Here is a 144,179-nt window from a genome sequence, read left to right as displayed (position 1 = left end):
TTAGCCATTGTTCTGTCTGACCACCTCAGGCTTCAAGGCTCGGATGGGTCATCATTTTCTCTGTAGGGACTGTCTTGATCCACAACAGTTAACCATGTCTGTGTCTAAAGTGGGGACATTGGATGGGTGGATACATGGGGTTAATATAGCCAATACAACTTACTGAATATGCTTTGTGCACATCTTCTCTAAAGGCCACGAGCTTCGACAAGGCAGAAACTATGATGTATTTCTCTCTGTGTTCTCAACACAGATCACAATGCCTGGCACAAAATAGACATTTAAAATTAGTTTACTGAATAATGTAGAGAAATAGAAAACATTCTATATATGAGAATCAGACCATAGACCTATTGCCTCAGATTGTTTTTGCCTCTAACTGTGTTCTATTTGATCACATCGATCAGTGGGTTGATTTCCCACTTCAAATCACGCTCTTTAACTGTTGTCTTTGGGCCTTGCTCTCACCTTCTATAAAAAGGGGACAGTGATACATCTTTGGTCTTTATATTGGGTTGGCCAAAAAATTTGTTTAGATTTTTCCATCCAATGGCTCTAGTAGTGCTTAGTTGTCATTACTTCATTTGAAACAGTTTAGTTAGATTGTATTGTGACGGCCGTCATATCAGTGTGCATTTAAAAAATGATCAAAACTGGTGAATTTCTGTGTAGCCATTTTAATATTGAAGGTGAAAGAAAATATACAACATTTTCTGTGTCTTATGCTTTATTATTTCAAGGAAGGTAAAAACAAAAAAATTTGTGCAGTGTTTGGAGAAGGTGCTGTGACTGATCGAATGTTTCAAAAGTGGTTCGCAAAGTTTCTTGGTACTTTTGACATTTGGGGCAAATAATTCTCTGCTGTGGGGCTGTCTTATACATTGGAAGATGTTTAGCAGCACCTCTGGCCTCTACCCAGTAGAAGCCAATAGCAGGAGATAGCTGACATAGTCAAAATATCCAATCAATAAAGTTACTGGTGAAAATGAAAAATGTGTCTTTTATTTTATGGAAAAAAACTGAATAGACTTTTTGGCCAACCCAATATATGCATTAGTTTTCTAGAGCTGCCATAACAAAGTACCACAGCCTGGGGGCTTAAAAAATAGAAATTTATTTCCTTATAGCTCTAAAGGATGGACTTTTAAGATCAAGGTGTCAGCAGAGTTGGTTTCTTCTATGACCCCTCTTCTTGGCTTTTAGATAACCACTACCTGCCCTATTTTCTCATGGTCTTTTTTCTTTTCTGTGCATGTTTGTGTCCTAATCTCTTCTGTCTATAAGAACATGAGTCATACTGGTGTAGGGCCTACCCTTAGGACCTCATTTTATCTTAATTACCTCTTGAAAGGCCTTATCTCACAATAGAGTCACATTATGAAGTGCTAGAAGTTAAAACTTTAGAATGAACTTTTTGGGGATATGATTCAGCCCATAACAGTACATAAAATGGCTCAATGTGATACCTGGCATGTAGCTGCCATTTTACTCATGGAAGCATTATTACTGTTACCTTTAGTCAAATACTTTCAATAGATCAAAAATGGCCTGCCTTCTTGTTAAATTGCTCCTTTGGTTTCGTGCTCAGCTGGCTTGAAAAGAAAAATGACACGTAGTCAGGGCACACGCAACCTCAGCACGAAGCGTAGGGCAGAGGGAAAAAGATGAAGCCTCTTCCTACAGTAAGGATAGTCTGACCTCATTTATAGATTTAGCAAGAGCTTGTCACAAATGGAAAAACAGATGACCCAGATGAAAAAGGTGATGCTATAAATGGCGGCACATCTTTTAAGAAGAAAAATGAAAAGCATGTGGAGGGTTTTTTCGCATTCAGGAGAAATGACAGTGAGTCGGGATGCCAAGCCTGAAAGGCACTGAAAAGGCACATTTCCATGAAAACCTAGTGGTGAAATTTTGATGGGAAAAGAGTCGTTAACCATAGCCACCTGTCAGCCTTGTGATGAGCTTTGAAGCCATCTTTCATGCAGTCTCTTTCTTTGTCTCTCCTCTCCATTCTTCTATTCCTCCTTTGCTATCTCCCACAAAAATGAATTGAGTCCTTGTTATACAATAGAGATCATCAGACTACAGTGGTGTTCATACGGAAATAAATAACACCCTCAAGGAGATTAATGTACGAATATATGCAGTAAATTCTCATTTAATTCTCATCATGTGTGGCAGTTCTGTAAAGCAATCACAAACAGTGGATTAGCAAATACTAAATTACGGTCCCTAGGGATCGATCTCTCTCTCTCTCTCTCTCTCTCTCTCTCTTTCTCTTTCACTCTCACACACACACACATACACATACACAAACAGACACCCCCCCCACAGATTGCAATCTTAAATCCTAGAAACTACTCATTCTGGTAGGTTCCAAAAGAGAAAACAAGGTTCAGAAATCTTAAGTAACTTGCCTGAGACTATCCCACTAACAGATGTCACAGATAATTGGAATTCAAGCCCCACCCAGAGTTGGAGCTTCCTGCCTTCCAAGGCCCTTCTCCCTGCCATCTCCATCTTCTGGTTATAGAAATATAGATAAGTAATTTATCTTCTGATTCAATGGCAAAGTTGTTTCAACAATACTTGAGACACTCGTATTTGTGTACTAGAGAAGACATTCCTAGTCCTTAAATAGCACATATACAAAAGTCAACACAGATGCAGCTCGGCGACAGGTGGGCTGCAATACACATGTATTTCAGTGAATAAAGAAACATTCAATATGCCAAAAAAAGTCAATGTTAGAAGAAAGAACATCCTATACACTCTGTAGAACTCGGTTGCCACCTCACCTGGATGATCCGTCCGTGTGTAACCACCCCATAGCACTGCAGAGCTCTGTGCTGAGCTGAGGGTGATCAGCTGGCTGACTCTTCCTAGGAGCACAGCTGCTTGTTTGGAAAGGGAAGTCTTTCTGGTACAAATATTAGTAAGGAATCCCTGGGAGTAAATCAAGGGGTATTAACAAAGAGTATTTCATCCCGAAATGTCTCTGCTGCTTTATTGCTGTCATCATTTAAATGGCAACCTTTGAACAGAGTATCGTTTAATAGACAAACCAGAGGTGTGAGGACATAGATGGTTCACTGGTACGTAGTGGATGCGAGCCATGCTCTCTATCACATAGCTGAAGGCTCAGGTTCACATGTCCTTATAAAATATATGTTTATATTTACATGTCAAAAGTAGCATGGATGTTAGGGAAAATGACTGGCTTTGAATCTTGACTCGCTGCTTTCTGGTTGTGTGATTAGCCTCAGATCTGAGCCTGTCTCCTCCACTGCGGAAGGGGGGCTGCAGTGACCATGAGAGGTAAAGAGTATGTGGGAATATATATTACTTTAACCTGGTTGCTAGTTTTACTGGTTTGTTAACCACACTAGTAACAATGAAAATGTGTCATTGTCACAAAGTGCAACATCTTATATGGTTAAATTTGATATTTATTCCTGGATTTAGATACAGACAGTTGAAGTCACCACTTACAAAATTCAGCATGCTGAAGTTTCAGATCAGAAATAAGTGTATGTGCAATAGATTTTCCTTTTTTTTAATTAATAAACTTTATTTTTAGAACAATTCTAGGTTTACCGAAAATTAAAGAGAAAGCACAGCACCCTGTACAGTGTTCTCTATTATTAAACTGTCACAAAGTGTAGTGCATTTGTTACAATTAATAAACCAATATTGATACATTATTATTACCTAAAGTCAGCAGTTTGTGCTAGAGTTCTGTTCCCATGTTGTAGAAAGATGCTCTCTGTCTGTCTGTTGCGGGTCACTAGAAGTCAAGGGGAACCTCTGTTTCCATGGAGCTGTCTCTCTCACCTGTGGCCACGTCAAACTCTGCCAAAGGGTGTGACGCAAGCTCGGAGGGTATCTGCTGTAACCTAATGATGTAATTTTGTCTTTACAGCAAAACCTGCATCTTACAAAACTGTAAGGTATGTGATCGTCTATTAAGTTAATTACCTCCCTTTTTCTCCTATGGAAACAGAGCTTTAGAAAGGTTACGCCACTCTCCTAGAAGCCCAAGGGTAACAAGTGGCAGCAGTGGAATTTGTCCTTAAGTGAGCTGACTACATGTCCAGTGTATTTCCCACACCTCCTGGCTGCTTATTAGACAGCTAATGAGGATTTGAATGCCTATAGGTATTATATTCCTAGAAATAAAAATAATGAGAAATGGCCCCCAGAAATGTTTTCACACCTTAATACTTCATTTAATTAACATTGACCCAGTACTTATAATATGCTTGGTACTCTGCTTGGTCAGGAAAAGACAAGAATTGAGGGGCATTAGTTAATTAGCTAGAGGAGATCAAAACATTTTTTGTTACACCCATAGGGAAACAGAGCGTTACAAAGCACTGAAACATGGCAAAGATAGCAGTGTGCCCATGTTATTACGAATTCACAAAGGAAGGGCAGCTGAGTACAGCTGGCAGAGAGAAAGTCTCATTTTCTTCATTTCACTTTATTTTATTTTTATTTTCTTTCTATTACTGTTGTTGTTATTATTATTATTTAATTTTTTTTGGTAAGCCAAGCATATTATGTGCTTCTTCTTGAGGCCCAATGATGTAATGCTGAGGCCGGGACAGCCTTTGGTGCTTCCCAAGTCTGTAGTAAGTGGAGCTCTTATTATGATTTGCTCTCTGCTTAAACCCCATTTCTTTTCCGAGGCCCTAGTTGCCGTGCGGGTTGAGTTGCCAGTTTCTGAATCGTTTTTTGTCTCTCTCCCCAAAGCAAAATCCCTTTGAAGACAATGACCATGTAACCCCCGCATTGTTTCTTCAGTGCCCAGCGCAGGACTCTGCCCTAAACACGTGCTCAGTAAATACGTAAGGGATAAACACAACACACTACGCTACACTGTGTTACTGAATTTTCAACTGTGCTCACATATGTTAACTGAATTGAAGAGATGAGGTAATTGGCTAATTGATTCCAAACAGAAAAAGTATTTGAAATAAAGTGGAACTCTGTTATCATCATGAAGCGATTTGCAAAACTCATCCATTTGAGCTCCTTGAAAGAGGGGAAGGTAGGGTATGGTAGTTTTATTTTACAGAAGGGGAGACAGTCTACGCAGGGGTGTCCAACCTGTGGCCCGCGAGCCACACGAGGCTCAGGGTGGCTGTGAATGCGGCCCAACACAAAATCGTGACTTCACTTAAAACTTTGAGACTTTTTGGTGATTATGTGTTGCAAAGTATTTAACGTGTGGCTCAAGACAACTTTTCTTCTTCCAGTGTGGCCCAGAGATGCCAAAAGGCTGGACACCCCTGGCACAGTCCATACGTGCACAAACACTGCATGCTGATACTGTCCTTTGGGACTTAGTACCATCAGGTGAAAGTTTACTGCCCGATGGCTCCATGAATAACGGAAACACTGTAACTCTGGGTAATAGCAGGATCGGGCTGCATCCCCAAGATCACCATCACATAGGTGCGTGATGTAGACAGGTTGACTAAGCACTCTCCTCAGTATTACTAAGGATTTATTTATTCAGTGTTCTCAACAATATTTTCCACTTTAAAAAATCACTATTAGAGTATTATCTTCCTAAAGGTTTTTCAATGTCTCTAAATAATTAAGACGATGTTAAATTAGTTTCTTTAGATTCATGGAAACTGAATCGATTATTTAAATAATAAGTTGTATTGCTGAACAATTATACACAGTTGAAGAGAAAAGATTCTGAGAAATCTCAAGCATTTACTATCTTCACCTAATGCTAAGGACTATTTGGTCCCCTCCTGCACCTGGAGCTGAGCTTGCAGCTTGAGTGCAGCATAAGCACAGGATGCACGAAGAGTATCCTCCTACCACCCGTGGCCACTCTGGTGTCAGAGTGATGTGGGATCATCGGATCGGGCTGTTCCCTCGTTCAGAGTTATTTGACGGCTCCATGCCTGATCACACTGTCTTACAAACTATTCTGCACCCCAGCCTAGTGAGGTCTTTGCCCGTGTGAATATAAACTTAACTGTGCTTATTCAAATAAGTGGAGAAATGTTATGCGTCCCTCTTAGAGTCACAATGTACACTAACTTATTAGAGGTTTTGAGAAGCTTGCAATTCAGAAACCTGTATTATCTTCCTCATGTCCCTTTTCTGTTTCTTTCTTATTATCAGAACTCTGACAATGTGTTCACATAAAATACTAATCTTCTGCGACTTCCTTTTCCCTGGGAGTTGGCTAAAAAAGCCAGTTCTGGCCAATGAAATTTAAGCAAAGTTCATGGCCAGAACTTCTGGAAGGAATATTTTTGAAAGGAACCCCTCCTGTGCTCCCTGTATTTTCATCCTCTTGCTTCTTCCTGTGTTGGACACAGACATGACACCTGAGAGCCATGGACGTGCAAACTGAATTGCTGAGGTGACTGAGCAGAAGGATACGCAGGATCCAGGGTCCTTGCACAGCTTCTCTAGCCCAGAGTTCCCACCTCTGGACTTCTTGTTAGATCAAAAACATGTGTCCCATATGAACTACTAGTTGCCAGGTTGTCTTGTTATTTGTGACAAATCATTTCTAAAGGTTACAACATGAATATATTACTTTTTATCTCTTAATGGTTCCCTGGAAATATTTTCAGCCATGCTGCCTGTATTTTCTATTGTTACTGTAACAAATTAACAACAATTTAGGGGCTTAAAGTAACACACACTTATTTTCTGGAGGTAAAAAAGCCTGATGTGGGTCTCACAGGCAAAGTGAAGGGATCAGCAGGGCTGCTTCACCTTCTCGAGGTTTCAGGGGACAATTTGGTTTTTTGCTCTTTCTGCATCCTCAAGGCCGCTTGCCTTCCTTGGCTCATGGAACCTCCAACCCAGCAATGTTGAGTCTCTCTCGCTCTTCTTCTAACCTCATATCAATATCTCTCTGAACAAAGCCGGGAAAGGTTTTCAGCTTTTAAGGACTCATGTGTTTATATTAGAAACACTTGGATAATCATGAATATCTTTATCTCGAAATCTATCAATGTCATTACATCTTTAAAATCCCTTTTGCCATATAAGGTCACATGTCACAGGCCCTAGAGACGGACCTGGACATTCTTGGGAACCATTATTCTGCTCAGGATCAAGGTTTGGACAAAGGTTATACTCCTTGGCACCAGTCTTTTGTGATGTGATTTCTTTTCTATTCCTACCCACTATGTATTTCTCTTTAGAATTTTTCTGTCACATACATCAGTATACCGTGACCTGGCCCACTATACTTTTTGAATAGGACACAAGCTCTTCCTTACATTTTCAAGGCCTAGGGCAAGCATTGAAATGGAGGACCACTGGCCATATATCTAAATAGCTAAAAACTGAAAATCAGCTATCAAACTGTTAAGTAGGTCCTACCTTCCTGCTTTGAAAAAATCCATCTTCATAATGGTCTTGAAGACTCATTGAAAATTTAGAATTTTCTTTTTCCATCAGCATTCTGTCCTAGAATGTGGCAGCACAGGAAAAAATGACTCTAAGCCCAGGCCCACATGCTGAAGCCCACACATCTGAACAGCTGAGCCCATCAGCATAAGTTTTAGCCACACCTCTCACGACCACCCGTGGACACCATCCAGTAACATACTTATGACCGTGGTGGTATAGCCTGCACTTGAATGCAGGTGGAAATGCCAGTGGCCTGCGTATTCAGAGCATGGTCTACGAGAATGTGTAGTGTGGACTCTGGTTGACGAGTAGCAGAACCTGAGGGAGGGTGGGGATTGGCCTCTAAAGGTCAGGACTTAGAAACACAAGCTTCATTTCCCCAGGTGTAAGTGAACTACTACTTATATGTCAAGGGCAAAATTCGACTCCTCATTGTCACATTAATCATAACTGACTTCTTTCTTATGATCCACCTTATTTCTTTACCATTTTGTGAGAGCTTTGGTGACTCCCCTTCTTCATCCTAACTGTAACACATTATTTTTTTCAGAACGTAACAAAAACTCTGCTTTTAATAATAATAGTGTAAATATAGTATATACAACCTATAATATTTATATACTATATGAATATATAACTAGAACACCCAGAATTTGTTTATTAAAAATGTGTATTTATTCTTCCATGTTGAAACTTCAGTTACCTTCAAAGTACTCTCCATTTGATGCAATACATCTATTGAGACTTTTTTCCAGCACTCAAAACAGTTGTTGGACTCGTCGATTTTGATGCCTTTTAGTGCTTCTGCTGTTTTTTGTTTCACCTCTTCTGCATCAGCAAATCATTTCCCTTTGTGACTTCTTTCACCTGAGGAAACAAATAAACAAGCAAAAAAGTCACTCAGGGCCAGATCCAGTGAATAGGGAGGGTGGGGCACAGGAGTCATGTTGCTTTTGGTCAAAAACTGCTGAACACTCAGCTCTGTGTGGGCAGGTGTGCTGCTAAATCACCCATCATGAAATGGGCAAACACGCTGAAAGAGTCTCCCAAGATGATTCACTGAAGCTGGATGCAGCCTCTCACAGCATCACTAGCTGGTACATTGATACAGATGGGTTCCTAGAACACTTCCCTAGTGGGGGAAACCCATACTACAAGCAGCCTGCCCTCCAGAATATAATTTCAGGTTTTTTGGCCTCCCTTATAAATATACTATCACACAGATGTTTATTAAGGGCATTACATGTACCATGCACTGTCCTATCCAATCCACAGATGCTATCCAAGCACGTCTAGGATCACATTATTGCACTTTGTAGTTCTTCATGTTAATGTCTTTTTGAGCCCAGGGACGCATCCCCCACCTTGCTGTATTTACAGTAACTATGAAGTGCTTAGCACACAGTAAGTTTTAGATAAATGTTTGCAAAGCAAATGCATGGTTGACCAGACCTTTGTATTTGTCTGATGTTATCAGTCTCCATCTGCTTTATTCGTTTTCATTTCCCGGGATATGATCACTTTAATCTTCCAAATTGGCCTCAAGAGATCTGTTAGTGAAACAGTGAACAGCATTCGGAAAGACTGCAGATACTTTTCTCACTGTGTTCCCCATTGGTGACCATTTCAAAGATAATATGGAAGGCCCTGAAAGGCTTTGACCACCCGGATGTCACTGAAAATGTTAGGAACTTCGTTTCTTTTTCAGCCATCATGTCAGCATATTTATTTTGCAAAATAAATGAAAGGTTCTCATGCTTGAGGGGCTAGTTTGTAGAGAGTTAAAATGCAGTTGAACAACTGCCTATAAGAAATTTCAAGAGTTATTGTTTTAAAATGTTAAGTGCCTAATAATTTGTCATATTTCTGATGTGTCTGTGGTATATTTGTCTTTCACATTACCTGTGAGAAAAAGTTACGCCATTTCTCCCTTGAGATGAACGAAGGTTCTTATAAATTTCATGTTCTAATGAGTTGATAATCATTGGTGATGAGTTATAGCCTACTTCATAGTAAACTTGAAAATGACTTTGGTGATAAAAACCAACACTATCTATCTGCTTCCATTAATATGAATAATGTATTAGTTTAGCTTAAGCTAATAAATCAATTTAAACATTAGTAAGTGAAAAAAATTACAAAATATTCAGAAATGATTATATTTCCTCAGTTATTTATCAAGTGTGTTTATCTCAGATTCCTTACATATACATGTATCTATACATATATAAGTGAAAATAGAATAGTGAATACTCCTCATTGATATAAACTGTTATTTCCTTTTATTTAGAAAAGAATGTTTCTGTTCTAAACAGTTAATTGTATCTAAAAGATTTTGGGGTAGGTAGAATCTGAGAAACTGAAACATATTGTATGGATTAATCAGATGTTTGTGAACAAGGAGACTATAAGTAGAATGAGCTTACCTAGAGCATTTCTTTAAGAAATTTGATTGTGACAACAAAAGTAAAATAGTGAAATAATTACCTTAAAAATCAGAGGGTTTTTTTTTTTTTTACTGTGCATCTAAGGGAAAATAGCTCCTTATTTTTAGATAAATATTACTTACATTTATGAGGTGAGGTCTTCATGTCATAGTAACCCTAATGTTCCAGTGGAGTATGAATACACAGACGGGCTCAACCTGCAGTCTCACCACATATTACCTGTGTGACAGCCGACAAGTCACTTACCCTCTCCTAGCTTCCATTGACCTGTCTAGCAAGTACAGAAATATAACACTTAACTTTTGGGGCTGTTGTAGGGTTATGTGAGATAATCCATAAATAAATGGGCTAAAAATTTCCCAGGCATGGAGTAAATTATTTTTGTCATATCTACCCTACTTTGAACGAGCATCCTGTAATTACCTAAGGACAAATTTTAGCTAAATTATACCAAAGATTATGTTTGTGGAACAAATTGTATGCTGGGTTCTACATTAGACATGAACGGAAGAAGCGGCCCCTGTGTCTGTGGTGTGTCCAGAGTGGTTGAGTAGAAAAAGAAAAATCACATTTAAAGAAAGTCATTCAAATACCAACTTTTTGATGACTTACCCACATACACAATCTCATTGGACAAAAGCCTTTCTCTCTCCCTTTGGTTTCATTCAGTCGACATATTGGACAATTCCTATGAGCAAGCTACAGTGGTAGGTGTTAGAGGCTTAACAGCGACCAAGAGAGTAATGACTCTTAATTACCCTGGGAATGCAGTCAGAAGGGACATAGATATTTTCAGGTTACAGGAAATTTCAAGCAGATATGATCATTGTGATGATACGGCACTAGGATCATCAGAGAAGAGTTCCTTGAAGAAATGGTGGCTGGAATGAGAGATAACAACTGGATAGGCAGGTGAAGAGATGGAAGGAGCCTGGAAGTCAAAACGGAGCAGCCTGACTCTGGGTTAGAGTTCAGGAAAGACAGAAAATTCTAAAACAAAGGTTTTGATCTATTTAAAGAATTAAATGAAAAGTAATCTCTAAATCTAGACAGAATGTGGACTAAAGAAAGTTGATGCTTCATCAAAATAAAAAGTGTCTGCACGGCTAAAGAAAACATCATCAAAATGAAAAAGGAACCAACCATATGGGAAAACATATTTGCCAATGATACCTTGGACAAGGGCCTGATCTCCAAAATATATAAAGAACTCACATGACTCTACTTCAGCAAGACAAAAAACCCAATTAAAAAATAGGCAAAGGACCTGAACAGACACTTCTCCAAGGAAGACATACAGAGGGCCCAGAGACAATGAAAGGATGCTCAACATCACTAGCCATCAGAGAGATGCAAATTAAAACCACAGTGAGATATCACTTCACACCAGTCAGAATGGCCATCATAACCAAATCAACAAACAACAAGTTCTGGTGACGATGTGGAGAAAAGGGAACCCTAGTGCACTGTTGGTGGGAATGCAGACTGGTGCGGCCACTGTGGAAAACAGTATGGAATTTCCTCAAACTAAAAATGAAACTGCCTTTTGACCCAGCAATTCCACTGCTGGGATTATACCCTAAGAATCCTGAAACACCAATCCAAAAGAACCTGTGCACCCCAATGTTCACAGCAGCGCAATTTACAATAGCCAAGTACTGGAAGTAACCTAAGTGCCCATCAGTAAATGAGTGGATCAAAAAACTGGTACATTTACACAGTGGAATTCTACACAGCAGAGAGAAAGAAGGAGCTCCTACCCTTTGCAGTAGAATGGATGGGTCTGGAGAGCATTATGCTAAGTGAAATAAGCCAGGCGGTAAAAGACAAATACCACATGATCTCACCTATAGCAGAACCTAATCAACAAAACAAACAAGCAAGCAAAATATAACCAGAGACATTGAAATAAAGAACAAACTGACAGTAACCAGAGAGGAGGGGAAAGAGGGATTATGGGGGAAATAGAGGAAGGGTCATCAAGGAACATGTACAAAGGACACATGGACAGAGCCAAAGCGGGTAGGATCAATGGTGGGAGGTGGGGATGGGTGGGGCAGGGGAGAGGGTGGGGGGAAATGGAGACAACTATACTTGTACAACAATTAAAAAATAAGGCAACAAGAAAAAAAAGAAATTTGATGCCTAGCGAGAAATGAAAAGAATAAACAAATAAATAAATGACCAAGGCACCGGAAGACCGGAAGATGGTACCATGAAAAACTTGTTAAGAATTTGGACTCAGGCAATGGGGAAAATCTCTCATCATCGCTGCAGTCCCCTATTAATCATGTATTTTTCAAATTCTTTTTTGTATGGTAGTTATTTCTTGTAAGTCTGTATTCCCTGTGTAATATGCTGTCCTTCAAGGAAGAATCCATATCACTGCATTCATTCAGCATGGCGCTACTTTTATTATATATGCCACATTCTTCAATTTACAATTGACCTTCACTGGTAGTACCTCATTAAATCCTCAAAATAACCTTTTGAGAAATGGCATACTCATTCCTCCCTATGTGCAAATAAAGTAATTGTGTTACATAAATGGAGTGACTGGTAAATGGAAAACACAGGACATAAACACAAAACCTTTCTCTAATAGAACTGATGGTGATAACAGAAATGTTCTATACTTGGGTGGGGTGGACAAAAGTAGGTTTACATTTGTGAGTAGGTGAAACACAGAGTTTTTTCTTTTATTAGTATTTATTAATTGTATTATTTTCCATATGAACAACTGTAAACCTACTTTTGCCTAACCCTGTATGTATACTTACCCAATAATGTAGCCATCGGACATAGGTGGCTATTCAGCCCTTGAAATGTGGCTAGTGCAACTGAGAAATGGAATATTAGATTTATTTATTTTGAATCATTTTAAATGTAAATAGCCATGTGTAGTTAAGGGCTACCATACTGACAATACAGCTCTCCATTATGATATCTCATCATAACTGCTCAGTAAAAGTGTACCAAGTAAGCACATGAGTATTTGAGAGGATCAGTCTTTAATGATGCCATTCATATATGATTTGGGATTATATATTATTTATATCCTTGAAATATTCTGTTCATAGACCTGAATAAATCCAATATATATTTTCTTCTATATTTTGACAAAAATATCTTATATAATTGACTTTCCTTAAGAAGGCATCAATTCTTGAAGCTTTTATTTTTAAAAAATATTTTATTGTTTATGCTATTAGAGTTGTCCCAATTTTTCCCCTTTGCCCTCCTCCACCCAGCCCGCCCCACACTTCCATAGTCAGTATGCACCCCATTGTCCATGTCCATGGGCCCTTCATATATGTTCTTTGACTAATCCCTTCACATTTCAATCAGTTCCTGCCTCCCTCCTCCCCTCTTATAGCTATCAATCTCTTCCATGATTCTATGCCTCTGGTTCTATTTTGTTCATTAGTTTATTTTGTTCATTACATTCCTCTTTTAAGTAAGATCATATGGTATTTGTCTGTCACTGACTGGCTTATTTCATTTAGCATAATAGTCTCCAATACCATCCATGATGGTGCAAAAGGTAGAAATTCCTTCTTTTGCTGTGCTGTGTAGTATTCCACTGTGTAGATGTACCAAGGTTTTTTATCTACTCATCTACTGATGTATAATTAGGCTATTTCCAGCACTTGGCTACTGTAAATAATACTGCTCTGAACATAGGGGTTCATAAGTTCTTTTGAATTGGTGTTTTCAGATTCTTAGGGTATGTTCCCCTCAGTGGATTCTCTGGTTCAAAAGGTAGTTCCATTTTTAGGTGTTTTTTTAGGAAATTCCATACTGTTTTCTACAGTGGCTGCACCATTCTTCGTTCCCACCAACAGTACACTAGGGTTCCCTTTTCTCCACATCTTCACCAGCACTTGTTTGTTGACTTAATAATCCTAGCCATTTTGGCAGGTGTGAGGTGATACCTCATTGTTGTTTTAATTTGCATCTCTCATGACTGGTGACGTTGAGCATTTTTTTACATGTCTATGGGTCCTCTGTATGTCCTCCTTGGAGAAGTGTCTATTCAGATCATTTGCCCACTTTTTAATTAGATTTTTTTGTCTCCTGGTGTTGAGTCGTATAAGCTCTTTATAGATTTTGAGGATTAAACCCTTATCCTGGTGGCAAATATGTTCTCCCATACAGTTGTTTCCCTTTTCATTTTGATGATGGTTTCTTTAGCTGTGCAGAAACTTTTTAATTTAATATAGTTCTATTTGTTTATTTGTTTCCTTTATTTCCCTTGCTGTAGGGTATATATTGGCAAAAATGTTGCTACGAGATATATCTGAAATTTCTACTGCCTATGTTTTCTGCTAGTATTTTTATGATATATGACATATTTAAGTCTTTTATCCATTTTGAGTTTATTCTGGTGTATGGTATAAGATGATAGTCGAGTTTCACTTTTTTGCATGTACCTGTCCAGTTTATTGAAGATACAGCCTTTATTCCATTTTATGCTCTTGCCTCCTTTGTTGAATATTAATTGACCATAGAGATGTGGGTTTATTTCTGGGATCTCTATTCTGTTCCATTGATCTCTGTGTCTGTTCTTATGCCAGGACCAGACTGTTTTTATTACAGTGGCCTTTTAGTATAGTTTGATATCAGGTATTGTGATCCCTCCAACTTTGTTCTTGTTTCTAAGATTGCTGAGGCTATCTGGGGTAGTTTTTGGTTCCATATAAATTTTTGAAATATTTTTTCTAGTTCTGTGTTGTTTGCTTTGGGTAGTATGAACATTTTAATTATGTTAATTCTTCCAATCATGAACGTGGTATATATTTCCACTTATTTTTATCTTTCTCAATTTCTTTCTGCAGTTTCCTTAAGTTTTCTGAAATTATTGAAGCTTTCAAAGCATTGTTGTAACAGCAATTTGTTTGAAATTGTTTTTATTATATTACATATAAATAGTTAAAATTAATAATTTTATGAATTTTTTTTAAAATTAGGCAGAATATCACATTCTCCATGCATTCTATGAAGAGTAATTAACTGCATACAGAGTATATTAGTTTGCTAGGGCTGCCATGCCAACTTATAACATACCAGATGGCTAAAACAACAGAAATGTATTTTCTCACAGTTTTGGAGGCTGAGGGTCCGAGATCAAGGTGTCTGCAGGGTTGGTTTCCCCTGAGGCCTCTCTCCTTGGCTTGCAGATGGAAATCTGAGTGTGGACACCTCTGGTGTCTCTCTCCACGTCTTAATCTCCTCTTCTTAGGCAGGTGCCAGTCAGATTGGATTAGTGCCCACCTAATGGCCTCATTTTACTATGATAATTATCTGTTTAAAGGCTCGATCTCAAAATACAGTCACATTCTGAGGACTGGGGTAGGGCTTTAACATAAGAGTTTGAAGAGGGGGCATGATTTAACCCATAACATCATCTTCCAGACTATTTCTTTGTCCTTCTTTCCACAAGTTTCCACAAGTTTCAGACCTCCTGAACAAGTTTCCACAGGTTCTGAGAACAAAAATTTTATAACTATTCTGAACCTTTTAAGTATATAGTGATACAAGAGATGCTTGATTCGGACAACACACTTATCTTCAATTTTTTATAAGGCAGAAAATTAATAGAAAATGCTAAAGGCTAATCATTAATTTTTAACAAGTATTCTAAAGTGCAATGCCCCCCAATTTTTTAGGACCTATATAGTGTGAGTCATTTTATTATCTATAATAAAAATCTAATTATCATTAAAATTAATCCCGCAGGCTAAAAGTTTTTAAGTATATTTATTCCTTTAAATGTACTTCTGGTTTTAATGTTTGTTTGCTTAGGATAAATTTCAACTAATGAAATAATGGAAACTTGCTTTTATATGCCAGTATTATTCATATTTTTCCTGATGACAATATAAAAGAGAGATTTTTGTTAATATAGTAAAATTCCATAAAAGATTGGACTAATACCAGAGGGCCAGGGGTGGGGGGTAGAAAAGTGTAAGGGGTTGATAAATGGTGATGGGAGGAGAATTGACTTTGGGTGGTGAACCCAATATAATATGCAGATGATGTATTATAGAACTGCACACTTGAAACCTATATAATTTTATTAAGCAGTGTCACCCCAATAAATTCAATAAAATGAAAAAAAAGACCAGACTTATACAATGCCAACCTGTGCTAGTTCTATCAGTATCTGAAACCGAATGGCTAAAGTCACAATATGCTAATGTGGGGTAAAGTATCATAATACATAGCACTGATATCTGTAATGACCCACATCTTCAAATGGAGAGACAATATGGAAACTGTCCTAGTTGGAAGGAGGGAGAATGATGCTTTTTAACAATTCCTAGATGGGTGATCTTGAGCAAGTTAATGTCCGAGCCCCGGGTTTCACCTAACTCTAAAACCCAGGTACTAGGTTCCTTATCTCTCATATCTTTAGTCCAACAGTGTTGTATATAATTCTCCTGGCAAAATAAAAACGGCCTTGAGTGAATCAGTCTTGCTGATTATTCTTAATGGTGACTTTTTTCTCACCATATTGCCAAGTATGTCAATGGTGTTTTTACTGGGGAATAGAAGGTTGGTCAGTTAGTCCCTTCATTTCACCAAGAGAGAGCACAGATACAGGGAACCTAGAAAATGATTTTTATTCAACAACTAAATTCTCAATCTTATTATCTCACAATGTGATTGAATCCTAGAGAGTTGTTGAATTGGAGAGTTTTGATATGATCGATCTATCCAGCCTCTTTTGCTAATTCTGTATTTTTATTGCACTAAACCCACTGATAAAGGCTTCAGTGACCCTTGAACTATAGGATGTCACTCTTTGTCCCTTGAAATACCTGAGAGCACCACCTACCACTCTTTTTTTTTTTAATCAAACTTCTATTTCCCCTTCTTCCTAGAGCCTGGGTCCTTTTAAATCTAAATTTCCTGCCTTTTTCTTTAACTAACTCCTTTTCCAGGCTACAGTCTTTCCCTAACCTATCTTGTCAAGGAAACTTTCAGGCATCAGGGGAAAGTGTGAGTGAGAGGTAGTTCTGAGGAGGGAGGGGAAGATGGATACAGGGAAGATGGCTACTTATGATACCCTGCTTTTATTTTTTTCCTTCTAAACTTCTTTGATTCTCCTCTGAGAACTGGAAAAAATATATATGTTGTACTTTTTGGTAGTGTATAAGCCTATCTCCTGCCAATAGACATACCATGTTTAGTAGTGAAGATTCAGGCGTCCATTGTTAATGTGATTTGCAAGCAGTTATGAAAAGAGCTAAGCTACCTTTCTTCAGAAAGAAGCCAACGTGGAAACAAAGAACAGTAACAACAACTCTGGTTAACTTAGTGTTACACAGGGCCATTCCTGAGTTCTTCCTGATTTTGGTTTTGTTTTAGATTTGGTCTCTTTGTTTCACATTTCTTTTACTTATTCTACTTACTTATTTATTTAAATATTTACTAATTTACTTGTTTCATAATTGAAAATATCATTTAAAATAAGTTTTCTGCTTTATTATTTTAAAAGTGAACAGCACAAAGTGAAAAAATTAGCACCAACATTAATCTCATATGATAAAAATAAAATGTTATAATACTTGTGGAGAAGATTGCAATGGATAACTCAGCACAATTAGAATGGTATTTTACATATATTCATAATGAACATTAATATTGCATCTACTTATTGATACCTGTATATGTGTGTCAGCAGGAGGGGTATAGTTCGAGCTTATATCGTCGAATGCACATCTGCAGTAGTAATTTGTGTCTGCCTTTACTTGTCTACATGATTGTGAGGAGTGGTCCAGTCTGTGACAACAATTGCTACCATTTACTGAGTGCCTGCTATGGACCAGGAAATATGCTAAGCACAGCGATTGTATCATAGCAAACAGAATTCTTCCCAAAGGGTTCAAGTGAAGCAGCTTTATTGAATAGCCTTAAATGAATTTACAGAGGTGTTGGCAAACTAAAAGGAACAAACAAGCATGATGAGGCACCAGAGACTAGAAATGATGGGAAGTTCTTACCATTCTTAGGATAGAGGCAAAGGAGAAGAAATAAAGTATCAAACACACAGTTCTGGCTTCAAATCTCTTTTTTCTCCTATTACGATGCCTTTCTTATGGATGGATTACATCTTAACTAAAATTGCATCGATTTATGTATCTCTTTTATCTCTTCCATGGGACTATATAACACACAGACTCTTTACTACTTTTTTTTAAATCCCTCACAAGCTTAGCCAGAGTTTTGCTTTATAACAGGGTCACAATATTTAACTGAAGACTAAATGAGTGAATGGATTTGGATTTTGATGATGGAATTTAAAAGCCCTCATTGTAAGAAAAGCTCCCTAAAATCTGTGCTGACATTCTTCTACAGAGAAAAATTTGTTTTATAGAAGTAAAGCATTATGTGTTTTTTGAACTTGAAAAGAGGAGTCCTTGAAAACTAGAGAGTAGAAAATACACTTTTGGTGTGTGTGCAACACGCTGAAGAACTAACTGTCCTTTCGAAGCCGTAATCTCTTCAGGAGGCGACTCCGAAACAACATCCCTGGTGTTCAGAGGAGCTAGAGAAGACTGTTTGCCTTCAAGTATCCAATTTTAGTCACTGGGTGAACTTCACTGATCTTTCTAATTTTACTTTAGCACTGATAACAAGTTTATTGTGTGTTGAATAATGACAGTTTTGTTCAACCTTTGAAACTTCTTTTTATTTATTTATTTTTATTTTTTTACTGTTATTCAATTACAACTGTCTGCATTTTCTCCCCATCCCTCCACCCCACCCCAGCTAATCCCACCTCCCTCCCCACCTCTACCCTCCCCCTTGTTTTTGTCCTTGTGTCCTTTATAGTAGTTCCTGTAAACCCCTCTCCCTACTATCCCCTCCCCACTCCCCTCTGGCTATTGTTACATCGGTCTTAATTTCAATGTGTCTGGTTATATTTTGTTTGTGAAGCTTCTTTTGATGCCTGTGGTGTAAATCACCATCACAGTGGTTAGAAATACAGAAGTGGGCAAGAGACAAAACTGCTGTTTTAGTGGGTCCTACAGTCAAGTCTGTGTTTTTTTTTCTGTGTGTGTGGGAAGGGACACAACTGAACAAAATAATGCAGTGTTATTACTGGAAGGCATTTCTTACTTTTGACAGCCTTCCAGTAAGGAAATCAGAAAAGTTAGAAATGGATAACAGAGGAGACCAATGACCATTTTTCCTTTTGGGGGAAATATTTTCATAGTGTAACTTAGTTCTTGGACTTTGCTTACCACCCTGCCCTTATTTCACACCACTCATCCAAGTATATAACGGCAAGAATGGAACCACTGCAGATGACAAGCAGAGAAACACAAGACCAGTGCTGCATTTGATCCGTTGACCTTGTGCTAAGTTGGCCCCTTCTCTCCGAGATACTCCCATGAATTCACCCCCCCATTCATTCACTTACCCATTTAGTAAACAAATATTTACTGAGCACTGCCTGGACATGGTTCCAGGAGCTGGGGGTAAGTGTGACAGACAGGCCCTGCCCTCATGAGTCTTCTAGTCTGTAGGAAAAGCTGACAATAGACACAGATACATTAACAAGCAAACAAACAGTAGATAGGAGGTAAGACATGAAATGGGAAAAAAAAATTAAGCAGGAAAAAGAGTTTTTAAGTAGTACTGAGAAAGAACAGATGAGGGTTTTAACTATTTCAAATAGTGTGTCAGGAAAGGCCTTTTTGGTAAGTTGAGTAAAGACCGAAGAGAGGTGAAGTATGAGGCATGTGAAACGTGCCAGAAAAACCTTGCTGGCACAGGGAACTGCAAAGGCTGGGGCCAGAGCCTGGTCAAGGTACACTGCTGGAGCTTCCCAATGGAGGTGTACCCGAAAAGAGTTAGATCAAGGAGGCGAGGGTGTGGAGATAAAGCTGGGTTTTGCAGGACCTTATAACAACTTTGAATTTCATTCCCAGTCAGATGGAAAACTATTGGAGGTTTTAAAAACTCTAGGTGACAGATAATATCAGAGTAGGAATGATAGGCCAGGTACAGAACGTCACGAGAGGAAAGCCCCAGGTGCCTAGAAATGGGCAAAACTCAGAAAACAAGTATTGTATGGTAGGTGGGACCTCACCTCCAGGGTGACCTTTTCTCCCCTAGCGTATTGCTGGTCATGCAGTGCACACCCACTGACCTTTCCTGTTGCTGATCAAGCAGGTCTGACCTCTTGAACTTTCCTCCCCTAGCATGTAGCTAGTCATGTGGTTTAGACCCCCTTGGAGGAGGAACAAAAGGGCTGGAGAATAGCCTCATATGACCCCACACAAACACTCGCAGGACCACTCCCTTAAGCATTAAGTCCTCAGGACAGTGAGGTTCCGGCCCACATCAATTAATCCTGAGAACAAAGCCCCATGTCTGTGGATCACAGAGACAGAGTTTTGGTCAAACTATAGATAACATCTACATCTCAGTACTTTTTCAGTTCCAGCCCCAGAAAAGAAGCAAAGCAAGATGAAGAGATGTCATGGCTGACATTAGGACCAGCTTCAATGCCTAACGACAACCTACCCTAGCACTGGCCAATCAGTACAGACCACAACCCTGAAAGAACACACCTGGAAAGCTGATGAATATTCTATTAAAATTCTACCCTGAGACCTCCTGTATGATTCCAACCTTTGATATCAGATAAAAGCCCTTAAGATGAAGGACCCAGCGCTGTCTCCTTTCTCCCTCTCTCCCTCTCCCTCTCTCTCCCTTTCTATCTCCCTCTTGCTCTTTCAGCAGCCCACACCTTTCCCCACCCCTTCTCCCTCTGGAACTTGCTGTGCCTTTCCCCCTCTTCTTCCCTCAGGCATGTTTTCTTTGCCTTTCTTTCTCCTGAGCTCCAAGGGCCCTTCTTTTGCTTTTGAAACTTGTTTCCTGAGTCCATGCAACCCAGCTGGCCCATTTATTCTATAGCTCACTTTTTTCTCCCTTTGTGACTTTCTAAATAAACTTTTACTTGTATTTGAGTCTTAATTCTGAATTATTTCTTAGCTAAACTCAAGGATCAAGGTTTAACTTTGCTAATAATATTCCTACCCTTCAATTATGTAATAGTCAAGCAGTGAAATAAACCCAATCTGCGTATTCAATATTTACTATTGAAACTAGATAAACCTAAGTTATCTTCAATGAATGCATATAAATTATCGAAGGGTTAGCATGCTGCCTGTCACCCCTTTCTCTTTTCTGAGATTAGCTTGCCAAGTACTAAGAAGCTGGACTTAATAAGCTTTTGTTTCCAATTGCCATGCTTACTGTGTAAATGACACCAAATTTCTGCATTTACAATTGGTTAACATTCCTCTTATGACACTATGTGCTGAGAGACCGAGAAGGCCCACGCAGTCAGACAGTCCTTACTGCCTCTGATTTTTTCCCGTGTCTTCCACTGAGAATAGGAGATTTAAAAGGAATACCTTTATTTATTTGTTCCAGGATAGAAGCTGAGTGATGTCACATCTCTGATGTTGGCATTTTACATTTAAACGACTTCACTTTTCTCTATAGTATTCAAAACAGTCTGAATTCATGCCAGGATTTAGTTGAGGCAAATGACAACAGAAGATAGGATGTGGACAAGTTGGTATTTGGTGCAGGGGGGCTTCAGAAACAGATTTGAGTTTGGAGTCTTGCTTTGTCATTCATTTACACTGCCTTAATGGGCACATCACTTCCCCTTAACAGCTTCTTAATGTAGGGGGAAAAAAGGTAAGTGGTGTTTGTTGATTTAATTATGTCACATGGGAAAAGCACTTAAAGCAGTCCTCATCACATAGATTTTTAATGTATGGCGGTGTTGGCGAGACTTTTTCTGGTTATCCTCTTCCAGTGGCCTGCCCTAGGTGTGTTTACTTGCATTGAACTATCCTGAAGCCTAGCCAGAGAGAGATATTCTTCCGTAATTATTTCTTCTCTCAAATATTAAGCAGGACAGAGTAAATCTTTATTTTGCTTTCCTGACAACTTTAATTTAATCCTTCCATCTGGCATATTGTCATCCTTTGGCTTTAACCCAAGGTTAAGATTTCAACACCAGGGCAGTTATCTGGAAATAAATAAATAAATAAACATACATACATACATACATACATACATAAAGCTGCATTTGGTCGCCTTACCATACTGCTCATACCAAAAGCCTTGACTCTGAGTCATAGAATAACTCGAGGGTGTGCAGTTGGTACTTCACTACAGGATAGTGGGAAGTATGGAGTGAGAGTGGACTCGAAATCAGAAAGTATGAATCTCAATGCTGTGAAGGGGACCAGATAATTTGTTCCTGCTTTTTACTTGCTCCTGTTCCTGTCTCTGTTCATTTGATTATTAACCCAGCTAGAAGAACTTAGAAGGTGGGAGGAAATGTATTAATTTCTTTCTAGCCTTCACGGGGGCTCGAAATTTTACCCACTTTCTGAAGTTGAGTGAGATAACTTTCCGGGGATTGACTTTTCCTTAAGGAAAAAACTAAGAATAATAATAGCTACCAAGTGGTGTAGTTACAAAGATAAGTGAGATGTTATCCCTGCTGTACACGAGCCTTACCAAAGTTACTGCAGTCCTAACCTAATTGTGCCAGTGGTTTCGTACGTCCTTGGGCATCCGGTTTTAACTGCAGACTTGAAAGGATGAATTGGATCTTAATTTTCAAACTTTAGCAGACATAAAAATGTTCTAGGGGACAAGTTTAAAATACAGATTTCCAAATCCTATCCTCAGAGAATATATATTATATTTACATATTTATAAATATGTATATATTTATATATTTATTTATATATTTTCTCCATGCTCGTGGCTTGCATTTTCATGTTACCAATATTATATTTCTTAAAAAGTGTTTTAATTTTAGGAAGTTCTATTTATCAATATCTTATTTTATGGTTAGTAAATTTTATTTATTATTTTAAAAATCTTTGCTGTGTTCAAGGTCACTAGGATGATATTCTTTATTTTGTGAGTCATTTATTCATGTTTTACTTTCGGGTCTGTAGTAGATCTCAAACTAAATGTTACGGATGGTCTGAGGTAGGAGTCAAGATTTACTTTTTTCCATGTAAACAGCCCAATTGTCCAGAACCCCCCAGCGAAAGCGCTGTTTACCGCTCACTGAAATGCAGTACACTTAGTTGCAAATCAAGTGACCTTAAAGTGTTTAACTTAAACCAACAACAACAACAAAACTCTATTCTTTCCATTGATCTAAATTTCTGTCCTTGCGCTGATACTTGTTTCTAAATATCTTTTTAGTTTTTCAACTACAGTTGACATAAGATATTATATTAGTTTAAAATATGCAACACAGTGATTAGACATATATGTAACTTAGGAAATGATCACCGCAGTAAGTCTGTTACTCATCTGACACGTATTCCCTCTGCTATACTTTACGTTCCTGTGACTTTTTGTAACTGGCAATTTGTACTTCTTAATTTCTTCCCCTTTTACCAGCCCCCAGCCTCTCCCATCTGGTAACCATCAAGATGTTCCTCTGTATCTACCTTAAATACAGTGCTATAAATTCTCTAATCTTGTTTTCCTTCAGGATTGACTCCTTTGGTGCTCTGCCTGTTTGTAAAATGTAATTAAAATCAGCCTGTAAATTTTTACATACACATACTCCTATCGTTCTGCTTGCATTCTAATTGAGATTTTACTAAATCTCTAGATCTATTGGAGATACTTGATATCTTTATAATTCTTGAGAGTTTCAGTTAACTAGTATTGTATATTTCTTTACTTATTTGGATATTAAGTTTTCTCAGCAATGGTTTTTGTTTCCAGTATGGAAAACTTACACATCTTTCCTTAGATTTTCCTAGGTATTTGACAATCTTGGATGTTAGTATAAATTTACATTTAACATAGAAGCTTTAAATTTTAATTTTATAATGTGTGTTCAACATTAGCAACTTTATCATTTGCACATAGTCTTTATTAAAATCATGAATGGCTGTCTTTAAATCAATCATCATGCCAATTACACTGCCCTGTAAGCTTTACTTACACAAGCCTCTGAACTCTTCCTGCATATCTGGCATATATTGCAGAAATCATCCTTTCATTATATGCAACTTGATGTGTCCTGGTTGATTTCTATAGTGATCTTTTCTATAAAATACGAGGTTCACGAGAACAGTCATCATACATTGTGTTCCTGAAGAAATTTTTGCCTGACCCCACACAATTCTGAGTGTGTAATGGTGTTCTCTGAGTCTTAGATTGTCGTCCTTGGGGTGGGTGGCCTGGTGCTCACTTTCACCCATGGTGGCAGATACATTGTTTCAATACAACATTGTTTCCCGCTGAGGCCAGATGGAGTTTAAGACTCTCACAAAATTGCTTCTAATAATGAATTGAGTTGGCATATGAGATAGAACCAATTTGTAATTACTGGTTTAAACATTCAGTAAAAATTCTACAATAAACTACAGTGAATTTCAGATATTGTATGTGCTTTCTTTTCTCTAGCTGGCACTGATCTCCAGAAGTTAGTGGACATACTCTATTATAATTAGGGTTCTTTATAACATAGAGAGTTCTTCATTATATATGTATCTATATGTGTATGTAATTTTCATTTTATATGTATCTGTATGTATACTTTTCATTTTTAATGAAATCTAATTTACTTCATTGGTTATTTGGAAGATCATCTTGATAATGAAGAAGAGAAAATATGGAAATGGACCTCTTACATAAATCAGATAGATGATGTTTTGTACCAAGAGACATCATGTGTTTTGCAAAATAAAAGTTTCAGGAGTTTTAACACAAAAAAATCAGTGAGAATACACAAGAGGCATATGGCACATGATATTTACAAGAAAACCAAAAAAAAAAAACCCACCAAAACCCAAAAATAAAATCTGTAGCACAGCTATCAAAACCCAACATTGGGTTTTCCCTATTGGGCAAAACCCTATGCCCAATATTAGTTACATAGAAGGGTAAAAAAACTGGAATTTTCCAATTGTCAAGCAGAGGCTCAGCAGCCGCTTACCTCTGTGTTCAGAATTGTAGGATTGGACTATATGATATCAGCCTGTTTGTCTCTGATTTTATAATTGTATGGTAATACAGAGCACTCCCTGATGGGATTCAGGAAAGAATGTGTATGTACTTATATAGTAAGAAACTGTGCTCTCTTAACTGGTTTTCTTGTATCTTTATGAAAACTTGAGTCTCAAGCAGATAGGATTTATCTGGTCCTAATGTTGGCATATCTTTAACAACATCAAAAATCACATATATTTTTGCATATCCATGCTTGATGTATCTAAGGAATAACATCACTATCATTCTGCGTTTCCTAATAGTGAAGGTGCTGGGAATAATTTGTAGCCAATTTGGCCATTGTAATAATATCTGGGTTAGTTCAACCTGACTTTTCCTGCTGATACCATACTGAAGCCAGTTCACCACATCAGATTTTTAATATAACTTTAAATTCTTATGGTGAAACCTTTATGACTCAGTTCGTTTTTGCCTAGTCACTTGTTCCAGGTACAGTATTGATATTCTTGGTCTATAATATGTGAGTTTTATACAGGCTTTGCTTTGCTCTCTTTAACCTGCTCTGTGAAACTTGGCTGTGACTCAGGGTGCAATGGCTGTTTGTCCTTGACCAGGAAATCTTCACATTCCCTGGTGGAATCAACTTTCTTTCTGGCGGTTGCATCCCTACCCAGAAGAGGGATCTCCAAACCCGTAGGCAGGAAAAGTCACTGTTGCTTACACTTAGATTTAAAAATAAATTAATCCTGTCCTGCAATGACATGACACGTTCCCTGTGCCAGCACTGACAATTTCTGCTACTCCAATTGTAGCTCGAAGCATCCATTTTTAACCCCTTCATGCACAGTGAAGTGTTCAGGAGTGTTCCATTGTAGTCCGTCTAAAAACAAAAGCAAAACAACATGTCTAACATCAATAGAATAGCAGTCTCTGGTAGGTTGGCATAATGCCATTTTTATTTACTGGATGGCACACTATGGAAGACATATATTAAATTGTACTGTACTGAGAGTCTGAACTCCTGAGTTCCAGTCTTGCTTTTCTCAGAACTTGATGTAATACATTAAGTTAATCAAACTCTCTGGACTCCAGTTTCCTTGATTAAAGAGGAAGTTTTTACTTTAAGTATATCTAAAATTGTTTATAATTCTAAAGATTATCTTTGCATTATAATGACATATCTACATCAAATAATTTTATCTTTAATTCATAACTGGGGACTTACTACCATGTAAGCCTCCTCACTGAGCTGCTAGTCAGGATCATCCCCCTATTTCTGTTCTATTTTGGGCACTATTTTGAGTGAGAAGATACCTACCCGCCCATCACAGGAGCCTGGAGGCTGACTCCAGAACCTTTGAAGCTTTGTTATATTCCTGGTAAAGAGACACTTTCTGAAACCTGCAAGGAAATGCGATATTTCTAAGGATCAAGAAAGTGTGAACTTTGTTATGAAGCACATTATGCTATTCAGTTGTATTTCCTGAAGTTTATGCTTAATGTAGGCAAGGTGCTGCTATTAAAATATGCTTTTGGATCAAAGAAGAAAGTGGAAATGTCTCAATAAAAGTCATTTTGACCTAAAGATGTCTATTGCTACCAGCAGAGCTTCTGAAAACACTGGACCAGTTCTTGACAGTAAAAAGTTTTTCATTATATATTTTCCATCATAGTCAAGCAGCAAGGAAGAAAAAAATGAAAAATCCTTAAATGTCTAGGATTTTTGGTACTGAGTTGAGAAACAGAGAAAGAAAAGTGAATATCACAGTAAAGAATGAGATAGTGTTTTATAATAGTTCCTGCAATCCCCTTTTCCCACTGTCCCCACCCCACTCCCCCCTGGCCACTGCTAGACTGTTCCCCCCCTCAATGTCTCTGGTTGTATTTTGTTTGCTTTTTTCTTTTGTTGATTATGTTCCAGTTAAAGGTGAGATCATATGGTATTTGTCCCTCACCGCCTGGCTTATTTCACTTAGCATAATGCTCTCCAGTTTCATCCATGCTGTTGCAAAGGGTATAAGCTCCTTCTTTCTCTCTGCTGCGTAGAATTCCATTGTGTAAATATACCATAGTTTTTGGATCCACTCGTTTGCTGATGGGCACTTCGGTTGCTTCCAGTACTTGGCTATTGTAAATTGTTCTGCTATGAACATTGGGGTGCACAGATTCTTTTGGATTGGTGTTTCAGGGTTCTTAGGGTATAATCCCAAAATCGGGGGGGATGGTGGGGGTGGGGGAGGGAGGTGGGTTCAGCTGGGGTGGGGGGAGGGAAGGGGAGAAAAGGCATACAACTGTAATTGAATAACAATAAAAAATAAATTAAAAAAAAGAATGAGATAGTGTTTTATTTATGTGATCAGTGGACATAATTTTACTTCTTAACTAGAAATGTTTAAAAAGAGTTGAATAATGTATCAATAAATTTTAAATGGGTGGGACAATAATATTTTTTCATTAACTTATTGTTGTATTTGCTATTTTAGAGTATCATATAATTGACATTCTTCAAAGAATTTTCTAAAAAAACTGATCTAGAAAATATAATGTGTGTAGGTTTTTTAAATGTTTCTAGATGCAATAAATTCCACTATTAGAGTTAAGAGTTCAGATAATTTCCAATTCCATCACCAGAGTTGAAAGTTGGTTATAGAAAGTTTTGGAAAAAAATAAGGGTCAAAAAATTGCAATCATCTTCCTACTTATAATATTGTCCATGAAGCTATTCCTTCTCTATTTTTATAATGGGTGTCAAGATAAAAATCTGTAGAACCCATTTCCTGAATACATAGAACAATGATTATCTATACAGAAATGAGTTATGAAAACTTTACTAAATCCCTAGGTAGGGTGAGCTAACTTGATGGCATTTATAAGCATGTAAAAGAGATATTAATATAAAAATAATCTAATTAAGTGTGTTATAAATTATGAGCTTTCAATTAAATAAAATTTTAAATTATTCTTTTTCGCTTGTGCTAATTAGTGGATTTTGTATCTGCTTCAGTTAAGCATGAAGCTGATACTGGTAGTTTTTCACCTTAGAGATTGCATTTGCAATTTCCCTACTCTTCTGGGATTTAATGCAATTAAAATGAAATTGAATCCTGGCTTAATCTCACTGAGGGAGTTTGCTGGACAGAAAGCCTCACAGCTTTGCAGGATAGAGACATGAATACAATAGAATGTTTTACCATCCTAAGTGTTGTTTATATACTATCTTCTCCATGGAATTATCTTGATCTTCCTGGTTGGCCTCAATCTCTGAACTCTCTAAAGCTCCTTCTGAGATATCCATTTTTGCACCCATGAGAATCCATCTTGTTTACTCATCTGTCTTCTTTAATAGGCTAAAACTTTGAAGACAAGTACAACGTCTTATTAACATTTGTGAGCCTGCGATGATGAGATCATTGTTGGTAAGCTCAAGTTTAGAGGCCTGGTGCGTGCCAAGTGGTTACCTGAAGTGTGGTCTTCACTGGACACATACAAACTTTTGCCTTGATCAGCCACAGGCCACGTGTGTAGGGTCTGGCATTATTCAAAGCTGCACTTCTCAGCTTCATTATCAGTGCTCCGCAGGTTTATCATTTTTTTTTTGAGCTACTTATGACTACTACAAAAAACTGGGCTTTTGGGACCTACTGCCATTAGACCTAGATCTGTTATGACGGCATCTTCGGTTTCCCAGGGGTCCAGTGTAGTAGGATGGAAAAATGGACACAAGCTCCAGAATCAGTCTGCCTCAGGCCACGGTTTTACTACTTCTTTCAATTTGCTTAAGTTCTGAGCCCCTGGGTTATTATTTAAAGAGTGGCAATATCAGTGCTTTTCTAAGGGTTTATTGTTGGGAGGATTAAAATTAGATGACATACACATATTTCAAAAGAGGGTAAGAAAATTTCCTGAGATTTGTCCTTAGAAAAATTTAAGAAATATTTTTAAGGTTACTTTATACTTATCTCAGAAGAAGAGCAACAGCTCAAACATATGTTTCTGAGGAGGACAGGACATGTCCCATCACTCACGCTTCTTTCTTTGTTATGAAGTTATCGATAGAGTAAAGAAAGGAAGTCAATATAGAGTTTATGCAGTTAAGGCTGGCACATGACACGATCTTTCAAAATACACCCGTGAAGAGTTGGCGAATTAAGGGATAGACTTAAAGACAAGCTCTTGTATAGTTACTACTTGATCCATGTTGATGATGCAATGTCATTTTTATAGTGGCAATCACCTTGTTTCTGGCTCCACAGTTTTGCGCTGAGTTACCTTGTATAGAATCATTGACTTGTACAAGAGAATGCAGGTCATGTTCATAAGGCTTTTGGGGTGGGATAAGCTTAGGCATGACAGTAAATGCAAAAAAAAAAATAAAAGGAAATTAGAATGATATAGAAGAATCTTTGTTGAACTATAGTCCCTTGATCATCTGCATAAGATTTACTTTTAAGTCTCTTTTTCTGTCGGAATTCTGACTCTGTCTCAGACCAATTGAATTAGAATATATAACTGTAGAGCCACAGATGTAAAGTATCAACATTTTTACTCATGCGATCCCTGTGCTTGTTTATGTTTTGAGTATCGCTGATCAGGGATAAAAAGTTAAATTTATCCAGGTGAAATTTAACTGAAATACAGTTCAGGGCCTGTTATGTTTTCTCTTGGGTAGACTGGTGATAGAGAAGAGTTAGAGATTTCTGTCTGTAGTTAGCACTAAAGTGTGAGATGAGGTTCTCTAACTTAATATTCACCTATTCATTTATTCATTTCTTAACTTCTATTTGCCAGTTACTTACTTATACACCTGTTTACTGAACTAACTTTTCCTGTGAAGCAAAAGTTTAGGAGAAGTAAAATTAGTGTTTTTTTTCTCTATCTTCAGAGATCTTTCATTCTGATGGGGGGGACAAACAAGATAATCTGAATCACAGTGCTGAATAGTGATTGTCATATTAAATATGACCTGGAGTGCTAAGAATGAAAGGAGGTGTACCTAACTCAGTGGGCAGCTGATGAAAACTCAGAGTAGGATTTATCTAAGCAAAGAGAAGGGACTGAAGCAAAGACCGCCAGGGAAGGGGAACACTTGTGCAAAGGTAGGAAGCCAAATCTGAGTGTGTTTGGTCTTGCAAATCATTTGTTATGGCTGGAGCATAGGATAAGGAAAGAAAAGTGGAAGATGTCCCTGAGGAAGCATCATTCTCAGAACAAACAGAACTTTAATGCTAGAGTCACTATTTTTATTCCATGCGCTCTGGTTTCCATGCATTATGTTGTCAAACAGTAAACTGCAATATGGCGGATTGTGGTTATAGAACTGAATTTTTGAGTGAGATTTTACCTAAGATGTAAAATTAACTCTATATAAGGGAAATGCCTGCCACAAAAATAGTATTGTTACAGAGGGTTCTGTACCGTTCCATTGTGTTTTAATTGAACACTGCCCATCTATAAGTTTTGTTTCTTTAAAAAGGTCATAGCTGGTTTTAGTGTTGAATGAAGCTTCTCTTCTCTTCTTCTCTGATATACCTTTATCCTCGTGTGACATTATTCAAGAAATTGATTTTAGCAATTATGTTCCAATTTCATGGTTTACATCTTAAAAGTTTCTATAAGCAGGTATGCTATTATGTGGCCAAGAAAACATGCATCGAATGAAATTCTTTGAGAAGACAATTATATCTCTACAATAATATATATTTATCTTCTGTAATTAAAGATTTCCTACCAATTAACTTATTAGGAACATATGGTTAAACAGATGAAGACTCCAGTTTTTCAGTTCAGTGTCCTGGGTGAGTTCGTTATATAAATGCATTGTTCTAATGTCCTAAGTTTAATGCTGGCTGTTCAGCCACATTCAGAAAAGAGAATGAAAGGCCCTCCTTGGAAATAAAAAAGAAAGGTTGCTCGCACAATTTTCCAGTGGCTTACTTTTCTGGTGGACAACACGCATGCTACAAGTTCTTTTTTAGAACTGGCAAATGGTAAGGCCTTTGTTGGAAGTGCAGATTATATGGATCCGTAAGATACCCAGACCCTGCTTTCGTTTCCATCTCCCTAATCCTGCATAGAGGTCACCTCTCCAATTCTCTCTCCCTCTGAAGTCATCTACATAAAAAGAATGTGGCCGTGCTACTCTCAAGAACCCATAGGGCCCATTTCTGAAAATACACAAACACACACTAATCACAGGTTTAAGCTGACCCCCTTTAGAAAGGCAGAAAAGCCCCTTCAAAATGAGCACTACTTCCTTTTTAGCTAGATCTCTACCAGTCCCTCATGTTTCACTACAGAAAACTAGCTCTTTTGTCACCTGCAGCCACAGCTTTTCATGCATCCAGACTTTTTACATGCTGTTCTCTATGAGTGGAATGTCCTTCTGTCATCCCACGTGGGTATGTGAATAACTAGAGTCTTTCCTACACCAGAATAGACAAGTTGGATAAAGCTCCGCATAAAGAGAATATTTTTCAAAACAGCTAAGAAGCCCTCAGTTTTCACTTTATTTCCTAACACGGACTACATAGCAGTTAGAAAGCATATACCCCACTAAAGCTAATCCCATCACAAAGAGTTTACTGATCGGAATAGGCCATAGGGGTGACCTGTAAATCCAGGGCTCTTTGATTTTGGTTAAATGGATTTTTGGCATAACCTCCCCCAGAAGGGCGGGACAACAACCAAAGATGTGCATCCTCTAAGTTCACAAGGAGTTTCCAACTAACTGATCTCAGTATGAAAATCTCAGCTTAGTCCTGAATCTCCTCCTTTGGCTCTGGCAGCTGCTAATTTAGATTAGTCATCCAAAGCCTCTGGATCTGTTCTTTGTCTGTACAATGTAGATTATTGATACTAAAGAGTTGTCCACTCCAGTACCCATCACTTCATTGGCCATTAGCAAATTATAGTAGTACAGGTACTATTGGCAGCAGGAAGAGACTCCTAGAATGTTGACCGGTTATCAAAAATGCATGGGTATCTTTCTTACTAAGAATATCAAAGAGCTACCAGATCAGCTTTCTCCTGGGGGGAAAAATTTTTTTTACAGGATAGTCTTTAGTTCCCTCTCTTAGGTGTCACGTCCCATCCGAAGAAAAAAAAGAGAAAAGTGCTTTACCAAGAATTCCACCAGGAACATCCTAACCTGCTTATCTGTGGTGCAGCACTGTACAGTTAGAACCCCGGAACTCTCCCGTAGTCCTGAGCCATATATGGGGACCTAACTATAACTGAATCATTAGATTGTAAGTAGAATTTTGGGATTAAGAAAGAGGGTTACACTTAATTTTCTCAAAGCAACATGGTGTGTACATGGTGGCTAGAAGGAGAGGGATAATTTAGAGATGCTTTCAGATAGCCTTGATAAATAAAAAAGTACCTATTCTGATTTCTATCAGGTTAATTCAGTGGCTGCTCTCTTCAGGAAAGTTAAATGTGTTGTGTTTGGTCTGGTGGTATATGAAATTTAGGATGAAAGAAAAAAGAAGTATAAGAGGGAAATATCTTTAGAACATTCTTTAAAATCAAGATGATAAAGATAATTTAAAGACTATGCATGCTTGACAGGGTTTGGTAGATGTCTTACTGAGAATAAGTTCATATAATAATTACCATTACAACTAGTGTCTGCAGAGCCTTTCATTCATGACTTCAGTTTCTTCTCCCCGGGCAGATTGACTGGCCTCTTGAATTAAATTCTCTTAGGTGCTCAGGATACCACTCATAAAAGTGCCTCCATCTGTATTTTCCGTCTTTCTCTCTCCCAGATGTTTTGTGAGCTATTTTAAAAGAATAGACATTGAATTCAGTTTTCCAAAAAATTATTCCTGCTTTTACCATGGTACAATGTACGTTGTAGACACTTAAGAAAAAATGTGTGGAACAAATCTATAAGTGAGCACCAAGAGTTATAGAGGGCAGAACTAAACTCGTCCTAACGAGTTAAGCTATTTTTATAAAGGGAAGAAAGCTAGCGTGTTTCCTCTAAACCTGTTTCAAAGGAGCTCCTACAGTCCGGCAGTGTTGGAGAGATCATTTGTGTGCACCTAGGAGTTATGTGCCTGTGTCGCTCTTGCTGAGCCATGAGAGGTTTACTGTAACCTTTATATATGATAAATAAATTTTGTGTTCATATGTATACATATATTCATATATATATGAAGGTATATATTTATGAGTATATATTTATGAATATATATTTATAATATATTTGTATATTCATACTTTCAATATCGTGACATCTTTCTCTAAGGGTTTAGTAGATGGTAGTTCACAATCAGTTTACAAAAATGGGGAAGGTTGATTTTAGTTTGGATTTGAACTGGTAAGCCTTTTGCAGAAGACACCATCAATTTGGGCCTAACGATATCCAACTAGACTAAAGCAATTGTTTTGTCTGTTACTTTGTGACTTCCTGCCTCACGATTTATCTTCTGTCTGCCTGAAATGCCCTCTGTCCTCTTACATTGCTTGTCAAAACCGTATACTTCTAGGACATTCCATCATAAAAGCTACTTATTTGAAAAGAGAATGCTTTCTTACCTAATCTCAAGTGAAAGCAATATTTATGTCTCATGGTTTTCCATTAACTATTAAGGTATAAGTATTTTCTTTTTTATGTGATAATTATATTTGCCTTTATATTTTAGACTGTAAACTTATTTAAGTTAGGTGGTATGTCTAGGTTACTTTTATATTTTATAAAGGGCTAATATGAAATAAGTAATACATATTAAATATTTTTACCAATTATCAAAAAGAGAAAGAAAAATATAGATTTGTAATTAATGTAGAATTTCATTTCACTGACTTACTAAATAAGCTTCAGTGGAGACATCACTAAGCTTTCAATATAAATAAATTATTTGAAAATAAACAACAGTTTTATGAAGTTTTATATAAAGGAAGAATTTAATATCACTTATAAATTCCTAGAGTCAGAAATAGAATTCTAATTTGGAATAAAAAGTTCCTATAAGTAAATTAATATAAATGAACAAAATCAACTCTACTTACTTTTTGGTAAGCATTCTAAGAGTATCAAACATTTTCAACAAATTATAAGATGTCCAGATCCAGTAGTGATAAATAGCTGAAATAATTACCATTAAAGTTAAAAATAAGAAGACAAAGAAAAAATCTACAAACTTGTTGCAAAATTCATTTGCACTCTCCAGGAGTACCCACATTCCATGGTTCATCATACAGGTATTTTTCAAATGTTAGCATAAAAAAGATCTGAAAAGGATACATACCTGCTTTTTCTGTGGTTTCATTCCACTTCTAGTCCTTCAAAAAATACTTCCTAATATCTACCTGGAAATATAAATACTGGAATACTATATGACTAAAGAATTAATATATGGAATTAATATAGCTTGATGTATTTGGTGGGGAAATGGTGTTTATTAAAAAGAGAATTCATACAATTTAAAATTCTAATACTGTTTGAGAATTTAACTGCCTAATCGTAGGAAGATTCAAAGCCCCAGTTAAGCCTTTGGTGAGACCCTGAAGTTACTTGCAGTCATCGAAGAACACTCTGTGTCTTCTCTATGCAAAAAGCTGTTTCAGCTGGTCTGCAAGAAAAAAAATGTTAAGTCTTTATTGGAGATGTCCCTTGATTTCATTTGTCTAAATAGGTAAAAATCCAGGAGAAAACCTATTCTATTATTGTTTCCAGTTTTACTTGTTTTATTCTCTGAATATATACAAGACTTTGCATTTACATTTTAAAATATTTTAATAAACACATGTATAATTCATTTGTAACATTTATTCAGCAAACTCAGGGTGGACAGTTTAGAAAATCAACTGTGTATTGGATAATTAAGCCTGTTTAAACATGGAATTAGTTATTCAAGCTTGACAAATTCCCATTACACATGCAGAAATATGGAGTGCTATATGCCACAGAAACAGAAACAAAGAAACCAGAGCATTTTCGGACTTGATTATTTCTCCAAAGAGTTTCATTTTTTACCTTTCTAAATATCTTGCATAAGCACAGGGATTGTCATAACGTTTTGGGTGTATAGAAAGTAAGGATAGGAATTTCTAAATGATAACCCAGAGTCCCCTGGAGAAATGGCCTACGAGAAAACAGCATTTACAAGAACCCAGAGTCTCTCTGACCACTGTAATTCCACAAATCAGTAATTGATAACAGCCAGCTGACTTGAAATATCTTATGACATTTTAACACTGTTAGTATTTATCTACAGGATTTTAGCGAAATGGGATAAATGCATTTATAGACTTTTTGTGAATTTACAGCTCTTAGAGGACAAGAAAGATCTCTTTTTTCAGAATTTCCAGTAGGGAACGTGGATGACTTTTAGGATTGAAGTGAACTAAAAATAAAGCCTACGGGGCATGCTTAACTAATGCAGCTCTAAACACAATTTAATTAGTCAGTTATGTAATAAACATCAGAATTCATAAACAGTGTACATCTGAGTGTTCTGAATAAAATTTGCAAATTATCTACATTCACAATGAATGATTGAAGCATCATTAAAGATATGTAAATGCAAAATCATTTCACTAGAATTTTGAGAAGAAAAAAGGTAATTAAAAATAATTATGAAGTGATATTAGATATCTTCTTATCTGAAATGTGTTAATGATATTTTTGGCAAGATGATTGTAGTTCAAATCCATTTAGTAGCCAAACTGCTATATAACTGGCTCTACCCTCCCTCCCTTTTCTGAATTTGGAACTACCTTGTAAACATGGTGTCAGGGAATTTGAAGAATTTTTGGTTTGTTTCATCTATTAGATTTTCAAAGAGATGTTTGGCAGAAAGTCCAATCTTTATTGTAAATGAAACATGCTACTTAAGTTTTCCAAGGCTTTTTGTTTCACTAACACAATCTTTGCCACTGGAGAATTGGCATGATTCTCAAAAGAAGCACAGCAGCTATGTTCTCATAAGGCATGTTCATACTTCGTTGTTTCAGTGTGGTTTTGCAGCAAGGAACATATAGCTATTTTCAATATTTATATATATTGCTTATTAAACAAAGAGGCCAGACCGAGGTGTCTCTAATTCCTTAGTGGTCTATGTAAGCAACCAAAAACTAAGAATCAATGCACTTGAATCTGAGAAAATTGAAATTAAGAACGACCAATTGCAAATAGTCAATAGGCTTTCCAAATAAGACAAGCACTTAAACTATAGGCAATCAGATCACCTTAAAATTATCCTTATTAATCAGAAACCCTTCTTGTGACTTGTATTTTTTTTTTCCTCTTCCACTTAACATCCTTCAAAAATATAAGTGATCTTTCCTTCACTTTGTGCAAATGTCACCTCATGACCTCAGTCAGGGTCATGACTCTCCCTAGGTTAACTGTGAACATATTAGCTCTTCTCTGTCTCTCAAGCCCAAGCCTCAGAAAGCATCTCTGACCTAGTGGGATCATCATCATTACAAAGAATGGTTCTTTCCTTATGACCGGGGACTCAACTTTATAAGTTCACTTAAAAACCTACAGGACTGACATAAACTAACCGAAGACATGAGAAAACAAGTAAAATACCTCCTCTTTTCATTGTCGCTGTCAATTAATATTTTGTATCACCAGTCCTGGATTTTATAAAAGGATCTGACCTCTATGTACTGCATCTAGTGCTCTGTTATCTTTGATTTGCAACAAGACATGTAGCATTTTACTTGACATATTATAGGTTCTCAGTAAAATTTTGTTGAAGTGAACATATTGTCCTACAGTATAAATAGACCAGATGGGTAGACCAGATGTCCATGTCATCCCTTCAGAATGAAAAATGATAATTTGATTGCTATAGTCATCTGATAAAATAGCCCTCAATGACCCATGCTTCCTGATGGTCATAGTCTTATATAGGCCCCTCCCACATTGCATCAGTGTTGACCCATATGAGTAATAGTATATGACTAAAGTGACAGCGTAACTTCTGAAGTTAGATCTTAAAAAGCTTTGCAGCTTTTCTTTGGGGCTCTTGGACTTCCATGAGGCCTGTCTGGGAAAAGCCCACCATTGTTAATATGACAAGAACAGTTTGCGTGACATTGATGTAACCTGGCAGCCAAGGAGAGTGGACTGGAATGCACATTTGTAGATAATGAAGACTTCACTGTACTAGTCAGTGGTGGCCGTAGACACCATTGAATGAGCCTGTGTACTCTCTGGCCATCACATTCAAAATGACTGAGTGAAAAGAGCAACGAATGTGAATCAGATTTTCCATTAAGCTTGAACATTCGGAAACTATTCAGAAGATTCAGAAGGCCGCAGCTATGGGCAACTGGTGTTTGGCAGCTTCATCACGACAACACATCTGCTCATGAATCACATCTTGTGTGGAATCTTTTCTAAAAAGATCTAATCACCCCAGTGACTCTGCCCTCCTACAGCCCAGATTTGGCACGCTGCAACTTCCGGCTTTTCCCAAAACTCAAATCACCTTTGAAAGAGAAGTGATTTCAGACCATCCATGATATTCATGAAAATACGACAGGGCAGTTGATGGTGGTTAGCAGAACTCTGGGAGGCCCAATGTGCCTACTTTGAAGGGGACTGAGGCATCATTGTCCCATGTACAATGTTTCTTGCATTTTGTCTCTTCCTCAATAAATGTCTCTGTTTTTTATAGTACATGGCCAACTTTCTGGACAGACCTTGTTATGTCTGGGAAAAGCTGGCTTATGGACTAAGGCCCCTCAACTAGCCCTGGGGAGAAGCCTAAATGGAGGGGAGTTGAAACCCACTGACACCTGTACTCCTTTGTCTGCCTTGTGTGAGCCACCTTGAACCTGGGCTCCCCTGCCCCAGTCAAGCTCTCAGATGATTGCAGCCTGAAACCTCTTACTGTGGCCTAATGAGTGATCGTGAGGCAGGACCACCCAACCAAGTTGCTTTCAAATTTTTAACCCATAGAAACTATGAGAGATAAAAAATGATTATTGCTGTTTTAAGTTACTTAGTTTTTTAGGTGGTTTTTATTGTGCAGAATTAATACAGTGACCTTGTCTGAAAAGTTTGGATGGATCTCATTTAAGACCTATAGGCTCCTGTAACCCCTAGGTCAGAATATCAATCTCTGGAAACCATATAGCAAATGTCATTAAACCCTTATTTCTCTATTAAATTCAAAACAAAAGTGTTGATTTAATCATATCCAAGTTTTATTTTAAATGGCTGCTGCATATTACATGAATATATATTTGCATATATAAATATATATTGATTTAATATATATTCATTCAATACCTACTATATGTGGCAGTATGTTCTGGCACAATTTAAGGCTTTTTATAAATATTAAAACATTTAAATCTTATAAAATGTCTGTGAATAGGTACACTTATTAGCCCTTTTTAAAGATAAGGAAACAGGTTTAAATGAGCTAAGCTACAGACAGGCTCCAAAGTCTATGTTTTACCACCAGGCTGAGGCTTGCTGTCTATCTGTCTATATAATTATCAAACATTTTTTTATTTTGCTGCCACACCCTTGAGACCTTCTACATAATAAACACCTTAATATTGGCTTATTTCTGGAATAATTGTCAGTGAGGTCCATAGTCTCCTTAGGACATGAAACAAAATTTCAAACCTAAAAAGAAAGAGAATGATGTTACGAGGCCCTACATAGGGCAAAGTAAACACGAATACTCTACGAACATTAACTACTTAGATTATTCATATTCCTATTTATATGGCATCACCTTCTACCCAGTCAAGTGTAATACCTTTTTTCTTTCTGATATATATTTTTATTTTTAAAAATGTTTGCAACTACAGTTTACAGCCAATATTTTGTATTAACTTCAGGTGTGTAGCATAGACGTGCAGTTGTTTATGAAGTGTTTCTGCCTAATGGCAGGAGACTGTTGGAGAGTCCATCAGGAACCCCCGTCTTTCTTACTGACAGACTGGGGTCATCAATCTCTTTTTTTCCAACTGGGAGAATACTTTGATTTCACGATATAGCCTTCATGACCATGTATTTTCCTTGTGTCCAGTTGTCTCCAGGGCATATGTTGTAGTCAGTGTCTTAAGTAAAGAGATAACGATTAAAAATGACAAGAACAACAGCAACTCTTTCCTTTCTCATGCATTTCCTATTTCTGCATTGACCATATAGTGGGCATTAATCAATTCATACCAAATTATTTGGGGTATATTTAGATAGATTTGGTCTGGGACTAATATGATAATTATCCCTTTTGAACTTTTCAATACACCTTTTCCCACAGAAATTTACTGAACAGTCTTAAAAAAAAAAAAAACCCACATAGATTGATTCAATTCTTTGCAAGTGACTTACTCTCCCTCTCCAATTTCAAATCATCAATCTGACTGAGTTTTTGGCTTCTTAAGCATTTTTTTTTTTTTTGCAGTTCTCTTCATACACTTAGAGCATGTCTCATCCTGTACCTCCCATTAGATGCGTCTTGTTTCTCTCAGCAGTCCTCTTTTGAAAGAATGCTTTCCATTCTGTAGCCTTTTGTTCTGAACTGGACACTACTTGTGCCCATCAAATGTCTCAGGCACCCGAAGCACAGACTCGGGGGTAGAAGCGTGTGTGTCTTCTGTCAGTCCTTCTGTCTTGGCTGCCATCTCAAGTGTGAGGTTATATTGCTTTGTGACTTGGGTGAGGATCTAGAGTGAGAGTCACTGTGTGATTGTACTTAAAAAATAGAACAATAATTTTAACATTGCCATAATAGGCCTTTCAAGTTTTCCTTAAAAATCTGTGTACCTATGTACAGTTTCACTGACTTTGGTAGAGAAAATTTAAACCCCCCTTTTGAAAAACAAACAAAAAACGTTAATAGCAGAGGAGAGTACAAATGTCACAGGATGCAGAGTTAGCAGAGTTGGATATTGCATTTTGATTATTTCTGCACTGTTTTTATTCTATGCTTTGGGCATGGTTTGAATTTTTTAGTGGATAAGTGACACAATGCTAACTTATCTTCCAAGGTTGTTTGTAAGAATCAAATAAAGACAGTTTATATACACTTTAAATACAAGCCAATGTTATATAGGTATGCATTATTTTTAATATCAAAGCAATCCATGAATATGTACTTCTCCATTCCTCTGCCCCTCAGCATAAAGGCAAGTACTATATTCTATTTATATCCTCTTTAGCACCAGTGTGTCTTTATACCCTCTATAGCACCAATGTCATTGGATGGCACCTAGTGTGTGATCAAGCAATGACTAAATATAGAATTGATGGTGATTGATTTTATTTTATCTTTCCATGAGGCATGATACAGAAAAATAGGTAATATCCAGATAAACATATTATATTTGGATGTGTCTGGGGGGAAAAAGAGGGGGCCATGAATAAATAATGAAATAATATGTTTTGTGGTTGCCGATAAATATTTTTTAAAGATTTTATTTTTTTTTTAGAGAGGGGAAGGGAGGGAGAGAAGCATCAATGTGTGGTTGCCTCTCAAGTGCCCCCAACTGGGGACCTGGCCCACAACCCAGGCATGTGCCCTGACTGGGAATCGAACCAGTGACTTTTTGGTTTGCAGTCCAGTGCTCAGTCCACTGAGCCACACCAGCCAAGGCTGGTTGCTTACCAACCAGATTTCTAGGGAAAGTGGGTGGGGATGGAAGTGTTTATTTTTGTGGGGTTTTTGTTTGTTTGTTTTAGAATTTACTCATTTTCTTTCCATGGTAGAAATACTCCCACCATTATTCATTTCAAGTTACCAATGTGGCATCTCCACAGGTGGAGTTAGAAAGAGATTTGCAGTAATACACCATTGCATAGTGTTTTAAGAATACAGAACTGGCTGGTGTAGTTAAGTGGATTAATCGTATGCCTGCAAACCAAAGGGTTGCCAGTTCTATTCCCAGTCAGGACTCGTGCTTGGGTTGCAGGCCAGGTCACCAAGTAGGGGGCACATGAGAGGCAACAACACATTGATATTTCTCTCCCTCTCTTCCTCCCTCCCTTGCCTTCTTTCTAAAAATAAATAAATAAAAATCTTTAAAAAAAGAATACAAATACAACAGATGTAAATATTTTAAAAGCAAAGATGAGTAAAATGTAGTAAAATAGTTAAGCAACCATTGAGTTTTGAGTACTTCCTATTTTTGTTTTTAACCTAATTTATTTAACTGTATGTTTATAAAATTTAATTTTTGACAATGGCTGTATTTATCAATCAGATTACAAAATTCCTGAAAATGTGACGATTGGATCTTATGAGACGGTTAAGAGCTGGCTCTAGCAGGCACATGAATAGGTCCCTTTTTTGAGACAGTTCTGATACTTTACTAAAATAATATTCACAATTTATCATCATTTGTATTTAAGCATAACGAGAATTTTTTGTAGTCATGGCAAGAATTTTACTTACTAAAATATAAGAGGTGTTTATCAAGGAGATTTAGGATTTTCCCCCTTCTTTTTTTTAACAGCTGGGTTAAGAATTAAAATACCAGTCCTGGCTGGATTGCTCAGTGGGTTGGAACATTGTCCCATTCACCAAAAGGTTGTGGGTTCGATTCCTGGTCAGGGCACATACGTAGGTAGTAGGTACAATGCCCCATCAGGGCATGTACAGGAGGCAACTGACCAATGTTTCTCTCTCACAAAGATGTTTCTCTCTTTACCTCTTTCTCCCCCCTCCTCTCTCTAAAATCAGTAAACATATCCTTGAGTGAGAATTTTTTTAAAAAGAATTAAAATACCATTATAAATTGTATACTATACAGGGTGTAGCAAAAATAGGTTTATAGTTGTTCATGTGGAAAATAATACAATAATTAATAAATAACACTACAAGAATAAACTGTGTTTCGCCTACTCACAGCTGTAAACCTACTTGTGCCCCACCTGTATTAAGAGGTTCTCTGTGTTCTATATGCAAATAAAGGACATCGTATTTAGATCACAGCTACAACTAATAGTTCTTGTCAATAAAGATGGACAATGAGGCTTATAAAATGTTACAATAGAAGTACTACTTACATGATGACAACCATTCTTAGCACAATCAACATGTGTGGGATTCATTGTTTGATAGGGCTAATACTGTGCATATATCCCTAACTTAGAGAATAAATATTTGAAAATAAGAAATTTTCAACCCTTGTTCCTATAAGAAATATACTCAAACCAAAGATGAGTATTAACACCTATGTAATTTTTCCCTTTCGAATTTCCTTTGGTTTCATATCTTCTGCCCGATTCTTCTTATCTTCCTGTCTGAGTCAAGATAAGAATGTTTTTTACTTTGGCCAAATCTGAGCTAGGTCCTGGGTCTGAAACCTTAAGCTATGAAAAGAAATGCTGTAGGCAGAAACTGTTATTTTTTAAACTAGTGTGGATTTTATTTTAAAGTTAAATACAATATATGCTTAAAATAGAAACATAAAATTATAAACAAGAATTTAAAAAATTAAATTTTATTTTATTTATTTTGTTATTTTGATTAATATTTGCAAACACCATAAATATTTGCAATAGTTAAGTGGATGGATGGATGAATGGATGGGTGAATGGATAGGAAGGAAAGAAGGAAGGAAGGAAGGAAAGAGAAAAGAAAGACATAGATACAAATATATGGATAGATATATAAAATGTTCACCATCTTACATTATAGTTATATCTTATGTTTCTTTTTGTATAAGATTTTTTTCTATAACCACTTATATTAATTACAAAAACTCTTTTTTAATGTTTGGAATACCACATCATGTAAATATGTGATAGAACAATTATCTTAACTAATATTTGTTTGCATAAGTTATCCTGTAATATTTAGTTATAAATAAGAGTAGTTAAAACATGTTATATGACAATTTTTGCACTTATGTATTTCATTGAGATATAATTAACATATAACATTATATTAATTTCAGGTATACAACATAATGACTCAGTACATGTAGATATTGCAAAATGGTCACCACAGTAAATGTTGGTAACATCCAGCACAAAGCTACATTTTTTTCCTTGTGATGAGAACTTTTAAGATCTATTCTCTCAGCAACTTTCCAATGTAGGATTCGGTATTGTTAACCATATTCCAATCTGTGGTGTTTTGGGTCAGAGAGTATGAATGTTCTAACACTGTTTTAGAGATATTGTGAAACTGTATTAAGAAAAGTTTCATACGTTCAGTGACATGGCTGGTCAGTGTCTAATGACTGACTACCCAGGCTTCTTTGCATCCACCTACACAGGAAAACTAGCACACCGGTGTTGCAGACGTCAAATACCGTTTGTGAGTAATACAGTAGAACACTCATGTGATATATCAAAACTCATGGCCCATGAGAAGAAGAAATTGGGTTTTAAACCAGGCATTTAACAAATGCTAATTGTGAAGGTGGTCAAGTCATTTAACATCTACGAGTTTATTTCTCCATCTGTAACGAATATAACTAACTTGAGCAGTTTTATGAGAATTAAATAATGTATGCAAAGTGAGCTATACGAAGTTGGTTCTGGATAGATGATAGTTATTTATAAAGTTCAGGAATAATTTCAGGAAGTACTACGATAAACTGAGTTGGCTTTAGCGAAAGAAATGCAGCTCTTCGCAGCATGTGAAATCAGCTCTTTAATGACCTTGTGTTGCCAGGAGCTGAATGTCACTCCTCAAGTCAACGCTTAACCTGCTTTTATTTATGAGTCAACATCAATCCTCATAGTTACAGTATCACCCGACCCACCATAGAAGCCACTGATGCGCGTCTTGTTCTTTTGAGGGGTCAGCAGGGCAATATCGTGATGCTCACTGGAGAACCCGAAAATGATTGTCACGGTGAAAAACACTTGATGGAATGGAAAGTGATTGATTTGTCCCTGATTTATAAAATGCATATATATTGTATTTATGTTCACTTAAGTTGATACTTACATTTAAATATATTTTGCAACTATGAGTATTTATAACTTAAGTGCCTCTAATACTTGTGGGTTAGGATTTAAACAAAAGATTAATTTTAAATTTTGGATTCTTTTATATAGAGATGTGTCTTTAATTGCTATGCAATGAAAGCGTTTGCAATGAAATTCTTTCTTATGGCATATAAATTTTAAAGCAACTAATCCATTCAGGCATACACCCTTATGCATCTATACTAGCAGGGGTGTCAAATTCATTTTCATGGGAGGCCACGTCAGCCTCGCAGTTGCCTTCAAAGGGCCGAATGTAACTTTAGGACTGTATGAATGTAGCTACTCCTTATCTAGGGGCAACGAGCTCGGCACTGCCCCTGGGTAGAAACAAGGTGCTGGGCTGGATAAAACAAGGCGGAGGGCTGGATTCAGCCCATGGGCCTTGTGTTTGCCACCTGTGGTCTAGGGCCTTGCCCCTTTATCCCTGTGGCAGCAGCTGTTCTGGTTCCTTGCAATTCCTTACTTAAGAACTATGACAAGAGCCTAACACTACTCCCTGTCTCTCATTTATGTGGTCTCCAATAGGTCCTCAACCCCAGAGATGAAAAACTGTCCCTGCTACCACCAGGGCCAATCTAGTCCCAATAGTTTTGTCTGGTCAGGAAGGAATTTTAACAGTGACCATTGGAACTTCAATAGATACAAGCAAGGCATTCATTCTCCTGCTCACCATGGCTCTAACCATCCCTAGTTCTTTGCCAGTTAATGGTACCTGCTTAGTACGGAAGGATTTCCTTTTGTCATCATTATCCCACCCCATCATCAGAGTATTATTTTGGTTTTCACATTTGATCAACCTAATCTGCTTCCCAAGTATCCTCATTGGCTCCCTATCAGCCCCTATACATATTAACATGTCAATAGGATCCTTTACCTACCTTTAAACTTTTTCCCCAGGAAGAAAATAAAACTAACACTTATTGGGGCCCTAGTGTTTTACAGGCATCATGCTAAGTGCTTTGCATTAGTATACTTTTTTTTTTTTTTGGTCCTCATAATAATCCCATATCTAAAAATAAAGAAACAGAGGTTAAATTGCTTTATCTAGAGATGTAAGCTAGTAAGTGGCAAAGCTAGAATTTAAACCAGTGCCTACCTCACTTCAAATTCTTTGCTTTTGTAATTGTCCTAGTGGAAGAGCAATTGGATCCTTAAAGCACCAAGAACGTGTGAGTCGAGGAGAAGAATCAAGTAAGTCATAGTGATAAATTGAATTTAATATGTTGTGTAGTTATCATGTTTGCTTTAGCAAGTTAGTGAAGCAAGACAATGGACAATGAATAACATGTTAGAAAAACAGTTATAAATGTATTTTAGAAATGATAGAAAATTCTATCATTTGGTTGCCAGAACAATAATTTGCAGGGAAAAATGTAAGACACCAGAACACAGGGGAATACATCTTATCATGGCCTTGAAGAACCAGAGAGAAACAATACAGAGGAAGGCACCTTCAGCTAACACAAATGGCTTTCTGAAGGAAGCCTGAGGATTAAAAATGCTGACAACATAAAATGTAGCTCAAGATAACAGTCTCCATGAACTTGATATGCTTTTTATTTTTAAAGATTTTATTTATTTACTTTTAGAGACAGGGGGAGGTAAGGAGAAAGAGAGGGAAACATCAATGTGTAGTTGTCTCTTGTGCTCCCCTTACTGGGGACCTGGTCTGCACCCGAGGCACGGGCCTCTGTGCTCTTTATAACTAGACTTGGAAGTGACATAGGACCTCCTCTGCCACATTCTTTTGAGCATAGGGACCATCCCCAGTATGTTATAGGAGGTGATTATACAAAAGTGAGGAGTGAGGATCCATGGGACTCATTAGGTATTGTTATAGGCATAATATTTACAAGGAACTGTAGCTTCAAGCAAATATTCAAATGCTGAAAAGAAGTAGCAAGAACTAATGGGGAGTATTAAACTAATATATAACGTGGATCTCCTAGATAAACAGCACTACACAAAATCATGTGGTGATGAACTCAATATACTGACACATTTTTCTTCCCAAACTTGTAATTTGTTCTTATACTACAGCTGATGGGATTTGTATAAAAATGCCTTGCATCTAAAGTTAATTTTTATTTTACTTGTAAGAATGATCCATCATTAACAGCAGGCAGGACCACAGACATTTAAAACACACGACAGTTTCTTTCCTACGTACTTCTGTCCTGTTCCCCAAACTGTCGACTTTTACCTTGAGCTCCAGGGGAAATATTTCCTGACCTTGTTTTTTACCTGACATAAAAGGATTCCTTCAAACCTGTTATGTTGCTTGTTATGTTTTAATTCTCAAAGGAGAATTATAATGATTTTTTGAGTTTTCCACAGTCTTGATGTAATTTTTCTAGAGATTGAAAAAAAATTGTATAAATATACTGAGAAATGCTGGGAGGAATTTTTGTATGGAAAATATCCCCTCCTGTGGATTTTTCAGTAAAGTCCATGTACAGGACAGTTAGATAATTTGAATTTAAAATTTAAAAAAAACAATTTTTTTTCAAGTATAAGTAGATACCATGCAATATTTGGGATACAGTTATACTGAAATGTGGAGTATTCATTGTTTATATAAAAATCAAATTTAACTGGCATCCTACAGCTTACTTTAATCTGGCAAGCCTGCTAACCAGCATGCTATGACTACATGACTCACCCGGGCAGCGCTTCTCCTCAGGCCTCAGAATCCGCTGCTTTCTGGTGCCACACTGTTTTTAGGACTTGGACAAACTGAGTGATCATGAACCCAGGTATCTTACCCACTGACCTTCTCCCCATCGGAACAGGGAACTTCCTGAGTCTCATCCTAACTAGTCGGGGCCTCTGCGTTTCAGCATTTTTCAGTTCCTTTTAATGAGAGGTGGATCCTCTCATGTCAAATTAACAGCAAGGTCTGCTATGGAACTGAAGGCCATTTAGATCATTTTACACTTCCATAGCAAAATACCTTAGCAGGGCTTATACACGTTGATAACAGGGTATGTGCATGGGGAGAAAAAACCCATTGAAGGAAACTGGACCTGGTCAGTATTCCTTAATAAGGGCCGGCAGTCCCTCCCTGGAGAATGCGGTGGCTAATGAAGATTATCCAGAACTAGAGCCAAACTGACAATTTCAACTGTTGAATTAACTAGAACTGTCCACTAGATGGCATTATGCCTGACGGTATTGCACAAGCGGATCACTTGTTCTCTTTGGTTTACACGTCTGAACTCCTTCCAAAGTTAGTTTTCTCCCAGTTTATAAAGATCCAGCTTAGCCAGGAGGGATCACCTGGTCTCAGCAGGGGTATTATTTTTCCACGTTACTTAGCCATGTACTTGAAATCTGCTTTTGTGATGTCAGGACACCAAGAGACGTCTGTATGGGTTACACAGGGTGGCTCATGAAGAAGTAACAGTAAAGGGTTTGTATTTTTTCAGCTTACAATTCTAGACATTCTCCCAATCAAAGGTCAGACTTTGAGGACATATTAATCCTCGATTATGCTGAAACTGAGACCGCCCGAGTACTCTGACTACAGGGAAGAATGCCAGCATGCTTCTCACCGCAGCTGCCGTAACATGTGCAGCCAAGACGACAGGAAAGCCTCCCATCTCAAGGACAGGGCCAGAGTTCAGGCTGGGAATGCAATCCCAGACAGCTCTTCAAGGGAAAAGTACTTAAGCAAGAGTGGCTCGCATGCAGGTTCAGTTGTGGGAAGGCAAGGTAGAGGAGTTGAAAGCAAGATATACTAGGGATAGAAAAAAAAGTAAGGGCCATTTAGCCGATTTCATATTTCACTGGGCAAAGACCTCTGCGTGACCTCTGCATGTTGATAACAGGGTATCGCATGGGGAGAGTAGGTCTGTTTAAAAACGGTGCAGCTGGTCAGTATACAACGCTTATATTCATCACCTCTCCATTGCTGTGGTTCCTACTCCTTCCAGGCCCTGGACCCAAGAAGAGATGTGTTGTACAACATTTCCGTAGTAACATGTATAAAAGTGTAGTGTCTGTACCCAGACCACACAGGTCTAACCTCAGCTCTGTCAGTGACTCTCTGTGCGGTCTTGGGGCATTCACTCTGCCTCTCTGCATACTGGTCTCATCTGATTGATGTGAAGGTTAAATAGATTGCATAGCAGTCTGTCAGCATATGAGAACTATATAAGTGTTAGCTGATGTAATTGATATTAATGTTAATTATTATTATTTGGTCCAGGAGAGCTGCTCGTGGCATGCCCCTGTGCAGTGGGAACAAGAGCAGGGCAGAACAGAACTAATTCCTCCTGAAGGTCCAATGAGTGTAGCACCATTTGAACAGCTTTGTTTCCACCATATTTAGTTCGCACAGCCTTGAAGAAAGGTAGATAGTGTGATGCCTACTTGGAGGATTAAAAAAACTGAGGCTTAGGGAGGGAAACTAACTGGGTGAAGGTCACCCAGCTTTAAAGGGATGGGGTCAGAACACCATCACTCTGTCATATTTGAAGGCTTCTCTTCCTTTCACAGTACTAGAAGAATTCTCAGAAAGTAGTCATTTTAGCCCTTTCTTGACTTTAAAAAAAGCAGATGTCTTCTTTTTAGGACACTAGCCTCAGATACACATCCATTCCATCTTTCACTGGATAATGGCATCTCTTGGTGCTGGTTCTAAAGAAACAGCTTGGTTGAATAAACCATTCAAAAACCATTGGTAGGAGTAGAGGACAGGCAGGTGCTTTGAGGAGTTCAGTAGCGATGGTTGCTTCCTTCCTAGCACTAGGGGATATAAAGTACAAAACTGACCTGGACTGACCACAGACGAGCTGGCAGCTCTTTTTCTAACTGACAGCTTTATTTCACAAAAACATTTGAAACTTCCTGTTTTCCTTGTGGACCCAAGCTTTGCTATGAACACACATCGCATAGATATTTAAGACGTTGTTAAATCAAAAGATTATATAAAACATCAAAATTGGTACTAGAGAGAGCTGTAAGATAGGGGCATAATCCCAAGAAAGAGAATTCTTATCTCCTATTAATGGAAGCACGTTAAATGCCCAAGGCAGAAAGAGATGTGAAGGATTGTTTAGGTTTTCTTTCCTTTTATGCAGACAATTTCAGTGCTTTGTTTTAAGAGGTTATTACATATCTTCAGTTAGAATTACTCATGTCTTTGTTTTTCATTTGATACCTTACAAATGAGACATGTTTAGGACAGAAGAAGCCCTATGAGAATACAGCAAAACATTTATGAGTTTTCACTTGCTACTACTACTGTTATTACTGCTGCTGCTGCTATTGTTACTACTATTAACACTTCAAAGTTCCCACTACATGCTGGCATTGTTGCTGGGTCCTTTACCTAGCTGAGTTATTAACTCTGACATGAGCACTACAGGTGAAGAAATTGAAGTTTAGACTATTAGAAGAATCAAGATTGTTCTAATAAAGCAGTTACCGTATTTTTCAGATTATAAGATGCTCTGGACCATAAGACATACTTAGGTTTTAGAGGAGGAAAATAGGAAAAAAAACCCACTCCACCACCACTGTTACCGCCCCCCCAAGCAACTACATTCAGACTGTAAGACGCCCCCCATTTTCCTCCCAAATTTGAGGGGGGAAAAGTGCGTTTTATAGTCTGAAAAATACGGTAATCTCTTGAGCTCTCTCTAGGAGTTAAATTTTGGTTCTACCAAATTATCTAAAAATTACTTTGGGTAATTTGGCCCACTCTGAGCTTCAGTTCCCTCCTCTATTAAATGGAAATAGTGGTGTTCGTCTGCCTCATTGGAGGGTTGCTATGGCATTGAGTGACATACTCTAGAGACAGCAGTCTGCGCAGAGAACAAATGCTACCTATTATTATTTAAGGTGATCTGCCTTAGTCCTCAAAGCTTTGTGTGACATAATTAAGCAAAAGCAAGGATCCCATAAAAGGTGGGTAAATGAAGCCCGGTGACAATGTGCTTGTTCTAAAAATATTAGGACCATTATGGCAAAAGATAAACAAGATACAAAATCGGAGCAGAAATGCTTTTGGAGCTTGACTGGGAGTGGGGAGCAGGGTCAGCGGGGGAGACGCGCCGGAGTCAGGGTGACGGCTGTGGAGGGGCAGCTGGTAGAGGGAAGTTTGCATCCTTACCTGACTGCGGTGCTGCACCACTAACGCGGAGGCCTCTGAAACTACCCACCTGTTGGCAATTAGCACATTTTATATCTTTTACCAAGAGGATTTTGCTAATTGTTTTCATGTGTAATCAAAGCAGAGACCATTTTGAAGTGGGTGGATCCCAGCTGGCAGAATCTGTGTGTTGTGGCTGTAATGGACAAATTCACAGGGACTACGGAGTCCTGTGGAGGAAAAGGGACAGCGCGGCCACTCTCTCAAGAGGAGAGCACCCTGACCCTTGCCTCGACAGGCTTTTATTGCTTTTCTGGGCACATTACATTGAGGATGATCCCCATTTACTATGCACAGGTTCGCTTTAGGCGGTTACAGAAAACAAAGGAGAGGGTGTTGCTAATTACATAAAAGAGGAAGGATATTTGCAAATGTAAAGGGAAAAGTGGTTAAGCTGGTTACACTCATCCTTGGAAGGTTTAGCATAGATTTTAGGAAGTTACTTTAAAGATATGCAGTAAACATTTGCTGCCTCAATTCAGGGTGAGGGAGTTTTAGCAAAAAGCAAGTCTCAAAGCAGCCTAGGTGCAATGAGGGCCTGATTTCCCACGGGAGAACCTATCTGTGCCTGTGGGTCCTGCCCGCTGAACCTCGCTCCCCACTGGCTTTTCTGAGTGGGGGCTGGGCCACATTTCCCACACTTGGAACGGTTCCCCATATTGAAGTAAAGAATTGTATAGAAGAAATTAGTTATATAAGAGTCCCTACTTTAAAAAGGAGTTTCTTTTAGGAGTAACTGCACACATCACAGTATTTTGATTTGTGTTTATGGTGGGATATGCAGTATATGGATTTCCATGTTATGTGTATCTGTATACATCTATGTGTATGTGTGTGTTATACATGTACTTATACACATTTGTATATTCCGCTCTTATACACATGCATGAGCCTGTTAACTGGCTTTTTATAACCATATGTTTATTACACAGATACACATTAAAATGTTTTATAGTAATACATGCATTTGACATTTTGATCTTCACAATAATTATAACTTGGTTAATGCATGAGGGAATTGAGGCTTGAAGGTTTTCAAAGACTTACACCAGGCCAGAGCCCTTATATGCTCAAAAGTATTAAGTGGGAACTACCTCCTGTGGCTTTTCGGTTTATGCTACACCAAGCTTACCTCACTCGTACCTTACTGTGTCAAGTTAAAAATTAAATTCTCTTTCTCTCTCCTTCCTTCTCACCTTCCCTCCTTCCGTTTCTTTCTTCTTTTCCATCTCCACTTGTGAAATAATCTAGTTTTCATACAGACTGATAGGTGTTCTGTTACATTCTTGTAATATATACCAGTATACACATTTGTCTGCCTCTTGCATATATTTCCAGGACTCGTGTGCATTTGCTTTGGGTGAAATTGAGATTCAAGGATGGTAACTTACAAGAGTGGAATCTCTGAGTCCACATGCAATGTGTGTTCACCACCAGAGCAGCACGCATTGTACTAACTGGAGCCGCTATTTTAGGTAAAGAATTGTAACCATGCAGCATGCGCTTTGGCTGCTTGTTGCCTTGTATACACATGGCTCAAAGATCTGTGGTGAATGCAATAGGTTTTTATTAAGAGGGTTCCAATACGGGGGTGCCGCTGAGAGCACTCCTGCCCTGAGCCCTTCTCTCTCATGAGAGCAAGAACTTCTCTTGCTCCCCAAAAGATTACAAGCCAAAACCATGCCCAGAAGTTCGCCATTTCCTTATCTGTCTTTTTTGGAGCTGAAGCTGGCCACACAGACGGATCTCCGTCCTCTCTGCAATGTGCGCTTGTGTGTTTTGGAGTTGCCATCTTCTCGCGGCAGCTCTCTCTTTCAGGGTCTGGGGTGCGCTGCTCTCGGTCTCCATGGAATGAGCCAGGACCCACATGCTGTGCCGCGCTGGATCAGAGTGTCCCGAGGCGGGACCCCAGTGAGGCATGCTCCCAGCATGGGACTCTGCCTCCAGGAGTGGACTTCCCACCATGCAGGGCCTAAGCTCCTGGTGGGCCTGGCATCTGCCTGGTCCCACAAGTGCTCGCATCTGCATGGTGAGCAAGGGTCAGAGACACGCAACGTCCAGGCACACCTGCGACCAAAAAGTCCCAAGCCAAAGCACCATGCCAAGAGCCAAGACCCTACCTCAAGCACCAAAACAAGAGAGTGGGCTTCTCCCCACCTCCTGTTTTAAAGTCCTTGCTCCTGAGTTCTGGAAGCCAGTGGGAGTGTCCGGCTTTCCAGCCAATGAGGGCCAGTGTTGTCCACAGTTGCCTTTGCCCCTCCCCCTCCTCTGGCCAGTAAGTGGCGAAGTCTCTCCCTGCAGCCCCTCCCTGCTGCGAAGGCAAAGGCTACGTGGTTGTTAGGTTATCCACCCCGGCTCCTTACTGCTGACATCTGCCTTTGCTGTGCAGTGTGCTTTAAGCACTGTGCTGTCCGCTCCATTGACTCCTCCCTGCCTTGGAGAGGGCGGGTGCTTTTAATCTGCAGCCTTGGCAGCTTTCCCCACCCCCTGCCTTTCCTGGCGTGAGGGGAAGCAACAGGGACCTGAGGTCTGACCTACCCTGTTATAGACGGATGAATAAAGGACGGTGATGTCCAATAATGCCGTGATGAAAGAGTGGCAGTGTTATTTACAAGTTAGAGTAATAGTCCCCGAAGTTTCCTTTAGGGGCTAGTTACAATCAAACACTAAAAATTCTATGTTTAATGGTCTGCCAATATATCATGTGTGTTCAACATTAAAAATTTGTATTTCTTATTTGAGATAACATTTGGATTCCGAAGAATCATATAGAAAATTCAAAGATTGCTAGTGATAAAAACTAACAGTACAATGATTAAGAGGTAGTGTATATAGGTGGGATATGTAGCTTTAATACAAAAAAAAATTATAGAGGGTCCCACAGAAGGTTTGCCATGCAATTAATCAGTCACCTGCATGTAGAAGCACTTCTAAGCACTGTTTGACAGCATGGGAGGTGAAAGCTCTGAATCATTTCCTGCAATCAATTTTGAAAGTCCTCACTGCTTTAAATTCACATGCCACAGAATAACAAAATACTTCTATAGTGGTCCACTTTGGTTTTATTGGTGGTGCTCATCAATCAGGGAGTGTAAGCTTGTCCCCATATCTATGCCACCGAGGATTGCAAAACAACAGCAAGTAATTTAAATGCAATACTGGCTTACCTTCTAAAATCCTTATGACATTAGATATATTTCAAAAGATAAATGGAAACATAGCTGAGTAAAAAGTGTGGATCTGAAAAATAAAGGAGAAATCAGAGTAGTTATTTGTTTCAACACACAGCACAGGAGCTGACTTCATCGACAGAAATGGAAAAGGGCATCTGTTGATAGGAAGTTGTAAGAGGCAGTTCAGAAAGTGGTTTTATTTCCGGCACAGTGCCTTACACACAGGTGCTCATCCTTTAGCACATAGGGTCTCTATCACTAAATGTGTCCCTATAGAAATGGAGGAATTTACGTGAATTATATCAGAGTCTGTCTTGGCAGTGATATCTGTGTTAGTTGGATACTGGGAAACAGTGACCTTGCCTCTGCATCAGTCAGTCTTAAAAAAATAAAGCTCACTGATGGTGTCTTAGCCATTTTTTCCCCCCATCAAGTAAAAATATTTCAAAGACTAGGATATTTTGGTAGTGTGCAAATGTATTGCTTAGGTTTAGATGAGGTCTCTTTTCCTCTGGAACCTATCAGTACACCCCGCCCCCCCACTCACACACACATTATATGTTTTGGAAGGTACAGGGCAGCATACACACAGTTAAAACCCTTCTGTGGACAGGAAAGACTGGGGGAAGCACAGGAGTCTCTTGTCCATACCATTGGTGGAATCCTACTTGCCAGGTGTTCTGAAAACCCCTTCAGCTGAGGAAGTCCCTTAAATGGAGACTGGATTTGCTCTCAGAGATAATTCCCTACCATGTTCTGTGTGGCTCCTGATTCTGAATTCTGGGGGGTTCTTTCTTGTTCAGTGTTCTAAGCGGAGATCCGAAGAGGGTTTCACAAAATGTGCCCTCTTTGGACTGCTTGTCGGTGAAGGTGGAGAGGCCTGACGACTACCTTTTTGGTCATGGGCTTGTGGAACAATATAAATTGCCTTGAAAACTTTTGAGGCTTTTAATTTATTTGCTTTCATGAGTATTGTTTTAACATAGTCAGTCAACACAACCAAATTTCTTTCCTAAACATAGATCTACTGTCTGAATATTTTTTTCTGCTTCCATACCATTCCTTCCCCCTCTGTTCTTCTCTCTCCTTCTCTCATTAATTCTCTCTCATTTAGAATCTTGTGTTTGCCGAAGGCCTTAAATCATTTGCTCAGTTTAGAGTTGTTCATAGGCTTCTATTGCTCAAAGTATCTGTCATTCTTACTTCCTACCATTTTGCATCCAGAAGCAATGAGCATTCCCATCTCTGCAAGGCCCCCAATTTTTTATACTCTCTATTTCTTTTCATTTACACTCTCAAAACAGCTAATTCTTGGTAAAGCTCATCCCTTTTGTTTAATGCCTGGCTTAACATGGCAAGTAACAGCTAATACACACAGATTTTTAGGATTTTCTCTCCTGCCTTGAACTATAGGCTATAAGACTTTGGTCCAGCTATCAGGTTATTACAAGGAAGAGTTTTACCAAGCATTTTACCCCTGAATTAAATGGACCTGCACTTTCCCAGTGTTCGATTAGCATTCCTGTGTGTAGTAGTTTATGTTTTTGTTAAGATAATATTTCACTTCAAAGTACTAATTCTTATACTATTTAGCATAGGGTATTCTCTAATAATAAAGAGACCCTAAAATGTGTAATGGCTCAACCGATGCCCTGAGGCGGATGTTCCTGATCTGTAAGCAGCTCTCTTCGTTGCAAAGACCTATCTGTCTTCTTCTTGCTTTACCATCCTCTGTGGCTTTGCATCCTCTATTGCATCTGGTTGACAGGGAGACTAGCATGGAAGCATGTAGGGAACACACATAATCTTTTGAAAACCTTGGCTTTTAAATGAAACATAGTACTTCTGCTCATATCCCATTGACTGGAACTCAGGCACGTGGACACACCGTACTTGCAAAAGAAGCTGTAAAATGTAGCCTAGCTGTATGCCAGGAAAAGAAAACAAAGAAATGCTTGCTTGTATATTTATGCCTGTCATGGGTCCCTTTGACAGTTTCTCTATGTTAAGGGAGCCAGGTCCTTTTGAATTACTGATTCAGGATTCTTGGGCTATATTCCCAGCAGCAGAATCAGTGGGTCAAAAGGATTTACAGATGGTCCATAGACATATGAAAAGAGGCTCAGCATCACTAGCCATCAGAGAAATGCAAGTTAAAACCACAATGAGGTACCACCTCATACCTGTCAGAATGGCCATCATAAACAAATCAACAAACAATAAGTGTTGGAGAGGATGTGGAGAAAAGGGAACCCTAGTGCACTGTTGGTGAGAATGCAGACTGGAGCAGCCCCTGTGGAAAACAGTATGGAATTTCCTCAGAAAACTAAAAATGGAACTGCCTTTTTAGTCCTTTAAAAAATAAGAAACATTGGAAAATTGACACTACACTATTTTTTTCTGTTATTTCTTAGCATGAGTTCGGTAGTGGATGCTCAATAAATATTTAACTGAGGACTTGAAGGCTAGCTTGTCTGTGTTGTCACATACTAATCATAAGAGGCTCTGCAACATGGTTGCAGAACAGTGATTCTTAACCTTTCCAAGTTTACATTCCTTTCATTACTCTATCAAAGGCCAGAAATCTCAGCATGATGTACATAGAAGGGAACTTTATTAGGAGAGCCGTTGGAGATGTTTACACACATCGCGTGGTTTCATTTATCATTGACGGTAAATTTTAAGGGCAGGATTGCTGCTTTTGTATTGATGAAAACCAACTTTATAACTCTAGCTTTAAAGCAAATAATTCTGTTTAGTTTTGAAATGTATAATGACATAGGTAAGATAAAAGATATTGCCATGGTAACTATAAAGTTAACATCTTAAAAATTGTATAATAATATGTTCAGGTGGGGTTGGCAGGAGAAATCTGTAATACTGGTTAAAGGATATACAAGTAAATGACAAATTCTTTTTTTTTAATCCTCCCCCAAGGACATTTTTAAAAATTTCTTTCAGAAAGAGAGAGGAAAGGAGAGACTAAAAGAGAGAGAGAGAGAGACTGACTGCTGGACCAGGAATCAAACTCTTGACCCTTCGGTCTGTTGGATGATATCCTAACTACTGAGGCACACTGGCCAGGGCAGGAATAATGAATCCTTAAGCACTATTATAACCATAAAACTTCACTCATATGTGGGATATAAAACTGAAACTCATAGAGACAGAGAAGAGTAGCGTGGTTACCAGAAGGAAAGGGGTGAGGGCGTAGTAAAGGGTACAGGGGCCCAACTATATGGTGACTGAGGGTGACTGGACTTTGGGTGGTGGGCACACAGTGCAACATACAGATCATGTGTCACAGAAATGCACACTTGAAACCTATACGATCTTATGAACCAATGACATGCTGATAGATTTAATACTAAGGAAGAAAAATATTTTTTCTTGTAATATATGAAAACAATAATTGTTAATTTTTTCTCAAAGATGATTTAATCAACATTGAGGTGTCACCACATGCCAAGAACAATGGTGAATAATTAAGGCGTCCAAACAATGACAGTTCCTATGTTTGAGATGCTAATATACTAGTGGACAAATAAGAAAACAGGTAAATTTAATACAGCGCTACCTAGAAGCACTTCATGGACTAGCACAACTGTTGGCAAACAGTAGATCCTCAAACCTTTTTTGGTTGGATAAATAAATGAACCTTTTATTATTATGTTTTGAATGATAGTCTTTTATCAACAACTAGATCACTGGCTTTTTAATGGTAGTCATAATAACTAATTTTCTAATTTCTAGTTTTTACATCATCTAAGGAACTTAGCCCATTATTTGCATAGAGCAATGCATATCAGTTACAAGCTCATGGATCACTTCTTGATTTCATTGTGTTCAAAATGTTACTGGCATTAGGGTTCTGGAGTTCCTCAAGATAGAAGTCAAGAGGAAACCCCAGAGAGATTTCCAGACAGATTTTATTAAGCTTATGTGTGAGCGCAAGAGAGGCAGCACAGAGAATGGGCACTCCTCTGAACTGGCTTGGGGCTGGCTCTGCTCGGCTGCTTTTATAAGCTGGGGGCAAAGCAGGCTTGCATGGAAAGCTCGGCTTTTTGGAGAGGGTGGAATTTTCCATGTCAGGGTAGAAAAAACAAGTGGTTAGAAAGGAGATAAAATTCTGTTTTGTTTTTGTTTTTAATTTTTAAATTTTTTTAAATCAAGGAGTGGAGTGATGGTGACATTCTTGCCGTCAGCTAATTAGGTGTTCCTTCTGGCCACCTGGTTAACTCGGCTCCCTGGCCACCCAGTATTTCCCCATTCCTGGGCCCAAGTCCCTACACTGTGAATTTTTCAGAGTTCCATGTCAATGTGTTGATTATATTGGTTTTTTCCTCTGTCACATTGTTTAAACTCTTTGGCTATTTGAAAGAAAAAAAATTAAAACATTACTAAAACAATATATTTTTAAAAATTTATTTCTATTTATATGTCAAAGTGACATTGTAGTAGTCATTTCATATTTGCATGTCATCATAACTATATGGCAACCAGAATAGTATTAAATTCCATCTCACATTTATTTTTTACTTCTATCCAGATATTACATGCTTTTAAAGTATTTAAGTGCAGACCAGCAAAAAAAAAAATGTCTTGGAGAGAAAACTATGTATGAAAATTACCCCAGAAGAAGTTAGACTTAAAAATGTACTGTTAGCTACTTATAACCCACTCATGTTTGAGATTTCCAAATATTCCTCAGCCTACAGCACTTACAAAGCTCTCTGTTTACAGGATTCGCACAGATCATCTTATTTGACTCTATTAACACTTTTGTAGGTTACATATAACTGTTATTACACTCTTACCTTAATTTTAAAATTATAAAAAGAACAATTAAGTGACTTGCCCAAGGCAAGCTCTTCCAGATTCATTTCTCATTCTCAGTCAGTTACATCATAGTGACCATCAGGAAGAATGGTTTGCAGAATTCAGAATAATTTCCTGGAACCTTGTCAATTACTTAAGAGTATCACCTGGAGAAAGAACATGGTGTGTTGAGAGAACAATAGGGAACAATTCAGGAGCTGAGAATTATGTCTCTAGTATAGATTTTGGGGATGTTTCTAACCAGAGGAAAGTCACTTCATCCAGTTTTCACATCTATAGAATTGTGAGGGTAGTAACTTCCTGACGTATATCCCCAAATTGCCATGAGCTTTATAAAGAACAATTCATTATCTAGTCATAGACTATCATCATTACATTGCACACTAATAGATGCAAAAAGGATATTACATACCCAGGATGGGCTTATCCAGTAGTTAAGAGATGCAAGTTCTAACCTAGGCTCTGCTGCTATGTGACTCTATGTCTTTGAAAAATTCCCATAACCTCTGTCTTTTTCCTCATCTGCAATATCAGAATGAACTATAGAATCTCTAAAGCCCTTTCTGTGTTGAGGGTCTGTGGTTCTAAGTGAATCTAACCATAGTTTTTGGCTTAGACTCCCTAAGCATCAGCGAAATAGATTGCAGAGACAGCTGGCTGGGGTGAGGAGTACAGTCTCTGGCCGCAGAAGAGCATAAAACTAAGGGGACCACGCAGCCATCAGACAGATGACGGAATGTTCATTAGCAATGTGCTAAAGCCAGTGACATCCAGGGACAATTGCAGCTGGCGTTTCCTCCATGTTAGGGTGTCTGTTCAATTAGTTTTTCTGTGCTAGTTCAGTTTGAGAGCATCCTCTGAAAATTGAAGAAAGCACTCTTTGTTTAATAATCAGAGCTTTAGCAATAATCATTAAGTCCACACTTCATAACACATCATCTTTGTGTATAACAGCATGCTGTGTGATGGCAGCATTTAAAAAGTGAGTGGTATTCACCCTTCTGTTTTGGAAGGAGTACCCGAGAGCTTTGAGTGCCGAGCCTCATCTGTTGCTTACTGGCTGTCTCTCTTTTACTTGCCATTATGTTCACTGACTAACCATACCTGACAAAAGTAGATACTTATTATTTGTTGACCAAATAGACATTTGGTTAGATCATATTTTCCCTGAGTCTCAGTTTCTTTACATAAAGTGAGAATGATGGCACCCAATTCATAGTGTGGCAGTGGATTAAATAAGATGAGAACAGGAAGTCCTTTGTGTGGTAGTGTTATTCAGTAAACACACATTACCTTTTCTTGCACAAGGTTCCCTAGCTTTCCTTTGTCAACGGGGATTGACAAAGGTAGGTTTATAGGTGTTCATATGGTAAATAACACAGCAATTAGTAAAAACACAAAAATAAATTGTGTATCTCATACAATTGTAAACCTACTTTTTGCCCACCTCTGTATTAGAATGTCGAGAATATATCAGGAACATTTACAAATACAGATTTAATAGTAAAATAATCTATGAAATAAATAAACCATATCAGCAAAAGAGGTAGTTGATTCAGACTGAGAGAATATGATGAAATACAAAACATATGCAAGTAACTGAAAGCCACTGAGGTGCTCCAGTGGGGTGTATAAACCAGGGCAATGCAGTGCGAGCCCCGCGGCCCCCTGTCTGTGCTGCCTGCCCCACTGCTGAGCTGCATCAAACCTGATGAGCATGAACCCCCTTGCAGGGATTGTCCAAAACAGAAGAGGACCGTGGATTAGCAGAGAATTCATTAGGGAAGTACCCAAAGTAACCAAACACGTTAAAGAAATAATAATAATTGGGCATTATCTAAAAAGGAAAGCTTATAGCTCAGAGTCCTGGACATCCCAGCTCAAGTCCTACCTTCAATATGTATATACTGTGAGAACTACGGCAAGTTATTGAATAATCTGTAAGCATCAAATTCTATCATATAAAAACTAGAGAAAAGATACCGACTTTGCAGAGTTGCTGTGATGATTAAATGAAATTATGTTCCCAGCACACTGAAGAACAGATGACTCCCACAGTATCTGAAATGTAGTAGACACTCATTATGTATTGATTGGTAAACTCAAGAGCCACTGAATTAATAATTAATTGGGATAATATTATTTCAGAAGGGAGATATGATGATGTAGTATAAACTTGCCTATTACAATAGCTGGCATTTAATAGGTACTCAATAAATGCTTCCCTTATTTGACTTAGTAGAAATACAATGAGAAATGTATTAGAACTTTTAACTACAACCTATATAATTAGCATCAAATGGACTTTTAGAGGTCAAGTTGATCAAATCAAATAGCAGTAATTAGGAAACCACAGGACATGTACAACACTCAACATTCAGAAAAAATCCTGGCGCCTCTGTGGTCTGTTGCTTAGAACCCTTTCTTGCCAAGGTTAACAGAGCTTGAGCACGCGGCCCGTGCAGTGCTAGGAGTCTAGCATCAGAACGGCCTTGTGCTTGGGGTATGAAGCCCAGCGATGGCCATTTTGAAATTCTTAATAATTTGGTATTTGAATTTGTGTTTTACAAGTAAATTCTGATGACATGCCCTAGGGAATAGGAGCTTTGGCTCATGGAAAAGACTGCCTCTGGCCTCCTCGTCACCTCCCTGCAACTGGGTTCTCTGCTGCCTGCGACCCTCCCCCGGCACTCTGGGTCCTGGCTTTCTCTTCCTTGTCTCATGTAAGAACATCCACACTTGTAGAGGATTTTTACAAAAATGGGTTCAAGCCAAACTGAGGCTGTACCTGGAAGTGAGATCTCAACAGAATGAGATAAATGCCTTGGAGAGTAACAGTTTGCAGGGGGGTTTTTTTTATGTCTTTTTTGCTTTGTTTTTTTATGTATTTGAGATTAAAGAGGAAACATAAGGAAAATGACGTGCAGGTGGGAAGAAGCTATGAGGGATTTCATTACAGGATAGTAAAGATAACGTGCTGTCCTGAGGGGTCTGGAAGGGTGGTCAGATGTTGGAAGGTGAGGCCGGAAGGGGGCATTTCAAAGGTGTTAACCCAAATGCACAGCAACAACGGGCAGGGGCTGCTGCCCCTGCCTGATTTGGGCCCCTGTATGGAAAGGTTTCAGGTCAGGTACGTGCCCTGCAGTTTCCTGGGCTAGGCAAGGTGGCAGCCACCCCTGACCTTGGCTGTTAGTGTGCCTGCACATTCTGCAGGTGTCTCAGAGTGACCTTCTCGCCCACTCCCCTGACCTGAGTATGCAGCACACCCTGGTACACAGGGGAGGCTTTCGTCTCTTAGGGGTCGTCTGCCTGCATTGGGCTAATGCTGTGGGCCTGGGGAACGGGCTGACTGACTTGCTGCCATCAGGCGGGGCCCTGCTTTCGTACTTTGTGCTGGGCCTCACGAATTGTGTAGCAGGTCCTGAATGTTAGGCAAACAATATAGCTGAGGCCCAAACTAGTGCAGATACTTCATAATGTGTCTAAGGCTGATTTCCATCTTACACAGAGGCTTCCTTCTTCCTTTCTGGTCATGAAGTATCTATATCTGTCAATGTACACAATGTATGCACTTGGAAGTCCAAATACCTCAAGTTCAAAACAGCCTACTTAACACTCTGGGTAATTTCCTCCTGAGCCTGCCCCGACTCCCAGATCTGATTATTTTCTGAGAATTACCATGGGTATCTTACAACATTTTACAAGCTAAAAACTCAGTCACACTTGAAAGGTCCGTCTCTCTCACCTTCATAGGTAATACACATCAGCTATGCCTCACAGAGTTCAGTTTCCAAACCTCTGTGGAATGTCGCCATCTCCGTTTGTCCTTACTCTCATCCTTTGGGTACAAGGTCCCACAACTTGCTTGGTCTTATTACAGCTCCTCCCTCCTTTTCTGTGCCACTATAATGACGTTGTTGCAAAGCGTATCTGATCACATCACTCCCCTTACATTAAACTTGTATACGGCTTCCAATTTCTTTTAGGAAAAAAGAGCAAATCCTTAACTTGGCTTGCAAGCTCTGCAGGAATTCCTACCCTCTTCTCCTTGTCACACACCCGACGCCTTGCTATGCCTCTGTTTTGCCCACACACTGCCTTTCCTAACGCCTCTGAATGTGAGTGTGCTCGCGCTGGGTCTGTCACTCACCTTCCCCACCTTCTAATGAATTCCAGCTTTTTTTCAGACTGCAGTGTACTTCGTACTTCCTTGGAAAAGCCTGCTCTAATTTTTCTATTACACAATACATCACACAATGTAGCATGTCTTGGCAATAATACTTTAAAATTGTTTTTTACATGTGTGATTTTTTTTGATTAATGACTGCCTCCCCTAAGTAAACTATAGGCAGGTATGTTTTATCTCCAGGAGCTCTCACAGTGGATAGTACACAGTAGATGCATAATAAGTGTTGATTAAGTGAATGAATGTTTGTTCTTCCATAAATCCTATAGGGCAAGTGATATACACAATTTCCACAATCTAGTATGTGGCATGACTAAAAGTCATAGGTTACAACTGTGCAACTTTTGGAGAATCATTTAATCTTGTTGGATCTGAGAGGTTCTTAACCTATAAATCCGTTGTATAAGAGCTTGCCAAAGCTATTTGCTGTTTAAAAGGGAATTATATTAAATAAACATCACTTTGGCCCTGGCTGGTGTGGCTCAATGGATTGAGTGCTGGACTGTGAAGCAAAGGTTCGCCGGTTCGATTCTCAGTCAGGGCACATACCTGGGTTGCAGGCCAGGTCCCCAGTGGGGGGCTCACAAGGGGCAACCATACATTGATGTTTCTCTCCCTTTCTTTCTCCCTCCCTTCCCCTATGTCGAAAAATAAATACATAAATAAAAATCTTTAAAAAAACATTACTTTGTTTTGGCTGTGTATTTTTATATATTTTATGTGTGTGGTTTTCTGTTTTTTTTTTTTTTTTTTTTTTTTTTTTTAGAGAGGTCTTTAAAACTGAGAGTTTATTTTGGTTTTGTAAGTTAATAGTTAATGTTTCAATTGTTATTTTTCTTTACTTGTTAGGTGCTTTACATTTACATGCGTCAGACTTTTTAGGGTGCAAAATGTTCAAGTATGGCAAAGATGGAGGAGGGGTAGCTGTGAGTGTGAGTATGTGTGTGTAAATGAATGTGAGTTTCGCGTTTTATTTTACTGTTTTAGTTTGTCTCTTCTATTTTGGTGAGATCCAGATCTTTGCTAGAAACCATTTTGGTTAACTAATACTTCCATTAGTGACCTACCACACAATACACTACCATGGGCAACCAGCCCCACTTGTTATAACTGCGTTGGATTCTCAGGCTTCACCCCTACGCAATGTTTTCACTTGATTCTCAGTTCCAGAACAGCCAGGCTGTTGGCCTTATATTTACTTCCAGTTTCTTGAACTTTATGATCAAATTCAATTGTCTAGTTTATTTGTCTGTCTTCTTTGCAAGATCGTGAGTATCCTAATCCATATGTTCTCACATATTTGTTGAATGAATGATTGCATTAGACCTTGTAAATACTTAGGCTGTGATCATTTAGGACTCCCCACCACCTTTGGTTAGCACTGCCTTATCTGACTAAGCATTACCCAGACTACGTCAAAGAGAGGATTCCGCCTGCCATGTGCCTACTTGTCTTCTTTTTCTACTCTGCATGAGCCAAACTTCAGGACATTTGCAAAACCAAGTAGGTCAAAAGCTCAGCAGTGATTAGGGCCCTTTTACACATTTACAATGGTTTCTACAAGTGGAATTTGGAGATCTGGAGTCAAGCAACTCAAGGAGAAGTCCTGACAATAGTATCTATTATCTCTATTTGTTTGAACTAATTAATATCTTTAATTCTTTATCAGTAAAATGATTTTGCATGTTCATTATTAGAATCAAGTGAAATACTATAAATAAAATCACTTTATACAGAATAAAACACCTTTTTGTGTTAATTATCATTTATTTTTACTTATTGATTTTAAGCTGTTTTATTTTTAAGGACTGGACTGCAAATATTACTGTTTGCAAAATGGTTAACAAATATCTGTTCTGAGAAGAAATTACTTAATAATTCCATTGGCACAATTTCTATAGGAGGTTACCAAGAAGAATTTGGCATTTATGACTTTAAAATATAGGTATATATCAGCTCTATGATGAGGCTGATGATAACATGTTCTATGTGTTTGCCATGTTAAAGTTTTAAAGATAATGCTGCCTCATTTGTTAATAAAAGCATGACTTTGGCATAGAATTCCATTTTATGCTTGAGAACTGAGAAATTAATAAGGAGGCACTGAACATTTTGGTTCTTTCTCTCTTTCTTTCGGGAATGAAACCAGCCAGGCACACTGTATACAATCCAGAGACAAGATACCTCACTCTTTGAAGTTTTGTTTTAAAAAAATGTTGTCCAAGAGTTGGTTCTTTCATAAAGAGATTATATTTATTTAAAATGATTATTCCTACACACTGGGCTTCAGGAAACATACTATTTCTTTCTTACTTTCTTTTTTTTATCACTAGAGTTAAAATGAAAGCCAATGTTGTGCTATTTTTTTTCTTATTTCAAAAACATCCATTGTCTTGATAAATGCAATGGAATTTTATGAAAATTAAATATATTTTTCTACATTTACACAAAAACTTTGCACAAAGAAACTATTTCAATGATAAAACTCTGCCTTGTTTCTGACATCAATATCTTTTATTTTTCTTGAGGAGGAAAAGAAAAGATCATCAGAAAATGTTATTTCTTTAGTGGTTTTGAAGAAAGAGCCTCTTCACCATGAAAATTTTGACAATCTCTATGAAATCAATGCACAATTAACTGCAAGCTGTTGATGTTTATACGGTCTAATATATTAGAATAATAGACTTGGCCATGAAAGCTCCTTCTCAATAATTTTCAGCATATTCGGTAGCACAGATAACAAGCAAATCAACTGTGGAATCATGAGACATAACCTGAAGTTTCTGTGTAGACTCCAGACACAAAATTACTGGTGTTAGAAGACTTGATTACTTATTTCCCTTTCTTCCCATCCTTGCTAATTACAATAATTTTTGCCCACTGACTTAATCATGATATTTTTCTAAACTATAACTATATTTTTAAAAGTGTTGATGTACTAGTTCATAGTCTCATAAGATGACAAATATTGGAAAAAACAGTTAGAATTAAGCTTTACAATGTATTTTGAAGTTCAGTGGGGGTACATTTTAGGAACCAGTTCTGCAGCCTTCTGATCGTTTGGATTCTGAACTTGGGTCTGTCTCTTCATGCTCCTACATATGTTTTGAATAAAACTCAAAACCACACTTTATACTTTGCCTCCTTTTGGCTAAAAAAAGGAGAAGAATAAACATGTAAGTGGCTTCCACGTTCCACTGGTTATTCTACTACACCTTTGTACATATGTATTCCCATTTTATTCCTGAATAACCATGTGAGGGGAACAAAAGGCTAAGGAACGTGCACTGGAAAATAACTATTTGCTAGGATTCATAAAGCAATGATTCCATTTAATTATTTTTTAATCCTATGGATATTAATATTCTAATTTTATACAGGAACAAACTGAATCTCAGAAGTTTAGTGACTTGTCTCAGGTCCCACAGGTGGAGTGTGAAAGGTTACAGGTTAGAACTTAGGTCTTCTAATTCAAAGTCTCAGGCTTCTGCCTTTGTATTGCGGCTGCCAGGCTAACAAGGCTTGCTCCAGAGCGAATGCATGCTTGGACCCCATAGCGAGACTCCTTTAATTATCCCAGCTGATTTCTGTTGACACTCTGCCTCAGACGCAGATTGTGGTCAACAAAATTCTGTGTTGAGGTGTTTAGTGCAGGGACAAGAATTGGAAGGAAACTAGTATGCTGGCTGGAACAACGACTCACAGAAAAAATTTGTCGAAAATTACCCAGGTACTTTAGATGGCTGAGTTCTCAGCAGAAGGAGAACACAAAGTAATTACCGGATTTTTTTCTTATTATGAAATGAAGGCTCAGATGGATAGAGAAAACCATATGTTCCAAAGTCAAATGGTACCTCGGGGACTTCGACCACGTGTCCATAAGATGAAAAAGGCATGGGATCTTCATTAGGAGAAGTAGTTCTAGCAGCACACATAGAAAACCTTTAAATTGTCGGTAGCTTAGAAACAATGTTAGTTTGTTTTGTTTTGCACAATTTGATGCATTCTTCCTGATCAAGTGGCACTCAGGGACCTGGGTGTCTTCACTCACTCTCGCAGATTCCAGAAACCCTCTTACCCAGCCAGCAGACAGGGAAAGAGAGTATAGCAAAGACAAACTTGTTTCTTACCCACTTTGGCCAGAAGGGACTCCCTCACTTAAACATATGGGTAAAACTTACCACAGGGCCCTGCCTACATAAGGAGGTGGTAGGAAATGTAGCCCTTATTGAACAGACACTTTGTTATGGTAATTCTTGGAGGAAGCAAGAATTATTATGGGGTGTCAGCTAGTTGCTTCTACCAAAGTATCAGCTTACTATCTTATGAAGAATGTTAATGTACATAGAGTAACCAGAGAAAAAATAAAAGCAAATAGTCTACTGTCAAAGCTAAGAAATAGATGGGAAGAAAGTGAGGAAAAGAATCATGTAAGTACAATTGCAAAGGTTCGGACAGTGAATGTTTCTGGAGTTCAGAGTGTTATTTATAGAGGGTGAGGATATTTGAACTTGGCCTTGGATGAAGAAACGATTAGGATGAATGGATATATAGGATTAGGGAAGAAATAGACATTTATGAAGCATTTACAATAATCAAGAAACCTGTCAAATACTTTGAAAGTGGCATCTCATTTAACCATCAAAACCATCATCCAAGGTTGATATTATCAAATCTTACTTTACAGAAAAAACTAAAAAGCTGAGAGAGATTTAGACACTTCCCCAGCATGCATAGCTATTAAATGGCAAGGTGTAGGGGGCAAAAGCATGTTCCTCTACTTGCAGTGTTCTGCTGCCACACCACTGCACTTGTAGACACCAGATGTGTGTGTTTTCTGTACCTCAAGCAATTTTGATACACCAGCTGGGTGTCCTACAGTTTAACACAATTCTGACACTGTCTGCCCGGATATAGCATCAGAGTTCGCAGGGCTGGGTCTCACATGACCACTTCCCTACCCCTACTTCAGATGCCCAGGTTGTCACTTGTGCTTCTGACCCCACTGGCTATAGATCAGAGGTTCCTACAAATACCCTCCTTGGATTTACTTCTAAATTATGTGGGAAGGGACTCAGAGCTTTTGTGCCCTCTCTGGGCATGCTACTCTACACGTCTCCACATGTTCTCCAAAATGTTGGGTTTTGATGGCGGATTTATTGCATAGACATAATTAAATCATTCGCATTGGTAATTGAACTCAATTTCTCACACTCTAATCACAGGGTTTGTTCCCCTGCCAACCAGCCCCCATCCTCATTTGCTTTCCAAAAGTCATCTCATTAACATACACTCAGATGTGGTTGAGAGGGGTTTATTATAAATATCAAAAGATACTTTTTGGCTCTTATCACTTAGGAAATTCCAAAGTGAAATTCCATTTTAGGAGCTGTGTGTTAGAAACAGGACATGAGCAAATATATATTTTTATTGTAATTCACAATGTCTCACAAAGTTATATCTCAAACCAAATTTTGTACAAATCCAAATCTTATATACCACGAATAAATGGAGATAAATTTAAATCTCTTGAACAGCTCTGTTCCAGATACAATTATTCTTGATTAAATTTCACTCCAGTTTCCTAAGTGCCATGCAAACATTAGCTATGGTGGGAGGGAATTAGGAAGGGGGACTCCGGGGAAGATCTACTTAGATAATACACTGTACTATAAGTAAATTCTCTCTGCTAGTGACTTAAAATACAAATGGTTGTGAAGAGGGGGTGACACAGAAAGTACTCAGGAAGAGGGAAAGTCCTTGCAGATAGTTAATGCGTATGATACACCAGAAACTCTGGTGAGAAGTCACTTTACTATATCTCTTTGACCCATTATATTATACTCTTCTAATGCTATTAATATCATCTGTCAACATATAGGAGAGATAGAGACATAAAGACTATACATCTCCTAATGTTGCATAGCCAGGGAGAGTCTGAGCCTGAATTTGACTTCACGTCTCTCTAACCTGAACTTTCAGGTCTAACATAAGGCTGCCGTGGAAAGACTTATATCTGACTATTGAACCGTCACATGAACAGAGAGTTCATGGGAACGACAGGGAAAAGAGAAAGAGGACATATTATGTTTTATTTATTTTTCCTTTGGTTTTGGTTCCTTTTCAGCTGTGTGGAAGGACATAGAAGGCAAAAATGATATTTGTTAAGGAGAAATAGAAATAGTATGGCTAAAATGTTCAAATTCTAAACATAATTATATAGGCTAAGATTTGCGTTAAATAACTAAAATATATTCTATAGGCATAAAAGCAAAACAAAGTTAAGTACTCTTGTTAAACAAAACAAAACACAAAACTAACTAACAAATTAGAGAAAATTACTAGGGTAAGGAATGTAGACTTCTGGTTTAATAGCAGTCCGAATGAAAAAAAAAAGTCATGAATTTGTTTGGCTAAGTGTACTTACGGAGACTTACGAAGCAGCTATAAATTTTGACTGCATTAGGGGAATCATAGTGTCCCAAGGAGGGGAGACACCATGTCGTTGAGCCTGAGGCATTTTCTCTCTTATTCGCTACTGTATTTACCAGGATACGGACCCTTCCTGGAACATACTTGAAGTGTTAAAAAACAGACAAACAAACAAACAACAAAAAACCCCACTTGTTAAGGTAGTGTATAAATGAATGAGTGGTTTTAAATATGACATACTCAAGGACCTCATGGAGTTTTCACTTTTAAGGGTCTCAGTCAGGCGAAGCAGGGTTTATTCATTGATGTTACAAATATTTACTGAGCCTCTAGAATATGTCAAGTACCCTGCTAGATATTGGAGATAAAATGATGTCATTACAGGGTTTGTTCCTCATGGAGCCAATAATCTTATGGACATACGGATGGAAAAGTATCTCTAACTTATGCTCTATTAGAAAGGATTAGCTTGAAGAACTCTTTGAGCTATAGAGAAGTAATACATTTTAGGATGTGTGGGTACTCAAAATAGATCTCTTGAGCTATTTGGAGTGATGCATATGGGAAAAAATGTAATCACTCTTTGCAGCTCCAAAAATCATAACTAAATACAATGCATAGAAATTTCAGGAAGGCAACATCCTGCTTAATATTAATAAGAAATATTTTAAACAATTATTCCTCCCCCAAATGGAAGTTTCTGGCTACTAAAGTGATGAGTTTCTTTTCATAAATAGATATAGGAAAGATACATATTATTAATAGCTAAATAGTGCTTATAAATTATTTTTAAATGTGCACTAATTTAAATACTTGTAAAAATTTCAGTTGTTAATATAAGTTGTTGTATTAAAGGAGACAAAGAAGGAAAGAAGGAAAATTGATAGAAGGGAAAGTAGCTTGCAACTTAGATCTGTTGGAGCACAAAACTGACCTGCAGTTTGCATGTTACCTCATGTCTATTTGCTCAAATTTGGAATGAGAGTATTGATGTCCTGTTATATCAATCGGAATAGAGATTTATTCTAATTTCCACATTGTTCCTCCGAAGCGCTGCTCTGTCATAGTAAATTGTCTAGGTGAAGCTAGGGTATCTTTAGCATTCCTTTCTATTGCGGAGCGATTTAGGAAATCCTCCATGAAATATGGAGGAAAAATTGAGTTAACTACATCACTAAAGGTTCTTTAAAGGTTTTCATGCACTTGAATCTTACAGATTCTCTCTCCATCAAGTTAGGACTGCCAAATGTAGCAAATAAATATACGGAAGCCCAGTTATATTTGAATGCAATACTTAAGACATTCTTATACCAACCAATTATTCTTTACTATCTGACATTCAAATATGACTAAGTACCTTCTGATATTTAATCTGGTAACCCTACTGCAGAGCGATATTTTATAGTCGGGAGGCCATAAGCAATAATTACTTGTTTGGTTTTTTAAAAAGGTTTTATTTATTTATTTTCAGAGATGGGGGAAGGAAGGGAGAGAAACATAAATGTGTAGTTGCCTCTCAAGCACCCCTGCTGGGGAGCTGGCCAGCAACCCAGGCATGTGCCCTGACTGGGAATCGAACCCATGACCCTTTGGCTCGCAGGCTGGCACTCAATCCTTTGAGCTACACCAGCCAGTACACAATAATTACTTGTTGAATGAAAATGTATTTATGTGAAATATACTTTCACTGACCCAGAATTATTCTAGGTACCAGAAGTAAAAAACAGATGGATTCAAAATTGTCAGAATCTTTTAGGGATTTCAGAGTGTAGTAGTTTATGACAGACATAAACCAAAACCAACATAACCATCCCAGGGACTATGAGAGAAATCAGCATGGAGTAGGGTGGAGGCAAATAAGAAGGCAGAGTGTGAGGTCTGTCCTCACAGGATGTGAGGAATTTCCAGGGAAAGTTTTAAAACAGAGACAAAGTTTAAATTGAAAGTTAAAAGATAAATTGGCCTTCATAATGTAGGTGTTGATTTCTCTATCAACACCTTATTATGTGACAAGTCTACAAACTACAGCAGTAGATGAAAAGTTTAATATTGCAAGCCAGGGCTCTTTTATTTTTAACCATATGATGTGTATGCTTGCAAACCTGTATTATTTCTATAGCAAGTGAAAGGAATTAATTAAATGCTTATGACTCCACGCAGAATCCAGATAATATCTTTAGAATGAAAAGCCAAACTCTTACTGAGTGAGTCAATAACATATTATTATCATTTTGAAACAGCTTGCTATTGTCTATTTATCAGTCTTCTCATAAAGTATTTCATTTAAATTTGTTGGGATGGATTCTCCTTGTAGCATGTAACAAGTTATTAAAAACAGTGCCAATGAATAAAATAATTACCCCAAAGCATGGCTACTAGCTGAGCCAGAGGCTTGATCTGTTAATTATCTGGAGAGCAGCGGCCGTGACAGGGCACCTCTGTTTAAACCACTTACAACTCTCTGCAGAGACACAAAGAAAAATCATTTGCATATTATCAGCTTTGTATTGGAAAATAGGCTGTGTGGTGAATTTAAAAGAAGGATAATGCAGTAATATTAGTAGCTGGTCAAAGGATCTCATTTAAAAAATAACTGAAAAAAAGGTGGAAAAGGAAAAAGCACAATGAAGAACCAACTCTGCTGAGTTCTTTGTATACATCATCTTCAAACCAAATACAGCACTATTGGTGGAATATATTTATATGTATGTCTATATTTAATAGTTGAGGTAGTAGGGTCTGAGATAATAAGCAACTAGAAAAAGAATATATAGCCAAATAGAAACTGAGATGTGAACCAGATTTATCTTGCACTGAAGTCCAATTGTTATTTTCTTATTAGTGTTATCATCACCATCATCATCATGTAGTGAGTTGAATTTATTAAAAACTGAGCAGATTGCCCCCCCAAACTGGCAAGATGCAGTGTTTTGCCCCTAAAATTTCCAAAGCAAATCCTGGTCACCCATAAGTAGAAAAGTAAATTTCTATATTGAGAGAAGTTTGAACCAAAAAAAAAATCCATCTTTTTCTAACTCTGTCCTTTCCATTGCATTGTATGTGGCCTACCATCTCTTTACCTGAGGTCACTTCTTGAAACACTTTCAAGGGTTTTTATTCTTTCTGGTAGGGTGTCTTAGAATTATTAGAATGTCTTCTTGGTTTGTAAACTACTTTTGCCTCAAAACCAATCATCCAATTTTTTTATTCTTCCTATTACCTAACTCTCCACCCAGGAAGATTGAGGGGTTCTTTTTTTTTTCTTTAATCCCATCGTATTTTAAACAGATTTCTATTATAGTTGTTACTATAATTTATTAGTGATAGTATATGTGTTTTCACATCTAAATTGTAAGCCCTGGGCTCCTTGAGGATCAAGAGGAGGTTGTTAAAAATTACTAATCAAAGAAAAGATGGATTTGTAGCCTGTTTCAGGGGAAAAAGTATCTCATGATTGTTTCATAGTATCCAAGGACACAAGCATCCCATCTCCCAGAATTAGTGTCACCGTTCACTTTTCTACAATCTCTTTCCTCCTCAAGTGTGATCATATTACCTAATCTTGCCTTATTTATTCCTATCTCTGGAGTTTTGCTTATGTCTTCCACTTCTCTAGAATAATCTATATCAGAAAGGGCAAATAAGTTTCATATGGATAATATTAAAATGGTTGGTTGTATCAAAAAAACCATCTGCATGGCCCTGGCCAGTGTGGCTCAGTTGGTTGGAGCATCCTCCCATACACCAAAGAAGGGTCGTGGGTTCAAGATATATAGATAAGAACCAACTTTGAAGACAATTCAATTCAGGAAAGATTTATTGAGTGCATGCTATGATTTGCTAATTAATTATTAGGGCAACAGTATCTTAAGCAAAGGAAGATGCTCATATATCTTTCATAGTGTAAAATATTTTGCATATGCAGTTTAGAATGATATAACAGTTCTGCTCCATCTAGCGTGCTATACTTCCACAGGTTTACCTCATGGGCTAAAATGGAAGCTGGGTCTCCAGCCATCACATTCATGCTCCAGAGAGCAGGATTAAGGAAAGGCTGAAGAATAAGGGATAAAAAATGGATGGAGATGTCTTTCTAGAAACTTTTTGGAAGACACAGTTGGATAATTTGGCTAACTTACTGGAAATAACTCAATTACATGGCTTCGCTTTACAATGGAAGCCTGGAAATGTAGTTTCAGCCTGGTTTGCCTTAGATCCTGCTAAAAGTTAGTTTTCTATTAATGCAGATACAAGGAAGAAGTGACACTGGATGACAATTAGCAGGTTCAGTCATGGTTATTGATTTTTTTGTTTTTCTTTTTTTGAGGTTTATAGAGATGAACAATATCAAGATTTTATCCTAGATATTATTTTAGTTTCCTAGGGCTAAAAAAAATAAGTAAATGTTCAGTCACTAAACATCTATTGAAGGGAAAGTCTAGAGTGCTGGGATTAATAAGTCTGGCTCATTAGAATAATGAAGTAATATAGAGTATGATTACAATATGATAATCATAGACTATATGATTCCAGGACTCTGTACAAAGTGTAGTGGCGGTTCAGGGACAGCCTTTGGTGGAGAAATGAGAGAGGCAAAGGAGAGACTGATTGGTTGACTGTACATGAGCATATGTAGTTTCTCTGCACTACAAAATAGTATATAAGGAACACTATGAAATTTAAAGAGGAAGAAATCACATTGAGATGATGGAGAGGAAAAAGTTATTGTACTAGATTGCCTTTTGTTTTTATTTATTTATTTAATTTATTTATACTGAGGTAACTTTGGTTTACAACATTGTATAAGTTTCAAGTCTATAGCGTTATAATTCGACATTTGTATATATACCACATCATGCCCACTATCAACAGTCTAGCTTCCATTCATCACCATTCAATGGACCCTTGTTACTAACTTTGCCTTTCCTCCAGGTGTCTTCCCCATCTGTTTACCACCAATCTGTTGTCTGTGTCTAGGAGTTTGTTTTTGTTTTTGTGTTTGTTTTTAATTCTACAACTCAACAACAAATAAACAGCCTCATTTTAAAATGGGCAGGCATTATGCTAAGTGAAATAAGCCAGGAGGTGAGGGACAAATACCATATGATCTCACCTTTAACTGGAACATAATCAATAGAAGAAAAAAGCAAACAAAATATAACCAGAGACATTGAAGTTAAGAACAATCTAACAATAGCCAGGGCGGGGGGCGGGGGGACAGTAGGAAGAGGGGATTACAGGAACTACCATAAAGGACACATGGACAAAACCAAGGGGGAGGGTGGAGGTGGGGGAGGGAGGTGGGTTCACCTGGGGTGGGGTGGAGGGATGGGGAGAAAAGGCATACAACTGTAATTGAATAACAATAAAAATTAAAAATAAAATAAAATAAAATAAAATGGGCAGAAAATGTGTGTAGACATTTTACCAAAAAAGTTATATAGATAAACAACAGGAAAATGATAAGATGTTCAACATCACTCATTATGAAGGAAATGCAAATCAAAAGCACAGTGAGATAACACCTTCGGCCTTTCAGAATGCCTATCATCAAAAAGGCAAGAGATAACAGGATTTGGAGAGGACGTGGAGGAAAGGAACCTTTGTGCAGCTAGTAGATAAAAGAGAGCCTTTTATTTTATTATTTTCTTTAATTTTTGTTTTAGTGTTTACTGATTTTAGAGAGAGAAGTAGAGAGAGAGAAAGAGAGAAAGCGATATTGATGTAAGAGAAAAACATCCATTGGCTGCCTCCCATACGGGGCCCCGACCTGGGATGAAACCCACACGCTCTGTATGTGGCCTGAGCAGGAATGGAACCTGCAGTCTATTGGTGGACAAGACAACGCTCCAACCAACCCAGCCCCACTGGCCAGGGCAGGAGATAAACTTTTAGATGATGTTGAAAATGGGAAGACATTTAAGTTATATATGAAATTGGCATTGAGATTAATGCCAATTTATGAGCAAGACAAAGAAGCTGATAAAGCAAATAGTATTCTTAGAAAAATACTTATTAGCCACATTTGAGTTGAAGCGTTTTCTCTATCAGTAAGGCTACTTTTGGTTGGCTGCAAGAGAAATTCAGTCTGAACTGGTTTGCATGCAGGGGCTCATATCCACAAACCTATTTGTTCATTTGCTCCAGAAATATGTGTTGATAACATGCAGAGCATGCTCCTGGGATCCAGGATCTTGGGCAGTGGCTTAAGAAAAATATAATTCCAGGACTCACAGAAATCATTTTTAATTTAATCTTTATTTTGGTCCCATGAGAAATACTTTATTAACTCAGTTTTAGAAATGAAGAACTGAGAATTAGTATAACTTAGAAATGAATTTTTTATCATCCAAACATAATACCATCCAAACATGATATTTTCTTACCATCCAAATCTGGGTCCAGACATGAATCCTGATTTCCACATCTCCAAAGCCTTGGCCACCATATAACAACAGAGCTGGACGTTTTCCAGGCCTCAGGGTAACTTTGGGTCAGCGGTTTTGTCTCTTTGTATGAAAAAGATCTTTAGTTCTTGAGGAGTTTCTATGGAGCCAGTCCATAAATCAACTCTGCTTCCTCTCATGAAAATTCCAGTTTAGGATACATAATAAGAATATAGAAAAAAAATTATGAGCTGGGATGGGAGTGAGAAAATAAGAGGACAAAAAACAAACTGTGTGTTAGTCACTGAACTATAATTTTGATATATAATACTTCAAAGTATTTCCAAAATATCCTGTGAGTTTAAGTTTTGCCATCTCCTGAAGACTTAATAAAAACCCACCGTCTTCTGTTCTCCAGTCCATTTACCCCACTGCATCCCCTGCTTTGGTGAACAGAAGACAGGACGCAAGTTAAAAACAGTCTGATTGAAAAGCACGTAATCTTAATTATTATAATTTTAGTATTGGAGTCCTATAGTACCATCAAGCTGAGAAGGACCTCCAAATTCTCTACAATTGGGGGTGTTAAAGGAGATTGTTTAAATTGTTATTATAGTCCCTAATATTGCATGGCTGTTACTCTTCCTGACAATTTGCCTCTGGTAATGACGTAGACCCACCTAGCAAATTCTGTGCTTGGGTGTCTGCTTATTTGGTAGGTTCTGGGAATACAAAGATAAAAATGAGTTTAATTCATGTCCTAAAGAATTAACATTCTGATGGAGAACAGAGAAGTTAGAGAGCACCAATACTTGTGGTCAGTGTGGTGATGACCGTGTATGATGGGTGCAGAGGAGAGAAACTAAATCAGTCTGGGAGTGGGGCCCTGGCCATGGGGCAGGGTCAGAGAGCACCTGGAGAAGCGGGCTTATGGGGGATTTTCAGGGAAAGTATGGGGAAAGCCGTGTCTTCCTCCAGGATTCTTGCAGTAAACAGTTTATGACCTGGGACCTAAGATTTTATGACAGTTATCTTTAAAAGCACACTGTTCAAACATGCTTTGGGGAGAAAATTGCCAAGCTCTGGTCGTAAACTCAGGATGGGTCTGAAGCTGTGAATCATCCCCAGATCACACACGGGGCCCAGCCGCATCTCCACTGATTTGCTTGACGTTTTACTTGCAAAGAAAGGGAGGAACAAGCTAGTTTTTCCTCATCTTCTTGAGAATTGAAATGCGCTAGCCAATTTTCTCCCTCGGCCCTTCATCTACACAAAAGACAAGACTAGCCCACAAATTTCCCCAGAAGAATGCCAGTGTGTGCTCTGCATTTCGTATGCTTTTTGTTTAATGTCCTTGTTGAAGGGTAATGTTCAATCGTCATGGAAACACTTTAAATTCAAGCCCAATTTATTCCTACACAAACTCTAAAGATACTGTTCACCATCCTTTGAATTGTTTCCTTTTTATCTTCTTTTTTCTTATTTTTACCTTTTATTTTTATTTTACTTTTCTCCTTTATTAATCATGAATCTGGTGAGTTTTCTGCTGCACCTAGAATAAATTGTGATCAAGAACAAAAAATATCCTTTAAAAACTGCCTGTGCCAAGAACTTCACCTTTACTTTTATTATTGAATCCTCGTAAATACTCTCAAAGGAGAATTTTATTTTAATTTTTCAGATGTTAAAATTAAACATCATAAAGGCAAAGTAAGTTACCAAAAGCAATAGGGCACAGAAACAGGAGGAAGTATAGGTCTCAAGTCTATAGGAAACCCGCATTTTTCTTCACTTTCTTGCTTTTCATTGGACCCTAACTAGAAACAGTGGCAAGCTTCTTCCTTCTCTCCAGACTTCAAAATACAAACTTGTAGTTATTATATTTTATAATTTACAAAGTACTCCCCATAGCCATTGCTTCTTTGAAAGCACTTTAAAATATTATGAGTTTAAGTAGTTATTATCCCCATTTTTACATAAAGAAACAGATGAAAATGAATTATTTCCCCCCAAATATTAAACTCAGTGACAGAACCAGCACTTGAAAGGAAAGTAAGACTACAAAGTCCACGTTCATCTATTTCACCACAGCGGCTCACTGAGAGGCCAGATTCAATTGGGTTTAAAAGGCTGAGGAACTCAGCAACTGTTAAATCAGGCTTTCCATTAAGATGGACAGCACTGGGAAAGCTGTGGTAACAAGACTGGGTGGGACTTAAATAGTCCCTCCCCTCTCCCTTTTTTCCCATCATTCATAAATTATCAAGAACACACACACACACACACTCACACACATTCACACATAGTGAATTCTCTGAATGTTTTCTGAGACAAGGAATTAGAAACCAGAGTGGCCAAGGCATCTCAGAGCACTGATTGTTAATCTCAAAAACTAAACATTGGTTTCCTCAATGTGTTAAATATCCATGCTTTAGGCAATGAAATTTCTTACAGAGACTTATTTTGCAAATTGAATAATGTTTCCAACATCCCAAGAGACTGTAATTTGTAAATAAAATTGTACTTAAATAATATGAATAATCACTAAGTAATTCATCTATTTTGGAATTATAAAGTTTATAATAACAATATACTCTAATAGGAAAATTTAACTAAATACCACTTAGTTCATATTACCAAGTTGGTCTTTTTTTATCTTCAGAGAATTGTAGGTATGTGAAGAGAAGAAATGCATTTAGGAAAACAGGTGAAGTGAAATCTTCCACGTTTGCAATGATCACAAGTGAGGTTAATAATTTCTTTTACTTAAATAAATGCCACCCATTTTTATGAGAAAAGATGGCAAAACATTTAAATTTTACTCCTGCAAACATTTGTCAAGCACCATTATATTAAAATGGTGTGCTACACTGTAATTTAAAAAATAGTGCCTAAAATGCATCCCTTTGCTTCAAGCAGCACAAAACATATGAAAGATTTAAAAAGCTCATGAACAGAATTGGATAGCATTACAAGTGCTTTTTAGTGGTATCAGCAGTGTTTACATTTTAGCATCTAAATCCAGCTAAGAAATGCTGTTATGGCTAAAATGTTGAGGAAAGGTGCTGGAAGGGTGACGTTTCATTGCCAAATGAATCTGGGTTCCAGCAGTAGGTCAGTAAATGAGTGGCCTTTCTCAGATTCCGTTTTCTCTCTGTAAAGCGGACTCTTACAGCTGAGCTGGAGAGTTTGTGGCAGGGATTTGGAATGTTGTGAGAAATCAACTCTGGTACCTCGTGGATACTCGCATTGTAATCATCGTCATCACTACTACCGCTAACTCACCTTTGTTTTTCATGCTGATGTTCTATTGCTGCATCATCATCATTATTATTATTCCCAATCAAAGATGCATTTGCAAAAAGTGCCCAAAGCAACACTTTGCAGCTTCAAAAGTTTGGGGTGGGGTGCTGTATTCCAAGCGGTTACTGCAACCAAGCATTCCTTCAATAATGAGAGAAGGACATTGTTTTCATTTTTATATATCCATTTACTAAATATTTATTAACCATGAACTAGATATCACATATCCTATGGTGAGTAAAAGAGATCCAACTTCCCCTCAATAATTTATAATCTAACTGGAAAGAATAAGCTTAATCAGATAATACCACACAATACATGCCAAACTGTACATGTGGTAAGGGCTCCTAAGGAAAGGTGCAAGCTCATAGTAGGTTTGGGGTCGGGAAAATCGGGCTCAGCAGCGCACCAGCAGCTACGTGGAGAGTAAAGTCCAATCAGACGTAAGCGTCACAAACCTGCTTCTGAGTCCCACCGCAATGCATCTCTGTCCCACTGGCTTCCCTCAGCAAATGGATGAATCTGGCTTTATCTCACCCTTTAAATGCATCTATTCTCTTAACAAAATGTAGTATACTGGATCTTGTGAATATTTGAACAGAGAATTGGATAAAATTAGAACCATGTAAATATGACTATAAAAGTGTTACTTTCCAACTACCACGCTTCATACTCATTGTCCACAGACTAGCATAAGAAGAAATGTGCCAAGATTGATGTTAGCTGTTCATGAAACAATCATATGAAATATAGTGGAATTGGCTTACACATTTGTTCACTTCTCATTGTTTTCTTGTTTATGTTAAAAAATTATCTTTTACATCTAACATTCTAGTAAATGATCATTGAGTCTCTCAGACAAAAAGTATTAAGCAACCACTATGGGATAGACGTTGTAAAAAAACTCCAAAGAAAGGGAGACAAATAAATGTATAGTTAAAGTGATCTTTAGAGAGCTGTCACTCAGGTACAGCAAGACTTGCAAGTATATGTTTGTGTGTGTATATATGTGTATATACACATTATGAGTATATGTATGTAGGTACACATTTTAAATAATATATTTCCATATTTTATGTTTCACATACATACATTTATGTTTACATGTCTGCATGCCATCTAGAAAGTTTGATAAATATCACTAGTGCGAGAACAAAGAATTGAGAATTTCTAGACTTCATTTTCCACTGTTGTCTGTGTTATTATTTTATTATTTTTAGAAAACTAAATGAGTTAGTAGGCGAGGAGGTAAATTTTGGTAAGTGTAGCATTTAATAGCTATACGATAACTTAACGTGGGCTGTGTGCTTCTGTAAGTGGAAGACCTGAGAAATGCAGTTGCAGATGATTTTAAAATCTGCTTTGAGCCCCTCCTTTCCTTTGGAAGTGGGCTGAGGGAACTCTAAGGAGAAACATGATGCAGTCCTGATAGTTCTGAGGACACACATGCTCCCGTGGAGGGAACGGAGGGTGTCCGATGTTGGAACTTGCAGAAGAAAGTTGAGCTCGGTGGCCGAGAACCCAGGCTCTGGTATCGAATGGCCTTAGTGCCAAATATGGATTTTGGAGTTTTTGCCTGACCTCAGCATCCACTTCCTTAGCCCTCGTGGATTAATGTAAAGAAAGGAAAGGAGCAGAAAAGTTTCATTTGAAAACATGTACGCTTCTCTAAAATAGAGTTTTTTGGGGAAGGGGTGGCTGTTGAGTGGATTGATAACTATACTGTTCTTTGGACCTCCAGGCATTTCCCCAGTCACCTTCTTGGCAAGTGTGCCAAAAGGACTTCCTCTTCTTGGCTAGCCGCTGACACTGGATTCTCTGGAGCTCCCTTCCTTTATTCCCAGCAACTCCTGTGATGATGTTACAGAACAGACCCAGGGCAGGGGGGCAGTGAATGATATACTATTACCAAAAGGACCGCCCCCCTTTTTCTCCATGGGTTCCCCATCTACTAGGGGACCCCATCTACTAGGTTTGCCTTGCCTGCCACCAGAGGAAAGATGTCTCTCAATGCCAGAGATTGGTGAAAAGGAAAGGAATTATTTATTTAAAAGTTATACAGACTTAGAGTAATGACTTAATGTTTTCATTAAAATACTAAAGTTCTTTAGAATATCCACAAACATACACAGTCCTTCCTTCTTTCCTTTGCCCAGTCGGGGGTACCGTATCTCAGGAAAAGAAGTAGAAGTCCATGATTCAGGTTCCTGGCACCATCCGCTGTGTCGCTGTCGCGATCTCCAGTTAATCCAGAGCCATGTGGCACCTTCTCATGACCCACCGACAAGAGTCCTTTCTGCCCTTTTCTTCCCGGCAAAGTCTTTCCTGCTTTCTAAGCCACATGGCAAAAGGGAGCACCCCAAAGCCACATGGTCCCAACCTACTCCACCAAAGCCTCATGATCCTCACTGGTATGGCTGCCACACCGGGGTTTAAATCCCCAGGCCAATCTTCCTCTGCAGCCCCATTTCCGACTCTTCCTACAATCAGTTACATCTGCCAGCATTTCTGTATCCTTCCAGCTTTACTGGGCTGCCATAGTAAGTCCGGGCAGGTGAGGTCCCATTGGCATAGAGCCAGTCATCTCCAAGCTCTCACGCAGGTGCTGTAACCAGGGGGCATTGTCTCCCAGTTACATCCTGGGTTGAAGTCACTCCGATTCCCCTAGCTCAAAGCATGGCCACAGCTATTTAGCATATCTATGAAACCAGTTAAAGGTTATAGATATGTTAAATGACCATGGCAGAGGTTAGCTGCAAAACTGTTGCTGTACAAAACAGCTCTCAGTGGCCCTGCTCCACGTGTCCCATCCCCTAGCTCAGACTGGTGGGGGTAAGGACATCCTATATATTTTTTTCTCTAATATTTCCTGAACACCCTGAGTCTGGACCCCATGAGAAATCCCTATTTGGGCCCTCCCCTCAGCTGCACCCTGTTACAATAGCAGTGGAGGGGAAGGACATCTCTGTCCTTTTATCATACAGCTTCTGTTGTACAAAGTTTTAGGAAGCAGCATCAAACCTTAATGACAAAGCATGCCATCCAGAAACCCTGGAATGCATCCTCAATAGAAATAAGCCCTGGAGTAGTCTGATGAGAAAATTGGAATCCTTCGAAGATGGAGTGAAAGTGATCGCAATAATCTCTGGGAATTTAACATATCATATATGCTAGGAGCTTAACCTGTAGGAGAGCTGTTTCCTTGGCAATCAAGCACAGAGGGCATTAACTACTCCTTACAGTGGCAAGACCAAGGTAAAGATGTCAAGAGCAACATTGGGTCCCAAATTACACAGAGGCAATAACAGAGCCCAGATAAGAACTACAACCTATTTTAATTTTAGCAATGACCTTACTGATATTAATAATATAAGGAAAATAAAATACATATTGAACACTTTTTTAAATTTAGATGTTCTACTAGCCTTCTGCATGAATTATGTTTTACAAAAATCACTTTAAGACACCTAATATTATCATTGTCATTCTACAAATGAAAATCTGAAGCCCTAAAAACTTAACTTCCAAAACCAGGCTTTCAGAAGCCGGGGATAACTCGGGTAACATTCAAAGCCGTACAATCTGATGCCAAAGCCCACACCCTCAACCAAGAAAGCACTCTTTCCTCCAGGCAGATAGAATGCACATCTCTATGTAGTGCCTAAAATAAACATATTAATAGTTCAATTTTCTCCCTATTCTATTTTGTATTTAAAGATTCTGTAAAGAGTTGTGGCAGGAGCTGAAGAGGCTTACCCATGTTCAAATGATTCTTAACTTACAAGTCAAAACTAGAAGCCAAGCGCTCCAACACTCAATCCAGAATTGCTTATCCAGTCCCCTATCCGTGCTACAGAGGAAAAACAAAATATTCAGTATGTAGAATTTCTTTGACTTATTCTTTTCAAACTGTGTAACTGTGATTTTTCTTATTTGAATGTAGCTACGAGAGACAAAAGAATACAAAAAGCTTCAAAAGACTTCACTGTTCTGTGTATGAAGCATTATTTTCTCATTTCCTACCCTATATTTCATATATACTTTGAGAATAACTGCAGCCTGAATTTAGACAATGTATCTTGTTTTCTCTGTCTCTGTGATTACATCAAAAATGCTTGTTCACTGCCCTTTTACTTGTTTTTGTATTTTTTTTAAAGTATGATACCTTTTCATGTCTGTTTGGGTCCGTAAGGCTAGGGTGAAGATTATTTAATCAGCATCTTAGAGTGATGGTGTCTTAGGCAGCCTTCAGTTCATACCAAGTAGGCCACTTATAGTCTGTTCTAACTGGACACATTTTCTATGTGAGCTGAATTATGAAGTATTTGATTGGACTCATGATTCCAGTAGCTAAGGGAAATAAGCTTGTGTTTAGTGAGCAACTATTGTGTACCAGGAGCTAGACATAAAATTAGAGCTCACAGTTTAAGTTTTGCTTGCACCGTCATGCCGGTGCTGACTGCATAATTCAGTTTGCATGGGGGTAGGCGTGGCTGGGGAGGTCCCACTTTGTGGGTGGGTCCCAGCCTTATGGTGGTAGCAGGGGTACGGTGGAAGGAATACCCGCTTTGAGACCAGAAGAGCAAGTTCTGCATTCAACCTGCACTCCCTGACTCTGTGACCATTGGCAGATTATTTAATCTCTCTCACTCCTACCTTCTTCTTTCTGTGAGATGGGCACATTTTTGGTGTGTGGCCCAGCAGGACTCTGACAACTGGAGGAAGGACGCACTACCCACCAAGACAGTGATGTTACTTCTATGAGATTAAGGCTTCCAGCATTTCTTTGTTGTCGTTTTCTGTACCCATCAATTATCTTGTTATTTTCACATCAAACTGTGGTAGGTTATTTTTCACAACTTCCACAACTGAGTCTATGCACAATCATGTTTATCACATTTTCAACAGCGACTTGTCTTTTATCCTTGTGATAAGTTGTGTTGAAAAAACACCAGAAGCCTGAGCTGTAATGCTGTGATAAGAGAGAACCCATGCTATCCATCCTCCTGTTATTTTTGCTTAAAATCCCTTGTGAGACTTTAAATAAATTAAGATATCTTATGTAAAAGGACAGTGCAGAGGAGTTGGCAGAGAGTAAATATTCAGTTTTTTCTACCTAAATTAATAAATGGTGTACCTGTTCTTCTCCATGCAATTTATGATTTCATGTCAGCATAACTATGGGATACAAATCTTAACCAGAAGTTTCATTTATCTATCAACTTCCTATTCAGAGGTCATTGCAAAGTAGCCATGATAAAAATATGCTAATTTTGCTAGCTGTTAACACAGTTTCCCCAAGTATCCATAACCATTTATAAATCAAAGATCCAACTATAATTATCAGATGCTCTTAAAATAAGACAGCACTAAATCACCTTGGAATAGTTTTCAACTGATAGGAAACAATATACAAAAATCTTCTACTCAGACAACTAGGGACATTGGTTAATTTGAAAACCCTATTCCAAAATAAGATAGACCATTAAACTGTATTTTTAGCCACATAGCTGAAAGTATTGGATGCAAAGAAAACCCATTCATAAGACCTCTTAGTGGTCTATGCATTTAACAAAAGTTTACTGAGCACCTACTCTGTGCCAGACACTATTCTAGATACTGGAGGCACTGCAGTGAACAAAACACAAAAATCCACTCTTATGTGCAGTTTATGTTCTAGTGGGGTCAATAGGCAACAAGTCAGGTAAGTAAATGTATATTCTGTTAGATAAGCATGACTTTTGATAAAGACAACACATTAAGAAAAAGTCATAGGAGGTGTTACTGAGATTGTTAAATCACCGAAAAGGAGCCTTTTAAGCCAGTATGTGATGGAAGTGAGATACTGAGCCTTGCGGATATCTGGAAGGAGGCCATTTGTGTGCTGGAAGGAGGAGAAAGTGCAAAGACCCTGAAGAGGATGGGGTGCATTCTTAGCTTTGTTGGAGGAAAAACAACAAGCCCAGAATGGCTGGAGCATATTAAATAAGAAAGAGCAGTAAGAGGTGAGGTGGGGGAAAGAAGGTCACCAAAGGTCCTAGAAGCCATAGTAAGGGCTACAGCATGGACTTCGGCATTTACTCTAAACGAGACAGGATGTTTCTGAAGGACTTTGAGCTGATGGCACATGATCAGACTTCAGGGCTTCCACACATCATTGAAGTTCAATATAAAAGCTTTGGTTGCCTCTGTAATGAGTCCTCTTATTGTGCTGGCATTGCCCATGTACCCACTTACTTCTAACCTAAAAAGAAAAATTTTTAAAAGAGATAAAAACTATTAAATTTATGGAGCATCTTCCATGTGAAACCCATGTATAGACACTGGCTATCTTCAGTGTCTCCTTGACAGCTCTCTTCCTTCTTCCATCTACCTGCCTGTCTCTCTATTTATTTCGAAGGTCATTATTATTATTGCCATACCATCATCATCATCATCATCATCACCATCGATTTTTTAAAATTTATCTAAAAGCTTGTGACTATTTGGGAGGGGGTAGACTAGGCCAAAGCAAACTGAAGCTAAAGTTCTGTAACTGAGAAACACAGCCGTGACTGGTTTCCTCTCCTTTATTTGAAACAATATGCAGTCTTAAACATCTGGAAGTGACAGAGAAAATAAGATGGAGGCGCTTGTTTTAATATGATTGTGGTGAATCATAATCTCTGATATACCTGAGGATCATAAATATAGATACAGCTACAGACATATAGATACAGATATATATATAAGATAGAGATATATGCAAGGCATTTTTTCTTAATGAGGGAAGATATTAGTATTCAGTTTCTCTTATATGGCGGGTACTTGATGTTTTATTATAGTGTGAGTCTTCCCTACCCATGTGTAAGGTTGTAATTTGTGTTCCCACTTTATAGGTGAGGAAAGAGGACCATGGGAACTAAATAAACTACCCAAGAGATTTTAACATATGTTCCACCTGAGTCTGAATACAATAGTATTCATTGTTTCTCAATTTCAGAAACATATGGTAGGTCTGCCAACCCTTCCTCCTTTTTTCCATTATTTGATTTTTGCTAAAGCATTGTTTCCAGATATGCCAAACAGGGCTCCAGAATCTTTCCCAGCAGTGTCTTAGATGGCCAGGTACACGTAGAGGGAATTGGCCCACAATATGGAACCCATTTCCCATCTGTTCTGTACTATGCCACACTGTTCTCCATTCTTATCTTTCAATGATGAACAATCCCCCTCTATAATTAATTGTAGACTATAATATGATACAGACTTAATATCACCCACTGATTTCCTTAATACCTGTAAAAAGTGGCCTGCTTTTTCAGGTGATGAACATCACCATCTATAATTTGCTAAAGCTATTAATTGAAGGATCCTCCTGAACTCCTTTCTTTGCTTCATACAACATGTCCAATACATAATAATGTCCTGTCAGCTCTACTTTAAAGTACATTCTGAGTTTGACCCCTCTCTCAGCCTCCAATGCTAACAGCGTATTTCAATATTGGTATCCAGCCTAGGTTAGCATGATATCTCACCTAAAGTATTGCAATAGTCTATGTACCATGGTGGCTTTTTTCTATAAAAGTTTATAACAAAGTCAAAAATTTTAAATCTACATCATCTTTGCTTTTTTTAAAAAATAAAATATGTACTTGTTAACTTGATGATTACCTTGTACCTGCTTACTTATATGAATGCAACTTCTAGCATTCTTTCTCTTTCTTGCTCTAGAGAACAAGAAGCTCTAGAAATGTTCTTGATCCATGTTCTAGAGGGCCTAGATGCTCAAAAGAGCAGAGTCTCCCTTGACACTGGCCTTCTTTGTGTCATTGCAGACAACCAAGTCTCGTTTCTGTCACAGGGTCCTAGCTCTTGATGTTCCATCTGCCGTCAGTTTCTTCCTCCTGGTCTATTTAATTATTATTTTTTTGTCAAGTCTCAGGTCAAATATCTTTCTGGAGAGAATACCCGGACTCCTTCCTGGAATAGTTTCTTATCATCTTTGTGTTTCTGCACATATTACTAGTTGAAGTAGTCTTATTCACTTACCCATTGTCCGACTCTATCTTTGGAATGTAACATCCGCTAGAGAAGTGTCTCTAATCTCCAACTTACCATCATTACTCCAGTGCTTGAGTCAGGCCAGCACCGGGTGCTTAGTCATGACTTCCCACAAGAATGAGTAACATGTATTAGACCCCTTGTTCACAAATCTGTTTTATCCTTATACATATATAGCAGCTCCCTGTCCTTTGTGACCATTTCTTATGAGATAATAGAGCAAAATCAGAGCCTAAAGCTAATGTGTAAAGCACAGTGTACAGATGAAAACTTCATTTTCTTAGAAGTTTTCTCTTCGGCCTATAATGAAAAGAAACACCTCTATATTAAGACTGTTGTTTCCACATGTTAAATCCTGCCTTGGGCACAAGCTTTATCGATGCCATAGTCATGGCCTACCTGCTTCCTCCTGGATTCAATACGTCTTGCCTAGTCAATATCTTCCCATTCCACTTCTCACCTTAGGTAATTGCCCATGATCCCTGGGGTCCAGGCCAAGCAGCCTTTGTGGAGCTTATGCCTGAGTTCCTTTTACATTTTGGTGTTCAGAATACCTGATTTTCACTTTTCATATAGATTTTATAACTTGATCTGAAAAACAAACATCCTGAGAGACAAGGCCATACTGGACTGTAGAAACAAACATGTTTGTAAGTGCAGGCTTTGCTGATTTGCTCTTTGTAACTCGCTCATCAGACAGGGCCTTTCTCCAACTCGCTAATGTTCCAGCCATATGGAAATATGTTCAGTTTTCCAAATGCAAAAGGCTCTTTTTTCCCTCCAGGCCTTTTCAGCTGTTTCGGCATCTGCCTGAAAGACATTTTACCCTTCACCTCTCTTTACAGCCTAACTTCCTTTAACTTTCAGGAATTAGTTTCACTCTGACTTTCTTTAGAAAACTCCCTTGCACTGCCTCACTCCAGCTTCACCCTGCTGAAACTCGGTGACTTTTTATTCACATGAGCTTCAGTGATGTGTACAACTCTCACTGCCATGTTTTCACCCTTTACTCACTTAGGTGAGTTCAGTGAGGGCAGTGGCCGATCTGTCTTCTTTGAGTCATATTTTTATATCCAGTAATGATTCAATACAGACTAGATGAATGAATGGGTGAATGAATCTTTCCTAGCCCGACTTGCTTCTAATTGTGCTATTGTGTGGATCTCATCAAAAGGTCCTCTCCATGAAGACAAAGGACAATTTCTTTGTGATTTGTTTGTATCCTTTGTGGATTGAGCATATTTTAAATCACACAGGAGACCCTTAATCAAAGTCACAGTTAATTACATTAAAAAATCATATAAAGCATGATAGTGTTACTTTGTAAACATTTTTCAAGCTGCACACTGGTGTTATGCACACTTTCTTGTGTATATTTTATACTTCAATAAAATGTTTAAAAGTAATTTACGAGGCCAGTAGAAAATATTAGATAAAGAATTAATGCATCAGAAATAATCAACTTTATTAAGTTTCTTGGAAACATATTGAGATTGAGAGAAACATAGAAATAAATTAATAAAAGACTGGGGTTAGGGCATCTTCACAGAAGAAATAGTCCTTGAAAAGGTCCTGAGATTGCAAGGGAGCAGGTACTGTGAGGGGGCCAAAGCAGGGGAGGCAGGTGCAGTGAGGCTGCAGAAATGCAAAGGCCACAGGCAAGAGGGCCTGGAGGTCACTGCTGAGAATCTGGGCTGTTATTTTAAGATCAACAGGGAGCTGCTAGAAATGTTGTAAGCTGTTAAAATAACCCTTTATTTTCAGAGTAGAGAACACACTTAAGGTAGTGTTATTTTGCACTGGGTTCTAATGATGGAAAGAAAGAAAGGAAGGGAAAATGGTGAAAGAAGGCAGGAAGACAAAAGGCAAAAGGCAGAAATTCAGAGAGGAAAGGATAGATTTTTTTTTAATAAGAAGTAAATCAGTAAATATATAGGGTAAGCAAGGGTACCAAGAATATTGATTCCTATTTTCTTTATCAAGAAGAAAATAAATATTTTATTGTTTTAGTGGTATTAATTTTAGCAAGAAATTCCTATGTTCTGGGCCTTCGTTCACAGCCTAGCAGGGACCTGTACAACATTTTTCTCATTTTAAGTCTAACCTGATAGTCATTAGCATCTATTGACTACTAAATAGATTAATATATCCCTGTTACTCTAAATATGACCACTGTTTTATGGGCCTCCTTTGGATGAAAATGTGACTGAATTATTTAGTAAAGCAATAGTGGTTGATATTAAGAGTGGTTGATATTGAAATCAATATGATTGAATAGGAATGTAATCAAGAAATTCCTGCTTCTACCTGAGATTTTTTCTTTTCTTTTTTATCTAAGGAATTTACCTTCTGTTTAGATGCTACCTGTTTGTTTCATTGCTCTTGGATTCCTTATTCCTTTTTCAAAGTACCTGACACATAGTGCTCAATAAATACTATTATTTCAAAGAACCATTAAAACATTAAACAGATAGTATTCATAACTGGATGTCATTTTTAGCTGAAATATGAAGGAAGACTATTTATAGATGAGAAATTCAAGGGGAAATAATAGTCACAACAGTTAGAAGCACTGGGAATAAAGATAGAAATATTCAGTTGACTGTTAAGCAGATAGCAGAAAAAGTTAGCAACATTCATATAAGTGAGTTTAATATGACTCCCAGGTTTCTGGTGTGGACTACTGGCTCAGCTGGAGTAACTTTCATTTTAATAAACCATAACATGTGAAATTATGAGCTCCATTTTGTATGTATTGGATTTGTGATATCTGTGGGACAGCCAGCTAAATGCCTAATAGACAGCTAAACATAAATATAAGCTAATAACCCTAATACAATCAGTAATTTAAAAAAAAATAGTATGCATCAGAGAAGTGGTTGCCTAATTTGGCAAAGGGAGGGATCATTGATATGTTTAATGCTAATAATGAGGAAGATACTGTTTATTTTGTTTAAGTAAATTACTCAAGGTCATTCAGCTAGTAGATGACAATCTTTCCTTTGAATTTAGGTCCACCTGACTATACTGCTCTTTCTGAAACAAGTTGTTGTCTCCTATTTGTGTCAGAGAGTGAAAGGAGTTGAAATAGAAATTTTGACATCGGTGAGATTAGCTCCCCTCCCCTTAGGAGACATGAGAGCATCATTCAGCAAGCGCGTCCTGAACGTCTTCTACGTGCCACAGTGTGCTTAATGTTTGGATTATGACAGCAAACAAGGCACAGTCCATTTGCCAGCGTACCCCAAGGAGCTTAAGGTCCACAAGAGATTGGTGAATACATACATGACTTGCCTTTTTATGTCATCCTTGGAGGAGACTGTTAGTGTTGGATAATAGCAATAAAAAATGGAGTGTTTATTGCCTGTTGTTTTTTCTTTAGTTATACAGTGCCTTCCCCGCCTCCAGAACTGCTATCCTCAATTCTTTCATCACTAGGACAAATTGCCAAAAGGAAAAAACAACATATTTTTTTGTCATATTCTGGAGATATTGGGGAAATATAGTGGGCCAGGCTAGGAAGCTCTAGTAGTTCAATTCCCTCCAGATCCTACCTCTTTCTCTCTTGCAGGAGTGAACACTAAGGTCTGTACTGCTGTTATGTATTTTGAGGTATTTTGAGACTGAAGTATATAACCTGTTTCACAGAAAGCTCTTTTATTCTTTTAACACCAGTTCAAAAATGTATCTTCATGAGCAAGAATTAGGAAGATTAAGTATCAAGTTGGCTCATAACTGAATTTCTACAATAGCCTCAACATAGCACTAGATAATGGTAATAAAGAAGAACAAAAGTGACATGTCCATTGAGTAGCAGAACTATATACTAAGTTTATTCATATTTGTTATACTCACAAGAGTCCCATAAAACAGGCATTAGTATCTCTATTTTAAAGATGAGGAAACTAAAATATTTAGGGGATAGGTAAATTACTTATCTTAGGTCATACAGCCAGTGCGATGCATACCTACATCTTAAATTCAGAATCTGGGCCACAGGGAGAGGGGATGGCCATATTAATCTAATTAAAAAAAAATATATATATATATATATTTTGGGAGTTGAAATAGACATTCATTGTGTTTCATAGCAAGTTGACCAATTACATAATTTATGGTAAGTGTTCTTAAAATAGAGGGGACATGGGTGGGGACTAAGGAAACAGCAAAGTAATTCTTGCTGAGGTTTGAAAATCAAGACAGTGCTTGGATGAAAAGGATTTGGGCAAGCATAGTATGGGGTATCAGCAGTGGCTGGGACATCAAGAGAGAATTAAGAGCACTGAGCATGAGAACACGCTACGAAGGAGAGACTTAGTCCTTTACTTCAGGGATGGACTCAAGCACCCAGGCCATGAAGGAATGAAGATTCACATCTCTTTGTCCTGGAAAACCCATTTCTGTATGCAATAATGTTATGATGATCTTGCTGATACAGACACCTTCTACCTCAGCTGTGTTCTGGCTCAATGGGTCTCTTAGCCATTATCTGATCTAGGACTTTAGGACTCCTGGTCATCATGCATCTATCGTATATAAGCAACAAACTACTATTCACTCTTTAAGTAGAGAAAATCAGCTTTGCTGACTGATGCATTACTTTTATCATTCTTCAATAATTATCTACATGTTTAGAAATGTTTTAGAATGAACTTACTATTCCCATGTTAATTGTTGGCTAGGTCAAAGATCATTTTTTTTATCATTGGGATCACACTGTGTTTATAGGTCCTGATGAATTGTTTTTTTCTAGATTGATGCATTGCAGTTTTATAAGTTGCAAATTTTAATTGCAAATTGATTTTAAGATAACTTTAAGAAAACAAACTAATTTAGGCAGTATAATGCTCTTAGGGGATAATATTGACTTGAAAGAAAGTGTCATAGGCAAATATACATATACACACACATTTAACTATAAATGCTGATTGATTATTTATAAGTTGGCCATCTATCTTCTAATTCTTACATACTATCCTCATTTTCAAATTAATTTTCAGAAACTTGTTTTGATTCAACATGCTATTGAATATCCAACTAATATATTGTTAATACCAAAAAAGAAATCTTCATAGATATATGATGCAGTAGGTATATGATGCTGAAAAAATTCCATAGATGCTCTAACAAATCTACTATTGTCATCTGAATAGGCATTAACTCCATTGAGAAAACAGTACATCTCTTCATATTCGTTTTACTTTCTTTTCAGAATTGACCTTTATTTGACTGGTTCTTCTGCTCTGTTATGATAAAGCAGAGGGATGTAGCAATTAAATGAGAACTTGTTTCTGGCTCTGTATGCTCATGGGCAGATGTGCTAAATGAAGTTTTCTTCATTGACCTTGGTCAATGTTTAGAGGAGAACATGAAGGACTCCAGTCTTTCAAAAATTATACTAAAGCTGAATTCAACTTCCATCTACATAATACACAGCCTTCTTTCTCCTTCATGGAGAACTGTAAGTGATGGTCATCACTATTTCGTCATGGAGAGAATTAGAACACTAAGGATTCTTTCTCCTTCATGGAGAACTGTAAGTGATGGTCATCACTATTTCGTCATGGAGAGAATTAGAACACTAAGGAAAAGGAGGGTTACAACATTATTTTGCATCATCTTAGTTAACCATGTAGTTAAGGAGCCTCCTCCTATCGATCTATATTTATCGAATGCCTGGGATACATAGCATGCAACTTGCCAGAACTAGAACACAAAATCAAAACACGAACTCTGTTTTCCGTGGCTGCTGCTCTTGCTGGCAACTGGTTGGTGCTTACACTTGGGAATGAGAGTAGTTTGGGCTGGGTAAATAAAGAGACATGGGTATCGCAATAATTCCGAGTGAGTAGAGAAGGTGGTGAAATGGTTGCAAAGATTGTTTGTAGTCATACTTCACTGGATCTCAAACATCATTCTAAAATTTTGGACTTTATTCCTTAAGTAATAGGGAGACAAAGGACGTTTTAAGAAGGTGAGGTAATTCTTTATAATATATATCTTAAAAACTCAATATTTATGATCATCTATATGTGTCAGGTCTGAGCAGGGCTCTGTCAGTTAAAGGTAAATTATGTAAGATCCAAGTCTTCGACATGCTAATAATCTTAGTTAGGGGATGGTGGCATATACCAAATATTCACCCTCTCCATCTATACTGTCCTTTCCTCTCACTTCAAGATATCACCATGTCCAATCAGCTATTACACCATCTTTCTGAATCTCTTTTCTTGCCATCTTTTTCATCACCAATGTAGTCTTCACATAGCAGTTAAAGGTGTAAAACTAGAATATTTCTCTTGTGCTTCAAGACATTTCAATATTTCCATAGCTTTATATTACACTTGGAGTAAACTCCAAATTCCTCACCCTGGCCTGCCAGAGATATTCAGATTCTGTGAACTCCAACTTCATAGTTATGGCCACTATAGCACTCTGAGCTACAGCCTCACTGACATTTCTCTCATTTCTCAAGTATCAATCTCTTTTCTGCCTTGAGTTATTTGAACATGCTCTATTTCTGCATTGAATTCTATCTCCTTAGTGCCCCCCACCCCGCCCCATCCACAGAGGTATTCCTACAGTCCTGTTATTTATTTTTGAATCCAGTCCTCCTCTGTGTGGTACCTATACTAATATATCCTCATGTATTTGTTTGTCTGATTGCTTAATGTTTATCGGCAACACAAGTTTGTAAGATTCATAAGTCATGAGCCTTTTTCATTTTCCAATGTTTACCCAAGGTCAAGTACAATCACAGAAAAGGAATAGGCACTTAATATCTGCTAAATTGGTTACATAAAATTAATCTCTTAATGAAAATGCCTTTTTGCAAAATAAGAAAACAAGAGTCTCTGTTCGCTATGTCACCCAGTTTTATTGCTCTCCCATTTTCTCATTTTCAACCTGATGAAAAATCAGGGATCAAATAAGTATGAAGCTTAGTCATTTCTTTAAGCAGATTTGAGAGGAAGGTCAGGGTAATGAAGGCATCATCTATTAAAGTGTCACTTTATAGAACTATAACATCAGCAATATATGTAATTATAATTTTTTAATAGCCAGGTCAACAAAGGTAAAATGAAACAGAACAAGTTCATTTTAATAATATATTTTCATTTATTATATACAAAATATAATTTCAACTTAAATTATGTCAGTATAAAAATTTTAATGATATATTTTACATTATCTTTCTTATTAAATCTTTCAAATCCAATCTGCATTATACACTTATAATACATTTCAATTTGTATGCTAAATTTTCACTGGGAATATTTGATCTGCATCTAAATTTCATAAAATTTACAATTCAAAATTAGATTCACATGTTCCAGTTGTTCCAAGTATGCTTAAAAATTATTCAATAAATTAATCAAGTATCAGTTTTATATTTAAATTAATTGAAATTACATTAAAATTAATTTTATCAGTCCCAGCCACTTTTCGAGTGCTTGATGGACACATATGATTAACTGCTACCACGTCTGAAAGCAAGATTTGAAAGAGAAAGGAGAGTGTGAATGCATGTATACATTTTTTTTCCTGAATTTATAAAGGGTGGGACATCTGTAAAAGATATTTTTATCTTTTATACATTTATGATAAAGAGGCCAATTTTATTTTTTTGGTAAAATGCCCAGTGGGAGCAATTGTGATGATGAGCGAGCATTCAAAGAGTTATTGTCATCACAAACTTAAACTGCTCGCTTGAAAAGACAATTGCATATTGATTGATTCCCACAAGATGCCTAACCTTCTCGCATACTCCAGGAGCAGTGTCTGAGGTTCTGTACCCTGAACGCTCTGCTGTTGTCTGCTCACCTACCACTGAGTGTCACTGTGGGCTGAGAAGCCTGTCCAAGATCCACGACCAAGAGAACTGCCTGAAATGAGAGAAGGGAATGAAATGAATGATGATACATTGAATTCTCTTGGGTTTTGTTGCTTCTCTTCTCACTTCTGACACTAGTATACTTCTAAATCCATAACAAGTACATGAGGAAAATTAAATCAGAGCACAAAGCCACTAAGGAGTAGCCCGGTAGATTAATATCACCTGCCTCTGAGGAACTTGAAGTTGCCATAACAGTCAATAGAGAGTTGATTAACGTCATGAAAATAAGATTTACTCTTGTAAGGCTGTATCATCAGCATCAGGAATAAGCTCTTGCCTTTTATACCTTTTCTCCTACTAAATGACTAATATTTTTGTTTCCATTTGATTTTAGGGGATGGGAGTTTTGGCTTTTGTTGTTCTTTTTAAAATAGTAATGAGTTCTGAATAGTTTTGCAATAGTGTACATTAAAGAGCATATATATTTTAATTACATGAAACAGAAGCTCAAGAAGTAATGTAGGTATAGGGAGGAGTGTATGTACTTATTATATGACAATATAGGAGTGACCATGAAGTATGATTCTGTACTTTTTGCTAGTTTTGGTAAATATCAGAAAACAGAAATTTCATAGTTAGCTATTATTGGTAGACATATGCAAATATGTTAATAGACTAGATTGAAAATAATTAAACATTAAGTTCAAATTTGTAAGTAATGCAATTTTTTAACATGGGGATTTATATTTTGGGCACATAAACTTATGGCTATAAGAAATACATGTTCTTACAATGACATACTGTTTATAATAAACCAAAAGCATAGCATTAAAATGAAGACCAGTTGAAGTGCTTCTGTAGGTACTGAAACTCAAAGGAATTTTTGTGCATTTGTTTTGTTTTATCAAAATTGTGAACATATACTTCTGGATGTTTGGGGGGATTACAAAATAAATATGTTCATATATATATTCATCTTTTCTCAAATAATTGTTTCACAAAGATAGTTAAAATAGAACAGTAGTTGAATTATGTTTCTCTTCATTTCCTTTAAATCTCAGAAGTCTGAGACTCTGAATGAGTGGGAAGGCTGTCAGTCCCAAAGTTTCACATTAGTGGGGCAAGTTGTGGCGGAAGCAGATAGAGATGCTGTAGGTAACGTATACCTGGGAGTGAAGATTGATAACTATTACATCTGGTTGAGAATTATATCTCATGTTCACACTGAGGAATTGGATCAGGTGAATTTCACAAAGGGGAAATAGAAAATGTTGGTCTTTTGGTAAGTGTGAAACTTCCTCAAGTTTCATCAACTAACTACTGAATATTTACTACATCCAAAGCAACTGCATAGGCAGGAGTTTAATGATCTTCATCACAATAATGTGAACTAGGAATGGTCGGATCTATTTTATACAATCAACCAAGACCCAGAAATGACCTCTGATTTATCCAATGTCTCTCACAGTTGATAAGTGTCAAAGCCAGGATTTATTCTTGGGTCTGATATCAAAGGCTTTACTGTTAACCAATACTCAATTTTAATTCTCTGTATTAATTCATATAACTCCATTATGGGAAGGCATTTACCCTGGTGGCACTACCATTGCATAAAGTAAGTATTTAAAAAAAATAACCTAATGGAAATATCTGTTCATAGGCTATAGAAAAAATTCTTTTTTTTTTACCCCTCTTATTCATTCTGAACACCTTCAACTCATCTTTCTAAGTTTCCTTAAAATTTAGTATTTTAATTTAGTATGTGGAGTTAATATCTACTTTATAAACATTGTGAAAATTAAACTTACTATATATAAAGCAACTACCAAGGCCTAACCATAAAAAGTTCTCAATAAATGATAACTATCACTGTCTTCTTAAATCTACCACCATGAATAGACCTAAGACTAAGTACAAATACTTTAATTTGGATGTTACTGATTCCTGTCCATAAATCAGTTTTATTTCGCATTTACAATGCAATGAGTACATTTGCCACCAACATCTATCTGTTTATTCCCCTCTATTCTCCCCACCCACACTTTTTTTTTCTTTAAGAGAATTTACAGGGTATTTCCTTCAGGGATTTAGCAGTTTTCCAAAAAAGGCTAGAATAGCTATATTTGTTTGTTTGTGTTTGTCTCAGCATCACGATAAAAAAAAAGCTAGAACTGATTACCTTTAAATGCAGTGGAGATTAGAAGGAACTGGACAGTAATGGAGTGTCTATAGGATGCCGTGGAGTGCAGGAAATCATGGTTCTGAGATGAAATGGAGGGATTTTCCCCACAGGGCTTCAGAGAGCTAGAGTTCAAATAAGTCAACCAATGGCAAGGGATTAACATGAAGTCCTCCCCTTGGAACTGTTGAAGTTCTCGCAAAAATATGCCAGATCATCTTGAGAATCAAGGTTCTTGTAATATAGAACACATGATAATGTAAAAAAATTACCCATCTGGATCAACAGGATACTAAAGTTTATTTTAGTATTACCTATTTAGCGCACATGGGTGGGGGGAGAGCAGGAAGAACTATAGACTTTGTTGAATAGTTTTCTGCAGAGCCTGGTAATTAATATGGCCTCATAAATGTTAGCTCCCTTCCACTTACTACTTTAAACCACACTGTAAAAATCAATGGTACTATCCTCATATTTTACATGAGTGAAATAAAGATCAGAGAAAATAAAGTATCTTCACAGGGTCATATTATAAAGAAGCACTTCAAATATAAAGCTTTAGTGCATTTATTTCTATAGCATGTATTCTTTATATTATACTAATGGTTTTCAAATAATTTTTAGTTCAGAATACTTGTTATTTTTTAAATAAAATCTTCTACAGAAGCCCACAGAGAAAACAGGTTATAGCTGTGCTTCTCTGTTTGGTGCAGGTGTGAGCATTTTTGTGGCTACAGAACCCCTGTTTCTCACCTCCACATGCCCCCCCTTGCACAGATGTGGATGTTCTTAGAGTTCATGGACCACAGTGTGAAAACCAGGGCATCACATCATGTGTAGCACTAGGAAACAGACCACAAATCCTTAGCCCTTTGCTCGTGTAGCACTGTGGCATGAGATAATCAGATAATACACTTGCTATAGGAATTTTATTCTAAAACAAAACATTTTTAATTGGGAAAGTAGGTCAAAAAGTGGAAACCAACTTGGTTCATGTGAGATACAGTAAAACTTGAGCTATCGTAGGTACAAAGGCTTCTGGATATGGGCCAGGATATAACACAGTAACCAGCTGTTCTCCCTCTTCCATTAAGAGCTCTTTTTTTCTAAGAACTTTAAATAAACGTCCAAAATATGTATACATTTTTTATTTTTCTCAGCATAAATAAGAAAATAATGAGATTTCTTTTTGTCTGTGCCACCACAGCCCCCAACTGAATCATGGAGACATCTAACTTCACTGGATACTTCGATTTATAAAATGACAGATACTTTTTGCAAGTGGATTCATAGATATTCTGTGTGGAGAAGAGCTGTCTCCCAGGCAGCTGTATCCCACTGCTCATCTCTGATCTTCACAGATTTTTTTTTGCAGGCTAGAGAAAGAGAGAACTCTGGATGCCCTTTGTATCTTGAACAAAGGAGACAGCATGGACATCTTCAAACAAGTTTCAAGTATGAATTTATTGGCTGCCCTTTCTCACCTCTGGCTTCTTCCCAGAGTGTTCAAGGCTATTCGCAAAACATAAGCTCTGTTTGCCTCAGTCCATTTGGTATAGGATCTCTCTAATCACCAGGTATCCAAGGATGCATTGAGATCTGATTATACATGTCTCTTTGACAAAACATACTTAAGCCAAAAGTTGACCAAATCAATTGCAAAATGCATGCACATTTTATTTTAAAAAACACAAAAAGCAAATACAGGTATAATCTAAGCAGGGGTGTCCACTCTGCAGCCCGCGGGCCGCATGTGGCCCAGGATGGCTATGAATGCAGTCCAACCCCAAATCATAAATTACTGAAAGCATTAGGAGTTTTTCTTGTGATATGTGTCACGATGTATTTAATGTGTGGCCCAATACGACTCTTCTTCTTCCAGTGTGGCCCAGAGACACCAAAAGGTTGGACACCCCTGAATTCTAAAGGGAATCTCACTCCAGCATTTTTGTAGAGCCATAACCTGTATTCTTAAGGTGAAGACCTAAACTATACTGAGTGCCTGCATTGCATTAGGAATTATGCTGTAATAGCTCGAGAAAATGGAGAATGAGTTATGCTGATACAAGTACGACAAAACGTTGAACCAAATTCCCCTATGCCACCATAGCACTCTAGCCACAATTTTATTGCAGCATCTATTATGCTGAACCTTAACTAACATCCTTTCCATATATCTAAGACTATATTGCAAGTTCCTCAAGGGCTTACCCACTTATATTAACTAAAAACCTATCATTGTGTGTTCTGTTATCTTAAGTGCAATCAGAAGGGAATTGGAGTTGTTTGATTAACCTCCTTGCAGGATACCATCCTCTCCACCACCAACTATAATCCAGGTTGATATTTCATCACAATGATATTTCTATATCATTTGTATTCCAAATTAAGTCACCTGCACCCATATCCATAATAATGAATAGTCACTGCCTATAGGTAATTACTAGGTGCTTAGTCTAAATTTTATTTATAAAGGTCATATTTATTTGTTTGTAACAAAACCTCTTATGGATTAAGAAAAACTATATAAATTCTTCTCTGTTGAAATCATTCTATTATATTAAACTATAAAATCATATTTGTAAGTCCAGTTATCAATAAAGCAACTTACATTTAAAAAATTCTTTAACTATATTATTACTTCAATATGAATTTATTGAGTGCATAATATTGTGATTCTCCTAAGCTTTAGGACTATGAGTAAGAAAGAAAAACCTAAAACTCTGATGAGTGTCTTACAGTCCTATGAAATAACAATGACAAGATATTGTGATAGTTTACAAAACAGTTGCATTGGGGATGCAGAATAAAGGCATCTAAATCAGACTAATAAATCTGGAAAGGTCTTGAGGAGGTAAAATGAGTTAAACATAAATTTTTAGTGGTAATTACATGGATGAGAGAGTGAATAAAACTGTTAAGAGATAAATAAAAGTGAAAATTGTATTGAATGACTAGATCCAGGAGTCATTATTTTAGAGACATGCTATTTTAATTATAAAACTATACTTTCATAAAGATACTATTATCTTGGAATCAAGCTAAAAGTAAAGGGTTGAAACAAGATATTTCATACAAATAAAAAAGAAAAAAAACCTGGGGTAGCAGTACTTATATCTGACAAAATGGACTTTAAAATCAAGGCTGTACTAAGAGAAAAAGGACACTACATAATAATAAAGGGGAGGATCAGCAAGAAGGTATAACCCTAGTAAACAATTATGCACCCAACATAGGAGCACCTAAATATGTGAAGCAAATCATGATGGACATAAAAGGAGAGGTTGACAGAAATACTGTCATAGCTGGGGGTTCCAACACCCCACTGACTTCAGTGGATGGATCTTCCAGGCAGAAAATCAAAAAAGGAGACAGTGGCTTTAAATTACACATTAGATCAAATGGATTTAATTGATATCTTCAGAGCATTTAACACCAAAGCAGCTGAATATACACACTTGTCAAGTGCAGATGGAATGTTTTCTAGGAAAAACCACATGTTAGGACACAAAACAAGTCTCAAGAAATTTAAGAAGATTGAAATCATATCAAGTATCTTCTCTGACCACAGTGCTATGAAACTAGAAATCAATCACAAGAACACTGAAAAACACACAAAGACATGGAAGCTGAATAACATGTTATGAAACAATGAATGGGTCAACAATGAAATCAAGGAAGAAATCAAAAGATACCTTGAAACAAATGAAAATGAGGGCACAGAAATCCAAAATCTCTGAGACACTGGGGAACCATTCCTAAGTGGGAAATTCATAGCATTACAGGTTGATCTCAATAAAACAAGAAAAAAGTTCAAATAAGCAATCTAAATCCAACTTAAAACAACTTGAAAGAGAACAACAAACAAATCCCAAAGTTAGTGGAAGGAAGGAAATATCAGCCACAATAAATGAAATAGAGTCTAACAAAATGATTCAAAAGACTAATGAATCCAAGAGATGTTTTTTTTTTTAAAGATAAATGAGATTGACATACCTTTAACCAGACTCATCAAGAAAAAAGAGAAAGGACCCAAATAAATAAAATCAGAAGTGGAAAAGGAGAAATAACAACTGACACCAAAGAAATACAAAAGATTGTAAGAAATATTATGAAAAATTATATGCCAACAAACTGGACAACCTAAATGAAATGGATAAATTCCTAGAAACACACAATCTTCCAAAACTAAGGAAGAATCAGCAAATCTGAATAGACAGATTACACCCAGTGAAACTGAAGCAATAGCCAAAAAGTTCCCAATAAACAACGGCCCTGGACCTGACAGCTTCACAGGTGAATTTTATCAAACATTCCAAGAAGAACTAGCACCTCTTATTCTCAAACTATTTCATAAAACTCAAGAGGAAGGAAGGGTCCCAAACTCATTTTACCAGGCCAACATTATCCTAATTCCAAAACCAGATAAAGACACTACAAAGAAAGAGAATTGTAGGCCAATATCCCTGATGAACATAGATGCTATTATCTTCAACAAAATATTGGCAAATTGAATATAGCAATGCATCAAAAAGATCATTCATCATTATCAAGTAGGATTTATTATGGGAATGGAAGGTTGATACATTTGCAAATCAATAAATTTGATTCATCACATACACAAAAGGAATTATAAAAACCCGTGATCATATCAATAGATGCAGAAAAAGCTTTTGATAAAAGGTTTTGATAAATGGGTTTTGATAAAACTCATTTATGATGAAAACTTTCAGCAAAATGGAAATATAGGGAACATACCTAAATATAATAAGGCCATTTATGACTAACCCACTGCCAACATCATACTCAATGGGTAAAAACTACAAGTGTTCCCCTTAAGATTGGGAACAAGACAGGGATATCCACTTTCACCTCTCTTATTTGACATAGTAATTCCTAGCCACAGCAATCAGAGAAAAAATAAATAAATAAATAAATAAAAGACAGTTGAACTGGGAAAGAAAGAAGTAAAATTGTTTATTTATAGATGACATGATACTATACATAGAGAACTCAAGAATTCCACAAAGAAACTGCTAGAACTAATACATGAATTCAGAAAAGTAACAGGGTACAAAATTAATATCCAGAAATCAGTTGCATTTTTGCATGCCAATAATGAACTATCAGAAAGGGAAATTAAGAAAACAATCCAATTCACAATTGCTTCAAAGAGAATAAAATACCCAGGAATAAACCTAACCAAGGATGTTACAAGGATGTTATGACCAAGGATGTTATAATTTTCCTGTAAATGGAAAATTATAAGACACAAAAGAAAGAAGTTGAAGAAGATACACCCCTATGTTCATTGCAGTATTATTTACAATCACCAAGATATGCAAGCAGCTCAAGTGTCCATCAATAGATGAGTGGATAAAACAACTATGAGACATTTACACAATGTAATTCTGCTCAGCCATAAAAAAGAAGAAAATCTTACCCTTTGCAACAGTATGGATGGAGAACATTATGCTAAATGAAATAAGCCAGTCAGATAAAAACAAATACCATATGATTTCACTCATTCGTGGAATCTAATGAATAAACTGAACTAACAAGCAAAACAGAGACAGACTCACAGATGGAGAGCAGTAAGGGTGGTGGGGAGGTGAGGGGGTAGAGGGATTGTGCAAAAAGGGAAAAGGATCATGGACATGGACAAAAGTAAGGTGATTGCTAGGGGTAAGGGGTATAAGAGGACTAAATGGTAATGGGAAAATACAATAAAGATTAAATTAAAATATAAAAATAAAATTCTGCAACACACCAAAAATTATATTTTTTTGCCAGCCTTACAAACAAATAGGTATAATTTTGATTCATTCACGCGGGACAGATAGCATTGTGTTGGCTGTTGTAACTTCTTTATTTGACAATCTAAGGCAAAGAGGCCAGTACCTCTGACTAAATAGTCAGGTATTGCATGTTTTAAAAATTATTACAGTGCACTAGTTGAAAATTGCTGTTCTACCACAATGCAATGCAGTGGTTAAACACCCAGTTGCAGAAACTGAGTCCCTGGGCATATGCTCCTTTTATACTTACTGTACCAAGTGATGTAACCTTTCTAAATCTCTGGTTTTTTAACCTATAAAATGGGAATGTTATCAGAAGCAACTTCATGCTATTGTTAATGACATTCAGTATGATGGGCAGTATACCTGGCGTACATTTGACATATACCTGGCATATGTCAGACAGTTAAACGATGTTATTATGTTACTATGCTTGTGATAATTATTGCCATCTTCACATTCTAAGTGGTATGCTAAGATGCAGGCTGATGAAGTGGTGTATCTTCTATAATTATTAATTCCTATGCAACTGTTGTGTGGTAGGAAAAAAAATGAAGTCCTGCTATAAAACAGAGTTCTACATATGCCTATTTTATCTGAGATGAATTTGTATCCATTATAAATCATGTGTTGAGCCTCAGAATAATCCTCATTCAGGGTAACAGTAATAAAATCTGTTTATTTTCCATGTCTGCTGTAATCTGTTACCTCAGATCTAATCATTGAAAATAATACCTGCTCATTACCTCACAGTTGCTGTAGGTCACCTTTGAAGTCTGGGCCCCAAAGCTTCAAAGTCCCTCTGCCATGTACCATAAGATATTCACACTGTCTAAGGATTCTCACCTGAATACTTCGAAGGATTATTCTGCTTACCATGGAATAATAGTTACCTTGAAGTGCACTGTGATGCGTCAAGAGGTAATATGTGTGAAATTGTTTAACGTAATATCAGTACAAGTAGTAGTTCTAAACAATATTAATTTTTATTTTCCTACATTTTACCTAAAATCTACCAATGTTCTAAAAAGGCAGCTTCAACATGGAAGATAATTTATATAAAGGCACTTTGAAATTTTAGATTTTTACAGATCAGGGTTTTGTGGTTACTGACTACGTAAGGTCATACGCCGCAAACACAGTGGCTGGACATTGCTCTGTTCTGGGAGAGCCTGCTGTACGCGGACATCCCACAGGGAAAATTACCCCTAGGGGATTATTCCATGGAGAACTCCGAGACCTGGAGTTCACTTCATTACAAATTTTCCAATGAAAAAAACTAGAGGAATGTATAAATGATTCGAATTTCTTTGTTTTTCTGCCTTTTTTCCCTCCCCTACTAAGCTATACTTTACAAATTTAGAAAAGTTTGATATGAATTATTTATTTTCTTAGAACAAATACTATATTCATACTCATAAGGATTGTGCCTACATACAGAAATAAGCAATAATTAATTGATGTATTTTATTAATTTCTACATTATTATTAATACCACAATATTTAAATGACCAGAGTTACAAATTCATACATTCAGGAAAAAAAGGTATTTCCTAAATGTATATTTTTATTTTAATGTCCTAAAGTTAGAGATACTGAATGTTTAATTTGAAATAAAAAATAAAAACTAAGGGAAACCTAAATTTACTATAATTGCTTCACCTAGGGCAGATATAACCACATTTAACATGAATTTATTTCATGGTTGTATTCATACTCTTCCACTTTAATACATAATTGTATTGCTTTCTGCATATTCTCAAAACATCTGTGAGTATTCTTTGTGTGATTGCCTAATCTCCCACTGAAAACCTTTTATTCCAATAATTTCATCTAATAATTACTTCCTCAGTGCCCATGACGTGCCTAGCAGTGTTCAGAGACGGGGCTTAGAAAGCTGAGGTAGGTCTGTCCCCGCCGGGAGGTGGTGTGTGTGGGGCTGGGGGAGGAACACAAAGACACAGAAGGAAGTTTATCATGGTTTATTTCCAATCGTACTACTTAGGATAGCGCTATGCATGTATTTCTCTAACAAGCATTCATGTAAATTTTGCAGATTGTCTCTTTAAACTCCAAAATTGTTACAAGCAGGGAAACCCTTTTTTCTTTCTTGAACTTGCAGCTTTATGGTCAGTGTCAGTAACTGATAGTAATTTAGCTGGGTTTATTAATGAATATTCAATTATCTTTGGACCTTTAAACAATTCAAGAATCCTGAATCTTCGTTTTGTTCTACAATGTCAGGGAGGTAATAGCCATAAATAATAATCACCTTCTTTGTGAGTACTCTAATCTTAATTACATGTTTGCTTCATGCACTCATCTAACTGGAATTTTATGATCCAAAAGTGATTTACAGCTATAAATTAAATAATTATCTGAGTTACTGCCAGGGCTACTGGGACTGGTGCTGTGAAATCTGATTAATCTTGTGGAACTTAATGTCTCTTATGCACTGAAACCAGCTCAGGAATTCATAGCCTATTTTATTGTCTCCTGCAGCCTGGCCATTTAGATCAGGAAAGTGAAAAAAAGAAAATGTATTATCTGTCTCAAACCTGTGGCAGCCAAGTGAGAAGATTTAGAAAGTCATAAAAATTACTCTAAAAAAAAGAGTATGGAAACAATTTGATCTGGGTGGTTTGGAAGAAATGGACCAGAATAACGCTTGTCCAGCAGTTCATGGAAGTATCCGCTCTGTGTTGTGCTTTCGCAATTGCGCAGGACCGTATGTTATTTCAAATTTGCTAACAACCAAAAATTTTAAAATTCAATAGCCATCCCCACTGCCCTCATCCGTTGTGCTTGAATTGTTATAGTCATGAAGAAACAAAACAAGTATTTTAGGTATGTGTGTGTATATATATATATGTATATATATGTGTGTATGTATGTGTATATATGTATATATATGTGCGTATATGTGTATATGTGTGTGTGTGTATATACACACACACATACATATACCAAGAGCAAAACAATGTGCTAACATGTATTATAGGGCATGTGCAAAGTGCTTTGGGAGCACAGAGGTAAGAGAAATGCCATGTTATTTTAAAGGTTGAAGAGGCCTTAGAGACACCCATGGCCTAAATCCTCTCTTTTTAGAGTAAACTAAGGCTCAGAGTGATTGTGACTTGTCCCATGGGACACTGCTGAGGTGGTAACACCTGGCTATGCAACTGAATTCTGGATGCCGTTTTCACTTGACTTTTCCTCTCCTCACTCTCTACTTCCCATCTGTGCAACTTAGCTGAAAACTTCATATTTCTTCCCCTAAGAAAATTTTCTCAGGTGCCAATATCTATCCTTTGATCAAGAGAGAAGCTTGCCCCATATTATTTTACCTTTCAGAATATAATCACTCATTACTTTATTGTATATTTCTTGAAGTCCCATTAGAATATAGAGATAGCTATGAACAAGGTTAGCATTGTCTGATGAAATCAATTAACTACTAGGAAATGCAATAATAATCAAATAAACCATAAATTAAATGATTGCACATGGTGATAAGTACTGTGAAGGAAACCAACTGAGAGCTGAACTATTGGAGCTAAGGTTAGACAGTATGTAGGAGATAATTTAGAGAATCTGACTAGAGAAAGCCTTTGGTGGGAGATGGCCTTGTAAGAGATAGCAAAAAAGGTGAAACTTGAAGGAGGAGGGGAAGTGCTGGCTTTAAAGTAGCATAATCTTGTTTTTTCAAACTTACTGTACCACCTCTAGCATTCTCTGCAAATGGCACACTGTAGAAGGCCCCATGTGGGAGCCTTCTCTATATCTTAACACCAAACTGCAAAGTCACGCAGCTGCAATAATCTTTTCCTTCAATCATGTACCATGAAATGGTGGTCCTACCCGTTCTCTAACTATATCACAGATAAAGGATAGCATTGTTAACGTATAAAAACTTGTTGATTTGTTATGTTCTGTCCTACTAAGTCTAATCTAACAAAATGTTGACCCCAATTCCATTGCTCAATGCGTGCCTACTGTTGGTCTTCCACTTGTTCATCTACTCAAGAAACATATACTATACTAAGCACCTGCAGTGTGTCTGACACTGTGATGTGAGGTACTTCAGGTCCAATGATAAGAAAGACAAGCCAAAACCCTACCCTCTAGGATATTACCTCAACCATAGAAGTCCCTATTGAACTCTTCCCTTGTTCACTAAATGAGAGGTGACTCACTTATCGTGAACTTTGTGCCTGCCGCTACTAAAATATTCCACCTAGTGACCATAATCATTGATGAGTCACTCTTCTGTTGGCTTCAGTTTTCTTCTTGGTAAACAAGAGGTAATGAGCATTATTCCTCCTTCAGAGTTTTGGGAAAGGATTAAATGAGACCCAGAAATATGAGAGTGCTGGTAAACTACAGATTGTTAGACAAAAGCAATATAATATTTCTGCACAATGTAGGAAAGTGTCGGTGACTAACATTCTTTGTTCATACTCATCGGAAAGAATTGATCATGATCACCCTTGCCAATGTTTACTTACAATACAAACTTGGTGTGTGCCTTTCTCCCTGGTGGGTCAGAGAGAGTGTTTTTATAGACTCTATTTCTCATATTCTTCAGTGGGAACAGAGTCATGTGTTCTGTACCATCAACTCACCCTAAGATTGCTAGAATAATCAGAACCACTAGAATTGCAGAAACAGGACATATTCTGGGTATAAGTGTTTGTTTTATTATATCCCAGATGGACATATATTTTATATGTTATTTCCTTTATATGAATTGTTTCTACAAAAATAGATTGCAAAGAACTTTCCAATTTTTCCTTTTTTTTCCCAGTAGTGTTTATGCCAAGAAGAAAACAATGATTCTTTTCAATAAGAGGAAACAACATAGCACTGAGATGTGTGTCAGTAAAGTTTGACCTTCATTGACAAGGATGCTATGTCACTGTGTACAGTTCTTGCTAACTTCTCTTCAGATGGCCTGAAGAATAATCAAATGCAAAGTGGCATAGAGAAGTAGTCTCCACATCTCAAGTGCATCACGAAGCTTGTGATATTGCTTTCTTTCAGTATATATTTTTTACCATCCAAAAAAACCTTTTCTGAGATTCAATAAAACTTTCCATAAATTAAGCCAGTTGATGAACTGATCAACTAAAAATGAAAAATCTGGCATAGAATAAACAAATCTCATTTTCTGGAGCAAATTATTTCCTCTAGTCCTTCCCCAGAATTGATCATTATTAAATTTACTGTATGGCATGCCCCCCAAACCTCAAAACCACATATGACAAGCAAAATGTTTCTAGCTTGGATAAAGTCACACTCAAGAGTTAGAAAGCAGTTTATTAATATAGTTTAATGATTTCCACTAGGGTAAGTCTAATTAGGTTGAAAGTAAAAGCTTTGCACATTTGATTTGTGTATAGATTAGCATGAAAATATTACATTAATTTAATTAGCTTGCTAGATTTTCAAAAGTGATTTGGATTTTGGGGGGGGTCTAATTTTTAATAATTGTGATAAATATTTATAGATACCCTTGATTATGTTCTTCTTGGTAATCAGCCAAGAACAGACAAACAAGAGATGACAAAGCTAACTGTCGATTTTTACCACCAAAGTTTGATTGATATATCCTTTCTGTTCTACTGGCCCAGTTCTGGTCTTGTGAAATCCCATATACATACTTGTTGAAACTCCTAACTGGTCTCCTGTGTTGGGCTTTCTATATTTTACTGTATCCTACATAGAATTGCCACATTAATCTTAATAAAACAGAGAACATAGTGTCAAAAGCATGGTGGTAAGATCTTCAATAATCTAGTCCTGATTCAGTCGACTAATCTCCTTCATTCACCCACTCCTAGACTAATGAGGTACTCCGCAGTTCACACATTCACATGGTCCTCTTTATATGCCTTCACTTGCATTGACTAGAATGGCATTGATATCATCTCCACCTCTGATCTTCATCTTCATCTAATCTCCGATTATGGGAATTTGAATAGACAGAGTACTCTATGAATATTAAATAATACTGCTAAGACCCTTTAGAATCAAATTTATATGGTGTAAAAATCCCTCTGTGAACTTATCCTGCCTTTTATTCATTCCTTATTCCTTAACAACATTCAAAACGCAAAGCCATGTCCATATTGCTAACTTTGATATCACATGCCTTTTATATGCTAGTTTTTTATATATAGTTAAAGGAATAAACAATCTTTTATGATATTGGACAGATAGATATGCTTAAATCTTTCCTTACCTTTATCCAGAACATTTATCTCTGCATAATTACTTGTTTTCCAAAGATTTACGCCATTTTTTTCTCCTTCAAGTTTAGGTTTAGGTGACATTTCTGGGAATTATTTCCTAAGGACACTTAGGCAGAGTTAGGTATTTCATGACATCAATGGATATATTTGCACCATTGTACTTACTTTAAACTCTTTTTCTTTGGCTTTCCTGACACTGTAAATTCCTTGAAGACATGGGTGCTTTCATATCAGAATTTTCAGTATCAAATAATCAAACATAAGACCTGGCACCAAATAAGGCATAAAATTAATGTTAATCAAAATGATGGATTTATTCAATAGAGATATCTATTCCCTAATTATTCCTTATTATTATTGTGATCTAGCCCACAAATGACACTTCTGTGAAGTCCTACTTTTGTCCTTTTGAAAGTGCTCTCTTCCTTCCGAACCCCCACATAATCTTTTTGACAGAGTTCACAGCTTTCTTCCCTTAAGTATCTCAAATCACAGACATGTTTATCTTTACACATGAAATTGTGAAATATTTTAGTAAGAAGAACTGTGTTTAATTCTTCTTCCTACTGTCCTATTTCCCCTATCCTGGCACAGATTGAGAACATAACAGGCATTCAAAAATTCTAAATGAATGGATGGTTAGGCGCTGCAAACCACTTTTGAAGTAGATCTACTGCATACTACGTAAGCTACTTGGAGTGTTGGGAAGTCATCTAACCCAAATTCAACTTGATGATGAAATCATTGCACATATTATCACAGAGGAGCAGCTTCCGGAGCCCACAGTGTGGGGGATGAGGTAGTGGGTGGTAAAGTTGGCACGGAACACTGGTGGTGGAATTGTGATTTATGGTATGCCACTCTGTAGTTTTCTACAACTGTTTTTATATTTTTAAATTCATGATGGCATAGACGGAACTGGAGAGCATTATGCCAAGTGAAATAAGCTCACCTACAAGTGGAACCTAATCAACAAAATAAACCAGCAAGAAAAATATAACCAGAGACATTGAAATAAAGAACAAACTGACAGTAACCAGAGGGGAGGAGAAGCATAACAAGGGAAAGAAGAGGAAGGGTCATCAAGAAACATATATAAATGACTCATGGACAAGGCCAAAGTAGGGGAAGGATTGAGGGTAGGAGGTGGGGGTGGGTGGAACAGGGAAAATGGTGGTGGGGAAAATGGAGACAACTGTACTTGAAAAACAATAAAAAATGCAAAATAACTAAATTATAGTTTACATTCATTATTATTTGGTATTTGGCATTTGGTAGCATAGTGGTTAAAACAGTCATATATACTTTACAAAGTGTTTCCTCTGGTATTTCTGGTACTGAACTGGGACCAAACTTAGTTATCACTGTGTCAGTGACTATGTTTCCCATGCTGTAATTTATATCCCAATGACTATCTCATAACTACCAATTTGCACCTCTAAATCCCTTTGTCTTTTTTACCCACCTTCCAACACCTTTCCCCTCTGGTAAGCAATAGTCTGTTCTCTGTATCTATGAAATTTTTCCTGTTTTGTTTGTTCACTTATATGTTCTTTAGATTCTACATATAATTGAAACCATGTGGTATTTGTCTTTCTCTGACTGACTTATTTCACTTAGCATAATACCTTCTAGATCCACCCATGCTGTCACAAATGGTGAGCATCTGTTCATTCTTTTTAACGGCTGAGTAGCATTCCATTGTGTACATGTAACACCACTTTTTTATCTATTCATCTATTGATGGGCACTTAAGTTGCTCCATAGATTGGCTATTGGAAATAATTTTGCACTGAACATAGTGGTGAATGTGTTCTTCCAAATTAGTGTTTTGGGTTTCCTCAGAGATATACCCAGTAGTGGAATTACTGGGTGATAATGCAGTTTATTTTTAAGTTTTTGAGGAAAGTCCATACTGCTTTCCACAGCGGCTGCACCAATCTGCATTCCATAAACAGTACATTGTAATTCTGCTTTTTTTCCCCATATCCTCACCCACACTTGATGTTTGTTGATTTATTGATGATAGCCATTTGACAGGTGTGAGGTTATATCTCATTGTGGTTTAATTTGCACTTCTTTGATGATTAATGATATTGAGCATCCTTTTGTATGTCTATTGACCATTTTAGAAAAGTGTCTATTTAGACCCCTTGCTCATTTTTCAGTTGGATTGTTTGTTTTTTTGGTGTTGAGTTGTATGAGTTTTTTATAAATTTTGGATATTAACCCCTTGTCAGATGTACCATTGGTGAATAAACTCTCCCATGTAGTGGGTTCTCTTTTCATTTTGTTTATGGTTTTCTTTGCTGTGCAAAAATGTTATTTTAATATAGTGCCATTTGTTTATTATTTATTTGTTTTTCTTTTTTGAGATGATATATCAAATATTAAGAAAGAAAAAATATTAAGACAAACCTCTGAGATTTTACTGCCTATATTTTCTTCCTGGATTTTATGGCATCAAGTATTACAACTGTGTTTTCTTAATGAATTTATTGGGATGACATTGGTTCATAAAATTACATAGTTTTCAAATGCACAACTCAACAAAACATCATCTGCATACTGCATCATGCACCCATCTCCCTAAGCAAAGCAAAGTCTCTTTCCATCCCTATTTCCCCGCCTTTGCCTACCTCCGCCTAATCCCTACCCACCTTCCCTCTGGCTAACACAACACTCTCATCTGTTTCTATGTGATATAGATATCTGTATATGCAGATATATATATGTAGACGCATCACAGGGAATTTTACCAAACATTCATAGAAGAACTAACACCTAGTCTTATCAAATTATTCCAAAAATTAAAGAGGAGAGAAGACTCCCAACCTCATTCTGTAAGGCCACCATTATCTTAATTCCAAAACCAGATAAATAACTCTACAGAGAAAGACAAGTATAGGCCAATATCCCTGATGAACATAGATGCTAAGATCTACAACAAAATATTAGTAAGCTGAATCCAGCAATGCATCAAAAAGATCAATCATACACCATGATCTAGTGGGATTTATTCCAGATATGCAAGGTTGGTGCAATACCTGCAAATCAAATACTGTGGTACGGAAAATAAACAAAATGAAGAATAAAAATTATATGTCTCTATGTATAGACATATATAGAGAGATGTCAGATGTGTGTGTGTGTGTGTGTGTGCTTAATTTCTTCTAACCCCTCCACCTTCTTTCATCCAGCTCCCCAGCACCCTCCCCGCTGAGAGCTGTCAGGCTGTTCCATGTATCAATGCTTGTGATTCTATTTTGTTTGTCAGTTTATTTTGTTCATTAGATTCCATGTATAAGTGAAATCATATGGCATTTGTCTTTCTTTAATCCATTTTAAGATGGTGGCCTAGTTTAATTTTTTTGCATGTATCTGTCCAATTTTCCCAAAACCATATATTGAATAGATTGTCTTTACCCCATTGTATGTTCTTACCTCCTTTGCCAAATATGAATTGATCATATAGGTGTGGATTTATTTCTGAGCTCTCTATTCTATTCCATTGATCTATGTGTCTGTTTTTATGCCAGTACCTTGCTGTTTTGATTTCTACAGCCTTGTGGTATATTTTGACATCAGGTGGCATGAATCCTCCAACTTTGTTCTTTCTCAAGATTGCTTTGGTTATTTGGGGTCTTTTGTTGTTCTATTTAAATGTTGGAAATATTTTTTTCTATTTCTGTGAAGTATGTCATTGGTACTTTGATAGGAATTGCATTGAACCTATAAATTGCTTTGGGTAGTATAGATATTGTTAAAATGTTAGTTCTTCCTTTCCATTAGCATGGTATCTATTTCCATATATTTGTATATTCTTCAATTTCTTTCTTTGGCGTCTTACAATTTTCCAAGTATAGGTCTTTTACATCCTTGGTTAAATTTACTCCTAGGTATTATTCTTTTTGAAGCAGTTGTAAATGGGATTGTTTTCTTAGATTGTCTTTGTGATAGTTCATTATTAATGTATAAAATACAAATAATTTCTGAATATTTGTTTTGTGTCCTGCCACTTTATTGAATTTATTTCAATTCCAGTAGGTTTTTTTTTTTTTTTGAATCTTTAGTCTTCTCTATGTACTATATCATGCCATCTGGAAATAATGGCAGTTTACTTTTTTTTTTTAATGTGTGTTTTAGTTTCTCCTTCCTGTCTGATTGCTATGGCTAAGACTTTCAGAATCATATTAAATAAGGCTGCTGAAAGTAGGTGTCCCTGCTTTGTTCCTGATCTTAAGGGAAATGCATTTAGTTTTCCTTATTGAGTATTATATTAGCTGTGTGTTGTCATGGACGGCCTTAATTATGTTGAGATATTTCACTCTATTTCCACTGAGCGGAGAGTTTTTATCATAAATGGGTGCTAGAGTTTTGTCAAAAGCTTTTTCTGCATCTATTGATATGATCATATGATTTTTATTCTTCATTTTGTTTATTTTCTGTATCACAGTATTTGATTTGCAGGTATTGTACCAACCTTGCATATCTGGAATAAATCCCACTTGATCATGGTGTATGATTGATCTTTTTGATGCATTGCTGGATTCAGCTTACTAATGTTTTGTTGAGGATTTTAACATCTATGTTCATCAGGGATATTGGCCTATACTTGTCTTTCTCTGTAGTGTTTTTTTATCTGGTTTTGGAATTAAGATAATGCTGGCCTTATAGAATGAGCTTGGATGTCTTCTCTTTAATTTTTGGAATAATTTGATAAGAATAGGTGTTAGTTCTTCTATGAGTGTTTGGTAAAATTCCCTGTGATGCCATCCAGTCCAGGATTTTTGTTTGTGGTAAGTGTTTTGATTACTGCTTTGGTCCATTTTGGTTTGTTTGGTTACTTTGTTCATATTTTTCTGTTTCTTCTTGATTCAGTTGGGTGAGTATATGTTTCTCAAATTTATCTATTTCTTTCAGATTGTCCAATTTATTGACATATAGTTGTTCAGTTTACAACTATTTTTTAATATGACCCTAACCGAAGGCCATTTATGCAAAAAAAGTACAAATTATTTTTGGTGGATTCCTTTTCAGTTTCTAAGGTGAATCTTAGCCAAGCAACAGGCATTTCCTAGGGAGTCGCTAGACATGGGGGATATAGGATAGAAAACTAGAAAATGACTTTAGAGAGATAATCATATTTTAATAATAAACACCTTGTGTCTGGGAGAGATTGTCTTACTAATCTTGGGTCACAAAGGCTGGTGTGGCTCAATGGTTGAGTGCTGGCCTGCTAAACAAAGGGTCACTGGCTCAATTCCCAGTTGAGGCCACATGACTGGGTTGCAGGCCAGGTCCCCAGTAGGGGGCATGTGAGAGGCAAGCACACATTTTTTTTTTTCCCCTCTGTGCTTCTCTCCCCCTGTCTAAAAATAAATAAATAAATAAAATCTTAAAAAAAGAATTTTCTGTCAAGACATAAAATTAAGAAATAATGAATTCCTATGTCCCAATGCATTCTCTTCTTTCCCAAATAAGGATTTCATCTGCCTAGAGGCAGAAAATCAGTACCCAAAACGTTTGTTGTAAATGTGAACATTTTCCAGTAAGAATCAGGCTTACACTGAAGAAAAAAGAGGTTTTTATGATTAAAACTTGTCAGCAGTCAGTTGCTGCCATATGATCTTCTGGACAATTCAAGGGATGTGTAGTGGAAATTAGTATCAAATTGGAGATGTTTTTGGTATTTAAGAAATAAACCTTAGACTCATTGGCAAGAAGGCTTCATGAGAACAAACTCTTAAGTCCCCAAACAAATTATTAAGTAAAATAAATATTTCTAATCATGTAAATACTACTTTATAAATAAATGTTTTTATTACATCCTGATAGTATATACATATATAATATATAATATGTATATTTTACATTGCATAACAAAGTTATATGATATATAATGTTATATGCATTTTCCCTTAGTATCTTGTTGTTACTGTTGTTCTGTTAAAAGTAATAATTGTATGTAGATTCCTGACCATGAAGGAGTCGCGAAAAACACATGTGTGAAAGCCCACTGTATACAATTCACGACTAGGATAAAGCATATGCGGACAACTGAGGAACAGTTATATCAGGCATGGTGCATCTCTGTTGGGAGCACAGATGTTAACAGCTCTTTGGAAAAAGAGCACATTAATTCATAGCAATTATTTCAAATGGTTGGAAGACTTCAGGCTGACAAGACACATTTGTTTTCTTTGACCTTCCTTTATTTCTTTTTTTAAGTCAGCAGGTATTCCATGGAAATATGCAAGCGATTCACTGTGGAAAAATGACAGGCTCATCCTTTAGAGCCCTCGCTTGGACACGCTGGGGATATGAAAGATGTGAGAGCAGTCAGTCTGCGGCAGGCTGACTTAGCCAGCCCTGAAGTGCTGTACATGAACGTGAAATAGCCCATTATGGGAGAGAAGCTGTCAATAATAATGGTAATAACAATAATAACAATAACAACTCACCTTTATATAATGCTTCTTCTCATTTTATATAGATTAACACATTCTTTTCTCACAGCATCTATGTGAGGTGGGTTGTATTACAATCCCTGCTTTATAAGTGAGGGAACAAAAGGACAGGTAGTTAAGTGAACAGATGGTACCTGGTAGAGGTAGGGATCAACTCAGGCCGTCAGGTCTTGAGAGCCGGCACTTTTAACCACTGAGCTTAAACTTGATGCACATGAATGAATATGTTTGTATGCAATGGGATAACATACTTGGATATAATATGTACATGTCTGTAAGTGTGTATAAGTGATATGCAATTGTGATACGTTCTCCTTTGCACATCTTCTTCTGAGTACTTTTCCTAAAGTGTGGTACTAGACTTCAATCAATGTAAATAATAATGCATTTATTTTTTCAGGCATTTATATGAATTGTTTGAATAGTGTAAGACCTGTATGGGTGGTGAATGGATGCATCAGTAAATAAATGAATGAATCAATAGATGCCAGAATGTAATAACAAAAAATATGAGAAATTGAAGAATGAAGAAATGAATTCATTTCTAATTCAAGAAATGTTTATTAAGTATCAACTCTATTTCAAAAGAAGACAAAGAAGAAAAGAAACCCTGAGTCCATGAAATTCAGTTCAGTAGTTTGAGAGACACATGACAGAACTACCCAAGTCCAGTAGAATGTTATAAAGAAAAACTGGTTTGAGAAGAATGAATTTATCAGTCCAAAGTGGTACCCAAGTCTAGCTGTATATCAGCATCAACTAGAAACCTATTTTAAAATATCATTGTCGGTGCCCCATTCTAAGTATATTGAACCCAAATCTGGAGGGCTGAAAGCTGGGTATGTAAAATTATCCCAGATGATTCTAATATGCAGTGACATTTGAGACCCACTGGTCAGACAAAGGGAGAGCTTTTATGAAGGAGACAATTTTCTGGTTGAGTCTTGATAGGTCAGTAAGGCAGAACAATGTGAGGTGTTAGGGACAAGTATGAGGACAGAACAAGTGGAGGGAGGGCTGATGGGGAAGGAAATGTGAGGCAGAGAATTGCTAGGTACAGAGAGACTTCTTGGCAGAAGAGTTTTATGGCTTACTCTGCTTCTGCAGCCTTCTGAGCCCCTGGAATCTTTCTGTTTCATGCTACTGACTCTGCTCCCTTTGCCAGACAGGGATTAAAATACTCAGCCAGGCTATGGTGTTCTGGACTTATTTAGGGTAATGGCCTTTATCGACTGAGGTTCTCTGCCTGCAGGCCTCATAGGACGTTTCAGCTTCAACTTTGACTTCAGACTCATGCTTCCCCAAATAGCTTCTAAATGGATTTTAAAATGCTCCATCTAAATTACTTAAAGGCTTACCTCAGCCACCCCATCAATTTTGAGAGAATGAGCTTTTGCCAACAATCAAGATTTTGTTTCACTTTGCAGCCAAGTCAAAGCTACAGCCCTTGCCTTAAGGAGTTTACCTCTGTGAAGTAGGTGTGACTGGGTACTTAAAAACACATAAAATGCTGTGACTTGAAATTGAATGTAGAAATGCTGATTCTCTCACTGTCTTTAGAGCTGTTAACGAATTTACCATGCATTTTACACCACTTCAGTATGACAATACAGTAGCTGTAATATCTCGTGTTGCTTATACTAGAATTTTGTACAGTGAATCATCTGAAGATCATTAGATGTTTTTACTCTTGTCCCTGTTGAATAATAATTACAATAGATAATGATCCTAATAGCTAGTACTGCTGAGTATATGCCGTGTACTAATCAATTGTCTTACCACTTTGCATTAATTTATTAATTGTTCTGAACCCTATGAGAGAAGCAGTTTATAATTTTCAATTTATAATGATGAATTCAGCTCACAGAGAAGTTATGTAACTTGTCCAAGGTCTCTGGGCTTTTACAAGGCAGATCTGGAATGCAAATTTAGCCTGGTTCCAGAGCTTGTGTGCTTCATATAAGCCAGACATGATTTGTGTCTTAGTTCTCGTCCTCTGAACATTTTGACATTGTAAATAAGTAAGTATTTTATAGAGTGTTTTATCAGATTACCTTATACATAGTAAGTAATCAATACACATTAAGGATAATCCTTATAACAATAATTTGTAAATGTTTAAAAAATAAGAGATGGCATTAACATTTGAGTAAAGTGCCATGTTTTATTTTTTGAGTTCTATATCATGGATGCTCACAAAAGCCCTGAATTGCACATACAACCATTTTCATTTTAATAGACATGGAATTGAGAACTCAAAACAATCAAGTTATTGGTCTCAAGTCACACCACCAAGAAGTGGTAGAACTAGAAATGGAACCATGATTAACGGGTTTTTTTTCCCTAAGAAATGTCCATCCTTCTGAGACCTGGGTGGTGAACTCCTTGATTTTAGACTGGCACAGTTAAGAGGACTTTCTTATGCATAATTCAATTATGTCATGATTTCTACAATATACAATATAAAAGATTCACAGAATATTTAATTAATGTACAGTGGAGGGGCAATTGAAAGAATAACATCAAAATTAATTAAACTGCTAAATATTTACCTATGGTTACCAGCTGCATGTGAGTGTAATTCTCAAACTAGGAAATTTAAAAATAAAATGTTACAGAGGAAATGAGGATGTTAATGACTCCCCAACACAGACAGCTCAATTACATAGAATACAAGCAGTGATGATGTGTCAGTAAAGATGTATGACTCAAATGCGGAGTCTAGACGTGAGCATGAGTACTTACATGTAGCAGTACCATCGTCTGACAAGACACTTGTTTGCTTTCTGGCACTGGGCTTGGAGATGCTTCCAGAGCTATAAACTGGTGAGACTGGCAATATATATATACATATATATAATACAAATACACACACACACACACACACACGTAGCCTATTCAGAAGGTATCCAGTCATGTAATATGAAAAATAGAGACACTTATTGAAAAAGATACATGAAACATTGTACATAGGACAATGACAACTCAGTCCCCTTCACAGTAGGCATGTTGAGACCTCACACAGTTCTCCCAATTGCCATCAGCTGCCCCATCATATTTTTCTCAATCTCATTGATGGTCTAAAATCTTTTCCCTTTCTTTGTTTCTTTTTTCTTTTGTTTGTTTCCCCACATTTTTTATTGTTGTTCAAGTACAGTTGTCTCCATAATCACCCCCGTTTCCCCCCACCCAAGCAACCCCCACCTCCCACCCTCGATCCTACCACCCTTTGGCTATTTCCTTGTGTCCCTTGACAACCCTTCCCTTCCACCCACCCATTATCCCATCCTACCTCCCCTTTGGTTACTGTCAGTTTGTTCTTAAGTTGATTTTAGTTTTGGGAAAAGCTAGAAGTTGCAGGGTACCCAATCTGGGCTGTAGCAACCTAAGTCACATGGGTGATTTGATGTTTCACCAAAAAACTGCACAAGACGTGATGCATGAGTGGGTGCATTGTCGTGATCGTGAAGCTGCCAATCACCAGTTGCCCATAGTCGTGGCCTTCTGATTGATACAAAGTTTCCATGGAGGACTGTTCAATCTTAATGCAAAATTTGATGCAGATTCATTGCTCTACTTTCTCAGTCATCTTGAATGTGACAGCCACACAGTACACGTGCTCACTCTACTGTGTCTTCTGCCTCCACTGACTAGTACAGTGAAGTAATCATTGTTCACACATGCACATTCCAGTCCACTCTCCTTGGCTGCCAGGTTACATCGATGTTGCACAAATCATTCTCATTATATTAACAATGACTGCAGTTTTTCTGGACAAACCTCATATATATACACACACATATGTATACATATATAATTATATATATAGGAACATAAATTATATATATTATATTGTAATATAAGTATATTCCAATAAAATACCTAAATAGCTTAATAAATGATTCCTTCATATGGATATGATTTGAACACTGAACTGTGTAAGTAGCACCAACTAATAGATATCACTTTTTAAGACTTTAAAACACTGTTCCAGGTATTTTATTATATAGTTTCTTTTGTTATATAGTTTCTTTATATTCTTTTTAACACTTTAAAACACTGTTCTAAGTATTTTATTATATAGTTATTATATATTTTATTATATAGTTTCTTTTAACCCTTACAACAATCCTATTTTCTCCATTTTGCAATGAAAGAGAATTATATTCTGATAGCTTATTACCATTTTTGAGCTGACATAACTAATATTAGATATGATCCCATCTCCTGTTCATGCTTCTTCTGCAGTTTTCCACATAGCCTCCAAAGAAACAAAAGATTTAAAATAACTCATAATTTGGAAAGAGATAACACACGTGCTATCTCTCTGTTTAAATACTATTTCATAAAAATCAAGAGTAACGACAAAGCCTTACACTGTTTACATGCTAGAACATATTCCCCTGAGGGCCCCTGACACAGGCCATGGTGCACGTAAGCCAGGTTGCAGTATCTATGCATTTATTACACCCCCTGATGTGACTGACTCCCACCCTTCCTCTTCTGATACAGCTTCTCTGAGCAGCAAGTGAAAGTGGCATCATTACAAACGTAGTCTTAAATATCTTTCAATTTATTTACTGGTATTTTTTTATTCATTTACAAGCACTGGTAGTTAGCGAAGCATATCTTGCAGTTTGGCCCCCCAATTCTGCCAGGGCATGGGTGTCATGCTTCTTTGAAAAGCACACTTGGTTTATTATAAGACTTGGCAAGTTTGTGGTTGTCGGGCTTTGTATTTATTTGGTTGGTTGATGGGTTGTTTTTGATTTGGTTCATTATTTATGTGGACTGTATACTTTTCTTTTGATTTTAATATATGTTCTTTGTCCTGTTCCCGGGAGATTCTGATCAGTAAATAAGGACAAGTCCCCCAAATTTGTATTGGTAACAATGTCCAGCCAGGTTGGGGAACAACTCCAGGCACAAGTTCATAGTCTTTACTACAAAATGTCATCAATGACTCTTCTCAGCCTTTCCCTTTTGTCTATGCAACAGTGTCTTCTTCCATTACATAACAGGCAATAAAAACACAAGGTTTCTGGTACTCAGAAACTTCATTTTGTACTTGCTCCTCTAAAAGATGAGAGCAGTTACACAAAAATGGCTCAGTCATTCTTAAATTGTCAGGTCTTTGCTCTCTCAGGATTGTTTACCACAGAAGAACATTCATATTTCTTCTAGTACTCCTAATAATAATAATAATACTAAAAGTAAAAAAAAATAAAATAAAATAAAATGAAAAAGAGTCTTTATGACTCTAGTTCACTGCCAACTTTAATTCATAACTGTCAGTATTAATTCAGGCCTAAGGCCCCTAGGAAAGATAACAGATGCCTGGACTTTTTTTCCCTTCTACATTTGATTTTCTCATGTTTCATCAAGGTTTGCTAAATCTATTTAGTCCAGATTCCAGCCTCAGGCATGTTTAAATGTGTTAGTTTAATAGTTTGTCACCTCTTCATTCTTTATGGAGGACAGATAATTTTATATTAAAAAACCACACAGAGTGTTTCCTGACAAGGAAAAGATTGTTTCTGGGAACCTCCATCACACACACAAAATTTATTTTTTTCATTTTGTCCCGAAATCACAAAATGCTTGATGAAATGTATCTTCAGGGATCCCCCTTGAGATATACTGATGTGGAAGGAATGTTTACAATATTTCCCTTCCTATATCTCAGCCTATGAGTTAGAAAAGATGATACAAATCAGGAGATTGTCATGATCGAGAATAGAAAGTCCAGGAAGATGATACCAGAGCCAGAACTGAGAAATCAGTGGGGCTCTCATTACCAAGCAGTCTGATCTCAGAGAAGTCACTTTGCAATTCCCGAACCTCAGTATTTTTCTTTCTAAATGGACATAATAATATGTTATAGGTTATTGAAGAGGTTAACTGAGGTAAAAAATATTGTCAAAATATCATTTAAATATTTAGAAACAGACTTTTATACAAGTATAGAATGAAAATGTGATGAGAACGTATTCAATCATTAATAAGGAAACTTGAAAGATGATTAAACTAGTACCAAGACCAATTGAACTACTGTGTATTTACATGAGTTTTATTTAAATAAAGAATGTTAGTGTAGGATTTTAGGTTAGATACAAAAATGATTAAAGTTACTCAGGACCATAAAATTACACCCTTTGGATTACCTTCACTAACTGACATAAATCTGTGAGTGAACACGTAGCTCCACAGTATTGGAGCTTGAATAATGAGGTCAGAGGCAGGTATATTATCTTATAGTTGTGCTTCTAAGAGTGGTCCCAGGACCTCTGGGAGTCCTCATGGCCTTTCAGAAGGTCACAAAATCAAAATAATTTCCCTAATGATACTGAGTTTTTATTTGCTTTTTTTTACTCCCATTCACTCATGAGTGGAGTTTTCCAGAGGCTATATGATGTATTATATTGTAACAGATTGAATGTAGAAATAGAAGGAGACTCCAGCTGTCTTTTCTTCAGCCAGACCTTGATGAGATTTGTAAAAATGTAAACCAATGCTAGTGTTTTCACAAGTTTTATATTTGTTTTGGAAAATGTACTTTCTTTATAAAAACATGTAGTTTACATTGGCATGTTATGGGTTTATTATGTTTATGTTAAAATTAATAAATAAACATTTAAAGTGATCAGTTTAGATTTCTAGTGTGGTAAAATCAATATATGTAACACGCCTAGCGCAAACCTTCTTTGGATTGGCAAAAGAGTGTAAAAAGGTCCTGAGACTAAAAAGTTTGAGGACAGTTGTCCTAGAGAATTAAGTAAAATTGGTTAGACTTGTTAAATAATGTTCAAATGTTTTCTTCTATTTTGCCTGAATTCCACATTTGGGACATTTCTAAACAAAGTTAGGGGTATAACAAGTTACCTGCTACAAGAATAGAAGCTCAATATTGTTTCCCTTCTCTTCTTCTGACTTTTTTTTAGGTAGAAGAGTCTGTTTATGGATTGACCATTAGTTTGAGTCTAAAGTAGAATAATATACAGGAGACTCCTCCTTTGTTTGGAGCAGTTCAAATCTCTCCCAGTCATCTTGTGCTGATGGCTGAACTTTGAGCTCCTAAGAGAACACCTGTGGCCTTTACAGAACTGTAAAATATTTGTGTTAATTTTTGTTTCATAATTCTTTCTGTCAGTGATTTTGGTGAAGGCAGAAAATCTGTTTGGTTCACTACTGTAGCCTTCCGTTCTGTGTATTTGTTGAGTGAGTAAGAGGCTCTGATTACATGGAGAATGTAGAAGTCAACACTGAATACAGTAAGATGAGAGAATAGCTGGAAGTGCTAAAAAAATAATAAAAGGATACCAAGCTAAGGAGCTTGGGTATTTAATATGGGAAAGAGGATAAAGAGTATGAAGTTCCACTAAGCTGTCTGAAGTCATTAGCTTGTTTCATTAAGGCATTTGTTTTCTCAATCATTGACTATTTGTCTAGTAGCCATTGCACATGAAGGATTTTTAAGGAATAAAATGACATCAGTTCTGATAAGTCAAAGTAAAACCTCTTATAAATTAGAGTTGATATTTCAGTTAAGGCTATAAAATATGCAATTTTGAAATAAGATAGCAATTACAATGTAAAAATATTAAACAGTTTGGAAACCTTATTATAGACTTTATATAAATCTGAAAAAAATGTATATGGGAAACTAGCAGTATTTCTTCTTAGCAAAGGTGATGTTTTATTAGATTTCCTATGCCTGACACCTAACACAGTGCCTGGTATGAATTTAATGCTTGTGAAATGCTTTCATTCTCAAATTGCGTAGTGAACAAGTGAAATTCTAAAAAGGAATGTGGATTAGTGCAAAGAGTATTTCTTGATGTAATCATCATCCTAGTCATCACTACCATTATCATCTTCATCTCCGTGATCACATTGGCTATATTTGTGGAATGCCATGTGTGCTCTACGTGCCAAACATTGCATGATGCGATTTGCATACATTACCTCAAATTACCTTCACGATCCTTCAGGGTAGACATACTTTCCCATTTTCAGATGGAGAAAGTGATGTTGAAGAAGCCACTTTTACAGGTTGACAGCAGGATGTAGTGTCTGTAACTGAACAGAGTCATCTGATAGCAGTGTCAGTCCTATATTCACTAAATCACAGTATATTAAAAAACAGATGCTGTATCCCAGCTATACAGGCTACCTGATTTTTAAAAAGCTGTAAGTGAATGGGAGTGAGGTAGATGGTATTAGGAAGAGTAAAGCACAGTTACGATCCTCAGACGTGCGAGACTCCATTGCCCCAAAGGTACTCGAATTTCCAACATTGTCAGAACATGCTAATGTGATTGAAGATGTTCATTGATTTTAAGCACATGTATATGAACAGGTGGCCATTCTTTGGGGGGAAATGCTTTATTTTTTGCATGTTAGATATCATAGACTGGGTTCTGGCCTTTTGAATAGGCTACTGTATTTGTAATTCATAATTTTTCAGTATGCCAATCAAATACTCAATTTTAAGGAAAAAACAGCAATGTTTCTTTATTAGACATTAAAAAATCAAATGTAAATCTCCTATCAGATTTTTACATAATGAACATTAGCATTTGGGGTTATTTTTACTTATCATCTGTTTTTAATGAGACAAGAGAAACACTAAGTTAACAAAGTAATCATGCTCTAGCCTGTAAAGAAACATAAATACACTCCCTATTGTCATGCTAATATGATGATGATTTATGTTTCCTTTATTAAACTACATAAAAAAGAGAGGTAAAATAAATTTCTTTATGCTCCATCACTATATCCTCCTATACATGTCATTAAAATTAAGTATAGAAGGAAATTCATAACTATATCAGAAATTGAGTTCAATTAAGGGCTCATTATGAAGAAACAGTGAAATTGATTTGCAACTGTATCTTTGGGGCTTACATTTTCTAATGTTAATAATAAAACCTTAAATCTGACAAGGAGAGTCATTTAAGTACTTCATAGGAAGGATTATTCTTTTCTTCAAGAATGTATTATCTGGAACTAATTCTCTGCTGCTACCAAGATTTGTCATGTCCAAGAGATTAATGATGTTGAATATAAACTAGTTGGCTGACAGCAGTTACCATGATCCACATTCTCAGTAGATTTATGTGTCATAGGATTGTTCTTTTATACCTGAAAAAAGTTTTCCTAAAAATAGCAAGTATTACCTTTAGAAGATGGATTTTTGTCTATTGTGTAAACTGTTTCCTATTGACTGCAATTGGTCCAATGGGATACTATGGTGAAAAAAGCTCTGAAAATGACTGTATAAGTGGAGCATAGGCATGCACAATGTAGCATGGGGTTTTGGTTACCTATCAGTAGGGGGTCAAGATGCCCCTAGCATAAGTTCAAAGGGCATTCATTGATACCAGGAATCAAGAGATTCAGCCAGCTTGCAAGATGCGGATTCTATATTCAAAGTCTGTGCTACCTTCAAGAATTGGACTAGAGTGCAGGCATGTCCACCATTTCCACATGTTAGTTTTCTGTTTTCATTATCAAAAACTTTATGTCTTAAGACTCCTGTTTATCATCTCAAGTTCTGTATGTCAGAAGTCCAGCAAGACACAGCTAGGTTCTCGGCTCAGGGTCTCACAAGCTGAAATCAAGGTGTCACCTGGGCTGCAGTTCTCATTGGAGGCTCAGAGGCCTCCTCCTAGGTCAAGTAATTCTCCTAATAGGCAGAATTCAATCTTTCTTATGCTTTGCGTATGGCTCTCTCCATCTTCAAGTCAGCAGTGTGTTGTTGAGTCTTTCTCATAATCTTTCTGACTCCTCCTCCTCCCTTCCTCCTTTATTTTTTAAGGGCTTATATGATTACATTGTGCTTACCCAGACAATTCAGGATAATATCACTATTTTATTATTTTATTTTTATTATTTTTTATTGTTAAGTACAGTTGTCTCCATTTTCACGCCACCACTCCCCACGCCCCATCCATCCCCATGTCCCACTCTCGATCCTACTCCCTTTTGGCTTTATCCATGGGTCCTTTATACATTTTCCATGATGATCCTTCCCCTTTTCCCCATTATCCCCTCCCATCTCCCCTCCGGTTACTGTCAGTTTATTCTTTATTTCAATGTCTCTGGTTATATTTTGCTTGCTTGTTTGTTTTGTGGATTAGATTCTACTTATAGGAGAGATCGTATGATATTTGTCTTTCACCACCTAGCTTATTTCACTTTGCATAATGCTCTCCAGTTCCATCCATGCTGTTGAGAAGGATAGGAGCTCCTTATTTCTTTCTGGTTCATAGTATTCCATTGTGTAAATATACCATAGTGTTTTGATCCACTCATTTACTGATGGACACTTAGGTTGCTTCCAGCTCTTGGCTATTGTAAATTGTGCTGTTAAGAACATTGTGGTGCAGCCCTGGCTGGTGTGGCTCAGTGGATTGAGCGCTGGTCTGCAAATCAAAGGGTCATTTGTTCAATTCCAAGTCAGGGTACATGCCTGGGTTTTGGGCCAGGTCCCCAGTAGGGGGCTCATGAGAGGCAACCACACATTGATGTTTCTCTCCCTCTCTTTCTCCCTCCCTTCCCATCTCTCTAAAAATAAATAAAATCTTTAAAAAATAAATAAAGAAAAAAAATTGAAATGTAAGGGTATGTGAGAATTATGTTTAAACTGTGGGCCCTCTGTATGTCCTCCTTGGAGAAGTATCTGTTCAGGTTCTTTGCTCATTTTTTAATTGGGTTGTTTGTCTTCCTGGAGTGGAGTCATGTGAGTTCTTTATATATTTTGGAGACCAAACCTTTGTCCAAGGTATCATTTGCAGATATATTTTCCCCATATGGTTGGTTCCTTTTTCATTTTGCTGATGTTTTCTTTAACCATGCAGAAGCTTTTTATTTTGATGAAGTCCCATTTGATTATTTTTTCCTTTACGTCCTTTGCTCTAGGGGACATATTGGTAAAAATATTGCTGTGTGGAATATCTGTGATTTTCCTGCCTATGTTCTCCTATATACCATAGGGCTTTATGGTGTTGTGACTTATATTTAAATCTTTTATCCATCTTGGGTTTATTTTTGTGTATGGTGTAAGTTGGTGCTCGAGTTTCATTTTTTTTTGCATGTAGCTTTCCAGATCTCCCAACACCATTTGTTGAAGAGACTATTTGTACTCCATTTTATGCGTTCTCCCCCTTTGTTGAATATTAATTGACCATAGAGATTTGGGTTTATTTCTGGCCTCTCTAGTCTGTTTCATTGATCTATGTGTCTGTTCCTGTGCCAGTACCAGAGTGTTTTGATTACTGTGACCTAGTAATACAGTTTGATATCAGGTATGGTTATCTCTCCTACTTTGTTCTTCTTTCTCAGAATTGCTGCAGTTATCTGATGTTGTTTATAGTTCCATGTAAATTTTTGAAATGTTTGGTCTATACCTGTGAAATATGTCATTGGTATTTTAGGGATTGCATTGAATCTATAAATTGCTTTGGGTAGTATGAACATTTTGATGGTATTAATTCTTCTAATCCATGAACACGGTATATGCTTCTATTTGTTTGTATCTTCTTTAATTTCTTTCTTCAGCGTTGTGTAGTTTTCTGAGTACAGGTCTTTTACCTCCTCAGTTAGGTCATCCCAGGTATGCAATGATGGTACAATATTCACAAATCAATAAATATAATACATTACATAATCTCTCTGTTTTAAAACCAGTTGATAATCATATTAATTACATATGCAGAGTCTCTGTTGCCATGTAAAGAAACATAGCCATGGAAGTAACACCAGGGTGGCCCAGATCTCAGGCCAAAGTCCAACCTCCCACAGCCAGAAATAAGAAAGTGCAACTTAGGGTTTGAGAGAAGTTAAAAATAATTGTTTTAAAGAATGTCTGCTATTAAAACAATAATCATTTCAAAGATATTTTAGAACAATAATGTGGGAAAAAAATAAATGCAACTACTGGAAAATTATTTAAAATCTGTAAGTTTAAAGAATATTAAATATTGTTTTAAGAATATTCCTACTAAACTGAAAATCAATGTTAAAAAATGTAGAGAACATGAAATGACTTTTGTGCACTGAGAAATAATGTCTCTAATTCAAGTCACAATGTGGTCTTCATGAAAAATAGAGAATTCCCAAGATTTTATAAAATGTCGAAAGGCATGTATGTGCTGTGTCAATAAATAAAAGTGAAGATTGCATTTGGAGGCATTTGTGACATTTGAGGCTGATGTCTGTTCATACTCAGTGGCAGGACCCCTGGCTAGAAGCCGACGGAATCATCAGCATGAAATATGGGGCCAAGAGTAGGCTCTTACATAGTATATGTTTTGTCTTCCTTAAATATTTGAAAATAACCTTAACATTAATTCAGTTCATGTAGCTCATACCATTAAAAAGAGAAATTGAAAAACTGAATACTTTTATTCATGAAATGCCTTTTAAAAATGTAGAAAAGAACTGCCGAGTTTTACTTTCATCTGCATTTTATTCAATCTGACAGCTGCAAAAGAATGTGTGAGTTTTGATTCAACTGTAAATGCATTCAAATTATTATCATCAATTGAGATTGTTGACAATGTACTTAGTACTAGGTAAGACACTGGAGACATAACTTCTGCCCAGTGGCTTTTCAATCCACATCGTATTAAATGCATACTGTGTGAAATGTAATTTATCTTAACTTGACCAAACTTTTCCATTAAAATTCTATTTATGGTACTGGGCAAAGTGGTACTTACAGTTGAAACTGAAGTAGTCCAGTGTGTTTTATTAAAGCCTATTGGAAATAAAGCCATTCTTCTTCCCATAAAGTGAAACTATTTTATAGACTGCAATCTTAGTGCCACGTGGTTATTTTTAAAGTATTTGCCTGTAGGAATAAAAGAACTACAAATTAAACAAAGACAAGATACTAATATATACCAGATCATTTAAAATTGATATGTTAACTGTTATATTTAATAATAAACTTAATTTGATTTATTTATTTTATGCTTAATATTTATAAATATTTAATACAATACAATTTATTTAATATGACTATTCAATATCTATATATAGTATAAAAGTATAAAATACAATAAATATAAAAATTTTAAATATTTATATTTAACATCACCAAGTGGTATAAAGATCTAGAGCAACTGTAATTCACTTGTCTCATATAGTATAAAATGGTGCAGTAAATTTGGAAAATCATTTGACACTGTTTATTAAAGCGGACCAACAACTTTCCTCCCAGGTGTAGCTCTATCCAGTGCAAATGGCATTCAGATGCCAAAAGCATGAACATATATGATTATAGCAGCAAAAATGCCCTTCAGTATCAGAATGGATAATTAAATTATAGTAAATGTACATATTCCTTGGAAAAACACAGTAAAAATGAATAAACAAAAAAATTTTTAATTCAATAGGAATGAATGTCATAAACATATATTTGAATAATGAAGTGAAGCAAAAATATATTCAGTATGATTCAATTTTCATAATATTTAAATATAGGGAAAACTAATATATGGTTAAACAAATGTTGGAAGAGTAGCTGTCTTTGGCCATGGGTTTTTGACTAGTAGTGGGATCCAGAGGTGCTGCTGAAAACCTCACACATGTGCACACATGTACACAGTTGGCCCTCTGTACTCCTGAGTTCTGCATCTGTGAATTTAACCAATTTCAGACCAAAAACAGTATTTCCAATCTCCTATTGGAAATCTGCAAATACGGAGGGCTGACATTATGCATTGGTCTATACCATTTTAAATAAGGGACACAAACATCCATGAATTTTGGTGTTGGAAGGGAGTCCTGGAACCAATCTGCTGTGGACACTAAGGGATGAGTATATTAATTAATTAACTAATTAATTAATTTCTAGCACATGATGCTACATCTGATCTACAGGTAAAAAAGATGAGTGGATGCCATGGGGATGTGAAGTACAGTGCAGGGAATGCCGTCAATAATATCATTAATTATAGTTGCCATCAGATTGCTGGGTACTAGGTTTATCAGGATGATCACTTCATAAGTTAGATAAGTGTCCGATCATTGTAAGTACACCTGAAACTAATATAATATTGTATGTTGACTTTAATTGTAAAGTAAACAAAGATGAGTGGCTGGATGGAGGATAGATGAATAGTTGGAGAGATTAAAATGTAGACATAGACATTATTATGGTAGACTGGGAGGAGTAGAAGAGACTATGATTCAGGTCCCTTAGGAATTTTTGTAACCAGTCTATTTATTCCACTTTTAATTCATTCATTTTTTCATTCACTTAATAAATTAATCTCTCAATCCATGTGATAGGCTTGGAGCTGAGATAACTAATGAACAACGTAGGTGAGAATCTATCCTCATGAACCTTACAGTGTAGTAGGAAAGACATACAAAAAATAGTAACTTAAAAAAACAAAAAAATCACATTATTTATTATGCTAAAAATCAAAGCGATGAGCTACAGTATAACTGGGTGAGACCAATTGACAGAAGACTGCTTTATGAGGTAACATCTGAACTAATATTCAAAGGATATGAATGAACCAATACCCCAGCAAAGAAAATCATAAGTAACTAAAAGAGATTAAGTGCACTTTCCGTAAAACAGAAAGCAGTGTGGCGGATGCATAGTGAGTGACGGGGAAGATGTGATGAGATGTTCTGGGAAATGCAAGCAGCTTATTCCTGGCCTCACGTGCCTCTGTGAGACGTCTGTATGTTAACCTACGAATAATGTAAAGTGAACGGCTACTGTGTTAATCTGTGGGCTGTTATAACAGCTTACCAGACCAGGTGACTTACAGACCAAGAGGTTTCTTTCTCCCAGTCCGAGTGGCTGGAAGTCTGAGATCAGGGTACAGCGAGTCTGGTGAGGGCCCTCGTCTAGGACACAGAATTCTCCTTTTATCTTCCTGTGGCAGAAGGACACAAGAGGGCTCCCTCAGGCCTTAGAAAAAATTAAACTCTTTTATTTATGTGAGTTTACAAAGTTTCTTCCAGGCATCGTAGTGTAGTGAACAAATTTCTTCAAAGAATACATGGTACCTCTTCACATATACATCATTCTTAAAGCTTCATTTGTACACATTTCTTTACAAATTGTATCAAATGCAGCACGGTTTGATAAATACATTAACTCAATGGAATAGCATGGTGCCTACTCAATTCTTCAAAACAACTTTTATACCTTTGCTTTAAAAATTGTATTAAATATAGTACACTCTCATGCACATATTATTTCACTGAAATAATGTTACCCATATGTCATGAAATTTAAGGTGCTTAGAAAAATATTTTATACATGTGTCTTTATATAAATTCATCATAGTGTGTGAAATGTATTTTATTGATATAACAAGCATTTATACACATATTTAAATACGATTGTGAGAAATATCTTTTATAGATGTGCATTTAAAAATGTATTACAGGTAGCACAGTGTGGGGAAGCACATTCGCTTACATAAATGACACTGAAACTATTCACATATAACTACCATTCATATAAAGCATCTTCATACTTGAGCCTTTAGGGAGTGCATTTATGCAGCACAGAGTTGTCTAAATGCACTCATTCACTGAAATAACCTGGGATTGATTCTCAGGCCTCTAATATAAAGAGCACTGATACCAGAGCCCTCACGACCTAATCACCTCAAAAGGCCCTACCTTTTAGTACCAGTACCTTTGGGGTTAGGTTACAGCACATGAACTTGTGGGGAACATGAACATTTGCACCCAGAAACAATAAAGCTACTTCCAGGGTACCTCAGCCGGTAAACTGTGACTTTTAACTTATTTCTTGCCCTGGCTGTGGTTGACTCAGTCACTGGATGAATGGGAATAAGACTGCCCTTGGCAGGCATCGCTGATTCCACTTCTGAGTTAACAACGTTGAAACAATGTTCCTCAACCTTGCTGTTCTTTAGAATCTCCTGGGGAGTTTTAACAACCCAGCTTCCCAGGCCCTACCCAAAACCAATTTAATCATAATCCCTGGAATTCAGAAGTAAGCATTTAAATTTAAAATTTCTCCACATGATTCTCACATGTAGCAAGGTTGAGAACCACAGAGTTAAATGTTGACAACCTGCCCAAGGGAGTGGAGAGGGTTCAGTTAGGTAATCTGTGTGAGGCTCCGAAGCATTGGCTCTTCTAAGCGTAACCCAGCTAGTAACGGTGCTGCAAGGAGAGCATTCCGTACTTCTGGAAGGATTTCCTGGTTTTTATGCCAGGCCACACCTACATGTACAGAACACATTAAAAAGCCAACCTTGGGGGTCCCCTATAGATCATTCTTCAAGGTCTATTTTCTTAAAAATGATTTCCCAGATTTCTACTCCAATGTGAAAAAGGAAAACAAAGGTTCTTCTCACAAATGATAGCTAAGAGAATTTTCAACATCAACTTCATTCTAAACTTTTCAGAATATTGTGTCTATGGAAATAAAAGAAGTAGCTGAAACTTCTGATCAAAGGGCCTGCATCAGAATCAACAAGCATGGGGCTATTATCGGGAGAGTTAGGAAAAAATCCATGAGAATTAGGTGTCAGTTGAGTGATTTCATTTTTACTTCATATTCAAATACCGTGTTTTGTTTTAAGAACTATGCAATGTGGTTAAAGGGAATTTTAACTTTAAATGTCATTCATAAGCCTAAAATTGCTTTATGTCTGTTTGTCAAATAAGTAACCCAGCTTGATATTCCATTTGATAGCAGATTTGGTGATAAGAATGATACAGAGAGAGAAGGGTACCCATGGAATATAAAAATAGAATCCTGAGATGTCATTCAATTTTTTTCTTACAACCTTAGAAAGAACACTCCTCAAGGGGTAAACAGTATATGTAGATAGAGAATTTTTGCATTCAGATTTAACAGGGTAATTTATAGGTATTTCTACAGAATTTGGATAAAGACAGATAACCATAATTGTAGAATGAGCCACATCTAGCAAACACTGGCCAATCACTCTCGTGAGGATAAAATGTTAGATGCATCTTGTGAACATTTTATCCCAATTGTGCCCCCCTTTTGCAGGACAGGAGAGAACGACTAAGCTTTCTGTTGGGTGAGGCTAGCGCAGAGATGATGGGAGGCACTGAAAGGCAGAGTAGCGGGCTGGCCACGAGGCGGGTAGGGACCTGAGGTCCAAGGAGTCCTTTAATATCAACCACTGCTTAGGAAACCCCAAGTTGTGTTGGAAACTGGGAAGCAAATGGCGACTAAAATATAAGAAGGGTCTTTGTCTTCCCAGAATGCATGATCTAGTAGGTAACAAACTCTTCAATGATGGTGCGATGAGATGTGAGCCACTGCACTCTGCTGCAGTGAATGAACCTATTCGGGATGTGACAGAAGGCTTCCCAGGAAGGGGGCTCTTTAAGGTCATATGTAAAAAGCAGGAAGTGCTTGTCCAGAAGGAGGAGAAGGTGGAAAGTTGTTTTCAGATAAAGGGAAAGAATATATAAAGACTCAGTAATGAGAGAAAACAGACACTACTGAGGAACTGAAAAAAATTTTTGGAAGTCTGATATAAGATTGAAAGGAATAGAGAGGGAAATTGTCTCAAGCTGTATTGCAGAAGTAAAATAGAAAGAAGACTCTGGAGGTGGGGGTGGCTGGGTGGTGGTGAGTGGTGGTGGGGAAATGGAGGCAGCCGTACTTGAACAACAATAAAAAAAAGTGAGAGAGAAAAGAGAAAAAAAGAGTTTCAGTTTGAACTGATAAAAAAGTTCTAGAGATGAATAGTGGTGATGATTTTGCAATAATGTGAATGTACTTAATGCCATTAAACTATACATTTTAAAGTGGCTAAAATGGTGAATTTGTTAAAATGGAAAGAAAGAAGACTCTTACAACACCTTGTAAGAAGTTTACATTTGATCCACAATCAGACTGGATTTTGGGAAAGTCATTCTGGCTCTAATGTGCAAAAAGAGTTGGAGCAGGTGGGACGTGAAGGAGGACTGACGTGAGGCATATGTTGAAGAGTCTAAGGGCGAGGTAAGTGTGGCTTGGGTCAGAATGGGGGAAAATGGGCAGATATGAAGAGATGAAATTGATGCCCTAGCGACTAATTGGATGTACAGAGAAAGGACGAAATCAAGAATGGTTCCCAGGTATCTGACTAGAGCAACTGGAGTACACTGGTCATCAGGTTCAGGCAGTAAACTAATTCCAGAACTCAGCACTGATGCATTGAGTTTAAAGAGAATTCCTCACTGAGTTAGAAAATAATTGCAAAACTGGGTGATTCTTTGATATTCTGCCTTCCTCACTGAGTTTCAATTGATCTTCAATTGAATGGAATGGACTGAATGGAATACTACATATAAGAGAAGTTATGAACTCTATACCACCACCAAATGTAAGACATTATATTAGTATCAGGCAGTTGGAGAGGGTCTGTCTTGTTTGGATCAGACTCCATTCAGTGAGTAGAAATATAAAAACTGAGCTTCATACCCCTCTTAGTTTGGGCTGCTATAACAGAATATCATAGACCAGGTGACTTAAAAACAGCAGAAATTTATTTCTCAAAGTTCAGGAGGTTAGGAAATTGAAGAGGGTTAAAAATTCTAGAGGATTTATCTCACAAAAATTTTGGTCTTGAATTTGTAAGCTACATAAGAATATTTTCACTATTCAAAGTAGAAGTAGTGCTGTGTTTATAGAAAAGGAGATTTGGTGTGTCTTGGGGTAGTAAATGAGTGCATAACACACAAGAATCAAATGGTTCAGTGCTGAGGAAATGTCCATTTTCTAAATGCACTCTGCTTCTGTGTTCAAAAAGCTTTAGACCATTCACATAGTAATCCAATGAAAGTTTAATGCTCATTCTGTGTTTGCAAATGGGGCAAGCATGATAGGGAAGAATAGTGTCTGTCCTAAAGGAGCTCAGAGTTCTGTTAGGAATGATTACAGCACCATGAGAGGAGTAAGTGGGAGTAAAATGACCAACATACCCTGTAGCGTCCAAGGCACCCAGTGGTAGAGAACTGCGGCTTTAGAAAAGAATGAGGCATTTGGTGCTCGGGAGAGAGGACATGCGGCACGTTATAAAGGGCCTTGTTTGCCTTTTTAAGGAGTTTAAACATTTGTCTGTAGAAAATGAGAAATAATTAATGGAACGTAAATGGTCAACGTTTTTTTGGTGATATTGAGGGGGTGTGATCAGAGGGTCAAGACAATGCTGGAAAAGGTGGGTTTGAAATCGCTGGAAAAGTCAAACTAAGAGAGAATCAGGATTAATCCAGCCGGGAGCACTGACGCGGAGGGAGTGCAGGCTGGAAGACAATCACTGATACATATTTATAGGGAATGAGATTTATAAATATTTATTTAGTCTATAATGCCTCTTAATCTATAATAATCGATTCAATATCTTAACCTGGAAGGTGAAGTACAAACAAGAGCTAGCACCGTATTTCATTAAGGAGGACACGCCATTTGATGTCTGGTATTTTATTTAGGTATTTTACACACCAATTTGGTGCTACTTGCACCCCAACCTCCAAGTTTTTGTGGGTGTGGCATAGAGGGAAATTCTACATATAAAAATGGGTAGAATTATAAACTAGGCGGAAAGTTCAAAACAACTAAAAGAAAGAGCCTTCCAGACCTAGAGCAGCATGGGGTCTATAAATGAAAATTCATGGTAGGCAAGCTGGGTTCCTTCCTTTGATAAATTCTCAAAATTAATGGATAGAAGAGAAAATGCGATCTATTTAGGCATTAGCAACACATCTGATACTATGTCTGATGATATTTTACTTGCAAATTTGTTTTAAATGAGCTTAGATGACAAGAAAATCAGTCATATTAGAATTGAAGAAAGGCTTATAAACAGCAAGTTAACAAATGCTAGGTCTGGTCTTATTTAACATTTTTATTAAAGATCCGGAATGGGGGAGTAAATGGCATATTAATAGAAATGCCAAATGACACCAAATTTACGGGATTATGAAGTGTGCAGATTCAAACTGTGAGGGGAAGGAAAATTGACCCAACTATAATAAGAATTTAAATATGAGCAGAGAGAAAAATGGGACAACTATTCTTTCAATAATCAGTCACAATAACATGTAAACTGGGGACAATGGCAGGAGCAGTGGATGAGATTTAGAAAAAGTGAGTTCTGGTTTAAATTTGGATAAACGTGTGAATGACTTTGTACAAGTGGTTCAATTCCTTTGTAACATCTGTTTCCCCAAGTTTAATATTAAGAAATTGGACAAGTAAGTGTCCATAGTTTCTCCCATCCCTAAAATTCTTTCTTCAGTTTCTCTCCCTTTTCTTCTTTCTTCTGCAGTTGAGAGGCTCTCTCTCTTGTACTGAAGACTTGCTTATAAAAACCTTCTGAAGTCGCTCTGTCTAACTGGGGTCATTACCATTTTTGAAGCGGCATGCCTATACACTGTTGTTCTTTATCACCTCCTGCCAGGCAGCGACTCACTGAGAGGCCTGCCACTCTGTCACCTGCAGCTCTCACCCTCTCAAACGCCATTCAGTGGGATCTGAAATGGACATAGTACCATACACTATGCTAAAGGAGTAGAGTGGATGTCATCTTATACGGTGGGGGAGTGACACATTAGAGACAAAGTATAATATCTGTACACTTCAGGTACTGTGAGTCACATAATGATGTGGATTAGAACACATTGCTTTGAATGATTTTGTGTTTGTTTTGTTCTTTCCTTGTCTAAGGTATCCCTATATACTCACTGATAGCTATACTAACCCTGGGAAGAAGGTGAAGTGGGTAACACTATCCTTATTTTATATCAGAGAAAACTGAGAAAGAGGGGTTAATGACTTCACAGGGCTGTAAAGATAGCACCAAAGTCTTGACTAGAACCTTTGCTTTTCTAGTAGTATTTTTATTCTACTTCATCACGTTACTTTGATTTTTTCCTTTTTTAAATTTTATTGTTGTTCAAGTACCGTTGTCTACCTTTTACCCCCGCCTCCCCCCCCACCCCAGCCATCCCCGCCTCCCTCCCCCAATTCCACCCCCCTTGGTTTTGTCCATGTGTCCTTTATAGTTGTTCCTGAAAACCCTTCCCCCTTTCCCCGCCACTATCGCCTCCCCTCTCCCCTCGGGTTACTGTCCGTTTGTTCTTAATTTCCATGTCTCTTGCTATATTCTGCTCACTTGTTTGTTTTGTCGACTGGGTTCCACTTAAAGATGAGAACGTCTTATATGTCTTTAAAAAGTGATGTTTCTAGGCCCTCAATAATGTGATCAAGTACAAGAAAATATTTACTTCAAACACTGAGATGATAAGCAGCTTGTGGGTCAGTTATGTGGTGCAGTGTCAGCAGTAGGAGTACTGGAGGGTTTATTGTTCCAGATACTATATGAATGCTGATGAGGAATTTCAAGGCAGCTTTCATGAGACAACAGGATCTCTTTACAAACGGCAGAAACGATCGGGGCGTTTCATCAGAACGGAACCCCGAAGGACTCCTGTTGGCCCTATATATCATGGTTTTCAAAGCCCACTCTTATTCCACAATACACTTTTTTAAACTCACGTACTCCACACCCCACTTTGAGTGAACCACCTTTTTAGAAATGCTATGAGGATGGACACCTTTACAGACATGGCATCAAGGACTTTGTCTAAGATCCTTGCTCTACTTCTGCTACTAAAGACATCATCAGACATACATAAGGCCCTCAATAAATAGCTGTGGAATGAATAAATGTCTCTATTCCACCTCTTACATGAAATCTCCATTTAATTCTCTCATAAATCTCCTATGGCCTCAAACACAATTTATAACAAACACTGATATATATTTTACAAATTTGTTTTTATCTCCGTTTAAATGTTAAGGTTTACATCTTTGTATCATTGATTGTATCTCCATCTAGTACTTCCTTCGTAGGCCTGTTGTGTATTATGTAAGCTGTCATAATAGTAGTTATATAGCAGAGTGGTGATACTTCTTAGTTCTTTGCACTTTGTTTGTTTTCTTAATCTACCACCGTGAATGCTGATTGTAATTCAAGGAATAGGCTTCTAAAACCATAAAAATGTTCTTCACATTTACTATTCCATTATCTTACTATAAAACCAAGCATAAAATTTCTGAACTCCAATGGATTTTAAACCTTACTGAGGGTGAGCAGCTTACTTTGAGTTTAGGTTTTGGGAGAGAGACTTGACTCCTCCCTAACATACCTGATTCTGATATACGTGGAGGCCTTAAAAGCAGAGGATGTTAATGGATTTTGTTCTGAAGGCATCCTTAGCCTGTTGTCTTTGTTGTTACCCTCTGTGTTTGCCTTTCAACCATAAAGATCTCTGAGTTGCAACTGGATAGACATTTTGACTGGATGAGCACAGAGAAAAGATCTGAGTATGAATTATAGTGGAACTCTCTATTGTAAAAGCTACTGAAATTCTTCCATGTTTTTTTTCCCAGAATGTTCTATTTGCAGTAGGTCTTTATAAAGATAGCTCCTTGAAGCTTTCAGCTTTAAGTTTTTCCTTTTCATTTTGAAAGCCTGTAAACTCTGATGTGTTCTTCACATTACTGGACTCACTGCTCCTTGTCCCGTTCTCCGAACCTGGGACTCTTAGATCAGTGTCAGCAGAATTCAGAAAAGGAGTCATCAAACTGCAATACGGTTCTGCCTCACCTCACCGTAACTATTAAGGATAGCCTAGAATATTTTGACAATGGATAAAAATAGCTAACCAGAGCAAGAATCAAATAGCCAGATTACAGCAGAGGAATGAGGAAATGGCAGTGGTATAGACTGGGTTTTGAAAATGCCCCCAACAAAGGGAGAGGTATATATTCTTGACAGAATTCATCAATACTCCCTTTTGGTCAATTCTTATTTTTCTCAGTAACACCTGCCTCCCTTCCCTATAGCTTCTACCACCCCTTATCTATCTCCATCAGAAATATCTAATACCCCCTAAAGCACCAGCATTGTTCTACTAGTTTCTGAGTTACACCTGGCCCATGATGTTAATAAGAAAGTGAATGTAACTGGCAGTGAAGAATATTCACCAGCACCTACTGGGCTTTTATATAAACAGTTGATGTTTTCTCAGTTTTAAACAAAGTGCTATGTAAATATTTTATCCCCGCCTTCAATATCATCCCCTCCTGAGAGACTGCTAATCCTAAACCTCCAACCTGGCTAAGATATTCTTCAGGGCTTGTCGTTTTTCTACCCACGTTACCAATGCAAATGATTTGTTATTATGATCCCTCTATTATTTTGAGGTGAGTATCTACCCACCATTTTCAATTTAGCTCATTGGATTGACAAACTAGTTTCAATTTGTTTCTTCATAAAATGACTTCTAATGTTTGTCCCTGGCTGTGTCTTCTGTTATTCCAGGAAAGAAGTCCCTTGAACATAAAGTCCATTGCAGCCCCATAGCCTACATGTCTAGACATGTTCACAGACAAATTCATAATATAGTTTATTTCACAGTATTTCTTTATGGTGATCATTTGCTTCCTCTTCATTTTTTGGATGATATGTGGAAATTAAGGATAATGATTTCATAACTAAAGAGGCATAGAATATTTTGCTTTCTAGTCATCTGCATATAGTATTTTCCTGAATAATCCTGCTGGCAACATATAATCCACTCATTATTTTTATCCTTTCAAGTCTATTGTTTACTTGCTCTTATAATATTGCAGTATTAGTTTTAATCAATTTTGAAATGTCTAGAACATAGCTAGAAAGGAAAGAAGAAATACCCATCAATTGACTTTAGACTCAGTATCTGCCAGAGGTATCAAAGGGTAAAGTGCCCTTCCACAGCCCGTCACCTTCAGAAAAGGTCTCTCATATCTATACTTAGATACGGTTCTGATTCTAACAGCAGATTCTATTATAGACCCTTAAGTTTAAAAAAAAAGTGATAGAGAGAGAGAGAGAAGAAAAAAATGCTGATGAAGGCCATAAAAATAAATGAGGCTTATTGCTTCTTGACATCTTTAGTACTTTCTGTGGCTTCCTGAATGAGCAGCAGTGGCAGACAATAGCTAAAAGATTGTGTGTAAGATAATGAGAAAAATAAATGCATCCTCAGGTGCAGCCAACAGGAACTGCTGTTAACATTTATTATCCAGGGTCTTGAATGCTCCCAAAATGATGTTATTAATTTGCAGAATGAGCTGAGAGGTGTGAATGAAACCTGATGTTTGCTTATAACCTCCTTGACCATCACTTTGAATATTAAACAAAGAGGTCAAATGTATTATTACTTTGATACTGTATTTCTTTTTATGGTAGTGATGACAGCAGACAAAATTGTATTAGCATATACCCTTAAAAACAGGGAGAAAAAAAGCATGAAAAAGATAAATAGATGTATATTTGTGTCCAACTCCAGCCAGAAATTCTAGTCAGTGTCGGATGTGCCATTTATATATGTCTCATGGGCACCAGCACCACCCTCTGCTTTGCAGGTCCTCGAGTTCACTACGTATATTCTTGCTTCAAGAACCTTAGGAAAGTGACACACTGGAAAAATTATTTTTAGAAATAACATTTTAGAAATATTTAGATATTTTAGAAAAATTGAAACACTGGATTGACTATGTCATTCAAAGCCTTACAAACAAAATCTAAAATGTGAAACAAAAACTCTTATAATGGTTTCTGTACATCTCAACACATCTTTGTCTCCCAAAATATCCATTCCAGTCTCTATGATACATCCCACAATCCGTAATCATTTAAAACATGACCGTGTTTGCCTTATTAAAGCTTTATTCCTGAAATAACCCAATTCAGATTTCCAGTTACCTCCATTTGTGTCTCATGAGTTCCTCATAATGCATTGTAGACGTCAGAAATGGACAAAAGTCTACAGTCCTAGCAAAGCTCAATTTAAGCCATTTGTTGAGGTAAAATAGAATAATAAGGATAGTCTATTGATTTTGAAAAACATCTTGAAGACAATATCAGGGGATCCATAAGTTTCAAAATTATTTTTGTAGTAATACTAAGATAACATTTGTCTTTTCGCTCTCATTTTCTCATTGGTTCAGAAAGGACGTTTTCCGGGGGCTACATGGCATCTGATATTACAGAAGATAAAATGTGAAAGCAGATATGAAAATTTAGCTGTTTTTGGAAGATACATGTTTTTAAAATTTTGCAAAAGTCTAAACAAGTGCCATTAACCATATTAAATATATATATTTTGAAATATACAGTTATTTTTCATAAAATAGATTGTTGATCAAAATCTATTGTGATTTTGATCAAATTCACAAAAAAATTCTTGTGCAATTGTGGCCATTCATTATCAGGGAAATATAGTACTTCAAGCTTGATTCTGATGTGAATGAATAGAAATAAAGAAGCTGTTTTGTCATTAAAGATAAATATTAGGACCCATTGTTTTATTTCTGATAAGTATTGCTTTTCTTTAAAATTCCTGTCAATACACCAGCTCCTTAATAAGATACTCTATGTTCAAACTTTGAATGTGCCACAGTTGCTTAAGCCAGTCAGAGAAAGACAAATACCATATGATTTCACTTATATGTGGAATCTAATGAACTGACAAGGAAAATGGGGACAGATGCATTGAGGGAGAACAGGATGACAGCTAGTGGTGGGGGGTGATTAGGGGGTGGAGGGATGGAGCAAAAAGGGGAAAGGACTCCTGGACATGGACAACAGTGCGGTGATTGCTGGGGGGAGGGACATGGTAATGGTAATGGAAAAAACAGTAAAGATTAAAAAAAGCTACAGATTTATTATTTAGCATTTCAACTATTTGTGAGTAACCTTATAGTTTCATTGCAGACAATATTTTGTAATTAATAGCACACACTGTCACAGGATAAGAAAGAAACCAATGAACCCATTGAATGTGTAGATCACTTTGAATTCAAATACCAGATTGAAAATCAATTGGTATTAAGTTTTGAGAGTTGGGTAAGTGCCTTGATATTTCTGAGTTCAATTTCCATGCTGGTAGAATAATAATAATAATAATAGTAATAACAATAATAATAAAAATAAATCCTTCCCTTTTGTCCTACTTACTTAACTGTTGGATAGTTCAAATGATATACATGAAGACTTTGCATATAAAAATGGTGTTTTGAGTGATGGAAAGAATATGTGATATTCTAACTAGCAAAAGCATATTCAATTTAGCCCTCATCTTACAAAAGTAAAACATGGAATGTAAGTTTCTAAACTTTTATTCCATTTGTGAAATTAGTGAAATTAGTGCTAAGAAACCATATACAATGGTCCAACACAAAATCTTAAGTTTACTTAAAACATTATGAGCCCTGGCTGGTATGGCTCAGTGGATTGAGCACCAGCCTGCGAACCAAAGGGTTACTGGTTTGATTACCAGTTCAGGGCACCTGTCTGGGTTGTGGTCCAGGTCCCTGGTGGGGGATATGTGAGAAGCGACCACACATTGATGTTTTCTTCCTCTCTTTCTCCTTCCCTTCCCCTCTCTCTGCAAATAAATAAATAAATTCTTTAAAAAATAAAGAAAAAGCATTATGAGATTTTTTTGTGATTACATGTCACAATGTATTTAATGTGTGGCCCAAGGCAACTCTTCTTCTTCCAGTATAACCCAGAGATGCCAAAAGGGTATACACCCCTGTCTGAGAGGAAACTAAAATTTGTTAACCTAATGTGACTTGTATAAATGAATTTAGCTAGTGAGGAGCCTAGCTTTGATATATTTTTGTTTTTCAATAGCTCAATATCAAATATTAGTAAAGTAAGATAATGTATTAACTATCAACAATAATAGTAAATATACAAAATCAATACTAGTTATAAATAAAAATAATTTACAATCTTATATACAATTGTGAAAAACTCTATAAAATACATGAGAATGATTGTAAAGAGACAGGAAAAGGTCCCCAATGTCACTAATCATCAGAGAGATGCGAATTAAAACCACAATGAGCTATCACCTCACACCTGTCAGAGTGGCTGTCATCAATAAATCAACAAACAAGTGCTGGAGAGGATGTGGAGAAAGGGGAACTCTTTTGCATTGTTGGTGGAATGCAGATTGGTACAGCTGCTGAAGGAAGCAGTATGGAGATATCTCAAATATTAAAAAATTGGATCTGCCTTTTGACCCAGTGATCCCACTTCTGGGAATTTATTTGAAGAAACCCAAAACCCTAACTTGAAAGAACATAGCACCTCTTTATCTTTATGTACTGTTGGCTGCTCTATGACAATCTCTTTTACTGGTTGTTCCTCATATTCTTGTCCTTAAGATGTGAGAATGGCCTAGAATGTAGTCCCTCGACTTCTTTTCTGTCTCCCTTTATTGTCTGTGATCTAATCTGGCCCTATTAATTTATATACCAACTATTCAATGATAACTCCAAATAAGCATTTTCATCACGAACCTTCTTGTTTTTCTCCACACACACACACACACACACACACACATCCAGCTGCCTAGTTGACTTTTCCACCTGGATCTTTAATAAGCTCCCAAATAGACACTAATACCCCTCAGAAATCTCTATTGTGCCCTGTCCAGTGTGGCTAAGTTGGTTGGAGCATCATCCCGTGACTGAAATGTTGTAGGTTTGGTCCCAGGTCTGGGCACATAGGGGAGAAACTAATCGATGCTTCTTTTTCCCCCTTTCTCTCTCCCTTCCTCTCTCTCTAGAAGCAATGAAAAAATATCCAAGGGTGAGAAATGAATATATATATATATTATATAATCAATGAGCTATTATCAATGAACTATTGATATGGAGATAATATATATATCTTCATAGAATCAGCATTCTACCAGTTGCTCACATCAAAAGTCTTGAAGCTATCCTGAATATTATATTTTTCTTAAGTTTCACATTACTTCAGTAAATTCTGTCAATTCTATATTCAAAATACTTACAAAATGTAACCTAATCTACTTTCATAGCCACTACTGTGGTCCAAGCCAATCTTTATTTCCTATGTATTACTTTAGTAGCAAACTACTAGTTTCTTTGCATACATCAATTACTGCCTACCGCTGTTGTGCTAGAATGAGCTTCCTCCCTGTTTCTGAGAAATCCATATTTAAAATTTCATTCAACCTTATCTTCTATATACTTTATGTATTTAGTGATTCACTTGTTATTTACTTACTTATTGCTCAGCACCCTATCTCTTCCACCAGAATGTGGGTTCTATAAGGGCAAGGATTTTTGTCTTGTTTTGGTTGTTGTTGTTTGTTTCCTACTGTTGTATCTTCAGCTCCTAAACAACAGTACAGAGAAAGAAGGATGTAATTCTGCCTAGAGAAGGAATCTGGAGATTCACGATGATAATGATAGAACCTCTGTTTGCTAATAATTAATTAAATTTCATGGACTGTGCTCTGTGCTTTTTATACATTGCTTCATTTGACCCTCACAAGATATAAGAAATCAGGAGAACATTTTCCTGGAACGTGAGTGAAGAGAGTGCTTCGATAAGAAGGAGGGGATCGGCTGTCTCAAGTGTTCATGAGAAGTGAAATAAATTGAAGACTAAGGATTGATTTGGCACCTTAATGGTAGTGAATTAGATCTCAAATTTATAAAATTAGAAACTGGAGCTTATAAACATTAAACAGCATCACAGATAGGAAGAGGCAGAAATAGTCTAGAAACCCAACACTCCTGAGTTCACAGCCTGAATTTGTCACAAATTGGCTTCAGTTACATTATCTCCTAGCCTATGATTATTGTGACACAACTAAAAACAGTCTTTGTCCTGAAATTAGCATGGATTTGGTCTCTAAGCTCAGTTCTGTCACTTGCCAGATGCTGGAGGTATGTATTAAATAACTGTAGTTTCGGTATCTCTTTTTCTATTTTACAGAGAAATAAAATATGACAGAACTATTAAGCAACTTGATCTAGGTTCCACAGCTCATAGATAGTTTAACTGTATTAGAATTCAAATAAGATTCACTCTTAAACCATATATATCTCAAACCTTATACGTTTATTATTACAGGAAAGTGTTAGAATTGTTGAACTCATACTACCAGTCCAGAAAGAAAATTTGACCTACAGATACCAGCATCCCTAATGGTCTTGTGTTTAATTTCTTTATTCTTTTATTGTATGTAAATACATTCTCATTTGGAGTCCCTGGATCTGATAGCCTCTAAGGAGCCTTCGAGTGCTAAGTATCCCAATGTCCCGTGATGAGGACATACACCCCATGGCTCAGAGAGAAGGGATCTGAGTTTATCCAAGAACAGGCCAAGGCAGGGCCAGGATCTCAGTCCAGAATTTGTTCCTTATTATCTTAGTTTGTCCTT

This window comes from Desmodus rotundus, chromosome 5, assembly GCF_022682495.2.
Source record: "Desmodus rotundus isolate HL8 chromosome 5, HLdesRot8A.1, whole genome shotgun sequence".
NCBI lineage: Eukaryota > Metazoa > Chordata > Mammalia > Chiroptera > Phyllostomidae > Desmodus > Desmodus rotundus.
This window is presented reverse-complemented; position numbering follows the sequence as displayed.